This window comes from Diabrotica undecimpunctata, chromosome 9 (assembly GCF_040954645.1).
Source record: "Diabrotica undecimpunctata isolate CICGRU chromosome 9, icDiaUnde3, whole genome shotgun sequence".
Classification (NCBI taxonomy): domain Eukaryota; kingdom Metazoa; phylum Arthropoda; class Insecta; order Coleoptera; family Chrysomelidae; genus Diabrotica; species Diabrotica undecimpunctata.
In genome coordinates, this window is record NC_092811.1 from 53,495,483 (window position 1) to 53,639,661 (window position 144,179).

The 144,179-nt window shown below is 32.0% G+C and overlaps 6 protein-coding genes and 1 long non-coding RNA gene across 7 annotated transcripts; 4 read left to right on the forward strand and 3 right to left on the reverse strand.

Annotated features, from left to right (window-relative positions):
• Positions 1–19,404: 19,404 nt before the first annotated feature.
• On the reverse strand, positions 19,405–53,632 carry LOC140449560 (uncharacterized). Its single transcript, XR_011951828.1, has 5 exons — positions 53,585–53,632; positions 44,235–44,482; positions 43,241–43,315; positions 43,050–43,125; positions 19,405–19,615 (listed from the first exon to the last, which is right to left on the reverse strand). It is a non-coding gene; the product is annotated as an uncharacterized lncRNA (long non-coding RNA).
• A 5,869-nt stretch (positions 53,633–59,501) lies between these two features.
• On the forward strand, positions 59,502–61,372 carry LOC140450762 (uncharacterized). The gene is made up of 3 exons (XM_072544434.1): positions 59,502–59,921; positions 59,976–60,139; positions 60,305–61,372. Exons 1-3 carry the CDS (start codon positions 59,702–59,704, stop codon positions 61,370–61,372), a joined length of 1,452 nt encoding a protein of 483 aa, XP_072400535.1. The 5' UTR covers positions 59,502–59,701.
• Positions 61,373–64,771: 3,399 nt separating this feature from the next.
• Positions 64,772–67,429, forward strand: LOC140450763 (uncharacterized). The gene has a single exon (XM_072544435.1). It carries the CDS (start codon positions 64,772–64,774, stop codon positions 67,427–67,429), a length of 2,658 nt encoding a protein of 885 aa, XP_072400536.1.
• Positions 67,430–67,839: 410 nt separating this feature from the next.
• Positions 67,840–68,928, forward strand: LOC140450764 (uncharacterized). Its single transcript, XM_072544436.1, has one exon. It carries the CDS (start codon positions 67,840–67,842, stop codon positions 68,926–68,928), a length of 1,089 nt encoding a protein of 362 aa, XP_072400537.1.
• Positions 68,929–68,950: 22 nt separating this feature from the next.
• LOC140450766 (uncharacterized) lies at positions 68,951–69,919 on the forward strand. Its single transcript, XM_072544437.1, has one exon. The coding sequence runs from the start codon at positions 68,951–68,953 to the stop codon at positions 69,917–69,919; it is 969 nt and encodes a 322-aa protein (XP_072400538.1).
• Positions 69,920–80,165: 10,246 nt separating this feature from the next.
• On the reverse strand, positions 80,166–81,533 carry LOC140450767 (E3 SUMO-protein ligase ZBED1-like). Its single transcript, XM_072544438.1, has one exon. The coding sequence runs from the start codon at positions 81,531–81,533 to the stop codon at positions 80,166–80,168; it is 1,368 nt and encodes a 455-aa protein (XP_072400539.1).
• Positions 81,534–101,141: 19,608 nt separating this feature from the next.
• On the reverse strand, positions 101,142–103,434 carry LOC140450768 (uncharacterized). Its single transcript, XM_072544440.1, is given in 3 exon segments — positions 101,142–101,521; positions 101,638–103,128; positions 103,221–103,434. Coding segments are annotated over 3 exon segments (2,085 nt in total).
• Positions 103,435–144,179: the final 40,745 nt, after the last annotated feature.

Genomic DNA, 144,179 nt, shown 5'->3' on the forward strand with positions numbered 1-144,179 from the left:
TAGTAGCCGATCCATCGTTTACGATAATTAAATGAGAAAAAGAATCCAAGGCTTCCACTAATATACTACCCTCTGAAGAACATTCACTTGATCCCCATAATCCGTGGTGCGCATTAAAATCCCCAGAAATAATACAGTCATTGTTAATTTGTGAAAAAAGGTTGACATAATCTTGCACTGATACTTTTGCTTTTACTGGTCGGTATAAACTTAAAATCGTATACTTTTTCTTGTCAATACTAACGTTTACGCCACAACCTTCCAAGTTTTGATTGAAATTATTTACGAATGAAATAGGTTCGTAATTGATGTTATTTGATATAAGTATAGCTACTCCACCGTATCCGTTAGCTCTACTTTTACTTACTATATTAAAATTACTAAAACAAACATTATCTGAGGGTATGGACCAAGTTTCCGATAAAACTGCTATATCAAAATGTTCTTCAAGAAGTAACTGATGTAAAGAATATTTGTTAGCGTTAAGTGATCGAATATTCCACTGAATAATTTTAATACCTTTAATAGCCATGAATTTTAAGTAAAAATGTTATTAACAACTTCTTTAACTTTGTTCTCAAATTCAATGTCATTGACTTTACGATTAGAAGCCATATTTGGAGAAGTATTAACAAAATCTTGAAAGCTTTGTTTAATAAAATTTTTAAGAGTAACACTAAGCTGAGTAATAAATTTACTAAATTGATCTACAGGTTCAGGTTGTCCGAATTGGAATACGGGACCAGCACAGAAACTAGTCTGGAACTCTCTACGAATAGGAGGGAAATTAATAGTAGTGTCGCTATTTTTTCTTTTTTTGGTAGGGCTAACTACCGGAGTTGTATGACGTTTGGGAATATTGTTATTCTTATGAACTGTACCAGAATTGAACTGACGAGTAGAATCAAATTTTAGTGGCGGAAATTCCGTGTCAGAGTTGATTAATGGTGCAAATCTATTCTTCTGAACTAGGCTGGAATAACCTGGATTATCAGATATTTTCTGAGCTTCCTTAAACGAAATGTTCAAGTTAGCCATAGTTTTTTCGTTTTTCTCTGCTTAAGATATTCAGGACATTCTCTGAAAATTGATTCGTGACCACTATTTTGACAATGCACGCAAAAATTATTACATTTTTCAGTACAATCTTTATTTTCTTCATTCCCACATTTTTTGCACCTTTTTTTTTATTTACATTGAGTAGCCGAATGACCATAACGCAAACACTGGTAACATTGCATGACCGGACTGACATATACCTCGACCGGGCATCTAACTTTATTAATGTAGATAAATTGAGGAATTAATTTGCCCGCAAAAGTAACAATAATCATCTGTCTTGGGACTCTCTCCGATATACCGTCTTTTTGTATTAATCTAGTCATTCTTTGGACTTTTTTAACTATTACATTCGATTTTATAATATTTAGGAGCTTATTTTCACTTATAGTAGTGTCAACAGCGCGAACTAAACCTCTTTTTTCTGTCAAATAATTAGGTATAAATGCAATTAAATTATTTTTTTCAAAAAAAGATTCTTCTACCAGCCTATTTGCAACCAGTCCCGAATCTACTTCGATTTTAATTCTATTCCTGCCAACACTAACAATTTCAGTTATATTTTTATCGTAATCCGCGAGAGAACTTAATTTTTCTCCTATTTTCATAAGATGAAGACGACCTAAATTTAAATCAGTATGTTGAACAAAAATAAAATACGGCCCCCTACCAGTATCGCTAAATCGATTTGAAGTATTTAAAACCTGACTTGATTGTTTATATTGTTGAGTTGTAGACGGCAAGTTTTTATTGCCATCATTAACAATAGATTTAATGTTGGAATTATTAATAATAGAATCATCGGAATTCAAAACATTTGGAGTATTATTACAATTATTAACCTCAGAAAAAACAATATCTTCGACGTGAATATTACTTAACATGTCGTTATCAACTTGATCCTGTAGAGGTGGATCTTTGCCACCTACACCATTTTTACTCTGGGACATCCCGTTATCAAAAAAAATATAGGAAATATTAATACTTTCAGTACAAATGCTAAACTAATAACTTAAAATTAACGTAAACCTAATTAAAATCTAAATAAATTCGATTGAATACGAGACACACTCACACCGGTCCTCACTATACGAAGGTTCAAACGAAACTAATAAACTGTGTTGTTTGTTTATATCGACAGTCAATAATATCCAGTATTTCTTGTATATATATATATATATATATATATATATATATATATATATATATATATATATATATATATATATACATATATATATATATATATATATATATATATATATATATATATATATATATATATATATATTACATTAGGTATATGAACATAACATCTAAATATATAAAGATGTTTCAGATCCATTTTTTGATCAGATGCATCTTTTCTCTTACTGGTAAATATATGATGAGATACACAGTAGTATTAGCTGTTCATGTCTACATTTGTTTTGCACAAATATCTCTTAATATTGAGTTTTTTCCAGAATAGTTTGACTATATCTTTCAGGTCTACCATTCTGTTCTGGACTAAAGAAACAATTATTTCATGTTTTATGCCTCTATTTTAAAAAGTCTCTAATCTACTATGCAGAAGGTGAAGCGATATAGGTTTATTTAAAATATATACTGAATTATCAATATAAATGAATCAGATAAAATTAAATTATTAGAATTTTTCACCAAGCAACAAAAAAAATTTGTTAATTTGTCAATTTATTAATGTTTGTATTTATGAAAGATTTCTTCTTCTTCTTCTTCTTCTTCTAATGGCGCTACAACCCTTTGTGAGTCTTGGCCTGCTTAACAATGTTCTTCCATTCTGCCCTGTCGGATACTTTCCTTCGCCACTGCCTGATGTTCATGGTTTTAAGATCCCTCTCTACGTCGTCTATCCATCTTTTACAGGGCCTTCCTCTTGTTCTGTTTCCTTGGGGCTTCCATCTCTGGACTACTTTTACAGCTCGATTATCTGGCATTCTTTCTAGGTGACCAAGCCAGTTTAGTCTTTGTGATTTTACAAATCTGACAATATCTGCGCTCTGCATTAGTTCATCCAGCTCGTGGTTCATTTTAATTCTCCACGAACTATCGCTGCATTGGGTTGGTCCAAATATCTTCCATAGTATTTTGCGCTCAAATATTCTCAGTTGATTTTCATCAGTGGTTGAGAGGGTCCACGTTTCACATCCATATGTGACCACTGGTCTAATTACTGTTTTGTAGATTCTCAGCTTAGACTCACGATTCAGTAACTTACTTTTCATTAAGTCTTTGTATGCATAAAAGCAATTATTACCGCTAAGAATCCGTGCTTGTATTTCTTGACTAATGTTGTTGTTGTCATTTATTATTGAGCCTAGGTAGGGAAAAGTGGAGGCATATTTGTAGGTATGGTTGTCTACCTTCAGATTCTCATGTTCATTCGATTTTGTGCACTCCATATATTTTGTTTTGTTTTCATTTATATATAGACCAAACGTAGCAGCTTCTCGTTTCAGTTCTATGACTTTTTCGCTCAATACCCTTTTGTTGCGGCTTATTATGGCAACATCATCCGCATATGCGCATATTTGCATATATCTTGTATTAATACAGCCGTTTACATCCAGTTTTCTAACAACAGCTTCTAAAGTTAGATTAAAAAGTGTTGTTGATAAGGCATCCCCTTGTCTAACTCCATTTTCAATATCAAAGGCCTGCGTCATATCTCCATCTATTCTCACCATAGCTTTGGAACCCTCCAGAGTCATTCGTATAAGTTTAACCAACTTATTGGGTATCCCTAACATAGATAGTTGATTTAACATCTTTTGTCGATCTACTCCATCAAACGCCTGTTTGAAATCGATATTCAAGTTGTAAATAGGTATGTTATATTCAACACATTTTTCATGTATACCTCTTAACATATGTATTTGGTCTATAGTTGACCTCTTTGGTCTGAAGCCACATTGGTATTCACCAATAATCTCCTCCGAAAACAATTCCAGGCGGCTATATATAATTCCTGATAATATCTTGTAGATGACATTTAAAACTGTTATGCCCCTATAATTTTTGCAGAGTCGTTTGTCTCCCCCTTTGTACATAGGAAGTATGATTCCCACTTTCCAATCTTCTGGGATGACTTCTAGTGTCCATATGCGGTCGATTAGTTTATGGATACGCCTCCATAGCGCATGTCCACCAATCTTTATCAGTTCTGCAGTTATTCCATCTGTGCCAGGTGCTTTGTTATTTTTTAGATGTTTTATGACGTTTATCGTTTCTTCCAATGTTGGTTGCTCAACTAGTTGTTCTGCTGTGTGGTGAATTATCTCTTCATCTTCGTTTTGTTCTTTTTCTGAGTTTAACAGCTCTTGAAAATGCTCCTTCCACCTTTTCATTATTTCCTCTTTCTCGCTGATAATTGCCCCATTTTTGTCCTTGCAAACTGTTGATCTTGTTATGTATCCTTGGGTGCATTGCTTGATTTCCTTGTAAAATTTTCTAGCCTCTCTTCTGTTATTATAATCTGTAATTTGTTGTATTTTTCTATTCAACATTTCTCTCTTTTTCCTTCTGCATATTTTCTTTGCATCTTTTCTGAGTTCTTCATATGCCTTTCTATTCGATCGGGAATCCCTTTGTAGACATTTCTGTCTAGCTATATTTTTGCTATTTATTACTTGTTGGCAATCTTGGTCAAACCATTCCTCGTTTCTTTGGCTTGAGGTTTCACCTAATGTTTCCTTTGCCATATTTTTAATTGTCGTTTTGATGATATTCCATTTTTCTTCAATGTTGTTTTGTTCTCCTCTTTCATTTAATATTACTTTTATTTTCTGCTGGTACTCATTCTTCTTTTTAGGATTTTTAAACATATATGTATTCCATTTTCTTTGTTTGGCGCCTTTCTCTTTTCTTACCATTGATATTCTTTGTTTTATCTTCGATATAACCAAGAAATGGTCCGAATCGCAATTTGCGCCTCTATATGTTCTAACATATGTTACGGAGGTTGCCCACCGCTTAGATATTAATATGTGATCAATTTGATTAAATTTATTAGTACCAGCTATCATCCAGGTTCCTTTATGAATATTTTTATGAGGAAAACACGTACTAAACGTTTGTTTGCCATTGCCAACTGTGCCACTCTCATACCGTTGTTGCTGGTAATATCATGTAAACTATGCTTACCAAAGGATTCTGCATATATTTTCTCTTTTCCCAGCTTCGCGTTCATATCACCCAGAACTATAACTGCATCTCTCTTCTGTGCGTTTTCACATTCTACTTGTAGTTGGTCATAGAATTGGTCGGTTATGGTTATGAAAGATTTATAAAGTGAAAATTGAAATGTCAATAAACTTATTTTAAACTTTAATTGTGGTTTATTCCCATTAATATAATAATTAGGTTTATTAGGATATATACAAAGATGTATTAAATTAAAATTTTATTTAATAATTTTATTTTCTGATTAAAAATTTATTTTATAACAACTCTTCTATTATTCCAAAGTTTTTCGTTTAAAGAGTCTTTGATTGTCTGGTGTCATCGCCTCCACATCATCCACTAAGCTCAATAAAAATAGCTCACTTGAACTGTTCTTTTTCGTTCTTGAATTTAATTCCTTTTGTTTGTTTATTTTATTTTTTTGTTTTTAGGTGATGTACACGAAACATCCTCCTGTTCTTGGGTGTCTTCCACCTACACCCTAATGGTTTCATCCTCATCTGTTTCTAAAAACCCCTCTTCATCTGGTTGAAACGATTGACAACTACCTGAATTTTCAGTTGGTGGCAATGAATCAAAAGGTTCAGGAAGTGGTACATTTGATTTGGTAGGCCGATCTTGAATGTGTCGTTCCAGAAAAGTGAGGTGGTCAAAACAGACCCACTTCTGTATCGGCTTTGCACCACTTCCTGAAGAGACTTCATATTCGTGTCTCCGTTTCCTATACTCTGCTCGTAACATTTGCCACTTTTTTACACAGATTGGAACTATAAAAAAGGGAAAAATTACACATTTGACATAAATCACATATTTCTATAACTTAAAATGGAATTATATACATACAAATAAAATATTTACCTGTCTTATTCAATCTGCTGGCTATAATTTGCCACAAGAAATCAGATACGTCTCTATTGGAGTATCCAGGCTGAGACTGATCATACAAAACATTATTCGTTCTGACATAACATATCAATTGGTCTATTTCCGAAGTACTCCATTTATTCACTAAAAAAATACAAGTTTGAATAATTTGAATAACCCATTTTTCTAATTTTAACAATATAACATATAACTTACCATCTTCAGAATTGTTAGAACTCATATTTATTTTGTATGGACTAACGCACGCAAAAACAAATTAATGATAATGCTGTTCTGAAGCTATTTTCTTGTGGCATTTTAAATTAATTACTATTTATCTGGGAATAAGCCACAATTAAAGGTTAAAATACGTTTATTGACGTTTCAATTTCCACTTCGGAAATCGTTCTCAAAATACAAACATTAGTAAATTAAACAAATTTTGTTTTTGTTACTTAGTGAAAAATTCTTCTAATAAGTTAATTTTATCTGACTCATCTATATTGACAATTCAGACATACATTATACATTTTAAAGTAGATGACTTTAAAATGATATTGCCAATATTGTTGAGTTGCGTTCCTGGGACGACTTTACTTATAAGATAGTTCATTCGATTACATGAAATCAACTTTAACTTGAGAATATCCGTCAAAAAAGATCATAACATGTAATTCGTCTTTAAAAAGACAAATACATGCCATGATGACAGTAAAACTCTCCTGTTAGTGATTCCATAGTAAATTATGAGGGAAAAACCAGGAAAAAAACCTCATAATACTATCCCGACATGGTAAGTATTTAATCGTGCATTTGTTTTACCTTCAATAAATACCAAATTCCGATTTTATATGTTTGTTATTTAAAAAATATAAATGATGTATTCTCTATATGTTACTGACTTACCAATACTGGTATTTTCTTTTTAATAACTTCCTCTTTCAATATGGGTAACCAGATCCTACTACATTCTGCCGAGGAATTCGCGACACAATTGGTCTCATTTAGCATAATTAGAGCCGCTTCTTTGATTTTTCTCTTTTTACCATCTGTTTCTTTTAGGACTATATTTGAATCATTCCATTGAACCCTATGTTCATTATCCCATGCATGTTTACATATTTGAGATCTATCAAATTCTCTATTTTTAATATAGGATTGATGTTCACTTATTCTAACATTTAATGGCCTTGATGTTTCACCTAAATAAAACTGATCGCATTCACAAGGTATTTTATAAATGCAATTCTTTGTCCTTTCTTGTTCATTGTTAGGTTTGGTTTTGGACAAAATAGATCTCAACGTGTTTGTTGTTTTGAATGTTGTTGAAATGTTGAATTTATTTCCTATCCTTTTAAGCTTTTCCGATAATCCTTTTATATATGATATTGTTATTTTCCTCGTATTATCCCTTGTATATGCTGTAGGATCTCGTTCTAAGTTGTTTTGTTCTATTCGATCTATTGTTGAAAATTCCTTATTTATAAACGATAAAGGATAATCATTTTTTAATAAAACAGATGTTAACAAATGTTTCTCCTCCAAGAACGAATTTTCGTTAGAACAAGTAATTTTGGCTCTATCGTATAAGGATTTAATGATTCCCTTTTTAATATTAATATTGTGATTTGATTTGAAATTTAAATATCTGTTGGTGTGTGTTGGTTTTCTATACACCTGAGTTTCGTATCCAGTATCGTTCTTAGAGATTAAAACATCCAGAAAAGGTAATGTGTTATTATATAATATAATATAATAACACATTACGAAAGCTTAAAAACAACGCCGAAAAAACGGGGTTTTTCGGCTTTTTGAGCATACTGTAGGAAAAAAATAATAATTATAATAGCTTATTTCGATTGTAAAAGTAAGAATACATATAAACATATGAATTATCATTAATTTAGATGTATGTTGTTGAGGTTATGAGTCAAAAACTTCAGAAAAATGACAAAAAAAGCTTCGATTTTTAGGCATTTTCCACATTGAAAATGATAATAACACCTATGCCATTCGAAAGAACGGGGAAAACCCCATAAAAAAACATTGTTTTAAAGTTGGCCAAAAATTTCCGACATAACCTAAAATATCACTGAAAATTTCAAATATTTTTCCTGGGCTCAATTTTCAAGCTAAAAATCTGAAAAAAATCAGGCAGGCATCAGGGAAATTTTGTATTATTAAAATACGCTTTCATGAATTTTTTCAGATTTTTTGCAGCAATACAGCGTTTAAAAAATTTTTTTAATATGTTTTTTCCCATAGCGAACCCCCAGAGGCACCTAGGGACTTGAAAATTTAACTAAATGGGTTTTTAATTATGTCCTTTCGAATGACCAGACCCAAAACTGAATCGAGCATGGTGCAATTTTGACCATATTATCCCGCTATAGCCTTTCACCTGTTTTAGGTAGCAAGAAAGTACTATTTATCTTGTTTAAGAAAGTTACATTTAGATATAATTAACTAACAAAAAATGGTATTTAATTTAAGGAAAAATTTCTTAAGCATTTCAAAAAGTCTAGATGTTGTTTGTAAAAAATTACTATGCACTGAAATATTTAAAATACAATCTAATAAAATCTTATTAACTGTAAAGGATTAAAATGGAATAGGTACCGTTCGCGTCATAAAAAACTGGTACAACTCTTATAACCGAAAATCATATTTTTCAAGTTGTGTAAGTTGAGCTTTTCACATGTGTCATTCTAATTTCGAAGGCAACGTTGCCAGTTCAACGAAAATATTATACTAAACCAGCTAAAAGCAGGGCTGTGCGACAGGTAGTAAGTTTTTAGTATGTTAAAAACTAAAACAATATCGAGCATTCTCGATCAGTCAGTCACATTTATATTTAAATATTTATTTAAACATACATCTTAAAAAATTCTATTAATTTTAAAATTTTTCATTATCTCAGTACCCATACATTGATTCATGTTTTATTAATTCGATTTTACTAATTCGATTTTTATTAACTTATGAAAATATTTCAATTCAAAAGTAATGATAGATAATAAATCTAGATATGACTTTAAATTATTACGTTTAATTTCAAATCGAGAGGTGTGATTGGTTTTTCGTAAAGTGTAGCACAAAACTGTATTGAGTTGTGGAATACTACAGTAAATAAAATCCACTGGAAAAATTTAAAATTAAATTGGAAATAAATAAAAAATTAATAATTTTTGCAGTGAACAAGTGTGGAATTTAAATATATGTATTACAATTCGAAAAGTTAATATTTTGTTATAGCTCCATTATTATTAATCACTTCTTGTAATCTTCTGGGAACTGAGTTTATTAAATTTAGTGACAAATTTTCATCTTCGGCCAAGCTTTCCCAGGTTTCTTCAATTATGTTCCATTAAATGATCCCTGTTTTGGGACATATATTTAATTTTTGTATTTTGTTGATCATAAGTCCCCAAACCTTCTCTATTGGATTAATATCTGGGCTTTTAGAGGTCCATGGAAGAGCTTCAATGCTATTTTTCATAAGGTAATCCCGTACACGGTGGACTGTGTGGATTAAACAGTTGTCACGCTGGAAAATAAAATTATTGTTGGGGAAAATTTCCCTAACAGATGGCAACATCACATTATCTAATATATGTAAATAGGTTTCAGTATTTAATCGTCCTTGAATTCTCCAACACATTCCTAAACCTCCTCTATACATCCAAGCCCAAACATTTACAGAGAACCGTCCGGACTTATCACTTGATAAAATATAGTTTTAGTTAAACCTATTTCGAGGCGGTCTATAAACCCTAATATGGCCATCATAACGAGACTGGAATACTTTTTCACCAGCAAAAATTACACGGTCCCAAAAATTGACTGGATCATTTAAAACATAATTTAAAGCAAATAGGAGTCTACTTTGTTTATGTTATTCGCTAAATTTTGTATTTTCGGGCGGCTGTACAATTTTTTAAATCTGTTCTTCTAATTCTCCTTAATGCTGTAGTTAGAGAAGCAATAAAGTTTGTATTAACTTTTGCTTGCTTTACCGTAGCAAGGCATTTCAGTGCTTGATACAAATAAAGTATTATAGTAAAGTAAATTAACTTCAGTCAATAAGCGCAGCAGTCATCAGGAATTACTGTAAGTTACCATAATCTTAGTATCTCCACTGATCTGGGCGAATAACATGGTATGGTATATTTTTTTCAATCATCTGGGCGAATCTAAGTCTCATCCATGTCTTCACCTGTAGTCGAGAGTAAGTACTGATTTTTGCATTCAATTTAAAGAACATTCAATATCTTCTTTCGAACTTTCCATCAGCTACTAAGAAATTTCAATAAATAATAATTACGAACATTTAGTTCTCAATCATTAAATAACAGTGCGAGATAGATAATCAACTTAACCAAGTGCGGTTTGGTTAAATTTTTATTTCGGTAACCTTTTTGTATTCTTGTAAATTTAGATTTGATTAATTTTTGTTACTTGCTATAATTGTTATACATTTTTAACCCAGTGTCTCGAGACCCATTAAACAGCAAAGAGAGACCGTCTTTAATCAACCTTGGTTGAATTTTTTTCTTACTCACTATCTCTTCGCTGATAATTGAACCTGTACATTATTATATTGTTGTATTTGTAAAGGTACTTATTATACATATTACTGTTTATTTTTATGTGTATACCACCATTTCATAATTGATGGTGTATTTTTATGACTTGTATGTACATTCAGCTACCGACATCATTGTGTTGAATATATTGTTTTTGTTTTATGTATGTATTTTATTTGTCGACTCCTAACAAGTTTCCTGATATAATAATAACTCTGAATATTTACTTTTTACCTTTAAATATTACTTTAACTTTGACCAGTAGAAAGATCAGGTCGATTAAGTTTCGTAGGTAAGTAGATGGACGGAGTCCACCTAATATATTTATTATTTGTTTATGTAGAGTGTTGACCAAATTTCTTTCTTGGATTATCTTTCCTTGGATTTGGTCTTAGAACCAAAATATCTTTCTTTATCTCTTTTCTTTTCTAAGGTTTTTTTAATTTCCTCCTTAAACCCCAAAAAAATTATCTTATCGTATCTTTGATAATTTTACCCATCTATTTTTTTGTTTATTTCTGTATATTTTCTAATATCACTTATCCTATCTTTACTTATTTTGTCCGTTGGACCCATTCCCGGTTCCAAAAGCTAGTTTCGAACCCACGACTGGCTTTCCACCAACCATCTGGCTGCCATTCGCAGTGTCTCCATTGGTGACATTTCTAGCACCATCCAAAAAAGATTTCTGAGGTTACAAAGTTGTTAAAAATGTGAATTATTTTCAATTACCCAGCGACAAAAAAGTCACGTAGCCACATGAGAAAACAAACAATCGACGACGCAGAAAATTTTTCAAATTTTTTTTTTTAATCATTTTTTGACCGTACTGTTTTAAATATTGATTTATAGTATCAGCAATCGGTCAGGAAATAAAACTCTATTTGTTCAGTCTCAATATAATAATAATAATAATTTCTTATAGTTGTAAGTATTAAAATATTCACTTTGTTTCCATATAATAACTAATTATTCTAATAAATTTACAGTTTTCTCCTGAAGAAGTCACAAAATCGTGACGAAATATTGAGACTGAACAAATAGACTTTTATTTCCTGACCGATTGCTTATATATATATATATATATATATATATATATATATATATATATATATATATATATATATATATATATATATATATATATATATATATATATATATATATATATATATATATATATATATATATATATATATATATATAGGGGAGAAGAGGGAGACTTGATCCCACTATTACATTTTTTCAGATAACTTTTTTTATAACCGATCTAGAACCTTGATAATTTAAAATAATTAAGATAATTAAAAATTGGATGTTGAAAACTAACTTTACTCAGTCATGACATAACAAATAATATTATTAAAAATAGAAACACTTTCTGGCAGAAAATTATATTCAAAAAGTTATAAAAATGAAAAAAAAAATTATTGTTGAATATTGAACATTCTCGGTGATTTAAGAAAGACAAAACATCCTATGCGCTTACTGTAGCTCCTAAAAGTCGGGCTTGGTAACTTTTCTAAAATTTGGTCACCTGCGACTTCATCCATGTCTTTTTTTACTGGCCAATTAAAGGTTTTGTCATCTCTTTTTTGGGCAAATTTGATTTTAAAATCCTCGTTCTTTCTTCCCGGTATCTGTCCTACGTAACGATGGACTAAGTATTTTTCGGAGATAAAGCTTACAATTACCCAATCTTGCACACTCAATTCAAACTCGTCACCTTCTGCTTCTGATTCACATTCAGTATCTGTCTCTACTTGCATTTCATCATTAAGATCATATTCAGACTCTGACGATGGTAACATAAGGAATTTCTGTTTTTGTTGACGCCGTTGTCTTATGTTATGATACAAATAGAGTTTTATTAGGAAGTTATTTTACGTTATATTCTAATTATTGAACAATTATAAGATGTGAGTGAAATTAACCCTAACTTTTGTTAGTTACGCCCTATTTACCTAATAATTTAGAACAAATATGGTAAATAAAAAAGTCGTAAATGAAACACTTCATTTTTTTATGAAAGTGATTTATTAATTGATAAAAGGTTTATAACTTATTCATCATCAGTTATTGATAATTCGGCTCCAGCAGCTTCTGGTAAATTTTTCCAAAAAACCAATCTGCTTTCCGCAGCGATCTCGCTGAGCTTACTGATTACTGAATTCTTTTTTTCTTTAGGAAAGCTTCTGCATTGTTCATGCGAATCAGGTTTGTATATTCCTAAAAAGAAAACCTACTTAATATATTTATACTTATGTATTTTAATAGTGAAGCGAGCTTGAAAATCAGTGTGATAAGAATCCATCCAATATTGTGAACGTACTGGGTCTTTGATCTAAGTTATCGAAAAGTATATGTTTGGCAGCAACTAAGTGGGACCTTAAATTTGGCCCCATATGGGATCAAATTTAAGGTCCAACTTAGATGCTACTAGACTCATATTCTCTGGTCAATGTAAGTATTAGGTGGTTTATTATAATATGAATTTTCAAGCTCACCTCGAGTTCTAATACGACATACACCTAGCCTGTTTATATGCCTTTGCATTAAGAGAATTCAATTACGTTCCTTCAGGTTCACCAAAGAGCTTTTGTATATTAAACTGTTTTCATGTCTTTTGAAAATAACATGGACCATACTTCTCAAATATGGACGAGGAACTATTTTGTTAAGCTTATATTGGGATGTATGATCAACCCATTTGTGGAAGTCGCCAATGTTCATCTCCAGGACATTAACGTGACTACTAGACTCTTTGACGGCATCTCTGAAGTCCCGAAAGTCATAAACTTTGTTTTTCTTTTTTAAGGCAGCCTCTACTTGATGGTGAAAACTGTCCGCAACCATAAAGGTATGACCTCTCTCAAAATATTTATGTTCTAGAAAATCTAAAGATGTTTCCAATGACTGTTATGACAGAACAATTGTCCAACCAAAGCGTAACATGTTGCACATCCCTAAGGTCAGCTTGCTGTTATGCTAATTTCAGTACTGATTTCAGTGCTAAAAATGTTAGTTAGTTGCTCGAGTCGATTTAGTGTAAAATGTATGTTTGTGTTTGCAACTATCTTAATTTTAATTAGCCTGTAGGCATGCGCTCTACCAATTTTGGATTGGCCTAACCTATCTGAAGTTTGTTTTATAGTTTTATAATTAGAGTAAACAAAACAATCAGGTAAATAATGACTGTAAAAAAGAAGCTAACATTATGTGCAGCAGCTTTAATTGTAATAGTGATGCTAGCAATTAAGAAAAAAAAAATCATACACTTAAAAAAAAAGAGTATATGGAGAAAAAAATGGATCGAGAGAAGAGAGTTGGGTAAAGGAATATTAAATATGTTAAATGAAGAATTATTAGTAGAAGACCCTTTGGCATATAAAAACTTTTTACGAATGAATAATTATGTGTTTAAGACATTGTTAGGACTAGTTGAGAATAAGATAAAAAACAGGATACGCAGTTTAGAGAAAGTATTTCAGCAAGATGCATCTTAGTATATATATTGTATTTAGGTATACTTCATCTAATTTACATACCGTTGCACGTCATTCGCGTCACAGCCCGTGAGGTCACATGATACCAACACGAAATATTTGGGCGGTAGGTGCGTTCTTTTTTAGAATCACTTTGCCGAGTACACTGGCATTACAGCCACTAGACATATTTTATTATATACGCGTATAAATAATATTTAAAGATTTCTATTAATATTAACTTAAAGAAATACACAATAATATATTTCATTTAATTTGTATAAATGCATTATAAAGCCTTTTTAACGAAGCCACGGAACTGTTCTACTCCATATTGCAGTTTGGTGTCAATTGTTCAATACCACGTACAAGATTAAAAAATCCCAAATTTCCTCGTTGGATGACTAATGACCTAAAATCATTAATATTTAGGAAAAAAATTGCTCACAAGATATATAAACAAACAAATTCTTGGGACGATTATCTAATTTTCTCTTCCTTGAGAACCAAATGCAAAGAACTAAGCAGGTCATGTCATGAAATTTATATAAGTCAAACTGAATCTAGAATTAGTTCAAACGTAAAGCACTTTTGGAATTTTGTTAACAGCAAACGCAAAAATAATGGTCTACCAAACACAATGTTTTTTGGAAACACAATGCTTAATAATGGCGCGGATATCGTTAATAGCTTTGCGCAATGCTTTCAAAATATTTACAGAGCAAATGATGATGATTTAATACAGCCCATCTTAGAGTATGAGAAAACAGTGAGTCTAAATTCTTGTAATGTATCTATTGAAATCATATTTGAAAAATTAGCCAATTTAGACATTTATAAGGGCTCTGGGCCAGATGGAATTCCACCCATACTATTAAAAAAATGTAGATGTACTTTAACCCATCCCTTATATTTTCTATTTTCTTATTCACTTGATTCAGGTATTTGTCCAAGTTTGTGGAAATCTATTATTGTTCCTATTCATAAATCAGGTGACAGGAATAACATAGCTAACTACAGACCAATAAGCATTCTTTCTTCTATTCCTAAAATACTAGAGAGTATAATATGTGACTCTTAAAACACCTTTATGCAATGTACTAATTGAAGAGCAACATGGTTTTCTTTCAGGTAGATCAACTTCGACAAATCTTTTACTTTTCACACAATACATATCTGATGCTTTGGAAAGGAGACTACAGGTGGATGCTATTTATACAGATTTCTCCAAAGCATTTGACACTGTGAATCATAAATTGTTGTGTAAAAAGCTTAAAACTATTGGATTTACAGGCAATCTGTATAACTGGTTATGTAGTTACCTAACTAACAGAATACAACTTGTTAAAATTAAACACTTTCAATCTAGTGAGATCTCCGTAACATCTGGTGTTCCACAAGGGAGCCACTTAGGGCCTTTCCTTTTTAATATATTTGTTAATGACATTAAATCTCAAATTAACTCTAAATTTTTGCTATTTGCTGATGATTTAAAAATCTATAGAATTATCGAAGACGTCTCAGATTGTAAAAAACTCCAAATTGATATTAACAAAATTATGGCATGGTGCAATTGGAACCAAATGAGCATTAATGTTGGAAAATGTCACTTTATTAGTTTCTGTAGAAGAATTAACAACCTCTCTTATAATTACAAATTAGCTGAAGAACCACTGAAGGCTATCTCAACTGTAAGAGATCTAGGTGTTCAATTAGATTCCAAACTAAATTTTTGCGCTCATTTTCATTATGTGAATAACCAGGCATTTAAAATGTTAGGCTTCATTATTAGAACGTCTAGATGTTTGCATAACATTAATTCCATCAGACTGATTTACATTTCCCTAGTTAGATCTGTTCTTGAGTATTGGTCAGTCGTTTGGTCACCCACTTATGAAGTCCATATAGCCAAGCTTGAAAAAGTCCAAAATAAATTCATTAGGTACTTAAGTTTTAAATTACACAAACCTTTAAGCGACCATTCCTGCTCAGAAATTAGAAATACATTGAACCTTCCTAGGCTATCTTCCAGACGGATGTATGCTGATGTTTTGTTTCTTCATAAACTACTGAATTCAAAAATTAATTGCAATGATCTACTGTCTCTAATTGACTTTAATGTTCCCACTAGAGTTACTAGAACATCTCATAATTTTGCAATTAAATTTCATCGCTCTAACTTTGGTAGGCATTCTCCACTGAGTAGAATCATTCTAAATGGAAATAGAATAGACTTTGATTTGTTGCTGTGCGCTTCGGAAAATGTCTGTAGAATGTGTTTAAAAAAAAATAGTTTTGTAATTTTATGTGATTTATATTTACTATGTGCTTTATATAATTTTAATATTTGTTTTTTTTTCTATATAGCTGCATCCACAATTCTTTTCATACATATTTACTATATCTTTATAATTATTGTATCACTAGATAATACTTGTAATACTTTGTGTATATATTAAATTGGGTGGTATCCCGTTAATAAATAAATAAATCCCTTCACACACACACACACACCGCGCACACGCACACACACACGCACACGCACACACACGCACACACACACACACACACACACACACACACACCACACACACACAACGTTCTTGAAAAAGTAATTGATTTAAAGAATATTTGTTTGCATTTATCGAACGAATATTCCATAGAATAATTTTAATGCTTTTGGAAGTCAATAAAGTTATGTAAAAATGTTACCTATGCCACCTTAAAAATGGGTAAATTTTTATTTCTTATATCTCCTAAACCTGTTGTCCGATTTAAGTGATTTTGTTAATATGTTATAGCCTTATACCTTGACAATATATTTGTAATACTATTGTTGCTAAACAGGTATTGCTTGTAATACAGTCAGAATTGATGTAAGTATTTACAAGGGTATTGGTAATAGAAGAACTAGTAGCCAGGTTACAACCAACTAACGGCTCCACAGAGGGATTTGAATAAGTAACTTGAACGTTTGAATTCTGCTCAGAAGCTGTATGGTTCGATTTTCTATCAAAGTGCAATGTAATATAGTGTGGAAATTTGCAAACATGACATTTATGAGATGATCCACAATTCCTCATAGAGTGCAGTGAAACTAAACAATTAACGCAAAGTTTATGTTGCTTAGCAATAGAAAACCTCTCTTGAGGGGATTTAGAAAGAAATATTCCACACTTATATAAGGCATGAGGCGAAGAACATAAGATGCACTTAGACTGCTCCACTGTATTTGGGCTGGATTCCACCAGAAAACTAGATAAGGGTTTTTTATTGTTAAACTGTTTTATTGGACTCTTTGGATTATATGAATTAGATGAAGAAGCAGTATACTGAACAGACTCCAGTGCGATGCATTGCCTATCTAAAAACGACATTAATTGTCTATAAGTTGGCAATTCCTGGCTAAGGCTATGTTCCAGTTCTAAATCGGTTCTGGTTTTTGAATCAATTTATTAAGGAGCATGTTAAATAGCAAAAAATCCCAATGATCTACAGGCAGCTCCATTACCCTGAAAGCAGCCACATTTTCCGAAAAGATACTTAAAAGTTTTCTTAGTTTAAAAGAATTTGCCTTTGAAATTGAGAAAGCATTAAAAATTTCATTGTAATAATGACTAGCTAAGATACGTTTATTTTGATATCGTTTTTCCAGTTTTTCATATGCCACAATATAATTGCACTCAGTAAGAGGAATACCTTTGATTAAACCTAGGGGTTCTTTACCCAAAGAAGTAAGAAGATACTGAAACTTTTCAACATTAGATATGTCAGTATTATTGTGGATTAGACGATTAAACAGATCATAAAAGTAGGAAAATCCTTATAATGGCCTTCGAAACGAGGTAAGGAAAGTTTTGGAAGGTTTACGACGCTTCTACGGTTAGAAGAATTAGGATTATCTACAGTAGACATGTTTGCCGATTGAGAAGATGAGTCATTCAATAAAAAATGATGTTTTAGTGATAAAACTCCATAAAAGGCTTTATCAGCATGTAATCTGATCTTATCATAGGAAGAAAATTCATCATTGATTAACGAAAAGTGCCATCAATAGCATTTGCTCTAGCAAGAGATAGAGGTTTAAAGACTCGTCATTAGCAACACTAATACCACATTCATAAGTTTCCTGTAATATTTTAAAAGCGGTAGTTCGCTTTAAATTGGCTTTTGTTAATTTATCAGGCATTTTATGAAGTTAATTTATCAAATATTCTAATAAAATTACTTAAATGTCATTGATTTGTCACAATAAAACAAATTTAAGTTTGAACTCAGGTGATGTATTATAATTAGCAAATAAAAAAATTAAGTAATCAAAGACACAAGTGGTATCAAATAATAAACGTCAATTAAATAATTGTTGTTTTGTTATAAATAAGCGGATAATAACAAGTAATTTTATTTACCTATTAAATTTAAAATAAACAATAAACTAACCTAATTAACACGATCCCAACAAAGTAAAAAGTAACCGATAATAATAATTAACGCTAAGAATAGAAGAGCAGAGAGACAGACCGCTGCGTACCGTTCAATTTCTCGATCCAAAAATACGTTTGAGAATTTATGTTCCACAATCGAGTCGTTTTAGTATTGACCAGTTTTTTTTTTAATACAAAAACTGACTGCTAATATAAAAAGACAATATGGTTGCCTTTATTGAAGTTTATAAGATTTTAAAATGATGCATAAATAAGCTTATATTTAAAACTAATAGAATTAAGCTCAATCAGCTGAGAAGGGCCATAAATGAATAATAATTGTAGGAAATATGAAAACGAATTGGTAAATTTGAGATTGAATTTCAAATATGGTTCTACAAGTTATGCACAAAATCGCTTACCTTAAATTGGTGTTCTTTAGGATTTGGTTAACTATGCAGATCCAAATGTGACTACTCAATTCATCACTGCTCATTCCCTTCAATGGTTGGACACGAGACGGTACCGCCTGATATGTAACGTTCCGAATTCTTAACTTTTTTTTTATATAATAATATTCAATATAAAATAAAGAAATAAGGATTCCCGAACAATTAGTGAACTCAATTTAATGAGAAAAATTGAAATTAAAAAAATAAGATTGACCTGTGGAATGCCTTTATCAATGACTTTCAAATAAGTTGCATTTACTTACACAGATTTCTTTTTGTTTTAATAATTGTTAGAATTGACTTCAACATAAGAAAAATAATTGGTATTTATTTGAATATTCGTATTTACATAAGTATTGACATTAAAAACAAACATTAACACAAAACACATATTTAAATTTTAAATCAGGCTTAGTATAAATAATACATAGAAACAAATACTGCAGCATTAGAACTGTGCATATTCTAGATTGTCCTATTCCTCTAGAAGAATGCATATTTTAATTTTTCATATTCCTGTGTACTTGGTTCTTTGAAGACATCTGTAAAACAATGTAGAAGGTATATACAGAGTGGGTCAACGAAGATAGTCTACCCTGGGATTTGGGTATATTCTTTAAATTTTAAGGCAATTGACATTATGTCTGTACCGTTAAAATGTGTCCCCTTTGGAATAAAAATTTGTTTTCAGAACCTAATGAAGATTGCCAAAAATCTCAGGATAGACTATTTTTGTGACCCAATCATATATGTATATATAAACTTAACAGAAAAAGTTTTACACCACCAAAAATTATGTCAATTTTTTGATAGTTGATTTAACAGATTAATGGAAGACAGTTTTATTCTGTAATATTTGTTTTAATTGAAACAATACTAAATAAACAATAAAAAAACAATGACAAAAGTTAACAAAACTTTAAAAACAGAAGGAAACATAGTGTAAACTAATATCATGTGTTTCCGCCTCTACTTCTAACAAGAATTCTGATCAATGCTTAAGAGTTATTCATCAAACAAGTGGAATGCACAATGCAACATAAGAGAGATGATTTTGTTTAACGGAGGCTCTGTGATCTTTTGCTGTGAAATTTCCTTGGCACCAAGAATATGTTTGGTGTCTTTACGAGGAGATTCTTAAAAGTCCTAAAGGTGCATTACAGAAATTTTGTTTTTTTGAACACATTGTTCCTTTCGCACTTTACCTATATAGGAAATAATTTCATCTTAAAGCATGATAAAGCAGACTTCACGTATCGCGTTTCATTACTGAATATTTAAGTGAGGTAAATATTCAGACATTGAATTGGTCCCCCCACAGTCCAGACATGAATCCTATTGAACACTTATGGGATATTGTTGGTAGACAATTAAGACTTCGTCAGTCTATTTCTGCTTCCCTGCAAGATACAGAAACTATGGTTATTGCTATCTGAAACTCCATAGACCAAAATTAAATAGCCCGCTTAATATCCATGATGCCTAGGCGATCTGAAGCTGTTATTAGAAGTAGAGGGACAGTGTGGAAAACTAATGTCATGTTTCCACACACGACATTGGTTTACATTATTTCTTTCTGTTTTTAAAGTTTAGTTAACTGTTTTTAATTTAGTATTGTTTCAGTTATAACACATCTTATTTTCATGAAAATTAAAACAATTGGTCACAAAACATGAGACTACAACATGGTTTTGATGTAAACCCACTCTCCACAGGGTGTTTCAAACACAAGAAAAACATTTTTTGAGATCACCTTTACCCAACATGAGTAAATGGTAAATACCAGAGAAAAGTCTAAAATAAAGAAAAAATTACTGGAATCTGTTAATATGTTAAAATCAACTATTAAAATGAGCATAATGTTACATGGTACAAAACTTTTGAAATATTTATATATATATATATATATATATATATATATATATATATATATATATAGCATTTTTCATTTAAAAATTCTTGCACGTCATTCAAGATTTACGACGTCAGAACTCCACAGCGTTGCCAAAACATCAGAATAGTTAGTTAGGAATTTTTAAAATGTCAACTATTTGTCAAACTATTATATTGACAGTAAATACACTTAGTTTCAAGACTGCTGCAACACACTAAAATCCATTAGAAAACATTTTAATACAAAATTGTATATTCTAAATTTTAAACTTACCTCTTTTAGAGCTTTAATAGTAAAAACGCCCGTCATTATTTCTTGTTCAAAATAATCTATCTTATATGAACTCTTATCAACATTTTTGAAATATCACAATACACAACAATAATTAGTTTTTAAAGCTATTAATCTAAATTTAATATGTATTTATAAATACAATTTATTAATATAAATATTACATTATGATCAAATTGTGCAAGAAATCAAAACATAAACAAAACTCTTACTCTAAAAAACCGGCAACACTTTATACACTTTTGCCACACGCTGAACTGTCAATAAAATTTGAAATATTCCTGTATCAGTTGCGTAGAATGGCCTAATCTATTTAATTAAAATTATTATTTTGTGGAATATTAGACTTAAAGAATTATTTCATAAAATTTATATTATTAATACTAACAAATATTTTTGGTTATTTAATCAATATAATTCTAAAATTTACAATATAATGATGCTTTTATTTTCTGATTATTGCACCATGTTGACGCCTATGAAAGATCGAAGCAGTTCCGTATGGGTTTCGTATTATTAGCTGTGTTAGGAAAATTTGAACTTTAAGGTTGACGTTCTGGAAATTTTAAATATAAGAGACGTCACTTTATATAAATTGTGACATGCAAGCATTTTTATAAATTGTGACATGCAAGCATTGTTATATGAAAAATACTATATATATATATATATATATATATATATATATATATATATATATATATAAATGTTTTTGATGGGTTGGAGTCAATAAAAATTTTATTGACTCCAACCCATCAAAAACATTTATATATTTTTTCCAAACGAGTCACAAGTACTTCTTTTTTCTTATATATGTATGTATATATATATATATATATATATATATATATATATATATATATATATATATATATATATATATATACAGGGTGAGTCACGCTCAACGGGACGGAGCCTACCGGGGAAATGGCTAAAGATATTAAAAATTCCTTTTGTAGGAATACGTAGGTCAGTACCGGCTACAAATTAAAATTTGTGAGATATATACAGGGTGTTCCCAATTTGGCGTAATGATACTTATACTTTTTTAAATGGAATAACCTATATTTCACTTTAATTTTGAATTCTACTGAACAAAATAATGTTACTTTATTCAACATTCCCTATACCTATTTTTGACCGGTTTAGATTTATTTGGGTTTTTCTGAAAATGTACTATTCGCCAAATTAATTAATTACACAATATCGCATCAATTATAATTAACGCCTTTTTGTCAATTAATTTTCAAGTGTCATGCTTTACATCAGAATAATTACCAATTGAAATTAATCTACAGAGTGTCAATGCTGTATAATAGTTTGTGTAATTACTTTCTTAACTTAAATGGGACACCCTGTATTTTACTTTAATTTTGAATTCTAATAAAAAAAATAATATTACTTTATTAAACAATCCCTATACCTATTCTTTATAATTTTCGATTAATTTGGGTTTGTTTGAAAATTCTATTTTTTCTATTAATTCTACTATTCTTGAAATTAATTAATTACACTTTATTACATAAAGTTAAACAAAACACACTAGAAAAAAATTAATTTACATTAAATGTTCAAAATGGTGTCCATTTTCTTCAATACATAACCTCACTCTGTGTTCAAAATTTTGTTTTACTCTTAGCATTTCTGGAGTAACTGTTGCAAACGCATTACGAATACGCATTTTCATGTCTTCAGCGGTTGTAGATGGAGTTTGATAAACCAAACTTTTAATATATCCCCAAAAAAAAAGTCCATTGATGTTAACCCAGGTGATCTAGGGGGCCAATTGACAGCACCACCCCTACCTATCCACTTTCCGGGAAATTTTCTGTCTAAATATTCTCTAACGTTACGCGTGTAATGTGCTGGAGCACCGTCTAGCTGCAGAAACATTGTTCTTCTAAAATTTAAAGTATATAGTAATTTAAGATAAGATTTAGTGTAGATAAGAATAGAAATTTGTTTGGCAAACGACCTTTTTCCGTTTCAAACAAAATTATCAAAAAAAACCTTTGTTTAGAATTAGAAGACATTTTACCTGTAAGTTAATCTTTTCATTGTTTGTATAGTCGAGTATTAAATGACCATATTCTAATCTTTTGAAATATCTATAAATGATGTATTGACAAAACCAATTTTAAAGTAAGCTATTTAGTTTTTCTCTGAAACCGAAATTAGGCTTTTCCAAAATCATGGTAAACACAATTTGAGATTTTGATTGGACGGTCGTTTTTAAATGGGAATTTGTGAGCCGATCATGAGACGGGAGAAGTTAGTCATATTTTGGTAATCGAAAGAAAAACAGTCGTTTTGTCTCAAGATAGGGTGTGGTTCGTGAGTTTGGATACCTGCGTAACGAAAAGAAGTGAATAGTTTGAAGAAGGAGATAACAAGTAGATTAAAAGAAGTCCTTGTATCTACCGTGGGCATTTTATGAAGTATATGTGAAAGTATTCTTACGGCATCAAGTTGACAAAAGGAGGTCCTGGTGTAATAAATAAGTAGCTGAGTTTGGAGAAGTGAATCAGGTGTTTTTTGTGTAGTCTGCAGGAGGTTTGCAGAGACGTTAAGAAAGAGCCGAGGTGCCAAAAAGGAGAGATCACATCGTTGAGGAGACTGGACTTTTCTGGGTATTTTCCAACATACAACTCAAGAAGAAAATAAGCTGTAAGTGTTTGTACAATTGAATTTTATATCTGTGAAGGATCGTTTCGACATCATGGTCATTAGCATTCAAGTTTAAGAACTGAGTTTTTGTTAGGCTAATCAAAAGTTTAAAGTTTTGTTGTTTCTTGTTTCAAGTAAAAAAAAAGTTTAATTTTACTTTAATCAGTTTACTTTATATATCTCTTCTAATGGGTTCAGTATCTCCTAGTTGCTCATAATCGGGATAGAACAGGAAACGGAACTAACATTAAAACAATATAAATATGCACACAAATTATTATTTATTTTCAATAAGCAATACGGTGAATGTTAATAAATAACTTTTTGTGGGCAATTATCTTTCCCAACAAACTCCTATACTCTAAATTTAATTTTAATTAACAAACTATCTATTGATCTGTTTTATAATAATATCTACTAAAAATCTACCATATAAAATACAATTTATTCACAAAAAAAATAACTCTTTGAAACTTGGAATCTTAGTTCGTATGCTTATATTTCATTTTATCTTTAGAATATCTTAAAGTTTTCTTTCATTCAAATTATTTGACTGACCTTTATTTATTACAACCAATGATGTCTCCTCTCGATCAAAACCACAGTTCCTTCCTTGATTGATTATGTCCGGCTACCATCAAATCCTTCCCGTTCTCAGCATCGATCCAAACCGCATACCAGCAAACTACTCCTCCGAAAACACAAGCCCAAGCCTTTTTTGACCGGTACTCTTTATTCACAAATTCTCCTTTCTTTCTCAATTATATCTCGTGGACTATGCAGACTCAAAAGAGGTATTAATCTTCTCGATTTTGATCTGCTCTCAGCTTCCACCTTTTTCACTAACAAACGAAAACACTGGTACTCAGATTGACTACACGAAAAACACGTCTTCTCTTCTGGTCTGCCGGTAACATAATAATCTTTTCAATCTCCCCAGACAACCTTCTCAAACTCTCTCATCCCCCATCATTCCTTTTTAACCAATCATAAGCATTCATCTTTCCCACTAATTTTCGATTTAGAAAATTTCCAACATAATATTTAAAACAAATAAACTACTTTCACTCAAATTACTTTTCAGAAACCATTAACAATTTTGCCTTTTTCAACCGAAATAAGCTTCCAAATTCTTGTTATCTCATATCTAAATCTAATTCTTATTTACTTTCGAAAAATGTCCACCGCAAAATACAATTATTCCTTAAATATATAATTATACGGGTCCATTGTCCTTTCACTATTCACTCAGTCTTTCACGGAACAATGTTTTCTATTATGGTCTATTACAAATAAGTACAGGGTTGTATTTTAACTTATATGCCCGCGGTATATTAAAATAATAAAAAAATTCTTTATTCTATTTCTGATCGATAAACTGATCCATAACAATATATATATATATATATATATATATATATATATATATATATATATATATATATATCCTTAAGGGGCGGTCCTTAAGTAATTGCACAAAAAGAAACAGTAGAAAACACTTTAAAATATAACGATTTAAGCCAAATTGCTTTAATAAAATGTTGATATTAAGAAAGATACAGAGTGTAAAAAAAAGTGCAATTTTAAAATTTTATTTTTCGCTATAACTTTCATGTTTGTAAACATTTGTGTATAAAAATTTACATCTGCGTACTTTTAAATATAAGAAATTATAGTTTGATGCACACTTTTATGTAACTAATAGAGGGCGCCACATATGTAGTATAAATTGCTCTATAAGTTACCTGTATTTGGAACAAAAAATATTAAAGATACATTATTTTAAGAAAAACAAGGTATACTTGTTAATAACTTTAAAACTCAACAGTTTTCGAGATAATCGCATTTTACAAATCAGCTGCTTAATTCTGATTTAAGGCAATTACTCCAGGCAACGAAGAAAAAATAGACAAAAACATTAATACTTCTGAATTTTGGTATAAAATACCTTTAACTAAAGTTAATAGTTAACGAAATATTAAATAAAATAAATATATCAGTAGGATAATTAATAATAGGATTTGACAAAATAACTGAATAATAGGATTGTACATCAAACATTTTACGTTTTATGTAAAATGAAAGTCATAATCAAAACATGTTTACAAACCAAATTAAGAAATAGTTAAACTAAATAACATAACTTTTTGCCAAAGTAAGTATTCGATATGTCCACCATTTTCTTTAATTCATTTGTCAATATATTCCATAAAAGATCGTCTCATAAATAGCATCATTGGTTGTAAAAAAACTGCTGCAGTATTTATTTCTTCCCATAATTGGTTGCGAATGTTTATAGACTTGTTGTTTTACTGCGCCCCATACACCAAAATCAAGCGGATTAAATTCTGGGCTACGTAGTGGCTATAATGTATGATGGATGAATATATTCTTTTGGATACATATCCAAATCTTATGGTATATTATGGAACTACATCTTATTTGTCGCAGAGGTTAAATAATACATTAAACTGTGATGTATTTCGTTCGTTGGTTGCTTATATACACACACGGAATAACCTATCAATGACATCACTTATTTATATGATTACGTTACAGCTTATAAGTAACTATAATTACATGTCGAACAAATGGAATATTATGATTTACTAACGAACTATTAATATGCTGAACTAAATTGCCTGTGTGTTTACTATATTTATAATAATATCGGTTATTAGGCCAACGATGATGTTTTTGTAAAAATGCTGAGTCTTTAAGGTTAGATTTGTAGCAAAAGTATTATAAAACAAGACACATATATGTGTTATTCAAAACCTGTGCTCTAGTTTCTATTTGTCCTAATAAAAATGGGTAAACAATTTACGTAATGAATAATAAGTATTCTTTTCGGATTTTTTATGAATTAAATAATTATATCAATATCTCACCACATTGCCAAAGAATATGACTACCACGACCAATCCAACGTTCAGAAAAGTTGAATTTAAGTATGTTCTAACTGCCTTCTCTCTAGAATGTGGTGGTGTACCATCTTGCATAAACCACATATTTTGGGTTTTCAGCATTTTAGCGATAGAGAAAAAGTAATACAACGCCACTATAGAAACTTAAGAAGCGATTGAAAAGGGAAATTGTAAACATGATGACGGCCAACGTTTGAATACGGACACGCCACCTAAAGAAGATGAATTTTGTGATGTTGCATTATCATTTTTGAGTTGTTTTAATAAGAATAAACTATGAATTATCTTATCTTTACCGCACAAATATCAAACTAAGAATTATTATGCAGCTGACTTATAAAATGCGGTTACCTCGAAAACGGTTGAATTTTCAGGTTACTAACAAGTATACTTTTCTTTGTAAAAATAATGTATCTTTAATATTTTTTGACAAAAATAGAGCTAACTTAAAGAGCAAAAAAGTTAAGCGCAAATTTATGCCCCACATGTGGCATATGTGGCGCCTTTATTACTTACACATTAAAGTATGTAAAAAATTATAATTTATCCTACTCAAAAGCATCTAACTGTAAATTTTTGCCCAAAAATATTTACAAACGTAAAAGTTATAGCAAAAAATAAAATTTTAAATTTTTACTTTAATACCCTGTACCTTTCTTAATATGAACATTTTATTAAAGCAAGTGGGCTTAAATCGTAATATTTTAAAGTGCAGAATCTACAGTTTCTCTTTGTACAATTACTTAAGGATCACCCTGTATATATATATATATATATATATATATATATATATATATATATATATATATATATATATATATATATATATATATATATATATATATATATATATATATATATATATATATATATATATATATTGTTATGATGTGTTTTTTGTTTGAATGATGAGCAATGAGTATTTTTAATAATATATAGGGTTTTTATCGCGGTTCTCAAAGAATTAGTTTGTAAGTACTTTTTTAAATTATCTTTATTATAACTATTATGAAACACACATATATATCTAACCTAGCCAATGTAAATTTAAAATAAACTATCTTTAAATTGATATTCTTATAAAACTAATTAAATTCTATAGACAATGTAAAATTTAAACAAACTATCTTCAAATTTGAAATTGTTATGACACTAACTAAATTATATTAACAAAATTTTGTACCTTTCTTTCACTGAATGCCTAAATGAACTGTTTTCCACTATATAGATTCTAATCACCACTGAATGTCTTCGTACTTCAGTTATCCTTGTTTTTTTTTTGAAATTACTTTTTCCAATTATCAGCTTCTACCAATTTAAGATATAGTTTTCTTCACCAGCATTTATACACCACCAGCAAACACCATTTATATTTATTCTTCTTTTCAATATACCAATATCCAATTATTATAAGTTGATTTATACCAATCTCCAATCATAATATAATTTTAATTCCTTCCAATGTCCATCCAATATTCTTCTAATATACTTTTATAATCTTCAATAATTATTTGTGTATAATTATAAATGTGCATTAAATATATGCATAATTTTTAATCTTCATTTAACTCACTATATTAAACAATTGGACTATCTCCAACTAACTTTCATATTTCTTATTAAACTGCTTGACTGACTTACTAAAACTGTGCACAATTGACTTCACTAACTAATCTACTAACTTTCATAATAAACTGCTTGACTTCTGACTAAAAACTGCCATCTTGAATCCAAATCACGGGTATTTATATCCTTTTGGATATTCCAGAACCATCTGGTAAGAGATCATGTTCCATCCCGTTCTATTTCTTCGATATAGATGTTCTCGAAAAAATTATCTGTTCGATCCACCGCCATAATCATTATTTCGAGAATGTTCGACCGTAAACAATGGTCAAATTCTGCACTCTGGAGAATTCGTTAATGTTCCATAGATAATTTTGTTGACATTTAGGCTTTTCAGATCAGAATAAACATTCAAATTAGTAACTAACACTCTAATTTAATAAAATACACAATTCAAACAATATATTATTATAACCCCACTTTATATTCGTATTATGATTAATTTCTATCTGTCAATTCGAGAGTATTTTTGGTTGCCTAGGTACATGGCTCACTTACATATATTCACAATATTAAAATACAACTTTTTACACTTATTATATGCTAATTTATTAAAAATACCCTCACATAAATATATTTTTATTAAATTCTCTAGTATATAACTTATTTAAAACAACCAAATATCTAATATTATGTAGTATATAACTTATAAATTATTTTCTATAAACCCTAATTGTCACAATACCCCAAAAATAATATTTAAAATAAATAATTTACTTATTATTTTTTTAAATATTAATTTTCTCATACCTTATTAAATTTAATAAATTAATAATTCAATTTTTTTTTTATTATTTAAAATGTGTTAAATACATCCCTGTTCGCTGTCTATATCAAAACAGAGAACAACGGATCACAGTTCGGCTATTCTATGGTCAAACTGTCATGTCAAATGAAGCAATGGATGCTATATCTATATCTCAGAGAATAAAATATAACCTTAATTAAAAATATAATCTATATTGTGTTATGTTTATTTATAGACAAAATCTAGAATTATTTCCATTCAAAATAACTTTCATCAATATAAATTGGTAAGTTTTACACTTTTTATAAAAACATTTACACAATCAATTCTGTATCTAACCCCAAATTATGATTTTTAGGGTACCAAACAATTTCCATATGTACAAAATTCAACAAGTATGATGTCAAATTTATTCACAACAAAGAAATCTACCATCTATCTATGAAATGGATCTATCAGTAAGTTTTTTTTTTAAATTCTTTTCTTTGTTTAGTTGACATATTGGGCATTGGGTAGTAATTTCTTTTGCTATACTTATGTCATTCTTTGCAAAATAATTGTCCCTAAATAGCATCCATAGCTTTCTTGAACCAATATGTATATAATTGTTATGTAAATTTTTCAATATTTTCTTTGCTAAAGTTCTAGTTATTACATATACTTCTATGCCATTTATTATTTTATAATAAACTCCATCTTTCTTAAGGACTTTTTGTTTTTCACTCAAATTGATCTGATCTCTTATAATTTCTTCTTTAGAATATAATCCTGTACTTTCTACTAATTGATTTAATCCAATTTTTATTGTTCGCTGCCCTTTTTGTGATGTATTTTCTAACCTTGATAAAGCATCTGCCACTATATTGGATTTTCCAGAAATGTATTTGATTTCAAAGCAGTATTCACTAAGTATTAGACTCCACCGATGTATTCTACTGTTTCCATATTTGTTATTTAATATAGACGTTAAAGCTTGGTGATCTGTTTCTATTGTAAATTCATTACCCAACAAATAAAATCTTAATTTTGTGACACAGTGTATTATACTTGCTAGTTCTAATTCTGAAACTGAGTAACCCTTTTCATGTGGCTTTGTGATTCTTGAAATGAATTGTATTGGGTATTCGACCCCATCATGTATTTGTAATAATACCCCTGATAATCTCTCTATGGATGCATCTGTTCTTAATATGAATGGCTGTGTGTAGTCAGGATAGTATATTTTCAAATTTGACAGAAAAATGTTCTTAATCTCTTGGAATGCTAGTTCTCTTCTCTGATCCCATCTCGATTTTACACCTTTTCTCAGTAGTTCAAGTAATGGAAGTTCTTTTATACTTAGATCTGGTATCATCCTTTTATAATAATTAATTATTCCAATAAATCCTCTTAAAGTTCTTAAATTGTGTGGTGTTTTATATTCCTGAATGACTTGTGTCCGTTCTGGATCCATTTCGATTCCCTTAGTGTTAAGTTTATAACCTAGATATATGACTTCTTTTTGAAAAAATGTACATTTTTCTTGATTTATTTTTAGTCCAACTTTGTCTAATCTATTTATTATAATTTTTAGGTGTTTCTCATGATCTTCAGCCGTTTTAGAAAAAATTAATATATCATCAATGTAGTGAATTACAAAATGTTCATATTGATCCAAAATATCATGAAGACATCTACATAGAGCACTGCAAGATGATTGAAGTCCAAATGGTACTACTTTGAATTGATATACTACTCCATCTATCTGAAATCCTGTATACTGTCTACTTTTTCTTTCTAGAGGTATTAACCAGAAACTATGCTGTAAATCGATTTTAGTGAAAAATGACATTCCTGTAATTCTTCCTAATATTCCATCTATACTCATTGGTGCTTCAAATTGCTTTTCAGTAATCTTGTTAATATTCCTTGCATCCAAACATAACCTGATTTCACCTGATCTTTTTCGTACTACTACTATGGGGTTAATAAAACGTGTGTCTGCCTTCTCAATGATTCCATCTTCTAACATATTATTAATTGTTTTGTTTACTTCTTCTCTGTATTTATATGGTATTGGGTATGATTTTGTTTTAAAATCTTTTTCTTCTTTAACTTTTATACTATGGATATAATTTTGTGCAATTCTATTTTCTTTATTGACAAGTCCCTTGTGTTGCTGCAATATGGAAATGACTATTGATTTATATTCTTCAGGGCAATTTAAAACTTTCATCATATCTTCTTCTTTACAAATAACATTATTCTTCATTATGTACTCATTATTCCTTGCTTCCAATTTTACGCACTCCGCCTCGTAGGCATCCATCTGCTTAAAATTTCCATTCCTTAAATATTCACTACAATAATTATTCTTTACATTCTTTTGGGACATATCCCTATCATCAAAATACATTTCTTCTTCATAAACATCACTATTTTCTTTTAATAATATCCTATCAACTCTTATTCCTTCTTCCACCTCATCTTTCTGCATAAATTTAATTATTTGCCCTTCCAAAGTTACCATTTTTTCTTCAAAATCTATCTTTACTTTCTTCTTTTCCAATTCATCATTTCCCATTAATATATCAACACATAAATCCTTGACAATAAATCCTTGCATATTAATTTCTTTATTAAGAATATTAATTTTAAAATTGGCTAGTTTATCAATTTCACCCAACTTCTTATTATTTGCACCAACAATTTTAATTTTTGGAATCTTTATTATATCTGATAGTTTTAATGTATTAAAAATAAAATTCTCCGAGACTAAAGTACTTTCTGAACCAGTATCTATCATAATCTTAATCATTTTATTTTTGGCCAAAGCATTTATATAAATTAAATTAATAGATTCAATAATTTTCTCTTCATCTAAAGAAATAAATTCAGAAGGTTTTTCATAATAGCAATGGCCTAACTTGTAATTCAGAAAGTTTACTGCACAAAATTTTGATTATTAGAATTGTCAGATTGTATCTGACCACTTGGATCTGATGTCCTATGTCTTTCCCTACTATGACTTCTACTCACATTTTCTTGCCTTGTACGATTTCGTTCCCTGTCTTCGCAGCTCCTATTCCTTCGAACACAATTTACCTGTCTGTTATAGTTAGGTCGCTCTGTATTTCTTCTATTGTTAAAATCTTGTCTATTATTATTAGTACTGTTATTAAAATGTTGTCTATTATAATTACTGTTATTATTATTAAAATTTTGTAAATTATTACCATATCTATTATATGATTGTCTATATTGTTGATTATCATTTTTATTATATTGAAAGTTATTATTGTTTTTTCTGTTGTTATTATTACTTGTCATATTGCCTCTTTGTATTCTTTGAATAAAATTAATAAAACTATCTATTGTTTGAATATTTTGTACAGTTACGGTTTGCACAACATCAGCATCAAAATGTCTAGATACATTTAAGACTGTTTCATCCTCTCTAAGTGGTGGTTCTAAATATTTTGCAACTGTTATCAATTTCAATGCATAATCTACCATATTTGATTTTAAATTTTGATTATACTTTCCAAAATATAGAATTTCTCTAAACTTGGCTTGCTCTAGTTCACCCCAATAATAATTTAAAAATTTATTTTCAAATGTTTGAAAATTATCTAAATCATTCTCAATACTAGCAAACCAAGTTGCTGCATTGTCATTTAATGTCATTCTAATATAATCTTTAATATCATTAATATTATTCACAAATCTTAATTTATGTTTTAAACTATTTATGTATACTCTAGGATGCAAATTTTTTATATTACCAGAGAATTTAATCCCAGTCTCATTTGTTAAATTTAAGTAAGGTCTCCCTATGTCTCTCATTTGTGAAATATCATCTATTCTCTGTTCCACATTTCTTATTTGATTACAATTTATTTGGATATTTTGTTGTATATCGTCTAATTTTTCTTCTGTGTTTCTCCTGTCTTCGTTAATTTTTACTTCTAAGTTACATTTCTGTAACTCTATTTTCTGTTCTATATCTATCTTATTATCTTGAATAATCCTCTTTACTTCTGTCCTCTCATTTTTTATCTTTTTCTTGTAGTCATTCCGTATCATTTTTATTTCATTTGCTACTTTTTTCTCTGCAGCTTCAAGTTTTTTATCCATTTGTTTTTCTATTGTTTTACAATTTTATTATTATTATCTTCTATTTTCTTTTCTAATTTTCTATAATTCTCTTCTAATTTCTGTTCCATTTTTTTCATGTCTTCTTTGACTTGTTTTGAATTCTCTTCCAATTTTTTTATGTCTTCTTTGACTTCTTTTGAATTCTCTTCCAATTTTTTTATGTCTTCTTTGATTTCTTTTGAATTCTCTTCCATTCTTTTCGTATTCTCTTCCATTGTCTTGTTCATCTGCATCATTAATGACATCAAAGCTGCCATATTGACATTTTCCTCTCTTTCTGGATTCATTTCTGCAGTATCTTGTGGAACTTGAACTAAACTCTCCTCTTGTATAGGTTGTGTTTCTACTTCCACATCTTCTTCATTCTTTTTGCTTCTTGTACCTTTCTTTCCTTGAGACATTTTGAGACTTTACTTGTTCAAATATAATTAAAAATAAAATCTATAATTTTTCCTTTCTACTGATAATTAATTTAATTATGTGAGAGCACTTATCTTCCCAAACTAATTCTTTTAAATAGAGAGCCACCGCGTTGGGTGCCAAATTGTTATGATGTGTTTTTTGTTTGAATGATGAGCAATGAGTATTTTTAATAATATATAGGGTTTTTATCGCGGTTCTCAAAGAATTAGTTTGTAAGTACTTTTTTAAATTATCTTTATTATAACTATTATGAAACACACATATATATCTAACCTAGCCAATGTAAATTTAAAATAAACTATCTTTAAATTGATATTCTTATAAAACTAATTAAATTCTATAGACAATGTAAAATTTAAACAAACTATCTTCAAATTTGAAATTGTTATGACACTAACTAAATTATATTAACAAAATTTTGTACCTTTCTTTCACTGAATGCCTAAATGAACTGTTTTCCACTATATAGATTCTAATCACCACTGAATGTCTTCGTACTTCAGTTATCCTTGTTTTTTTTGAAATTACTTTTTCCAATTATCAGCTTCTACCAATTTAAGATATAGTTTTCTTCACCAGCATTTATACACCACCAGCAAACACCATTTATATTTATTCTTCTTTTAAATATACCAATATCCAATTATTATAAGTTGATTTATACTAATCTCCAATCATAATATAATTTTAATTCCTTCCAATGTCCATCCAATATTCTTCTAATATACTTTTATAATCTTCAATAATTATTTGTGTATAATTATAAATGTGCATTAAATATATGCATAATTTTTAATCTTCATTTAACTCACTATATTAAACAATTGGACTATCTCCAACTAACTTTCATATTTCCTATTAAACTGCTTGACTGACTTACTAAAACTGTGCACAATTGACTTCACTAACTAATCTACTAACTTTCATAATAAACTGCTTGACTTCTGACTAAAAACTGCCATCTTGAATCCAAATCACGGGTATTTATATCCTTTTGGATATTCCAGAACCATCTGGTAAGAGATCATGTTCCATCCCGTTCTATTTCTTCGATATAGATGTTCTCGAAAAAATTATCTGTTCGATCCACCGCCATAATCATTATTTCGAGAATGTTCGACCGTAAACAATGGTCAAATTCTGCACTCTGGAGAATTCGTTAATGTTCCATAGATAATTTTGTTGACATTTAGGCTTTTCAGATCAGAATAAACATTCAAATTAGTAACTAACACTCTAATTTAATAAAATACACAATTCAAACAATATATTATTATAACCCCACTTTATATTCGTATTATGATTAATTTCTATCTGTCAATTCGAGAGTATTTTTGGTTGCCTAGGTACATGGCTCACTTACATATATTCACAATATTAAAATACAACTTTTTACACTTATTATATGCTAATTTATTAAAAATACCCTCACATAAATATATTTTTATTAAATTCTCTAGTATATAACTTATTTAAAACAACCAAATATCTAATATTATGTAGTATATAACTTATAAATTATTTTCTATAAACCCTAATTGTCACAATATATATATATATATATATATATATATATATATATATATATATATATATATATATATATATATATATTGTGACGATTGGGGTTTATAGAAAATAATTTATAAGTTATATACTACATAATATTAGATATAAAAAAGTATTTGATTATTTTAAATAAGTTATATACTAGAGAATTTAATAAAAATATATTTATGTGAGGGCATTTTAAGAAATTAGCATATAATAATTGTAAAAAGTTGTATTTTAATATTGTAAATATATATAAGTGAGCCATGTGCATAGGCAACCAAAAATACTCTCGGAGTAATTTGACAGATAGAAATTAATCATAAGGGAATATAAAGTGGGGTTATATAATATATTGTTTGAAATGTGTATTTTATTAAATTAGAGTGTTAGTTACTAATTTAATTATATATTCTGATCTGAAAAGCCTAAATGTAAACAAAATTATTAATAGAAAAGAATGGAATTCTCTGGATCTCCGGAGATGGCCATGTTTGCGAAATGGTTTGTTCCAGAAAATTCAGACAAGTATTTGATAGAACAAATTGGAACATGATCTTACGAGATGGTTCTAGAATATCAAAAAGAGATAAATACCGTGATTTGGATTCAAGAGGGCAGTTTTTGGAAGTTTTTAGTCTGAAGTCAAGCAGTCAGAATGTTTTTAGTTAGAAGTCAAGCAGTTTATTATGAAAGTTAGTAGAAGATAGACACAATTAATTAGTGAAGTCAATTGTTCATGTTGGAAATAGTCGAATTGTTTAATATAGTGAGTTAAATGAAGATTTAAAATTATGCATATAATTAATGCACATTTATAATTATACACAAATAATTATTGAAGATTATAAAAGTATATTGGAAGAAATTAAATTATATTATGGTTGGAGATTAGTATAAATCAACTTATAATAATTGGATATTGGTATATTGAAAAGAAGAATAAATATAAATGCTGTTTGCTGGTTTGGTTGGTGGTGTATAAATGCTGGTGAAGAAAACTATATCTTAAATTGGTAGAAGCTGATAATTGGAAAAAGTAATTTTACAAAAAACAAGGATAACTGAAGTACGAAGACATTCAGTGGTGATTAGAATCTATATACTTAGTGGAAAACAGTTCATTTAGGCATTCAGTGAAAGAAAGGTACAAAATTTTGTTAATATAATTTAGTTAGTGTCATAACAATTTCAATTTTGAAGATAGTTTGTCTAAATTTAACATTGTCTATAGAATTTAATTAGTTTTATAAGAACATCAATTTAAAGATAGTTTATTTTAAATTTACATTGGCTAGGTTAGATATATATGTGTGTTTCATAATAGTTATAATAAAGATAATTTAAAAAAGTACTTACAAGCTAATTCTTTGAGAACCGCGATAAAAACCCTATATTATTAAAAATACTCATTGCTCATCATTCAAACAAAAAACACATCATAACAATTTGGCACCCAACGCGGTGGCTCTCTATTTAAAAGAATTAGTTTGGGAAGATAAGTGCTCTCATATAATTAAATTAATTATCAGTAGAAAGAAAAAATTATAGATTTTATTTTTAATTATATTTGAACAAGTAAAGTCTCAAAATGTCTCAAGGAAAGAAAGGTACAAGAAGCAAAAAGAATGAAGAAGATGTGGAAGTAGAAACACAACCTATACAAGAGGAGAGTTTAGTTCAAGTTCCACAAGATACTGCAGAAATGAATCCAGAAAGAGAGAAAAATGTCAATATGGCAGCTTTGATGTCATTAATGATGCAGATGAACAAGACAATGGAAGAGAATACGAAAAAAATGGAAGAGAATTCAAAAGAAGTCAAAGAAGACATAAAAAAAATAGAACAGAAAATGGAAGAGAATACGAAAAAAATGGAAGAGAATTCAAAAGAAGTCAAAGAGGACATGAAAAAAATGGAACAGAAATTGGAAGAGAATTAAAGAAAATTAGAAAAGAAAATAGAAGATAATAATAATAAAATTGTAAAGCAAATAGAAAAACAAATGGATAAAAAACTTCAAACTGCAGAGAAAAAAGTAGCAAATGAAATAAAAAGTATACGGAATGACTACAAGAAAAGGATAGAAAATGAGAGGACAGAAGTAAAGAGGATTATTCAAGATAATAAAATAGATATAGAACAGAAAATAGAGTTGGAGAAATGTAACTTAGAAGTAAAAATTAATGAAGACAGGAGAAACACAGAAGAAAAATTAGACGATATACAACAAAATATCCAAATAAATTGTAATCAAATAAGAAATGTGGAACAGAGAATAGATGATATTTCACAAATGAGAGACATAGGGAGACCGTACTTAAATTTAACAAATGAGACTGGGATTAAATTCTCTGGTAATATAAAAAATTTGCATCCTAGAGTATACATAAATAGTTTAAAACATAAATTAAGATTTGTGAATAATATTAATGATATTAAAGATTATATTAGAATGACATTAAATGACAATGCAGCAACTTGGTTTGCTAGTATTGAGAATGATTTAGATAATTTTCAAACATTTGAAAATAAATTTTTAAATTATTATTGGGGTGAATTAGAGCAAGCAAAGTTTAGAGAAATTCTATATTTTGGAAAGTATAATCAAAATTTAAAATCAAATATGGTAGATTATGCATTGAAATTGATAACAGTTGCAAAATATTTAGAACCACCACTTAGAGAGGATGAAACAGTCTTAAATGTATCTAGACATTTTGATGCTGATGTTGTGCAAACCGTAACTGTACAAAATATTCAAACAATAGATAGTTTTATTAATTTTATTCAAAGAATACAAAGAGGCAATATGACAAGTAATAATAACAACAGAAAAAACAACAATACTTTTCAATATAATAAAAATGATAATCAACAATATAGACAATCATATAACAATAATACTAGGTATGGTGATAATTTACAAAATTTTAATAATACTAACACTAATCCAAATAGACAGAACTTTAATAATAATACTAGTTATAATAGACAAAATTTTAATAATAATACTAATTATAATAGACAACATTTTAATAACAGTACTAATAATAATAGACAAGATTTTAACAATAGAAGAAATACAGAACGACCTAACTATAACAGACAGGTAAATTGTGTTCGAAGGAATAGAAGCTGCGAAGGCAGGGAACGAAGTAGTACAAGGCAGGAGAATGTGAGTAGAAGTCATAGTAGGGAAAGACATAGGACATCAGATCCAAGTGGTCAGATACAATCTGACAATTCTAATAATCAAAATTTTGTGCAGTAAACTTTCTGAATTACAAGTTAGGCCATTGCTATTATGAAAAACCTTCTGAATTTATTTCTTTAGATAAAGAGAAAATTATTGAATCTATTAATTTAATTTATATAAATGCTTTGGCCAAAAATAAAATGATTAAGATTATGATAGATACTGGTTCAGAAAGTACTTTAGTCTCGGAGAATTTTATTTTTAATACATTAAAACTATCAGATATAATAAAGATTCCAAAAATTAAAATTATTGGTGCAAATAATAAGAAGTTGGGTGAAATTGATAAACTAGCCAATTTTAAAATTAATATTCTTAATAAAGAAATTAAATATGCAAGGATTTATTGTCAAGGATTTATGTGTTGATATATTAATGGGAAATGATGAATTGGAAAAGAAGAAAGTAAAGATAGATTTTGAAAAAAAAAATGGTAACTTTGGAAGGGCAAATAATTAAATTTATGCAGAAAGATGAGGTGGAAGAAGGAATAAGAGTTGATAGGATATTATTAAAAGAAAATAATGATGTTTATGAAGAAGAAATGTATTTTGATGATAGGGAAATGTCCCAAAAGAATGTAAAGAATAATTATTGTAGTGAATATTTAAGGAATGGAAGTTTTAAGCAGATGGATGCCTACGAGGCGGAGTGCGTAAAATTGGAAGCAAGGAATAATGAGTACATATTGAAGAATAATGTGATTTGTAAAGAAGAAGATATGATGAAAGTTTTAAATTGCCCTGAAGAATATAAATTAATAGTCATTTCCATATTGCAGCAACACAAGGGACTTGTCAATAAAGAAAATAGAATTGCACAAAATTATATCCATAGTATAAAAGTTAAAGAAGAAAAAGATTTTAAAACAAAATCATACCCAATACCATATAAATACAGAGAAGAAGTAAACAAAACAATTAATAATATGTTAGAAGATGGAATCATTGAGAAGGCAGATACACGTTTTATCAACCCCATAGTAGTAGTACGAAAAAGATCAGGTGAAATCAGGTTATGTTTGGATGCAAGGAATATTAACAAGATTACTGAAAAGCAATTTGAAGCACCAATGAGTATAGATGGAATACTAGGAAGAATTACAGGAATGTCATTTTTCACTAAAATCGATTTACAGCATAGTTTTTGGTTAATACCTTTAGAAAGAAAAAGTAGACAGTATACAGGATTTCAGATAGATGGAGTAGTATATCAATTCAAAGTAGTACCATTTGGACTTCAATCATCTTGCAGTGCTCTATGTAGATGTCTTCATGATATTTTGGATCAATATGAACATTTTGTAATTCACTACATTGATGATATATTAATTTTTTCTAAAACGGCTGAAGATCATGAGAAACACCTAAAAATTATAATAAATAGATTAGACAAAGTTGGACTAAAAATAAATCAAGAAAAATGTACATTTTTTCAAAAAGAAGTCATATATCTAGGTTATAAACTTAACACTAAGGGAATCGAAATGGATCCAGAGCGGACACAAGTCATTCAGGAATATAAAACACCACACAATTTAAGAACTTTAAGAGGATTTATTGGAATAATTAATTATTATAAAAGGATGATACCAGATCTAAGTATAAAAGAAATTCCATTACTTGAACTACTGAGAAAAGGTGTAAAATGGAGATGGGATCAGAGAAGAGAACTAGCATTCCAAGAAATTAAAAACATTTTTCTGTCAAATTTGAAAATATACTATCCTGACTATACACAGCCATTCATATTAAGAACAGATGCATCAATAGAGAGATTATCAGGGGTATTATTACAAATACATGATGGGGTCGAATACCCAATACAATTCATTTCAAGAATTACAAAGCCACATGAAAAGGGTTACTCAGTTTCAGAATTAGAACTAGCAAGTATAATACACTGTGTCACAAAATTAAGATTTTATTTGTTGGGTAATGAATTTACAATAGAAACAGATCACCAAGCTTTAACGTCTATATTAAATAACAAATATGGAAACAGTAGAATACATCGGTGGAGTCTAATACTTAGTGAATACTGCTTTGAAATCAAATACATTTCTGGAAAATCCAATATAGTGGCAGATGCTTTATCAAGGTTAGAAAATACACCACAAAAAGGGCAGCGAACAATAAAAATTGGATTAAATCAATTAGTAGAAAATACTGGATTATATTCTAAAGAAGAAATTATAAGAGATCAGATCAATTTGAGTGAAAAACAAAAAGTCCTTAGGAAAGATGGAGTATATTATAATATAATAAATGGCATAGAAGTATATGTAATAACTAGAACTTTAGCAAAGAAAATATTGAAAAATTTACATAACGATTATATGCATATTGGTTCAAGAAAGCTATGGATGCTATTTAGGGACAATTATTTTGCAAAGAATGACATAAGTATAGCAAAAGAAATTACTAACCAATGCCCAATATGTCAACTAAACAAAGAAAAGAATTTAAAAAAAAACTTACTGATAGATCCATTTCATAGATAGATGGTAGATTTCATTATTTTGAATCAATTTGACATCATACTTGTTGAATTTGTATATATGGAAATTAATTTGTACCCTAAAAATCATAATTTGGGGTTAGATACAGAATTAATACTATAAATGTCTTTCTAAAAATAATATGGAAAGTGTAAAACTTACGATTTATATAGATGAAAGCCTTGTGAATAGAAATATTGTCTATAAATAAACAAAACACCATATCGATTATATTTTTAATTAAGGTTATATTTTATTCTCTGATATCGTATCCATTGCTTCATTTGACATGACAGTTTGACCATAGAATAGCCGAACTGTGATCCGTTGTTCTCTGTTTTGACATAGACGGCGAACAGGGATGTATTTAACACATTTAAAAAAAAAAAAAATTGATTTATTAAATTTAATAAGGTATGAGAAAATTAATATTTAAAAAAATAATAAGTAAATTATTTATTTTAAATATTATTTTTGGGGTATTGTGACGATTGGGGTTTATAGAAAATAATTTATAAGTTATATACTACATAATATTAGATATAAAAAAGTATTTGATTATTTTAAATAAGTTATATACTAGAGAATTTAATAAAAATATATTTATGTGAGGGCATTTTAAGAAATTAGCATATAATAATTGTAAAAAGTTGTATTTTAATATTGTAAATATATATAAGTGAGCCATGTGCATAGGCAACCAAAAATACTCTCGGAGTAATTTGACAGATAGAAATTAATCATAAGGGAATATAAAGTGGGGTTATATAATATATTGTTTGAAATGTGTATTTTATTAAATTAGAGTGTTAGTTACTAATTTAATTATATATTCTGATCTGAAAAGCCTAAATGTAAACAAAATTATTAATAGAAAAGAATGGAATTCTCTGGATCTCCGGAGATGGCCATGTTTGCGAAATGGTTTGTTCCAGAAAATTCAGACAAGTATTTGATAGAACAAATTGGAACATGATCTTACGAGATGGTTCTAGAATATCAAAAAGAGATAAATACCGTGATTTGGATTCAAGAGGGCAGTTTTTGGAAGTTTTTAGTCTGAAGTCAAGCAGTCAGAAAGTTTTTAGTTAGAAGTCAAGCAGTTTATTATGAAAGTTAGTAGAAGATAGACACAATTAATTAGTGAAGTCAATTGTTCATGTTGGAAATAGTCGAATTGTTTAATATAGTGAGTTAAATGAAGATTTAAAATTATGCATATAATTAATGCACATTTATAATTATACACAAATAATTATTGAAGATTATAAAAGTATATTGGAAGAAATTAAATTATATTATGGTTGGAGATTAGTATAAATCAACTTATAATAATTGGATATTGGTATATTGAAAAGAAGAATAAATATAAATGCTGTTTGCTGGTTTGGTTGGTGGTGTATAAATGCTGGTGAAGAAAACTATATCTTAAATTGGTAGAAGCTGATAATTGGAAAAAGTAATTTTACAAAAAACAAGGATAACTGAAGTACGAAGACATTCAGTGGTGATTAGAATCTATATACTTAGTGGAAAACAGTTCATTTAGGCATTCAGTGAAAGAAAGGTACAAAATTTTGTTAATATAATTTAGTTAGTGTCATAACAATTTCAATTTTGAAGATAGTTTGTTTAAATTTAACATTGTCTATAGAATTTAATTAGTTTTATAAGAACATCAATTTAAAGATAGTTTATTTTAAATTTACATTGGCTAGGTTAGATATATATATGTGTGTTTCATAATAGTTATAATAAAGATAATTTAAAAAAGTACTTACAAGCTAATTCTTTGAGAACCGCGATAAAAACCCTATATTATTAAAAATACTCATTGCTCATCATTCAAACAAAAAACACATCATAACAATATATATATATATATATATATATATATATATATATATATATATATATATATATATATATAATATATATTTATGTGTTTAATACCTATTTCTTCCTCATTATCATCAAAGAGTTCCTTTAGAGCTATTTCTGCCTGTTCTGCCTTCATCTTTTCTTTTGCCTAAAAACGACACACACATCAGTAGATATTTTTATAGATCTAATATTTCTATTATGAAAATTTATATATCACTGGTTTTCTTGCCAACCAGTCGAGTATTGCTGATTGTACTTACATGTTTCATTCTGCAACAAGTGTTAAACACTTTTCCAGGTTTATTAGGAATATTGCATTCATTGCACTTTATATTCTACAAGAAAGAAAATTAAATTAAATTTTATATAATAACTGAATCGAAACATCAACCCCCAGAGGTCCAAAAACATGAAATTGGCTATAGGCTATCAGTGCATTTTCTTGACTTGGAATCACAGAGGTATAAAGGGAACAAAAACGGCAATTATGAACATCTCTTCTCTCATCATAAATTGTACTACTGTCCTAGTTAAGCCCAGACCTTTTCCAGTCTATTTCGCCACTTATTTATGTTCATCGCCAACCGCTGCCATCCAATTGTATCCTTCATCTTAGTCTTGGTGTATCCCTTCTCCTATTACCTCCTGGTAGCGTTAATAGGTTCATCTGCTTGGGTTAAGGCCTGGATTCGATAAATTTAAGTAATGAACCAGTCATTTTGAGGAGTCAACTTCATTTGTTTTAATTTAATAGGAGAGATAAAAACATACAAGTTTAATACAATTTATCAAACAGACTAAGACTGCATTTAAAATATAAGACTATAAATATTTACAAACCATGTTTTGTATTCTAAAAGGGCTTAAAAATATCCTTTTTTTGAAAAAGATATAAGTTAACTAAAGATGTAGATTTTTTAGTTACGTAACGAAAATTGAAACAAAATGAAGAGAGTTTTCTATAGAAATGGTGGATATCAAGGATCCATGTAGAACTAAAAAGAAGAGGTCCTCGCAAATAAGACTAAAATTATTTGAATCTGTAGAGCCGTATTATGGCGGATAGGAGATTTAATACTTCATCCACTGAGTTTTTTCATTAATTTTAAGTATTAACGTTTTGAATAATTAGTTTAATTTTAATATCTCATACTGTGTACTTTGTTATAATAGTAGGAAAAGAATACTATGAAAATAACACTACCTAATAGCCAAATAAATCAAGAATGTACTATTTAGAATTAACTATCGTACCTTTTCTGTAAATATGCCGTTCTCTCTTAATTTGAAGCGCTAGTTTAGCTCTCATATGGACAAAAATCTCTTCAGAATTCTCTTGCAACTGACATATATCATCTCCATTTTGTTTAAAAAAAGCTTCTACTTCCTCATAGTTTAAATGTTTTAATTCAATGAGTTCTATATCATATGCATCCAGTTCTTCAATATCTTTTAGATTTACATCCGAAGATTCGTACTTCAAAGTGGAATGTTACTTCAACCTAAAACAACAAAATAAATATATGTAAAACGTTATAGGTGGTATAGTAGCAGTATTTATTTTCACAAATTTTTTTTACAATGTTGGGAATCCTTAATGTAGCCCTTTCCAAATCCGGATGATAGAATGTTAAGAAGTGTTTTCCAAAGTTTTGTTATGGACACTGTTTATATTGCCCTTTATAGCTCAACGAAAGTTATGTGTACCTATTGAGTTTTGTCTCCCAACATAACATATATGACCGAGTGTACCTACTAGTACACTCAGTATGTGAGTGAGAGTAGTACAGGCAGTATGTGGTGCCTGCGTCGAATGCTCAGAATATCATGGACGGACAGGGTCAGAAATGAGGAAGTACTCAGAAGAGCGGGCTTACAGGATAGGGAACTTTTTAATTATGTAAAAAGTAAGAAGACTGCATACTTGGGGCACATTATACGAGGAGAACGATACACTTTTCAGCAACTGATACTCGAAGGGAAAATAGAGGGTAGGAGAGGTCTCGGACGTAAAAAAATGTCATGGCTGCGCAATATTCGACAATGGACAGGAATCCACAGCTATGAAATGCTTCGCAATGCTGCTAAAAACAGAATTATTTAATCCTGATTATTTAACATCTCACCTGACAAGACGATGTACGGTGGACGCCTACGCAGAAATGCATGGCACCTTAAGAAGAAGTACCTACTAGTTACTGTCATACCTTCTTAGAGCTTTTTTTTTTCATATATTGAAGTGATTTATGTCACATTTGAGGAGTTCGACACCAATCCTAAAACCATAATATATACCAATTCTCCGGAGTGTGAAATGACTTGTCAGAATTCATGAAAATAATACCAAGAAAAACCTATGTACCCAGTTTCAAGAATCACTTTTCCTCCAAGATTAAGAATAACATGAGAATATGATATGAAGCAGACATATTGGCCCAAAACTCAATATTGTTCTTTCCTTACACCAACTAGAATTTATGTATCAAGAATTTAGGACTTTTCTTTTATGATAAACGACAAAAATATGAGAGGAAAAGGAGAGACATATAATGGCACAATTTTAAGAAAACCTATGGAGTAGTTAATAAAAAGTACAACAGATGAAAGTAGTCACATAAAAACTACGCTTAAGAGTGGACTAATCAAGTAAAAATAAATATGTATCATAATTCTGTGTATTAGAGGAAATAATTAAAAAATTGAGCTGGGTATGTTTTTTTATAATGCTGGCTGCATGTTTGCTCAATGATGATCTAAGATAATAATATCTTTGATAATTCCCTAACTGTTGATTATTGTGAACTAAATTAACAAATGCATCCCTGGTATCTGATCGGCCTATGGTGGAGCAGTACGGCAAGAGATAAGGGCTTGCGGCTCGGTGATACTCCTCCATAGATCCCTACCGGAAGGGCGTGTGCCGCCTAAATACCGGGTATATATATATATATATATATATATATATATATATATATATATATATATATATATATATATATATATATATGTATATATATATATATATATATATATATATATATATATATAGAAATGTAATCATAACACCTAGACAAACGCAACGCAATACCAACGCCACGAGACCTCCGCCAAGACCACATAGACGGAAGCCAACAACACCATTTAGATTATAAGTTATTACCTTAAACCTTATAAATAGGAATACAAATAAAAAAGTACATTCATTCTTTAGAGTCACTTCATAGCTTAAAGTTCAACAGTAATAATTATTATTGTTAACATTTTATTTAAGTCTGTAACATTGTATATTTTCAAAAATAAAGTTTTTTTTAACAAGTGTTCTAAGTGAGAAAACATAATTGGCGCTGCGAACAGGATCCCTACACAGAATTACAGAATTCCTGGTCAACTTCAGTTGTTTGGTAGAGGACCCACGAACCGGAAAGAATGCAGAATAAACCAGCGACGCTGCTGATATTCCTGTAAGTTTTTCCTTTATTTTATTTTCTTTTTATTTTACTTATGAGCACATTTTCTGAGTTAACTGAAACTGAATTGAATATTATCCTTAGTCAATCTCAAAGAAATCATCTTCGTGATAGAAGCCCTTTACATCGACTTCCTATTATCCAAGAAATTTCTCAGATTATAGAGGATAAAATGCCCATTTCAAATGGCGATATTTCTAGCCTGTGTGCTACTCTTCCCGAATACACAACAGGTCACAACCTATCCACATTTATTAGATCAGTAGATGCCCTAATTGAATTTTTAGCAGGCCAAAACCCTACTGAAGTTCAAGCATTTGTACTAAATGCAAATATTCTTTCGCGAATTAAAGGTGAGCCGAGAGACTACCTAAATTTTTCAAACAAAACTATTTGGACAGATGTCCGACCAGCATTATTAGCTAAATACGGCGACAGGAGATCCGAGGAAATCCTAGTCACTCAATTAACTACAACCGTACAAAAGCCACACGAAACATACGATGAATATTACCAACGAATAACTACCCATTTAAACGATTTATTACAACACATTTCCCTGCATAATAATGCAGAAACAGTGCTTTTCAAATCACCCTACTTTAAAAATTTAGCTTTAAAAACCTTCTGTACAGGTGTAAACAATCCCTATTGCGAATACCTTTCGCACTTCCAACTCGATACACTAGACACAGCTTTACAAAAGTGTATAGCTTACGACAACCATCGAAATCAAGTTTCTTATATGAACTTTCTTAAAAATCAAAAAGTGAAACCAAAACCGACATATCAACCTAGACCAATACCACATAATACCAACACAAATTTTAATAGACAAATTCCTCAAAATTCTAATTCAAATTTTAATCAAGCAAATCCTCAAAATACTAACGCGAATTTCAATCGAAATCCTGCCACACCTCACAACAATAAATTTAATTCAAGACCTTCAAACACAAATTTCCACAAAAACACGACGAATAAATACCAAAACTCAAATCTACCTCGATCAACACAAAACCCTCAATCTTTCAACCCTCGACCAATGAGTGGTGTAGAAACAATTCGAACAGAAGCACGACCCATGACAACATCGACTAGATGGACCCAAAACTTCAACGTCGAATCAGAGAACTGCCCTGATTCATTCGAAAATTACCACGAAACAGATTACTATAATCCCCAAGAGTCCGAATACTACGACGACCCTGAAAATACCCAAGATCTTCCCCAAGAAGAAAATTTTCACGACATCTCATTGCAAGAGCAACCCCCACCTCAATCGATTTAAACAATATCAAAAATCTTCCAAGACTCCCATTTTTTATATTACCCAAAAGCAAATTAAAAATCCTTATCGATACTGGTGGATCTGACACCATAATCTCTCCCAAAGCTTCGAAATTATTCAATCCCCATCACATTTACAAAAAAGACTTCACACTTACATCAATGAAAAAAACGACCAAATATTCAGACAATATCAAAACTCCCCTATTTAAAGAATTAAACATACCCGATTTTATCGATGCACGTATCGCTGACTGGAGCAAAGACTTCGACATTTTATTAGGAAATTTTGATTTAGATTCATTTCAAGCCATTTTAAATTACACAAATAAAACATTAACACTACAACGTTACAACATAGAAATACCATTTCAAACACTTTCTTTTAAAATACCCGTTGACATAGAACAAGGCGAAATATTATTACCTGAAACAAGAATAAATAACGAAATCTTCCCAGAATCTATTCACCACGTTACTAACGGTTATATCGACAATATCACTCTTGATTATCCAATACAAATAAAACCCATACATGTAGAAAATCTAAACAACTACGAAATAACAAACGACATACCTTCCAATTTCGACCCTAGCATAATTCGCACACAACACTTAAACCCCGAAGAAAAAGAAAAAATACTAAGACTATGCCACAAATACAAAGACATATTTTACGATGAAAAAGACAAACTAACTTTTACATCAGAAATAAAACATCACATCAGAACTAAAGACGAAAACCCTATTTACTCAAGGAACTTTAGACACCCCAAAGCAATGCAAGAAGAAATTACGCGACAAATAAACAAATTACTTGATAATAATATTATTAGACCTTCAATCTCCCCCTATTCAGCACCCGTGTGGATCGTCCCAAAAAAAACTGACGCCTCCGGCAAAAAGAAATTTCGCATGGTAATAGATTATAGAAAATTAAACGAAAACACAATCGAAGATAAATACCCTCTCCCAAAAATAGATGAAATTTTAGATAACTTAGGTAAAGCCACATATTTCACAACTTTAGACTTAGCCCAAGGATTCCATCAAATAGAAGTCCATCCCGACTCTATAGAAAAAACCGCTTTCACTGTACCTCATGGCCATTTCGAATTTCTTAGAATGCCTTTCGGTCTAAAGTGCAGTCCAGCAACTTTTCAAAAATTAATGGACAACATTCTACGCCCCTTTCTACACAAATTTTGTTTCGTCTACATGGATGACGTTATCATATTTTCAAAATCATTACAAGAACATCTTATCCACATCTCGCAAATTTTCCAAAGATTCCAAGACACCAATTTAAAAGTCCAACTTGACAAATCCGAATTCTTAACAAAAGAAGTCACCTTCCTAGGCCACGTTGTTACCCCAGAAGGAGTCAAACCAAATCCCGCAAAACTCAAAGCGATAAGAGAATATCCACTTCCCAAGACAATAAAAGAAATAAAATCCTTTTTAGGACTAATCGGATATTATAGACGCTTTATCCCAAATTTTGCAAAAATCACCTCTCCCCTAACACGGTGTACAAGAAAAAACGCGACTATTGATCCAACAAATTCCACCTACCTAGAAGCATTCGCTAAATGCAAAGAGTTACTTTCAAACTCTCCAGTTTTACAATATCCTGATTTTTCAAAACAATTCACATTAACAACCGACGCTTCCAACATCGCACTAGGCGCTGTGTTAACCCAAGACGGTCACCCCGTTGCATATCATTCTCGTACCCTAAATACAGCCGAGCAAAATTACAGTACAACAGAACGCGAATTGCTCGCGATCATCGATTCTTGTAAACATTTCCGCCCTTACCTTTATGGAACTCGTTTTATAGTCGAAACTGACCATAACCCTTTGGTATGGATTTATAAAATAAAAGATCCTACATCCCGTCTAGCCAGATGGCGATTAAAATTAGAAGATTACGACTTCGAAGTTAAATATCGCCGAGGTCGCGACAATCAAGTTAGCGACGCCCTATCTAGAATACAAATTAATGCCCTTACGAAATCTTCAATCATAGCCGAACCACCAAATACTAATGACTTTGACCCAGACGAATTTTTAGAAACATTCGATAATATTCAAAATAATCTCGATGAAACTCAAACACAACACACTTCATTAGAAGACCCAATTAATGGCATACCCATATCAGAAGAACCCTTAAACTTATCAACTAACCAAATAATAATTATACCTAACAGCGAAAAATACGACGTCATTTACAAAAGAATATTTAAAAAACATAGATACTCCGTTCACGTTACTGAAAATTGGCAAGATTGTCTTGTAGACGCATTTAAAGCAATTTTAAAACCCAGCCAAAAATTCGGCATAAAAACTCCACATTGCTTCCAACCGTTCATATGTAATTTCTTTAGAACACACATAGATAATACTGTTAAAGCAAATTTTTGTGAAAAACTCTTACAAGATATAGAAAGCGAAGAAAAACAAATAGAATGCACAAAAACTTACCACGTTATGAATCACAACGGCATAATTGAAACATATAAACACTTAAAACAAAAGTTTTACTGGCCCTCAATGCAAACTACAATAGCAAATTTTATTAACAAATGTGATATTTGTTTACAAAACAAATATGAACGCCAACCATACAAGCTACCTCAGTTAGGTCCGCTATTAGGACAAAAACCATTTGATATTTTGCATGCAGATATACTACAATGCAACAAATCTTATTACCTAACATTAGTCGACTCATTTTCAAAATATGCACAATGCTATAAACTTCCAGACAAAGCCTCCGTATCAATCTTAAGCAAAATTAGACATTATTTCTCACACCATAACCATCCCAAGAAAATTGTATTCGACAGCGGAAAAGAATTCAACTCCTCAGTTATCAAAGAATTCTTGAATCTACACAAAATCGAAACTCATACAACCACTGTTAATAACTCTTCATCAAACTCCCCAGTCGAAAGATTTCATTCAACCTTGTTAGAAAAAATTCGAACATTAAAGGCACAAAATCCGCAAAACTCCCTAGATGACACCTTTACACAAGCTGTCCTTGTGTACAATCAATCCATTCACAGCTCTACCGGTTATTCACCATTTTCAATACTTTACGGCCCTTATTTAAACGAAATAAATTTTGATTTTGATCTACCTATCTATGAAACTTATAATGAACAACATAAAAACGAACTACTTCCATTTATTGACCACATATACACAAAAACAAAAGAAAAAAGAGACAAAGCTCTAGAAAAAGCCAACAAAGACACAGAAGAAATACCTACAATTACACAAAAAGTTTACGCAAAGAAAAAGAAAATTCAACCCAAACTAGACCCTCTATATCAGACAATAACCCCCACTTCACAAAACAAAACAAAAATTACTGGCCTAACGGCAAAAAATAACAAAACTAGTACACACTTAAAATACGTTAAAAGACAAAGAAAACACTACACAAAATCCTCTTTACAGGATGGCCCTTCAACATCTGCAAGCACTGGTCAAAATCCAGGAGATACCCAATAATGGCTACTATATGGAATCAATAGGAAATTCAAAAATTATAACTCATTTCCACAAACACATACTACAGATTGACTTAGACAAACTCCAACAAACACTATCCAACAGTAGTGACAACTTCAACAACGTCTTACCAAACGTACCCACGATACAACTTCTCAAAAACCAATTTACACACCTACTAAAAGAAGCACAGGATAACTTACACAAAATCACACGGAAAAGAATACAAAAACGAGGTCTTTTCAACTTCTTAGGTACGACTATCAAATACATTACCGGCAATCCCGACGACTCAGACTTCGAACTCCTCAAATCTCATCTCGCTGCAGTCGAGCTTAAACAAAACGAAATAATAAAAAAGTATAACAATCAAATCTCTTATGGCGAAACCTTTAATACCAGATTCGACATACTTCTTAAAAAGTTAAATGACAACAATGCCCTATTATCAAATGAATTAGATCATGTTTCCAAACAATTAGCCATAATCAATGAAATTTTAGAAATACAAAGCATAAATGAATACATCAAAAAACTAATAAGAACAATAACAATCTCTCAATCTAATATTCCGAATATCGAACTTCTTACCCTACATGAGATACTCAATCTTCAAAATACACTTCTCTCAATTTATCCTCGAGACGCTCTAATACTTAATGAAGAACACCCCTATGAACTCTTAGAAGCTTCACATTCAGTAATATGTATAACTCAGACAAGTATGCTTATAATCCTAAAAATTCCTATTCTCCACGTCCACTCTTACCCAACTTCCAAAATATATTCGATACCCAACAACGAACAAGCAATGATAATCCCACCTGCAAAGTACTACGCAAATAACACATGGTACGAAAATTGCACGCCAAAATCCAACATCATCATTTGCCAAAATAGAGTTTATTCAAAATGCCAAATCCCAGACGTACAAGGATGCCTCACTGCACATGTTACCGAAAACTTCATCATAGAGACTGACCACGTCGTTCTACTAGGATTAGCAGAACCCCTCAAAATTGGCGAAATCACTGTCAACCACTCCAGTGTGATTTCCACGGATGAAACATTATATATCATGGGACAAAAGATAAATCCACAGACCATCCAAGAACTACAAATGCCAAATATTATACAAATGAAACTTCACCCGAAACATTCGCTTATATTGGAAAAATTAGAAATTCCAAGAACCCATCACCGACTCGAGCCCATCGAAACAACCAATCTACAGCCATTGATGACAACCAGCATCAGCCTCATCCTCACTTTATTAATCATATCTGTTTTAGCACTAATTTTATATGTAGCAATTCGTAAGAGAAGAAGAATTTACAGATTGTTATTTGGACCCAAAATGCCACAACACCAAGTAGCAGCCCTTCAAGAACTTCTCGAAATTCCGAGGACGGAATTCAATCCCAAGGAAGGAGGAGAAATGTAATCATAACACCTAGACAAACGCAACGCAATACCAACGCCACGAGACCTCCGCCAAGACCACATAGACGGAAGCCAACAACACCATTTAGATTATAAGTTATTACCTTAAACCTTATAAATAGGAATACAAATAAAAAAGTACATTCATTCTTTAGAGTCACTTCATAGCTTAAAGTTCAACAGTAATAATTATTATTGTTAACATTTTATTTAAGTCTGTAACATTGTATATTTTCAAAAATAAAGTTTTTTTTAACAAGTGTTCTAAGTGAGAAAACATAATTATATATATATATATATATATATATATATATATATATATATATATATATATATATATATATATATATATATATATATATATATCCCTGAACTCAACCCAATCACTATACTGACCATCAAATTGAGGAAGGGTTATTGGAGGCAATTTAATATTTATATTATTGCAACTTCTGTTACCTGAACATGAACCATTGCCTGAAGAGCACGACCCTCTTACTTCATTTTGTTGTTGATAAGTTACACAAATATTTTTTATTCTAGTGACAATATCAAAATAAGAATCTTCAAATATGACATGATCATCAGAATCATCTACAATATTTGCATTTAGACTCCCTATTTGCATCTGTAATTCATTAAATTCATCCCAAAATGGCTCAAATTTGTGTAATCTTTCTTGTAAATTTGTTACTGTATCATTAGTTACTCGAGAAAGATCTAATTTATCAATAAAATTTTGCAAAGGAGTTAATCTGGCCTTGACTTGGCTCCTTTTTGATATTAATGCTTCCATTTTAAATTAACTCTTGAGAAATATTTACTTAAGGATGCCAATAGGATTTGTATGAAAAAGGATAATAATATTGTACTTACAGATTTCAGTTGAATTTGTGTAAAAAGGATATTTTATAGCGACAGGTGCCCATTGTAAATATGTTTATGGTAGCCACATATTTTCAAAACGGTGAAAATTTTTCCCTGGGAGAAGTTCGGGCAGTTAAAGCAGATAAGTAAGTACATATACTCCTATTACATTAATTTTATTGTGATTATTATTCTCATAATAAGTATTTAATGATAAAACTTAGTACTTTATATTAAGTAGTGTCAATATTATATGTTTATGCTATTGTACTGAAATTTAATCAAATTAACTTATTCATCGTTTGCATTTAGATCTGGCAGAGAATCATATGGAGATGCAGCTGTAGGATGGGTTCAAGTAAAAAGAAATAACATGATCTGTACTGTAAGGGCAAAAATAACACCTGAACATAATGTTAAGAAAAAACAGTATGCTGTAAGTTGTGAAATTAATGAAGAAACCGAGGAAGTACTTGATCTAAAGTGTTATGATTGTGCTGCTTCATTAGGTAAGTAGGTATTTTTATAAACAGATATGTATTTTGAATATTTTGAATTAAGAGCATTCTTGAAACATAAAAAATTCTGATCTGAGACAAACATCAGCTGAGCTAAATTTTTTTTGCAGTAAATATGAAGGAATAAACACTCTTTCATGGAAATTTATTTTAGCCCATTTTAATTCTGATATGTAGTATCTAAATATACAGTCTTTATAATAATTTTGTTCTGAAGCTATTTTCTTGTGGCATTTTAAATTAATTACTATTTAACTGGGAATAAGCCACAATTAAAGGTTAAAATACGTTTATTGACGTTTCTCAATTTTATTTTATTTTATTTTATTGGATATTCTCAAGTTAAAGTTGATTTCATGTAATCGAATGAACTATCTTATAAGTAAAGTCGTCCCAGGAACGCAACTCAACAATATTGGCAATATCATTTTAAAGTCGTCTACTTTAAAATGTATACTGTATGTCTGAATTGTCAATATAGATGAGTCAGATAAAATTAAATTATTAGAAGAATTTTTCACTAAGTAACAAAAACAAAATTTGTTTAATTTACTAATGTTTGTATTTTGAGAACGATTTCCGAAGTGGAAATTGAAACGTCAATAAACGTATTTTAACCTTTAATTGTGGCTTATTCCCAGTTAAATAGTAATTAATAATTTTGTTCTTGGTTTTTAAAATAAATATCACAATAATCTTGAAATGACATTTTAGTTAAAATATATATATATATATATATATATATATATATATATATATATATATATATATATATATATATATATATATATATATATATATATATATATATATATTTTACTTACATTCGATAGTAGTTTTGCTTCTCTAAAAATATATGAACAATTTCTAAATTTCAAAACTTATGTTATAGGTGGGTGCAAGCATCAAATAGCTTTTCTGATGTGGTTGCACAGAAGAAGTGAAGAACCGTCAAAAACAGAAGTGACTTGCTATTGGGCCAAAAGTAAACTATCAAAAGTTAGTACAAGTATAAAATATTTAACACTTAAAGACTTTGGGGCCCCAGAGGAGTTAAGCTCAGATGAAGATAGTAACCAGTTCCTTCAAGAAGTAATAGACATGGGCATTAAAAACCAGTCTGAGAGCCAGTTATTGCAACATTTTAAAGATGATAATATAAAAAAATAGGGATATTCCAGCTGCTGTTAAAATTTATTTCTACAGAACAGACCACATATAGTGAGTTTGTTGAATTTTGTTCAAATAGTATGAGTGAGCACATATGCTCAGAAGCTGCCATCAAAACTAGCACACAGTCCGATAGCAGTTTATGGTTCGAGTTACGATATGGCAGAATAACGGCATCAAAACTTTATGATGCAGCTCACTGTAAAAAATGCGATGGGGCATTTGTTGAACAAATACTTGGGGTCTCAAAATTTAAAGCAACTTCTGCAATGAATAGGGGTAAACAGTTGGAAGAAAGTATGATAAAATGTGTGCAAAAAGTATTTCAAATAAAATTAAACCGTATTGGCTTACAGTTAAACCCCAAATTTCCAATTTTTGGCGCTTCACCTGATGCCATATGTGAGGAATATATTGTGGAAATAAAATGTCCTCAGACTAATAAAACTGTAGCTAATTATTTAACAAAGGACAATAAAATAACTGCTAAATATAATGCACAAGTTCAACTTCAAATGTTTATGTTTGCTAAAAAAAGTGTTTATTTTGTGTTGCTGATCCAGAATTTGAAAATAATTCTAATTTCAATTATACATGGGTGGACTATGATGAAAATCATTTGGAGAGTTTGATGACAGCTGCTGAAAGTTTTTGGATGCATAATATTTTTCCCCGTTTATTAAAATCTGTAGATAAAAAATAAGAAGCAGAGGCTGACCACAAATTAGGTGGTTAGATGGAGTTGAGACCGATTTAGGGATATTAGAGATCAGTAGATGGCAACACGTCACCAGAAACCGAACAGAACGGCAATGACTCTTAGAGCAAGCAATCCACAGAGGATCGTCGAGCCAAAGATGATGGGGAGATAGAAAATAAAATTATTATTTCTATCCTTGGGTAACAGTTTGTCCTTCAGGCAGTTATAGCTGTAATATTTGAATTTAATTAACAACCATATCAGCAATTCAGAGAAAAATCACAAATTAACAGTTGGTCGTTGTTTCACTTCTTTACTTTTTCCATCAGTATTTCTTTGTACACTTTTTTCTGAATAATCTTATTCGCTACATTTACCAACATCTGTAAGGTAACTTTGTCGTACTGACTAGGAGACAGAAACACATGTCTACAGCTGCATTTGTTTTATAGGCTGAATCCAATATTTGTTCAATGTATTTATTGTTATATACTATTTTTTGTTGATTATACTGTACTCTTTATATAATAAAAATAATTATAAGGCTTGGTAATGTATTGTAATCTTTATTGTATGAGTATTAGGGAAAACATATTACAGGTTCAGTTTGAAAAATCTTTATTAAAGGTTTTGTTTAATTATCTACATTATTTCTAAAACATAAGTCAACATCACTGTAAATTATAACAAAACAGCAAAAAAAGAGTGTGACACTTGACTGAAGTGAATACTTCTTATAGCGTGTTATTACTATAATGTAGGTTAATGAAATTTTATATCCGCTTATTATTGATTTTTTAATGTGTTATAATAACTACACATTTAAGTTCTTTATAATTTAAAAAATCTTAAGTTCTTTAAAATCTAAAAAAGTTTATATAATTTTATTATATAAGTATATCTTGTACAAATACTTTAAAATCAAAATTAGCCAAATCTTTCAAGTCGTTCAAGAGTTAATAGAAAATATATATTATGTAAAATTATAAGTATACATGTATGTATATTATGTATATTACAGTATACTGCAAGATTAACAAGTCTTGATTTTTCGAGTTACACTAAATAGAATTTTAGACCCATGCAAAACATCATACAGAGCGATAAAAAATATTCACTTCAAAATGTTTAAATTGTAAACGGTTTTGATTTCTATATTAATATTTATTACAAAATACAATATTAGTTTTTTCGAAAATATACAGTACCTAATACATGTGACTACAAAGCTTAATATAGGATGTACTAATAAAATGTGACATGTTGCATACAAAGAAATAAAGTCAAAAATACAATATGAAGTTTAAGTTTAATAAACTGTTTTTAAATTTTTTTTTTAAATATTTCTTGCTATTTTTAAAGAGATGTTATCCTGAAATTAGACTGACTTACAAATTAACTAAGCAGTTAATATGGAGTCACAATATTTGTCCTCATATAGGTACTTATGAGGACTTATATTGAACTCAAGTAGAAAATAAATTGTTTTTTATTTATTATGTATCTATTGTACACATTTTAAATAGTAATGTAAACTGCATTGTATATAAAGGAAAAAATATAGGTTTATTATATGTATAGGTTTATCTACATTATAACATAAATCAAAATCAGTGTAAATCATTATAAACAATAAAAAATGTAAGTCAAATATTTAAACTCTAAGCTATTTTAATTTCTATACCCATCTTAATTGGAAAATACAATTTAAGTAGTTAGTTTTCTAAAATTTACAGTGACTAAGTACAAAACTGAATATATAAACTAATAAAATATGACATACTGGGAACAAACAGTACTTAGTTTCCTAGATGAAAGTAAAACATACACAATGAAGTTTTTAAAGCATTACTTTCCTAAAATTAGACCAGACTGCAAATTTACTAGCCCACAAGCTATTTTTATTAGATGGTCCATATAAGGTATCAACTTATTGTCAACACATGCATGGGGAGCCAAGAATGCAAATTCTCTTAATCTGCGTATGACTCTTTCAACATGAATCCTTAAACTGGCAATGCGCTTGGTTTCTATCACTTCAATTGGACTTAATTTTGTGTTTGAAGATACACTTGGTGGTCTAATTAATTTGCACCCTTTAGCAACCAATAAATGTTCTATATGTTTAAAACCCCTATCTGCCATGATAGACACCTTGGGAGGAAGCATACACAAAAACCCACTGTTCTCTATAATAACTGCATCAGATGTTCGACCACCAAAAGCATTAGAAATGAAATTAATAATGCCATCAATAGTACAAGATATTAAATATTTTAGTGTATTACACTTCTTATACTCTGACCAAGTTAAAGATTGTTTAATAGAATCTAAAGGTTTTTCTATTTCAATCTCTAAACAATCAATAATACATAATACATCACTGTATCGAGCTCGAAAAGCTATTGGTAAATTTGATTTTATGCTGTTAATGTTGGGTGTCAGTATAAGCTTTCTTACATATTTACTAATGATTGGTAATGATTTTGAAAAAATTCTTGATGCATAACTCTCACTTATACCAAAATCATCCCCTAGTAGTGTAAATGAATGCCCTTTTCTAATTTTTTTTTAAAGTTAAAAAAATATTCCAATTTGGTAACTTACAATAGTTTTGTAATAACTGAAAAGTATAATATCCATATTCAGGTAATCCTAGATATATCCTGGGTCTCTTTTCCATCTTCATTAGGGTACACTTTAATGTCAAGTTTTTAAATTGATTTTCAATATCCTGCACTTCCTCATCATATGATTGATGATCACTTACACAACCAGCACTATAACTACTATAAACAGATTCTTCACTTTCAGACTCAGTTTTAGAGGTATCAGATCCAAATTCGTTTTGTGGACAAAAGGTTGGTACATTGAGTTGCAGTGGTGATGTCCCAATATCTCTACTAAAAACTATGTTTAATGATAAATTACTAACAGAATCACCACAATCTAACTTGCATTGTACACTTTTACTCCTGAATTTTATGTGAGTCTGAGTTGAAATATCACTTTTTTGATTGGTTTCAATGACACTATCAATTTTTAGAGTGTCTATATCATTTTGCAGAATACTCCCAAAACATTCTGAAGACTGTGAAGAAGTTGAAGCAACTGCATCCTCAATTAATTGATGTTTAACCCTCTTAAGTGCTGTTATTCTAGGATAATGAGAATGTGCCCTTTTCCTATCTGGTTGACAATTAAATATGTGAGGGACAACATTTAATTTCATCCTCTTTTGGCCACCCATAAGTTTGAATTTAATATAGTTTTTCATATCATTTTCCAACTGAAACAGAATTTTATATAATTAATTATTATTTTTATCTTTTATATTATATATACCTATATATATATATATATATATATATATATATATATATATATATATATATATATATATATATATATATATATATATATATATATATTGTAGGTAGATAACATGAAAGAGTTCGAATAGTTTATGTGATTTTCAAATACCTATTTTTATACATTAGGTATTTATTTTAGGTTATGAACATAAAACTTTATTAGGCAATCCATCGATCTGTCAAACATAAACCACGTGATGTTTGGTTGGCACACAAAACTGTTGGTAACCTAAAATAAATGTAATTATTGATTTCTCTTATTTGTTTTTTGTCGTGCTTTTGAGTTATTATAGTTTTTAAAGAGATTCATTAGATTAGTTTTTTTATAAACTTTTCATTTTTGGTGATTGTGAGAGCTGAAAACATGCCTGTGACGTGTATAGTAGTGAATTGTGGAAGTCGAGCTGATCGTGATCATGTTCATTTTTTTCGTGTTCCTTCTGTTAGAAACTCGTTTATGTTTCCTCACCTAACTGAACTATCAAAAAAACGGAGGAACTTATGGTTAGCAGCTGTTAAAAGGGATGACTTGACCGAATCAAAAATTCGAAATCAAAGAGTATGCAGCAAACATTTTATATCAGGTAAACACCTATTATTTATAATCTTTCACATCACAACTCAATAAATTATTTTAGGTAAACCAAGTCCTTTAACTGATGAAGACCATCCAGATTGGGTTCCTTCCCAACATTTGGGTCATGTATCTATGGCGTATTCAAAAAGGAAAAGTGCAATTAGTAGGAGCCTTCGAATAAATAAAAGAAAAAAATTTGAAATATCTTCTGAGCAAGAGTCTGAGGTACCTACCAATTATCAAAATTTTATTTGCCCTTTTTATACTAAAGTAATGTTCATTCAAACATGATTTGTAAACAAACTCTCTGGAAAAAACTTCTATTTAACATCTATATATACCATAAAAGTACCTTCTTTTTTTAGTAATAAGTTTGTTTTATGTTTTTAGGGTGAACATGAAAATATGAGTTGTGAAGAAGAAATGTGTGGTAAGTTAGGAACTGCATCACAGACAGATTTAACAATGGAAGAATTGTCTGTTAAATTTGAGCAGTTAAAGTTTGCTTCACAAAAAATTGCAACTTTAGAGCAAAAAATTGAAAATAGTCCTTTTGGATTAATGGAAAACACCAGTAATGTGGGGAAGTGGAAGTACTATGTGGGTTTTGAATATGAAATGGTCAAAACCGTTATTTTCATGGAGGTAGAGCCTTATGTTGTGACTACTTCAACTACTGCATTAACTCCATTTAATATGCTGCTTCTAACTTTGACAAAATTAAGATTAGATTTACATTTTAAGCATTTAGCATATAGTTTTAAAATTTCTCCAAGCACTGCATCAGTTTACTTTGAAAATATTATTCATATCTTATATAAAAGGTTAAAATCTTTGATCATTTGGCCAGATCGTCTAGTCAGTAACAAAAATGTTCCTGGATGCTTTAAAGAAGCCTTTCAGGAAAAAACCACAGTAATTATCGATTGCTTTGAGGTTTTCATAGAAAAACCTGAAAGTTATTTAACTCAGCAACAATGTTGGTCTAATTACAAACACCACCATACAATTAAGTATTTGATAGGTATCACCCCTCAGGGAACTATTTGTTATATTAGTAGTGGTTGGGGTGGGCGAACATCAGATAAACAAATGGTAGAATTGGGCCAATTTTGTAATTTTATTTTACCTGGTGATGTAGTGTTAGCTGACAGAGGTTTTTTAATAAAAGATAGCTTAGGTATAATTGGAGCTAAATTGGTTATTCCAGCCTTTACAAGGGGGCAAAACCAATTACACCCATTGGAAATTGAGGCAACACGCCATATTGCTCATGTGAGAATTCATGTAGAGAGGATTATTGGAGTTATAAAAAATAAATTTAGAATTTTTAAGGCCACAATTCCTATTAGCATGCTTAAAAGAGGTAATTTAAATGATGATGCTAGCTTATTAGATAAAATAGTTACTGTATGCAGTGGATTAATAAATCTTGTTGAACCAATAGTACCTCTCTAATGTATTGTTTTTGTCCTATATTTATTAGTATTCATAGAACTAGTAGACATGGAAGACAAAAATTAGCAAAGGAACCTTTCCTTGTGACAAGTAGTATATAACATTTTTGGAGTGAAACTCCCTTTCTTTCAACATACCTTTGTAAATATAAAGAACTATCTTTTATGTAACACTACATTGTACTCAATATTGTAGATATATGTGAGTGTACATAAATAAATTACTTTTTAAACTTATTTGTCTACGTCAGTTCAAAAAAATGGTCATTATTCACTATTTTTGAATAGATAATAATACCCATTACTTTACCCGTGAGTAATAGTTCACTACTGATGGGTTGAAGTTAGGTTCAAGTGGTGCATGCCACTTTTAATATATTAGTCATATATAAACTGCAAATAAAATTACTTAAACTTGTTTATTTAATACAATAATTATTGTAATTTATTTCTATAATTAACTTAATATAATGGGTCCTTATATTTTTTAGGTTTATACCTTGTTTACTATGAATTATGACGTTTATGATTTTCAATGACAGTGACATTAGCGCATTTTTGTTGTGTTTATTGGAATTTGTAACATTTTGGATTTTTGTACAATAAAACTTTATAAAATATATCCACTGATAATAGCCATTTCCTATTTATTACATTTACAGTAGGTACAAATTTGTGCTTATAATTTTTTGGGAATGAATAGAACTTGAATTGACTATTTCTTGTTTTATTCATAAGACAGCATAACTTGCTAATAGTAGTCAACCAATTATTCAGCCGCATACTATTGGCAAACAACATTTATTTTTGTAAATTATAATTTTAATCTCAAGTAGTTGATAATTATATTTTTGTATTAATTAAAATAAAAAAGGTCGTAGAAAAAGTGTAGTATTCTAATCGCATGTAATGACTATCATTACATGCTAGTTGAATAATATACTATTATCTATAACTCATTGTATTTTACATTTGACTTATAAATTTTTCTATTACAACATTTTAACAGAGGAGTTTCGCTCCCACCGTGTGTGCACTGGCACATTCACCCTTTTTTATTATAAGTACCACTATATTGTTATTTCTATTTAGGTTTTTTTATTTGTATGTGTTCAAGTTATTTGTTAAATTTACCTTCTTTGCCTTATCTATATTATTCTATTGTTTCTATGGCAATAAAGCTTATTTTTCCCTCTCATTCTTAAAAATGTTTAGAGTTTATTTCATTTGTATGCAGTATACTTGAATTTGTGAACCATATTATTCTAAATGTATGTATATTCAAGTGCTTTATTTTAATGTCTGACACATATGAAATTAGCATTATTGGATAATTTTCACATTCTTATTATGTATATAATTTACCATTTCAATTATTTGGAGTGCACACAAATGCATTAATGTACAAGCTTAAAATGAATGTCTTGATGTCCCCATCGCGATTTTGCAATGTTAATCTCATTCAATCTTTGTTGTTGTGGAATCATTGCTTCAATGGCACATTTGAATAAAGTACCTCTTACTTCTCTTGTTCCAGTAATAACAATTTTTTTTATTAATTTCTAGTTGACAGTGTGTAGCAGTAGATGTAAAAACATTGTTTGGATTTTAAGTCAAAAAACAGTTTTTTTGAGTTGCTAACACTCGGAACAGTTTTTTAGAAATAGAGGAACGTACCAGACAATATTGAGTTTAATGATTCGTTCTTTATGATTAGGAGTGAATGATTTCACTAGAATTGTTCTTTTTCATAGCGCTTTAAGAATTTCTTTGCCAGCTGCTTTAATATTCGTAGATGATTGAAACTTTTCATAATTAACAAAATACTCTGGTAAATTGGTCACATGTCTTGTTGCTCTATTGTCAAAACACCAAGCATCTTTTTCATTTACAATATCAAGCACATACGCTTCATCTGAAACTACCATCAAGCTTACATTGTTAGTGTTTTCTTGGCTGAATTCTGGCTTTGTTTTTGGAGGTCGTTCATCAGCTATCCATTTTCTGCAAACTTTGACCCGACTTAACTAACGTTTACATCTACATACCAGTGAGAATTTTCTTCTTCTTACCGTGCCCTATAAACTCCCCTTGACGTTGGCAATTAACATGGGGAAACTGTCTCTGTCTCGAGCTATTCTAAAGAGTTGCTCTGCTTTCTTTATTCCTGTCTACTCCCTGATATTCTTCAACCAAGAGGCCTGTTTTCTGCCAATTCCTCTGCATCCTTCGATTTTACCTGTCATAATAAGTTGAAGAATATTATATCGGTCTTCCCTTACTACGTGTCCAAAATAGGCCATCTTTCTACATTTGATGTTATCAAGCAGCTCGCGAACAGCATTTGCTCTTTTGAGGACTGCCACATTTGTCAGCATGACTGTCCATGGTGTTTTTAGTGTACGTCTGTGCAGCCACATTTCAAAGGCCTCCAAACGATTAATCATGGATATTTTTAATGTCCATGCTTCGACACCGTATAAGAGGACTGACCAAATGTAACATATATTCATGCGGTTTCGAAGTTGCAAATTATCATTACAGAAGAATGACCTCATTTTTAAAAACGTTGTGTGGGCTATCTCGATTCTACATTTTATCTCTTGATCTGGATCTAGTTGTTCAGTAATATGGCAACCAAGAAATTTAAAACTGGGGACTCTTTGAATGATATGACCATTAACATATAACCGTGAATCTTGATATGGCAAACAGCTAAACCTCATGTGTTTTGTTTTTGAACAGTTTATGTTTAGGCCAAACTCTCTTTCCACTGTGTCAATGGCATTTAAAAGACATCGTAATCCATTCATGTCATCACTTAAAATAACTGTATCGTCTGTTCATATTCTCTAATAATTTCTATTTTGTTTTAATTTTCAAATCGATCTGGCAACGTTGCTTTCTGCCAACATTGGGCATTTTGGGCGAGGTCGCTTCGATCGAGCATTGTTGTTCGATCGATGCGCGAGAGTCATGTACAAGCCGTTGCATTAAGAACACGTGGAAATAAAAAGGCACGTTTTTGTTGAGCTTGTAAGTCATTTCTAATTCATTTCCTGCACCAATTACCCAAGACAAAAAGTGTTAATAATCAATAAAAAACATTGGTAGCAGAGCGTGGTTAACTAATTCGTAAAAAAAAATAGTGTTAAATCCCGGTCTATAACAGGACTCAGTGGAAAATTTCGTAACGGTTAGTTAAACAATAGTGTTCGTTCCCGGTTGTGTAAATTTACCGGCCCAGTGGAAGAGACAACACATTGGTGCAACCAGAAGTTGAAGTTATCTACAAGTTCAATAAATGTGAGTTCCTTTTCAATCACTTTCCTTAAACTTTTCTTTATATAGTCTATAGTTTTTTACTGCTTCGATTTGTAACAATTTTAAGTTAATCATAATGTCTGATACTAAAAAACGAGGTGTGCTTAAAAGTAAACTAACAATTTTTATTAAATATCTGAATACATTATTCGAAAAAGAAATTAGTGAGTTGGAAATAATTCAATTAAAAGCGCGGCTTTTAGACATAGAATCGCTGAAATCGGAATTTGAAATAATACAATCGCGAATCGAATTAGATACGGAAGACGAAGAAGAGTTTCAAATCCAGTTAATAGAAAGGGAAACGTTTGAAACGACATATTATACTTATATAGCTAAAGGCAGAAAAATTATTTTAGATTTTGAAACCGTCGATGTATCTAGTTCTTCCCTTAACAATTCACAAATTCAAAACTTTGATCAAGGCACGGCAATAAAATTACCGACAATAAATTTACCTAAATTTTCCGGTTCATATCAGACGTGGCTCGAATTTAGGGACACCTATAAAAGTCTAATTCACGAAAATAACAATATAAGTCCTATACAAAAATTTCATTATTTACGGGCGTCTTTGGAAGGTGTGGCAACTGATATTATTCAGTCGTTGGAAATTTCCACCGCTAATTATGACGTGGCTTGGAAGGCACTTTCTGAACGGTACGATAACGACCAGCTGTTAATACATAATCACGTTAAATCTCTATTCAATTGTGAACCGGTCGTTAAAGAATCAGCTGTATCTCTTCGCAAATTATTAGATATTATTACGAAGAATTTGAGGGCTCTTGAGCAATTAAACCAACCAACTAGTGAATGGGGTACACTACTTATATATTTAATCTCAACTAAACTCGATTCAATAACCCTACGTGAATGGGAAAGTTTTAAAAAGAATGGAGAAAGGCACACCTTTGAAGATTTCAAAGAATTCATAAAATCACGAGCTGATTTATTAGAAATGGCAAATGAAACTCATCCAGATAAAAGAAAATCGGTAAATAACAGTACTCGCGGATTTATTGTTACGGGGGGTGAACGAAATGCTCCAAAATGCGTCTTTTGTAAAAAAGAACATTATATTCAAAATTGCAATGATTTCCTAAAGCTAACTATTAGAGATCGCATTGATAAGGCTAGGTTCATGAAGCTATGCATTAATTGTTTAAAAGGAGGACACACTAGTAAATTTTGTCGACGGGGTAATTGTACGAAATGCGGATCAAAACATAATACTCTTTTGCATTTAGAACAACGTAATGTCAATTCGCAATCTAATTATCCTACACAAAATAGTGCAATCGTGGATTGTGCGCCTGCGCAATCAACTGAGGTAGCTTTATCAGCCTACAGTTCTATTGAACACGTTTTTTTATCTACTGTGCTCGTCCAACTATTCGATAAATACAACAGATCTCATACTGTGAGGGCTTTGCTTGACTCAGGTGCTCAATCCAGCTTTATTTCAAAAGACTTATTTAATGGCCTCCATTTGGAGAATATACCAACAGACATTATAGTGACGGGCATAAATGGTATTTCAACTAATATTACTGCAAAATGTGAGTTACAAGTTCAGGCTATTCATAATGCCTTTCAATTCAAGAACCATTTTTTCGTTATTGACAAAATATCTCATCACTTACCAGTGTCCGATGTTAACGTGGCAGATCTAAAAATCCCTAGTCATTTAAAACTAGCCGATCCATCATTTTTCAAATCTGATAAAATTCAAATGATCATCGGATCGGATATGTTTTGGACTCTAATTTGTATTGGACAAATTTCGTTGGGTCCGAATAAACCTTTAATGCAAAAAACTAAATTTGGATGGATAATATCAGGTCCTATTGCTCAAAAAACCAACAATGTGTCTTGTAATTTGATTTTGAAAAGTGATGAAGTTAATGTTAATAAAACTTTGAGTCGTTTCTGGGAAATTGGGGAAGTGGAATCAAATCGGGTCTACACGGTGGACGAATACAAATGTGAAAAGCATTTCGTAGATCATTTTAAACGCGATAGTGACGGAAGGTTTATAGTCAAGTTACCATTCAAAGAAAATATTGAAAGATTAGGAGAGTCTTATACCATAGCGTACAAAAGATTCTTGAACTTAGAGCGAAAATTAAATTCAAAACCAGAACTTAAAAAATTATACAACGAATTTATACAGGAATACCTGAATTTAGGACACATGAAAAAGGTAGAAAACCTGGACACCGCGAATGTATCGTACTATATGCCACATCGCGCAGTTATTCGACAAGATAGTCTTACTTCAAAAATACGTGTTGTGTTCGACGCTTCATGTCCTTCCTCGTCGGGCTACTCATTAAATAATTTGCAATACGTCGGTCCGACATTACAAGATGAACTTTTTTCTATTCTTCTGCGTTTTAGACAATATAAATATGTTTTTTCGGCTGATATTGCTAAAATGTACCGCCAGGTATTAGTAATTCCAGACCAAAGGAGTTTACAGCGGATATTGTACCGCGAAAATTCAAATGATCCAATAAATGTGTACGAATTAAAGACTGTGACATACGGCACAGCGGCAGCGTCGTATCTAGTTATTCGATGTCTATTTCAATTAGCGGCTGAAAATGAATCTAAAAATCCTAAACTGGCGAATATAATAAGATCTGACTTTTATGTAGATGATTTGTTGAGCGGAGCGGACAGTGTTGAGGAAGCAGCCTGTATCTCCAAAGAGTTTCGAATATTTTAAAACAGGGTTGTTTTGAGTTGAGAAAATTTTATTCAAATAATAATGATGTGCTAAAGTACGTAGAATCCGACGAAGTGGACTCATTATTTATAAATTTCGGGAAAAATGAAAATGCTAAAACATTAAGTATTAAGTGGAGCCCAAATTCAGATCAATTAATTTATAAGATCAATGATAGTTTTTATACTCCTAAAATTACCAAAAGAATAATATTATCAGAGGTATCGCAGGTGTTCGATCCGTTAGGGCTTTTAGCTCCTTGCATATTAAAGGCCAAGGTGATATTACAATCGCTTTGGTTGGAAAAGCTGTCTTGGGACGAATCTGTCCCGTCAAGTATATACACTTCCTATTCTCAGTTTAGATCTGATTTGCCTGTATTAAATGAGCTTCGTATTCAAAGACACGCTATGTGTGAGAATGCGGCATATTTGGAAATGCATGGTTTTGCTGATGCATCGGAAACAGCGTACGGCGCATGCGTTTATATCAGGTCAGTAAATGCAGAAGGTCAGATATTTTCTCACCTATTGTGCGCAAAATCTAAAGTAGCTCCATTGAAAACCATATCTATCCCCCGACTTGAACTTTCTGCTGCTTTACTATTAGCCAGATTATCAAAAAGGGTGAGAACGTCTTTGAGAGTTAATTTCTCTCGTTGTATTTTTTGGTCCGATTCTACGATCGTACTGGGATGGCTAAAATCACCTCCCAATAAATTTAAAACTTTTGTAAGCAACAGAGTTTCTGAGATTCAAGATTCGACTAGTTCGGATTGTTGGAAGCATGTTAGCTCCAATCAAAATCCAGCTGACATATCAAGAGGAAGTACACCATCATCGCTTTTAAATAATAATTTATGGTGGTATGGACCGTCTTGGCTCACGGACAATGAAGATCGTTGGCCTAAAAAGCAAATATCAGATCAAAAGTTACCTGATATCAAGAAAATGGATGACCGTATTGCTTTCACGGCGATAGTGGACGATTTTATTATAAACAAATACTCCAATTTGGATAAATTAAAGAGAGTAACGGCATGGGTGATAAGATTTCTTAAAAATTCTAAGTTAAAAGATAATCACTTGCGTTTTAAAACAAATTATATAAGTACCGTTGAAATAAAACATGCGTTTGATGTTCTCATCAAAATTGATCAAGATATCTATTTTAAAGCGGACATTACAAATTTGCGCACCAACAAACCGTTAAAATCAAATAGTTGTCTCCTAAGTTTAAATCCATTTATAGACGAATTCGGTTTTCTAAGGGTTGGTGGTAGGTTGAGTAATTCGAAATTTGCATTCGAGAAAAAACATCCTTTAATTTTACATTCTAAATCACATTTAATGTTTTTAATTGCTAGCCAAACTCATCTTGATTTATTATGCAGGGCCTCAGCTGATGCTTGCGACAATTTGCGATATTTTTTGGCCTATTGGTGGTCGGCTGTTGGTCAAATCAATTGTAAGAAAGTGCCTGTCTTGTTTCAGATTTAAGCCTCAAATAACTAAACCTATTATGGCCGCCTTACCAAAAGATCGTTTAAGTTCGCGACTACCGTTTGAAGTAATTGGCGTTGACTATGCAGGTCCCTTATTAATAAAAAGTCGCACAGGCCGCGGATGTAAAATTTCCAAGACATATATCTGTTTATTTATTTGCGCGGTCACAAAAGCGATTCACATCGAATTAGTTTGTGATTTAAGTAAAGAATATTTTTTGTTGGCATTAAAACGTTTCGTTGCTAGAAGAGGAATGCCCTCTCAAGTATTAAGTGATAATGGTTCCAATTTTATAGCGGCTAGTAACGAACTTTGTCAATTAGGTCGATTTTTATCTCAAAATGAAAATGAAATATCCGAAAGTTGTCATAAAGACAATATAAATTGGAAATTTAATCCTCCCTATGGACCACATTTTGGTGGTTTATGGGAAGCCGGGGTTAAAAGCACTAAGCACCACTTACGTCGCGTCACTAAGGGAGCTTCGTTTACCTTTGAACAGCTAACTACATTGTTGACGCAGGTCGAGGCCATATTAAACTCTAGACCTCTTTCTCCTATCTCCGATTCACCTCACGACCTTACTCCACTCACCCCCTCACATTTCTTAATTGGACGAGCTGGCAGCAGTGTTCCCGAGAAAAACTTTGTTAATACACCTTATAATCGATTGACTGTATTCCAGCATCTGTCACAACTTAAGCAGCATCTATGGAATCGCTGGAGTAAGGAGTATGTCAGTGAACTCCAGGCTCGTACAAAATGGAAGCAGCATTATGATTCATTGAGGAGGGGAGCCTTAGTTTTAATCAAAGATGATAACCTTCCTCCGATGAAGTGGAAGCTTGGAAGAATAGAGGACGTGATCAAAGGACCCGATGACGTATGCAGAGTTGCTGTAATCAAGACAGAACAGGGCCTGGTGAGAAGGGCATTTCCCAAGATTTGTCCATTACCACTGGACAAAAATTTACAGACTGAGTGATAAATACAATGACACTTGTTTTTGTGAACTGAACATTTTTACTTTATATTTTAAATCATTAGTCTTGAGGACCTTTAAGTTAAGAAATTATCTATTTTATTTTTATTCTTTAATATTTACCAGTTATAATGTTTTTCTTTGAAAGCTTCCCTCTTTCAAGGCGGGGGGCATGTTCATATTCTCTAATAATTTCTATTTTGTTTTAATTTTCAAATCGATCTGGCAACGTTGCTTTCTGCCAACATTGGGCATTTTGGGCGAGGTCGCTTCGATCGAGCATTGTTGTTCGATCGATGCGCGAGAGTCATGTACAAGCCGTTGCATTAAGAACACGTGGAAATAAAAAGGCACGTTTTTGTTGAGCTTGTAAGTCATTTCTAATTCATTTCCTGCACCAATTACCCAAGACAAAAAGTGTTAATAATCAATAAAAAACATCGTCTGCATATCTAATTGTATTTATCAGAATTCCTTTAACTTTCACGTCCCATTCCAAATTATGCAGCGCTTCTTTAAATATTCTATCTGAATATAAATTGAACAACAGTGGGGACAGTATACAACCCTGTCTGACACCTCTTTATATTTTACATATTTCTGTTGCTTTTCCATTTATGCACGCTGTCACTGTTTGACGCCAGTATAATTTTTCTATGATTTGTACGTCTTGACTATCAACTCCTTTAATATTTTAATTAATTTGTGATGCTGTACTTCTTCAAAGGCCTTTTCATAGTCAATAAATACAGCAAATATGTATTTCCTTTGATCTCAGCATTTCTGCAATAATACATTTAGTGCAAAGAGTACGTCCCGGGTTCCCAGTCCATTTCTGAAGCCAAATTGTGTGTCATTCTGGTCTTCTTCACATTTATCTCTGATTCTATTGTGGATGATACGTAGAAATATTTTCAAAGTGTGGCTCATAAGGCTTATCATTCTATGTCTTTAACCAATCTTCAGTCAAAACCATGTCTTTAACCAATCACTGAAAAGCTTGACCAGTATTCCAATGTTTTCCTCATTTATGAGATTTAAGTGAGAATTTTACTACACGTAATTTGCTGTGCAAAGAAAGAAAAAGTAGGTATAGCCGTAAAATATTTGCGCCATCACTTTAATACTAAACTTTAACATATATCCCCTATTTTGTTAAATCAATATTATTTTGTTTTTTATTCTATTCAAAATAAATGCAGTTTTGACAGGAAATTTGTTTTATTATTTATTTATTCCATAGTACGCATAAGTTTGTGATATCCATGGGTAGTAAATAACAGACAGAGGCAGGATTCGATTTTTAAAACATTTATTTTACACTTGAAACATAGTCAAATCTTAAGCGATACGAATACATAGGCATATCTTAGACGATAAGTGTATATTATTGTTACAAGTTGATACTACTTATAAAAATAAATACACACTTAAAAGATCAATACATTATTACTTATGATGAATAAGTACATTATAAATTATGAGAATGTAACCAAAGAAGTAAGTCTTCAGGTAACCACAGTTAAAGAGGAAGATCATCACACTTCCCTGAAAAATATTAAAAAGAGCCCAAAAGAAAAATAATGACTTAAGAGTTCTACGAGATTGGCTTAAAAATGGAGTAAGACCTATTTGGCAGGAAATATCCAAATACAGTGGAACCATAAAGGCGTACTGGGCTCAATGGGAATCTCTGTATCTTTCCAACGGTCTATTACATCGGAAGTGGGAAAGTCCTGATGGAGTGCATACAATTCAACAAGTGGTACTGCCAAAATCACACATTAAAAGTGTGCTGCAAGAACTTCATAACAGCCTCTGTCTGGAGGACATTTTGGAGTTAAAAGAACACAGGCCAGAGTTCGAGACACATTTTATTGGATAAATTGTCACTTAGGTGTAGAAGATTGGTGTAAAACATGTGATTTATGTAACGATAGAAGAGGCCCTAGATCAAGAAGTCGTGGTAAAATGGTACAATATCTCTCCTGGAGAGCCTTTTGAACGACTTGCAGTAGCTATTCTCGGTCCACTTCCGATGACAGAGAGAGGAATATAGCCTGAAATTGCACCCCTTCCCAATCAAGAAGCGACTCAGTAGTAGAAGCATTCATAACACATGTGATATCAAGACATGGAGTTCCTTTAGAGCTGCATTCTGATCAAGGACGAAATTTTGAATCAAAATTATGGAAACAATGAAAATCTTAGGTATTAAGAAAGCTCAAACTATACCTCTCCATCCACAATCAGACGGAATGATCGAAAGACACAATAGAACTATTTCTCAATATCTTTCCATGTTTGTTGCTGATAATCAAAAAGATTGGGACACTTTAATTCCTCTATTCCTGTTAGCCTACAGAGGTTCCGAACATGAAGCAACTGGTTATTCTCCATCGATGATGATCACCGGAAGAGAAATAAAGCTTCCTCAAGATCTTATTTTTGGAAGATTGCCATCATGCGAAGAAGAATGTTCATCCCTGACGTACATTGAAAATTTAAGAGAAAAATTGGAAAAAGTCTACGAATTTGCTCATAAAAGTTTGAAGCTTCAAAATGATAAAGCCAAGTCCAGACTCAAGTTATGCATGCTACTGGGACAAAATTCGAAAGAGGTGACCCAGTATGGTTATACAATCCCATACGTAAGAAAGGACTTTGTCCGAAACTGGGAAGGCCTGTACACTGTCCTGCAGAAAATAATTGATCTAATCTATGCATCCAGTTTTCACCTAGAAGTAAAACCAAGGTAGTTACTATCGAAAGATTAGCCCCATACCATGGAATTGATCCACCCTGTTAGCTTCAACCAGTCCCTGATAGACCAGTTATTCGAGTCGAATAACTACAAAGGAGGGAGCAGTGTTACGAGAGTAGTATAAGATTGATCCCACATAGAAAAAGTCCTTTGACGAAAAAGAAGAAGTACTCAAATACGAGACTATTCAAGATATCATGGAATAACCCGGATGTCTAAAACGTCAGAAAATATATAAAAACATGGGAGTTGACAGTATATAGAACAGTTGTACCATTGTACTTTAGTTTTTGAAGGTTACAGTTGTCAGTTCATTCAAGTTAAAAAGTTATTGTAATTTTGTTATTAGAGTTTGAATAAATCGATTTTAAAGCTGAGTAACAATATTATGTTGTCATATTTTACAACTTTGACAATACCAAAGCGAGTCTGGTGTTTCACTGATGCCAACACATTTAAAATGAAACCATTGAACATTGCAATCGTCGTTGTCACATTTTAACATAGGGCTTCCATTATCCACCCCTTTGCAATAACACCAGTATTCAACTTTGGCATTGCCTTCTCTTTTTGTAAAATATCTACCTAAGAGTTCTGGCATTATAATTTCTGAATGAAATTTTAAAATAAGTTTCAGATTGTCATTCCACAAATCCCAATCTGGTAGAATTCTTTGCCTAAAAAAAATTTTTGGTGACCAAATAACAAAGTCACAATACAATAAATTTGATATGAATATTTGGCATTGGACCTGATAGTAATAAGAATGATTCTTATTTAAAATCACCAAATCATTTTCTTTAATTAAACAACAATTTTTAAATGCCAAATATTCATTTATGTCATGTACATTATTAGTATGAAGCAAATAAGGGCATTTTACTTCTAGACACCCGCCTTTACAGCATTCACAATAAACTAATTTATCTGGTGATACACCTATTTGTGGCCACCTGTGGTTAACTATTAGTCCTACATCATTTATAATAAAATCCTCATGATGTTCTTCCTCCGTCATATATTCTTCATATTTCTCAATAGGATTTACTTCGTGTTTAAGGCCCCAATCAGTTGCTTTCGTTTTAAATGAAAGCTTTATAGGATAGCAAATTGATTTTATTAGGCTAAGAGAAGGAGATGTCTTTTTCGTTCTACATACTGCCTTAAATTTTGAAGCAGTTATTCTGCCTGCCCTTTGGGAATACCAATTATCACATGCATATTGTGCTCTGGTATGTTCTTCAATCAGATAAGCTTGATCTTTGGTAACCACTAAAACAATTTTGTTGGCAATTTCCATTAATTCTTTAAATGATTTTTGTTCATACTCTTCTCTGTAAATATTTAAGCATAATGGAAGGCTTATATGTCTTGTGGCATCTATTTTGCTGGCATAGGGTTCTACTATTCTCATCAAACTTGATGATTTTCCCAAATTCTCCATTCTCTTTAGCAAATTCTCCACATCCTGGTTGGACATATCTGGAACTTCAGGGAATTTATGCTTTGATAACGGTTTTCCAAAATCCATTTCCAGACACGGAACAATTGGCACAACTGTAGACAAAGCTGGCATTGGCCATGTAGCTGTAACATCTGTACATGAAGTGGGATCTTGTGTCTTGCTCTCAGCAGCTGCGTGGGCATACTCAGCTGCAAATAACAATGCTACAATATGGCTGCAGACTTCACTATTGCCGGCCATACACATACAATGTGCATTTGCTATGTCCCCATCAGAACTGGCTATCACCCAAGCATCTAGCGGTTTAGCATTAGCTTTTTGGGAATGCTTCACCTAAAAAAAATATTTTAGCTTTTTGGGAATGCTTCAAATACAAAAATTTATTTTTATCAGAGTATTTGCGTTCTTTACAATGATTGAGAATATTTTATTTAAAATCAGACATTCACATAAAATAATTTTAGAACAAACAATCATGACCGTTTATTATTCTCTTTTCTATCATAGCAATTACATATATGTTTGGTTTCATATAGATATATAAACGTAAATAAATCTAATATTTAGAACCAATATATCCAAAAGACACTAATACTGCTATCCATATATTTCTTAAAGGTGAATAAATAAAAGCATACCTTTCCAACAATAATGTAGAAATCATTAACAATTTTTACTCCAACTTTCAAAATAAATCCAGACGTGAAATATTTATGTGCCTGGAGGCTTTTGTATGCTTTCATCTGCTCCTTAGAGTAGTAACTGTGAGAGTTCACCAGATATGTATAAATATCTATAATTGTAATTGGTGGAATGCACTTTATTGTAAAATCCAATTCTGATGAGTGAATTGTATATGGATCTAAATCCCCAATTATTTTCAGCTTCAATAAATATCTAAAACAATAAAAGAAATAATTTTATTTCTTGCAGAATTCATCATTATTGATAAATATCAAAGAAAAATGAACAGTAAATAAAAATTGTTTTGCCTACCTTTCTCCAACATCTGGAGTTTCCAATAATAATTTCTTTAAATAATCACTTTGCATTGTGGTAAAGTTTATAAAATTCACAAATAACAAACAAAAGTTTTAAAAAATACACGAAAACAGCCAAACGAAATCTAAAATACGAAGATAAACAATGAAAAATGGATACAAATATAACCTTTGTGTGCCAACCAGAAGTCACGTGATCATCAAAAATGTCACGTGGTTTGGATTGCCTAATTATTATGATTACCTTATTTTAATTTTACAGTAAAAACAGTTCTAGAAAAATACTGTCTAGGTAAATATTATTCAATATGTAATGTACATCTACCAAATAGAGGTACCAAGAGTTCTATCAAAAAAACACATGATATTTGTTTAAAGAAAACTATTATGCAGACAACAGATATTAAATACTTACATTAAAATGATCTTCACATACATGAAGAGCTTGAGCAGTAACTGAAATATCCCTTTGACAGGCACGTAACCAGTTTAAACGCCGTTTTTTATCGACTGGTAATCTAATAAATATTTTGTTGGGGGTTTTAATGGTTGTACTTTTACACAATGGTACTAAACAACACTTGTAGTATTTACTTTTACTTTCCATAGTAAAAACACACACAATTCAACACTCTCTCTTCAAAAACTGTATCAAACACCAATATAAACAAAATAGTTTATACTTTTATCATTTTATAATGCTTTTATACAAGACAGGAGACCTGACATACAGACAATGAGGGCTATGATGTATCGTTTATGTGAAATAATTACATGCTGTAAACTCCGATTTTAACACATTTATGTAAAAATTTTCAAATCGGTATGATGTAAGAACTACGTATAACGGGTTGCCTACCTTGATATGTAATTTATCTATATGTAAATGTAATTTTTAAGCTGTCTAAAATTAGATGCCGTTTTCGCTTTTAGTTAGGTTATGTTATTGTATGTAATTTGTGGAAACAAGTTACTATTTTTTTATAATTATAATAAAATAAACTAATGGCTTCAATTAAAAAGAAAACAACCAGGAAACAATTGTAAGTGATGTTAGACTTCATAAAAATAAATAGTGCTTACTGGCAAAATAGTCAAGGAAAGCTAAGAAAGTAGCCCAATTGTGAGAGGAATTTGCTATCATGGTAAATACAGTAGATGGTGGCCCTAAAAAACAGGAGAACAATGAAGACATGTAAGAAGATTAATTTCTGTTACTATCAAATTTAATAAATGCTAAATTTTTTGGTGTTCAATGAGTGGAAGATTTTGCAACTCATTTCAAAGATTCATCTTGGGGAGCCCCAGATTATAAATACATTGGAGTTTAAAAGTAAAGATTAATTATTTATGTATTATGTTTATTATGGTGTATAATATTTTTTAGAAGGAAAAGGAAGTCAACCTGTAAAAATTAAAAATGCAATAGTTTTATTTAAAATTCTATAAACATATCCTTTATAAAATTATATCTCAATTATGAAATAAACTGAATACAAACATTTTTATTTAACAATTTTATAACTCAAAATTTTTTAGCCACTTTGTAATATGTTTCAGATTTTTGTTTTGTCTTGATCTTTGTGTTATTCTTTTTGATTTTGTAACTAATTGTAACATAAATACCTACATATCATTATGAAATATACTAATTATAAACACTTTTATTTATTTGTTTTTTTTTTATCTTACAACACCGAAGTTTGCAGCAATAATACTTCTTCATATTCTCTAAGGGTTATGAGCACATTTGGACCATTTTGTAATATATTTTAGTTTGTTTTACCATTATCATTAGTCAACATCAATGCAACACAGGAATATATGTTTCCAGCTTTAACAAGGCTATAATGTAAAACTCTGTGCTTGTGCAAATAATTCTTTAGGACAATCCTCCATTCACCCCTGTGTCTACCAACTCTTCTGTACATTCTAACTCCAATAGATTTTAAATCATCGTCTAAATTGTCTTGATACCTGGTCTTGGTTTTCTTCTGGTTTATTGTCCCATCAATCCTTCTTCCTCTTCTGTTAAAAACCTTTCCGACTGTTGCACCTACCTCTTGCCTGATGAAATGCTCTGCTCTATCCATGTAAAGTATGCTACCTTAATGAATTTTATGTCAGGTTCTATACAACCCAAAGTTGTAATGTTTGTGCTACAAACCTTGTTCTTTGTAGTAGTATATTTTAGGTGTATTTGTATGTTTACTTTGTGGTATATTTTAGGTTTGCGTTAATTTTTGAAATTGTATTTTTCACTTGTATGTTTTAATTTTCCAAGGGTTTTAACAAATTTTGGACTACTTTTTAATATATTTTAAATTTGTTTATTTTGAACTTTTTGCAATTAATTGTAACATACGGGTTTTATGTTTTTAAACATTTTTATTTAACTATTTTATAACACAAAGTTTGTATAAATATAAATCATATAATTATAAAATAAACTGAGGATAAACATTTTTATTTAAATATTTTATAACAACATTTGCAGCGATAACACTTCTTTATATTCTCTAAGGTTTTCAAAACTTTTGAGCCAGGTTGTAATATATTTTTATTTTGTTAGTGTTGTGTCATTTTTGTAATTAATTGTAACATACATGATTTATGTTTTTGTTTTTAACAATATATAAACATTTTTAATTTAATATGTTATAATACAGTGTGCAGCAATATAATATCTTCGTATTATCTAAACAGTTTAAAAAATTTTTGAGCCACTGAGTAATATGTTTTAGATTGTTTGTTTTAGCTTTTTGTAATTAATTGAAATATTAACATTTATATCACTAAACTATACTAGATTATAAAACTTTATCATATATATTATAAGATGATGAAATATCACTAAATTGTAAAATTATATTACTAAACTATATTTGATTATAAAACTATATCACTATTTATCATTGTGAAATAAATAAATTATGAAAATATTAATAAGTTTTTGTTTCACTACACAAAGTTTGCAGCAATAACACTTCTTATTCTCTGTGCTTCCAACACCCAACCATTGTTTTGATTTGCCTCCTTTGGAATCATTTCTATGAGAACTACGCTGTACTTCATCTTTTTCACCATTTTGGCACAAAGTGTTCCACTATCCCTGCAGCTATTTCTGTTAATACTTTACTAAATGTACTTTGTTCCATTGAAAATAACAGTTTGTTACCAGTACATTTTTGGTAACTTTCATTTCCTACAAAATTAAGTAGGGAGAGAACCTTTAATTCTATTGCAATTTAGTTAGAGTTGGTTATCTATTTCAAATGGGTTACTGGTGTCCCGTAACTGAAGTTGCTCTACATTTACATAATTTCTTTCTGCCACATCATTCAATTCATTGAGTAATAACAAATTTACAAAATCCATTTTTTCAAAAACAAACAAGAAGCCAAAAGTTAGGTTAATTTGAATTATCTGACAGATCTTCAGGATATGACAGAACCGAAAATAACGTTTTATGTAATTTTCTGCTGTGGCTTGGTCATTTTACGCATAGCAACGCAGGGCATGATACATCATACCGTTTTTACACATTATGTTTTGAGAACTGTAATCTGATGTACGTTTTCTGAATTTTACACTAGTATGTAATTATTTACGTAAATGATACATCATAGCCCCCAATACCACTAAGTGACGTCACAAGGGTTCGCGCGCTTTTTCGATCGTTTGAAATGATTTTTATACAGGGAAGATTTTAAATTTGAATTGCTAAGTCATTATGAGTTTTTGAGGCGTGAAATTTTGGAAATCTTATTTTTAAATGAAACTGAACGTTATTATATAATAAAAAAAAAATGTGCAAGTTCCCTATTGTGTTGTTTTTTGGTTGATTGTAGTGATGGGCGATTCCGAATGCAAAAATCGGAAACATTCCGATTCGTAAAATAATCGGATGATTCCGATTATTTTGTAATGCTCCGATTATCTGCATTCCGGTTGCAGTCGCTTTATCTCCGAATCGAATTGTTCTTGTTTATGTGTATTAGAATTGGAACATAAATTATGAGTGTATGATATCCATTGATGATATCACAATCACTGTATATAAAACGTTCGGAGTTCGGATGTACAGTGTAGGGGTCTAATGAAGGGAATGACTAATGGATTTAGCAAGTGATTGAATGAATGAAAAATTATTGTACTGAGTGTGAAATCGACTGTTAGAAAATAATATATTATTTTAAGGGAGTATTAGTGTAGGGAAAATTATTTATTGTTGGAAAATAAGTACTTTCGCAAGTACAAATTATTTTGCTCAAAATTAACATTTTATTTTGAATTAAATAGTACATATAATTACAATAAATAAAATATTATAAATAAACTTATTATTCCAAAGAAATCATTATACATATAAGGTTCCGATATTTAAAATTGATTTGCAAAGTAACTATTGAGAAATATGAGTGTATCCAATTTTTTTGGAGCTAGCCTGTTTCGCCGCAAGTTAGTAAGTTGACCTGCCTTGGAAAAAACTCGTTCTGACGGTACTGATGTGGCAGGACATCCAAGATATTTTAGATGAAGTTTATACAATTCTGGGAATGTAAATTTGTGTTTATCCCAGGATTCTAAAGGATCTTCTTTTCTAGGTAAAGGAGGCATTTCTAAGTATTGCCTAATTATAAGTGCTGCACCAGTAGATGATGTTATTGTAGCTACTTTATTTGCTAATTTGCTATCAAAATCAGCCCAGAGTGATATAGTTTTTGGTTCACTTACTTCTTGCTCTATAGTCCCAGTATCTGTTACTGGAGTAGTAATAGTACCTAATTTTTCAACATCAATCAGGTTCTTTAATTCCTCTGTAATCCAGTTCTGGGCGGCTTTTGCATTATCCTCATTTCCAAAAGCAACTTTTTTGAACCGAGGATCAAGAAATGTTGCTTTAGAGGAAATTTTATTAGTTTCAAAACCACCCAGTCTTCGTGTGATTGTATCCATCAGGGTTTTTTGGAGGAGCAGTCCTGATACAGTTATGGTGGATACCGATTTTATGGCGAGCTATAAACCACGTATTAAAGGAATGATTATTGACATTGTCTGATATTTTTCTCCAGATACTTCAGCAGTCATTAATTCCAGTGGTTTTAATAAATTAACACAGTCTGCAATAAGTGCCCACTCTTCAGAATCCAAAGTTTTGGGACACTTGTCAAGGTTGAGAACTGTAAGCGAAAGGGAATCCTTTATTTCTTGAAGTCTAGCTAACATAATTAAAGTAGAATTCCACCTAGTGCTTACATCCTGCTTAACCTTAAGAATTGGCTTTCCTAATAATTCTTGATTCTTTTTTAATTCAGTTGTTGCCACTACACTGTGTTTAAAATGTGCAACTAAATTTCTACATTTTAAGATTAGCTGTTTCACTTCCTCATTGTCAGAATTTAAGACATCTTTAACAGTTAAATTGAGAGTGTGTGCGACACAAGGGTGATGGTACATACGTAAATAATCATTTATGGCTTTTTTAATATTAGCACCGTTATCCGAGATAACGGTTACCACTTTTTTTTCAATGCCCCATTCATTAAAAATTTTAATTAATACATCCGCGATATTTTCACCTGTATGATGTACATCTTTCATTTCTCTGGTTGCTAATACCGCATTGTAAATTGTTTTATTAAAAATAAAATGACAAGTCACAGTCACGTATGAAGTATTGGTATCGGAAGTCCACATATCCACCGTTACTGATACATAGTCGGTGGAATTTAGCATTAATTTTAATTTTAACATTACCTCTTCATATGTCTGAGGTAATAAATGATCAGTTAAAATTTTTCTGGATGGTGGTGTGTATAGAGAATTCAATTTTTGTGTGTATTCTAAAAATCCGCTGTTTTCTACTAACGAAATGGGTTGAAAGTCCGTAGCAATCATTTTGATTAGGGCCCGATCAATTTCATTTTTTTGAACGTCTGATAAGTTAGACGTGGTTCCAAAAAGTCTTAACTGGCGCCGTTTTTTGGGCGGAGAACTGTAAGAACCTGAAATTGTTGATTTTTCCACTGTTATTGCATCACTGTTGCTACTACTACTGGTTGAAGGTACTAGCTGGTAAGAACTTGAAATTGTTGATTTTTCCACTGTTATTGCATCACTGTTGCTACTGCTACTGGTTGAAGGTACTGGCTGGTCTATATTTTGTAAATGTTGGATGGTTTGATTACTGTTTTTGGTAACTAATATTTCGCCTTTTTCAGCTTGATATTGTACATAATGCTTCCGGGTTAAATGCTGAGTTAAATTTGTAGTACTTACAAAGTATTTCAATTGTTTTTTGCATATATTGCAAATAACAAAGTTGCCATCTGTCGTCTTTTTAAAAAAATTCCATACTATTGATTTTTTAGATCCTGGAGGCATACCTATTAAATTACATTTTAAATAAGATAAAACTACAAAAATTAATTTCATACCTCTCTGTCAATATTCTTTCTACAGAAAATGTTTGAATGTAAACTGTGCCTGAATTAATGAACTAATAATAAATAATAATATCTACACTTTTATAACAAATAAATCTGAACAAACGTTTGTATTTCTCTGAAAATATATCTGTTACTATGTTACTAAATCAATATAAATACCTATATTCTTAAAATGATCAAGTTTTGTTTTCTGTAAATCCCCTTACGAGCATTGACCTTTGCTAACAACGCAAGTCACAAATTCGTAAAATATTTCGAGAGGTGTAAACATGATATTAAACTCAGCTCATAACCTAAGCGTATTATTACAAGTTGTAGTTGTGTCGAAGCAGAAAGAATCGTGAATCGGAATAATATTCCGATTATTAAAATGTTCCGAACCGCAATATTCCGATTCTTAAAATCATCCGATTCCGCCCATCACTAGTTGATTGTTGACTTGATACTTTGACACTTGACTGTCTACTTTGCTTTGCGATTTTGAACCTGAGACGCTTGCTAAGCGAAATTGAACATTAAAAAATGCTTGCTATTTTCACAGTGAAAATTTCACTTGGCTTGGCTTTGGCTTCAATCACAATTTCAATCCTGTTCGAATATAGACTAATGGTTATGTGTGTGTTCGTGTGTTGCTATATGTACGATAATTATCGATTTTGTACGATAATTTAATAAATGTACGATAGTAGGTAGGCGATAATGTCCACTTTGTACGATAATTTCGTCATAGGGTAAAGGTGACAATGGTTGGCACCAGGCCCGTTCCTAGGGTAGTGAGCGCCTGCGTGCAGGATTTTTTGTGCGCCCCCATATTATGTTTTTAAGATACCTATATCATAACATGTTCTTGTGATATGATTGTAAAAAGAAAAATAAAACGAACCATGTTTGAAAAAATGTTTTATTTTCAAAATTAAATGAAGAAAAAAGGTTATTTTAAAACAATATTATTATGTAAGTTAACAGTAAGAAAGAAAACACTCAATTCGCAAATTAATAAGGCATTCTGCAATATAACATGAAATAATAACGGAAAGGAGATACTCTCAATGCAAAAAAACTTTATTAAATAATACATATATACCAAGTGAAAAATAATTAAATAACAATGGCTTTATAAATTTTATTTTCAATTGAAATGACTGCCAAATCTGATAGATTTTCTTGGGACATTGACGTTCTTAAATAATTTTTTATGAGCTTTAGCTTTGAAAAACTCCTTTCGCCAGATGCCACCGAAATTGGAAGGGTCAGGAATATTCTCAAGCCTATAAATAGATTTGGAAACAAGGATTGTAAATTTTTCTTTGTTATATAATTTAAAATATCTATGGGCGAATCCGAAATTTTGCTAGAGTCTGTGATTGGGTTAAGAACTTTGTATGACAGAATTTCATTATGCAAATCAAGACCATCAATATCTTTGCATACGTTTCCTTCATGTTGAATTTGTAAAGCTAAATCTAAATCCATACATGATCTTTTAATCACATCAGAATCCTGGAGATGGTATTGAATTATGGGCAACATTGAATGATTGCAGTGGATATGCTTGTGGAGTAGATGGATGAGAATGATTTATGAAATGAGGATTATCGTATTTGCCCATTTCTGCTTCAAATAGAACAGTATTAATTATATTCTGAACGGAAAATCTAGCAAATGGCGACACAATTTTTCAAAGCTTCATTGCAACTTGTTCACCAAACAATGAAAATTCATCCTTTTCAGCCCTTTTAGTAGTAATAGATCGCATAAGATTCACTGCCTCGTTTACAATTGGTAAATTAGTAGCCATACTTTTTCGATCACTGGACTTCACAATGTTAATTGAGTTTGATTTAGATTGAGATTGAGCTGTTGTTCCAACATCATTTTCGGAACCATCAATGCTCTGTCCCAATACTTGTAGCGACTCTTCTCCATCGTCTGTTTCTACTTCTTGTGAATCTTCTTCCTTTCGTTTTCGTTTACCCTGAAACAAAATATTAATTTCTAAATTAATCCACTTTTTTGCTTTGCAATTTATAGTTCGTTCGTCTGTTTATGGTATGTAACTTTTATTTTCAGATGACTAAAACTAACGAAAGTTGGTACTTTATAGCCAAGCAGTTCAACGACAAATGGAATTTTCCAAATTGTGTCGGAGCTATGGACGGCAAACATATATCAATACAAGCTCCTATAAATTCAGGAACCGATTTTTTCAACTACAAGAGCTTCTTTAGCATTGTCTTGTTCGCTGTAGACGCAAATTATAATTTTATATATGCAAACGTGGGATGTCAGGGACGAATATTCAACGATTCATATTTCAAAGAGTGCCTTGAAGAAAATACCCTAAACCTTCCACCTGCTTGTTCATTACTAGGACGAAGCACTGATGTTTCATTTGTTTTTGTGGCGGATGACGCATTCCCACTATCAACAAACATAATGAAGCCATTCGCAGGACATCAGGAAAAAGGTTCAAAAAATAGAATATTCAACTATCGATTGAGCCGCGCAAGAAGAGTGTCAGAAAATGCTTTTGGCATTTTCATTGCTGTTTTCCGAGTGCTTCGTAGGCCCATGTTGTTGGAACCAGAAACTGCAACGAACGTAGTTTTGGCCTTAATTCACCTACACAATTTCTTGCGAAAAAACACTTCAAGAAATCTTTACACTCCACCTGGAATGATTGATGTAGAATGTTCGGATACTGGAGCAATTAATCCTGGGCTTTGGAAACGAAATGCTTCCTCTAATGAATTGCTCAGTTTTGGCAGAAGGGCAAGAAGGAGTGGAGCTGCGGCACAAAATGTGAGAAACGAATTGGCCGAATTCTTCATTTCTCAAGAAGGAGCATTGCCTTTTCAATATGATAAATGAAATACGATATACCAATATGATTATATCAATATTTTCAAATTTATTTATAAATATGAACTCAATTATTAAGAATGAATAAAGTATCTACTACAGTGTAAATATGATATACATACCTCTGAATCTTGCGTTACAATAGATTTATTCTTATCCTTCAGAAATTCCATTAACTTATACGCAAACCATTTACTTTTGTAAGTTTCTTCGGTTCCATTACCACTTTTTTCTGAATCTTTCTCTTTTTTTACTTCCCGTGCAAAGTGACTTAAGAGATATCTAATCTTTTTTCGATTTCCTCTTTCTCCACTTCAAAAGATACGTTATTTCCAACAATGCATCGCGACGTTTGTTCCGGTCTTTATAATCTGCCAATCGGCTGTTCCACAGAACGGGGCGCTCATGATACATTTCAAGTAGGTTTTGTGTATTTTCTTCATTCCACTCCATTTCCCGAATAACAATAAAGCACGCAATTATTGTGAATCGACAGGCCACAAGATGTCTTCGTGATCAATTGCACTGATCCCTCACTGAATGCCGACGAGGATTGCCTACATACAAACGTACACACTACACTGATCGGTACGGTTCTCTTTCATTGAGACCGCCATCAATCGGGTTTGGAATCGGTTCGGCTTTCGGCCCCGAACCCAAGCCGCAATTGCGTCCGTACTACATGGCATGGCAAGGCATGGCATAATGTGGATGCGCCTTAAGACTCTTAGACCAGCGCAAACTCGATGGCTATCACTACTAGAAGTAGTTAAACGAATCTTAGAACAGTGGGAACCTCTACAATTATTTTTTACTTCTAATTATTTAGAGCATCGCATCGTCTTATAGCCAGTGAGGAAATATATATTGCTCTTAATAAGCCAGAGATTAAATTATTTTATTTTTTTTTGGAATGGGTACTTCCAAAATTTGTCGACCTAAACAAATACTTTCAAAGTGAAAAGGTAGTCATCATTTCATACTTACATGAAAGGATGATTATGTGTTATAAAGATTTATTATCAGCTTTTATGGAACCAAATTATATCAATAGGACACCCATTGGTAAAATTAATCCAACTGATAACACACACTTTCTCCTGATTACGAACATGTATGTGGGCATTGGGGTTCTTATCAATATTGATTCTATAGAACAGGCGACAAAACTAGATTTTCTTGAACGTTGTCGTAATTTATTAATTAACTGCTTGTCTACAGATTCAGAAGCGTTATAACTTTGAAGATCCAGTCTTAACTAAACTTTCCATTTTAAATATAGATAATATCAAGAAAGTAACTGAAACTACACGTTTGCCGTTAATGAAATCTCTACCCCAAATTTGTAACCTCCAAAATACTAGCCAAATTCAAAAAATTGACGATCAGTGGAGAAAATTAAGTCATTTCGAAGATTTACCAGAATCTACAGAAATAGATGTTTTTTTTTCTAACCTACGTCAAGTAACTGACTTTAGCGGCGAATTTATATTCCCCGATTTATGTAATTTTGTTTTGAGTGTTCTTTCAGTGCCAGTTGTGAAAGACAATTTTCAAAAGTAAATTTGATTAAAACAAAATCAAGGAATCGAATGATAACAGATACGCTAAATGGACATATGTTATCATCGCAGCAAATCCATTTAGAAAAAGGCTGCGTAAATTTTAAACCTGACAACAAAATGTTAAGAAACATGATGTCCGACAGACTCTACCAGACCGGGACTGTTGCAGTGAAGGAAAATCCAGAACAATCGGTTGATATAATTTTTGAAGATTTATAATAATTTTTTGTTTTTTTTTTATAATAAAATGTAAGCATTTTTAATGTACTTTATTCAAATTTGAAGAGCCATCTATGAGGTAAACCAAGAGATAACACTCAGTGAATAAATGAAATCTAAACTATATCTTATTAGTTTTAATATATTCAGCAACATCTAAAAATTCATTTTGGAAAGTTTAATTAAAAACTGTAAAACTTTACTTATTGTGTAAAGCAACCTTAACCCTTAAGTACTAACGCCCCGTCTCTCAGACGGCATCGCTTGTCGAAAGTGGGATATCTCCCTACCTAAAAAATTTTGAAGGTCGCCTGTTCCTGACTTTTCAAGTTGGGTTGTTATTTATTAGTATTGAGATCGGCAGTTTGCTGCAGGTTGTTATTCTAAAGATATTTAGATTCAAAGTGTGATTTCCGTCTGATAGACGGGTTGTTAGTGTTCGTATTTATTTACTATTTATCTGAAAATGGATGAGGGACCCAGTACGTCAAAAAAGGTCAAATATGGGGATAAAAACTATGAGGAAACGCTTTTGCAATGGCTTGATGACGTAGATGACGACATAAGCGAAGTTGAATCAATTTGTGATGGAAATGTTGCTATTGACAGCGATCACGAAACGGAATCGGAAATAGAGGGTAAGTCAAATCTCTTGGAATTATTATGTATGTATTGTACTAAAGTTCGGTGTTACTCTAGTATGTGGTCTACCTCGAGGGTGCGATCTACCTGATGCACAAAATAATGATATGCAAGAAAAATCTTGTGGAAAAATTAATTATTAACAAGTAACAACTATTTTACATTTATTTTGGAGCAAAATCAATGTAAAATGAAATGAAAGTAAATCTACCTTGCCATGTTATTTGAAAAGAGGGGTTCATATTTGTGCATACCCTGGGAAAATATTAGGGTGTTATTTGCATATTAGTAAAGAAAATAAATTTGCTTAGTTTATTTTATATTCCTAAATAATAGTAGTATAAATGTTTATTGTACTTAGCAATAAACAGTTCGTCTACAATGGTGCCTTTCATTATTGTTTGCAAACCCTTCTGAGAAAAGAATATGGCGATTAGCAACACATGTATACAATACCAAAAAAAACAATCTTTACAAAGTGAATAAAACGGATAATGTTGAAGAATTATTTATTGAAAGTATTGATATGTAAAATTAAAATAGAAATTCTTATGATTTATGCGTTTTGTTCACTTTGTAAAGATTTTTTTCTCGAATACAGCGTATACACCGCATCCCTGGGTAGACCGTAAGCTATAGTAGAAACGCGACGGCAGACCGCATAGTATACCATTACCTAAAGTTCTCTTTTTAGTTTCAGAAAATGAAAATGAGGTAGAACAGGCTTGTAGAGAAGATAATGTTGACCAAAGCAGTGAAGAAGACGATCCAGAGGAGACAGGGAATTATTTCTATGGTAGAAATAGATACAAATGGTCAAAAAATCCTCCCACTTCAAATAGAGGCCGGCGTCCACAGCAGAATATAGTTTTACAGTTACCTGGATTACGCCCTGCAGCTAAAATTGGAGATAGTGCAGACCCTTTGCAGGTTTGGAAGTTATTATTCAGTGATAATATTTGCAACATAATTCTTAGATGGACGAATGTGAAAATCGGCAAAGAAAGAGCCAAGTACAAAAATCAAAATTCACCTTCTCTCAAAGACCTTGACATGACAGAACTTCACGCATTTTTGGGATTTTTAGCATTTACATGCTTATTTAAATCAAACAATGAAAACCTAGATACTATTTTTGCTACTAATGGAACTGGTAGAGAAATAATGAGATGCATTATGTCAAAAGAGAGATGTGCGTTCCTTTTGTCATGTTTGCGATTTGACAATCCCGAAGACAGAAATGAGAGAATAGTGTTGGATCCAGCAGCACCGATTTCAGAAATTTTTAGTGAATTTATTAACAACAGTCAGGCATGCTACACTGTGGGAACTTCAGCCTGTATTGATGAGATGCTGGTGGGATTCAGAGGTCGATGTCGCTTCAAAATGTACATACCGAGTAAGCCCGTAAAGTATGGTATAAAAATTATGTGTTGTACTGATGCTCGAACTAGCTATTTATTCAATGCTTATATATATACGGGAAAAAATTCTGACGGTATTGGACTTACAGAGGAACAGAAAAGATACAGTAAGCCGACACAGGCTGTTATGCGCTTAACTACTCCTCTCTATGGGACCAACAGATCTATAACCTTTGACAACTGGTTTACATCTATAGAACTGGTAGAGGTATTGAGGAGTAAAGGTCTAACTTGCATTGGAACTCTCCGTAAGAATCGTAAAGAAATTCCTCCTATCTTCTTACCCACCAGACGACGAGAAGTGGGAACGGCAATTTACGGATTTACAAAACACATTACTTTACTTTCACACACAACACATAAAAATAAAGCCGTAATTTTGGTATCATCATCTCATCACGCAGCCACTGAGGATACAGATACTAAAAAACCACACATAATAGTGGATTATAATTCAACAAAGGGTGGTGTCGATTCAATGGATGAAAAATGTGCCAAATTTACAAGCAGTCGTCGAACTCGCCGTTGGCCTATGGCTATATTTTTCAGAATGTTTGATATAAGTACAGTAAATGCTTATATTCTTTATGAATCTTTAAAAAATAATACTCATTTAGAAAGACCCAATTTTATTGAAAAACTGGCATTTCAACTTATCCAACCTCAGCTACACAGAAGACTAGAAAGTTCCTCTTTACCTAGAAAACTAAAGTTGAGCATATGCGAGATACTGAATATAGATGAACCTCAACAGCGTCCAGAAGTAAGAGTGGAAAAATTAGAAAAAAGGAAGGACTGTTCTTACTGTCATTATAAAAAGAAAAGAAGAACAGCTTATGTCTGCTTTCATTGTCAGAAACCAATTTGTTTGGAATGTGCGAAAAAAATTTGTTTGGAGTGCGCTACACTCTACCAACTTTAGTGACTGTCAGTTTTTTTTTTGTGTGAACATTTTTTAAAAATATTATTGTTTTAATGTTTCTTACTCTTTACTTAACCCGATTATAATTTTTATCAATATAGTTTAATTTGTTTAATTTTTATCACATTTTTTTTTCAGGCGTAAAAATGTCCACAAAAAACCGATCCATTCTTGTTATAATATTTTTTATTTTAATAAATACAGATAAACTATATTAATTACTGTATTTTTTGGATAACTAATACTTTCAGTAAGTCATTGCAATATTTTTTTGCATCAAGGTATATAAAAAACAAAAAATATTCACTAAAATGTTAAACCCGTCTGTCAGGCGGTTAGTTAGTGTTTACGCCATTGATTTAAGGTGTTAGTACTTAAGGGTTAATACAGCATTTTTTGTATATTTATGGCTATATTATTTATGGCTTTTGTCCTTCCTTTAAAACAAAAAAAATATATTTTAAGTTTAAAAAAATATTTTTGCCCAATATAAATTCCAAAATTTTTCCTTTGCCTTCCAAATACAATATTTGTTCATAAATTAGGTATGTTAAACATTTTTTTTCAACGATCGATATTTTGTACGATAATATGAAACGGTTCATGCGATAATTCTCATTTTGACATCTAGCAACACTGGTGTGTTGAATTATATAAGTGGACTGTAAACACTTTAGCTGTATGACCATTAAAAACTAATACTTCGTAAACTTGTAATATTATCTTCAGACTCTCATAATTAAATCGCTTCTTGGGAAAAACAAATCTTCGTCTTCAGACAGATAATAAGAAGAATCGGAAGGCAATAGAAATATGATTTAGGACTTTATGGAATGCTTCTAAATACATATTTGTATTTATTCCCAATCCATACCTATAACAATGTGCCCCATAACGATTAACATAGTTATTTTGAAAATAATTAGCAAATTCTTTTGTAGTGTCATTGTTGTGAAGTTCATTTAGTGTATTTTCGAGAAGATTACTAAATTCATTTTCACTGGTATTGTGTATTAGAAGTCTTAAGCATTTATATACTTCAACTTAATTTCTTGGGAGCCATTTATTTTTTTTAATTGTTTTTGCCAGTTTTGATCGACATGTAGCGATGTAGAGGTAAACCCATTACACTTACCCAAGCATTATAGAAAACAGCATCATCATCGGACATAAATACTTTAGGAGTTATAGATCCAGTCTTAGTTTTAATAATTTCAAAGAAATGAGCCATAACAAATGTATCTGTTTTATTTGAAATTAAGTATGCCACAGAAATACCTTCTCCATACTCGTCAACAAAGACTCACGCTAACAGCATCATTTTGATTGTAATACATAGATTTATGTATACAAAACTCCTTTTCAATATTTTGGAGATCTTTTCGATTCAACAAACTCATTCGTTCAATATTACTACTAGCAGAGTCTCGAATGGCGTCCAATATTTTTTGGAAGGATACCCCCATTAATAATTTTCCTATAAAACAAATTAATTAAAATTATGTTCAATTACATGTTTTATAAAATTACCTGCAATCAGTGACCTTTCATCTTTGGATAAGTTTACAAAACGAAGCGATTGGTTATAGGTGTGAGGGGTCCAAATTGTGGCTTCAATTGAATTTAGTAATTTGTTTTCAATTAATTTAATAGTTGAAGAACATGCTGAATCCATTTTACAAGAACCTTGTCTTCTCATCGCTTTTTTTTCTTGTTTCCTCTGAAACTAATTTTGGAGATTCTGTTCTGTGGCAAATATAATAACTAATTTTCTTTTGAGATGAAATGTTTTCATTTTGTTTGGAATAAATACATTCATACTGCTTTTCTTGTGATGCTTTTCATTTATTAAAATCTACAAGATTCATGCAAAAATATAATATTATACCTAACAAAAAAAATCGGTTGCCTGTAAAGTCGGTTTTACGGGCGAAGATTTTACGTGACAACGTCTTTTTCTCGGTAGAATATTTATTGATATGAATATTATTAAATTGCACAATAGGAACAAGGAATTGAATGAAAATAAGAATTGCACACATTTTAACTATAGAAATATATTTTGTTTACTAAAACATTGTACATGTAAACTTAAATTTAACTAATTTCTATTTGAGTGATTTTGTTGAGGATAGGACGATGATAGGAGAAATAGCATCGCACCAGCGGACCGATCATGTTTGAGTGGGAGAGAGACGCAAGGCATTCGCCGGTCCGGCGGGCCTCTCTCTCGTTCGGTGACTCATCGTAACAGACGTGAGCGGGCGATACACTTTTTCATGAGTGACTCCGAGCCACAACCTAATTTAAGACGTTGTCACGTCAAAAATATATCTAAATAATTAGTAATGAAACAAAAGATGTTCTCACAATCAATTGATTTAGATTGTCTTTTACTGAACCGTCTTGACTGACGGTTAGAACGTCTTTTATTTCATTATTAATTTAGTATGTACTCACATGCAACCCATTCATTATTTAAAAAAATACTTCTTTTTCATTATGGACTTACCATTCATGGATTTAAAATTAACAGTGTGCTGAAAAATATCCATTTGATGTTCAGCAACCAAATGATCTCAAAAATCGTCATAGTTAACCAACACCTATTTTGCAGTACCCACATTTTAATTTACCATAACTACCTGCATTGTCTTTTAAAGGCTCTAATTTATGAACTGTTCTATAATGACAGTACAAATGTTTTCCCCATTTAAATTCTTTACCACACAAATCACATAGACTTTTTGCACTTTCCATATTGTTTTGTTTGTTTGAAATTTGAAGTCAGTTACTTATTCAAATTTTGAATAAACTGACTTTTCATTTGTTCTTATTTCAATATTGAAACGAAATTACATGACAGCTCTTTAGTTACAATTATGTCCGCCATGGTGCTACAATCGCGTCCACTGGATAGCTAGCCGCTCGTTACGTTATAACATTGCACGAGTACAGATTATTTCATTCGAATCGGAGTGTGATCTGTCAAAAAAATTGTCAACAAAGAAAGTTTTGTAAGGTTATGCTAATCCAATTGAACTATGATAATAACATTGTTTTCTTGCAATTTTGTGTGTGTAGTGTGTACTTAAGATGGAAAATAAAGGAAGCCACTTCTCTAGTTTAGAGAAAGATATAATTTTAGATCTAGCAATTAAATATAAATTTATTATAGAAAATAAAAAACGGATGGTGTGACAAACAAAAAGCCATTGCATGGGAAAACATTACTAAAGAATTTAATGCTATAAAGGTACGAATGCGTATATCTTGTATGGCCTATACGTAGACGAGTAATGATGGTTTGCAGTTTTCGGTTTCGAGTTCTAGGTAGCCATGGATAAACATTGTCTTTAATTTTAGTGTTGTCTGTGAATAATTACATTCTTGATTCCACTTACACGTAATTAAATTTTTTATAGACGTGCGATGAAATATGCGAGAAAATATTTTTAGTACTGTAGCAAAGATACTTAAAAAATAAATTAATAAATAAAATGTAACTCAATTCTCAACAATAATATAGGTAACAGCGCATGCTTTTGGATGACATAGAACTGATACCGTACACAGGTACAGGTGTGACCAGAAAGAGGTGTAATTTAAATAATGCATCACTAATAAACAGAGATGTGCTTAGGCCGCCATCTTCTTTCACGCTAACAGAGGGTAGCAGAGACATGCAGACGCCATCAGTTACATATATGCAGAGACACAGAGGGGTACTTGACATCATCAAATACACGCTAACAGAAGTAGAGATTCACGACTTGACTTGATTTTCAAACTACTTGACTTGACTTGAAATCAAGACAAGCTCAAGTCAAGTATTATTTTTTGAAATTCAAGTCAAGTCAAGTAGCTACACATCAATTACTTGACAAACTCAAGACGTCCATCAAGACTACTTGATTTTTCTTGAAAAAAACTGCCAAAACGCAATAACAATAAAAATATACGGATGTAACCTTTTATTTAAAAAACATCTATAAAAATTAAAAACTTAAAAAATGTAAGTTGCATAATTAAAATGATAAATAAAATAACAAAACGAAATATTCTGAATTCTGGTAATAAAACAACAAAAAATAAAATAAACAATAAAAAAATCACCAAAAATGGAGTGTAACTATCTAAAATAAATCTTTAATGTCTTCATTTGCCATCCACGATTTCAGACACATAAGGCTTCTCACGGAGTTATCGCCTAATCGGTTTCTTTGTTTGGTAAGGGTTAGGACAGCTCTAGAAAACTGCCTTTCAACTGGAGCTGAAGACGCTTGCGTTGATAAAAAATCTTTGGCCATTGTGGCGAGGTTTGGAAAAATGGATTCATGCCTCTTCCATCATTCTAAAATATTTTTAGTACTGTCAGCTCGTGGGTCAGAAATATATTTGTCGATTTCGTAACGCCAGGCCATATCGTCGTCTGCGTCTGCATTATGGAGAGATTTTATACTAAACAAACTTAGTAGATCGATTTCAAACTTTTCGACTAAACTAGGGTTTGAAGATGAAGATGGTGCTACTGGAATAGACGGTTCAGCAGAGTGTTCAGACGTTGGCAGAGAGTCAGCCTTAAAATACTGTGCTCTAAAAATATCTTCAAAATATTTAACTGCTTCTAGCTGCAACTCTTTTCCCCAATTTGTTTTGGAGAATGTTTCCACTTTATGTCGGGGGTCTAAAATTAAGACAACACAGTACATCCAGTTGGTTCTCTTATAATGTTTAATGATTTTGTCCCTTGCCGCTTGAATGCTATTTATGATCTTTTCATCGGTTTTGTCTCGATCAGGTTTATTGTCAAGTTCCATAGCCCACGATTCTAGTCTATCCAACATCATATTGATGCCAATTATTACCATAGGCAGAGTAACATATGATTCACCTTCTAAAATTAAGGAAATGCTTTTAAAAACATTAAGATACTGGCAAATTCGATCAATTAACGACCATTCTGTGTCGGTTGGCTTCAAAGTTTTTAGATTTTCTATATTATCACAAAGGATATTAAGTGCTTGTCGCATATTTAGACTCCATTTCAACATGTCGAACGTGGAATTCCACCTTGTTATGACATCAAGTTCTGGCATAGTAAATTTTAGGTTTAAGGTGGTGCAAAATGCATTTTTCAAAATCCTTACGTAAGTGTTCAGAGTTTTTTAATTTCTTAGCAAGGGAATGGATTTTTCTTACAGAGGAGGGCGAAACTAGGCTGTCAATTCTGTCATCGTCATCATGCTCTGATATATCTGTTAAAGTGTTGGCCGCCTCTTCAAGCTCAGAATCAAGGATTTTCATAAAATCTCTGGCTCCCAAGTTTAAGATGTGTGCACAACATACAAAGTGGATATTTTTTGTATCGATGTCATAAATAAATGTTTTTAGTTTGCTGATGAACGTGAAATTACTATTTGTATTGTCGGTAGTAATACCTTTTATGCATTTTATAACATCGTAAAATTGTAATACTTCGAAAAATAGTTTTGCTATAGCGTTACCAGTATGTTGCCCATATGCTGGCACAAAATCTAACAGGATATAATGAAGTTTCCAATTTTTATCGATAAAGTGGCTGGTAATACCATAGTATCCTTTCATATTAAATGAAGACCATCCATCGATTGTAAAACGAGATTTTTGAATTCTTCTTCTTAGAGTGCCATATCCCTACGGAACGTCGGCGACTACCATGCTTATAATATTTTTATACTGATCTCGGTCTTGCGCTACGTGTAGCAATTGGTCCGCTGTCAAACTTGTCCACTGCCGCAAATTCCTCAACCAAGAGAGTTTCTTCCGTCCTATTCATTTCTTTCCTTCAATTTTACCGTTGAGAATTAGCCGAAGGAACTCATATCTTGGTCCTCTGATTATATGTCCAAGATATTCTAGTTTACGCCTCTTAATAATACTTTTGAATTTTTTATTTAATATTTTTGAATTGCATGTCTTCAAAAATGTCTTAATTGTTTGCTGCGCTGATTCAAATGTTTTTAATGTCAAAGATTTCATTTGATTACGACCAGGTAGAGTTGCCTTTGGATTTAAGTATTTGTACATTTTTTCACCTATAGCATCTTCAAAAAAGTTGAAAGGTAGATACTTCTGTGCTATATACTCCACTAGTAGTTTTTGAAATTTATCTTGTTGGAAATTTTCTGATCTCCTAATGGTCTGCTAAATAAACAAAACTGGAGTTAGTAAAATGCTGTAATAGTAGTAAATGTAGTAAAGTTACAATAAATCTCACGTATAATTTGTATAATGTATCACTTATGGAGGGTAGAGGTAAGGAGAACCATCTCTTATGGATGGGAGAAAAACTGAAAAAAATGTCCGTCAAAAAGTGGCAAATAACAGTTCAAAATGTGACCACAGTGGCGCTAGCTTAGCAATAGTTTAATGTGAACTATAAAGAACGTAGTGAAGTATGCAGAATGAAAATATAACCTACAGAATCATCAGAATGTCAGAGTGACAAGTTGAGTTATTTTATAAAATTTAATTGTATTCGCCTTTGCAAAAGTCAAAACGCTCTCTGGTGGCTGAATTCTGAACCTACTTAATAAGTAATCTCGTAAGTAATAAACTGATCGTACTAGTTCAAAACACTATAAATATGGCAAAACACTTTTAAGATAACACCCAACCAACAGTGCTTGTCGAAGCTCGCCAACAAAACAAAAAGGTACACACACTAAATGACAGAAGTAAGCATTACTCACAATCCTCCATCTTTGTACGTTTCGCAGCGCCCTCAACGGTCGTTGAAATCGCGAATAAAGTTTTGCAACAATTTTTGTGATGAGAAAATATAATTACACTGTCCACGTTTAACAGAATTAGAACCCAACACGGCAGATTCTCACACTCCTTACACAAATGGGGGTAGCAACCATATCCTTTGTGATTGTGGAGAAATTCAACCAAAGTATTTTTGTTTCCCTGTAACCTACTTGAATAAAAACTGATACCATTCCTACAATAGCGCCATCTTAATTTGCCTCTATTCCACGAACACTTTTTAATACAGAGATGGTTCTCCTTACCTCAGCCCTCCATAGTGCCGCTCTTAAATGGCAAGGTAAGTTATATTTTTGAAATGCCCTGTAAAAAAGTATATGGCATATGGCACATGCTACACCACAATTTTTACTAGATTGCTTAAAGCCTATAGACTCTTATAGATGTACTCAAAATTTGATAAAAAAAGTTTCAAATAAAAAAAACATTAAAGAAAAAGAAGATGTGGACCTATTTTTGGCAAACCGTGTAGGTTATTTAATTGTGACACAAACGACTACATAATTATAGTTAAAAAATTAATGTTTTACTTTACCTTCTCAAGCCAATCCGAAACTGAAAGTGTGCTAGTACTGCTAGTCGAAACTGTAGAGGTATTGGCCTCGAGATTAGTTGGGCTAGATCTACCAAAATGTTCTTTGTAGACTCTAGGGTGTCTAGCTTGTAAATGCCGCCTTAGTGAAGATGTTCCGCAGTTTTTCATTTGCAAAACTGTGTTTTTTGCCGTACATAGGGTACATTTGCCTAGTTTGTGAGTATTTTTATTACTCTTAGGATTTTGCTCGACTATGAAATAGTCCGTAATTTTTTTTGTTTTATTAGATATAGATAGACTTTTATTAACTTTAACTCGTTTCGCCTTTGATGGCGCCGACCCTGCACTTTCTACTTCTGTTTAGGTGTTATCACTGTCATCAAATTCTAACACTTTTTCATCTACGATATATTCTGAGCCGCTGCTTTGAAAGGGTTCCGATTCCATAACGGACACATTACTTAAATCAGACATAACAATTATTTAACGGCCACTGTCTGTCCTTGATCACTTCTACTGTACTAACAGCACGTTGTCGTCGTCATCGAGCAATCGGGGTGCCTGCTTGCTAGAACCTCGATAAATCTGAATCTCCTATTTTAACGTTTCGGTCTCCTTCGGTGTGCATCTCACGGATCGCTATCAAGTAATATCAAGTAGTTTGATTTTTACTTGATATCAAGTCAAGTAATTCAGTCCGTAAATCAACTCAAGTCAAATATCAAAATATCAAAAGCTTGAATTTTCAAGTCAAGTCAAGTATTTAAGAAAAATTCAAGCTACTTGGCTTGATGAATCCCTAAACAGAAGGCGTAGGCGACCATAGAGGGATACCTGAGACGTACAGACGTCATCAGAGACATGCTAACAGAAGGGTGTAGATGTATAAATATAAATATAAGTCAAGAATTCATTTGTTAACATGTCTTCAAACAGAGCGGTTCAAATAAAAAAACTTGCTGCAATTGTGAGAGAAAAGTATAAAGCTCTTAGAAGACTGCAAGCTGATGAAAAAGAACTTCTACAGACAACGTTTAGCCAATAACTACACCTCTTAAAGAAATAGCCAACTATGTGAATGTCCCTAAACCAAATCTCAACGAAGACGATTCACAAACTCATCAGCCATCACAGGTCAGTGCTCTACGTACGCAAACATCGTACAACCCTTATTTAGAAAAATATACGCAAGATTTAGGGAATGCAGACCAACTATTCGGACCAAAGTTTAATTGGTCTACTGGAGAATGGTCGTTTGGAAATAAAACAATTATTGAGTTCGGTAAAGATATCATTCAAATGGATTCACACAAATTTAAACCTACGCTAGGCATCTACAACCTGATCTTCTCGAAAGAACCTACACAATATACACTAGCCGATCAAAAAATCTACAAAGCTCTTCGACATATCCGGCGCACACAAGGATGGACGAGGCGTATTCACAAATAAACACGCTTTCAGTAAACCAATATTGTTTTTTAATTCGGAGCTCATGTTTAAAACAGACACAAAATTCATGGGAATGTGGTTGGACAAAAAACTATCCTGGAAAAAACACATAGATTAACTTGTCGCATCGTGCAATAAAAGACTAAATATATTAAGAACTTTATCTAACAGGGATTGGGGCTCTAATTACGATACACGAATTAGTCTATATAAAGCATTAATTAGATCTAAAATAGATTTTGGCTCCATTGCGTATATTTCTGCATCTGACACAACACTAAAACCATTAGATAGTATATACACAATACCGCATTAAGAATTGCTCTGGGAGCATTTAGAACAACACCGGTAGAAAGTTTATATAGTGAAACTGGAGAACCATCTTTACTACACAGTCGCATTTATTTAACATTAACACATGCAACTTCTATAGCATCCAGTCGAAATAGACCTATTTTTGATAATACATTCAATAACAAACACTTCAAAATAGATCTAATTCACACAAACCTTTCTATGAGAGAATTCGATTCTATCTAAGATATTTAAACGAAGATGTTCCAGATATATTTCAAATAAATTTGAACCATCCGTCACCTTGGTGTACCAATATCCCCGAAATAAATTATAATCTTACTGTATTTATTAAGCATTCTACAAATCCGACTGTTATTAAAAATAACCTCAATTCAATCATAAACAAACATGGAGAAAATTGCTGCAGGATATTTACAGATGCATCCAAAGGCAACACAGGAGTTGGTGCTGCATATGTAACGTAACAATCAATTTCAATTCAGACTGCCCCAATATTTCAGCATCTTCTCTGCTGAACTTTATGCAATACTCAAAGCTCTTGAACATATCAACAATAATAAAATACAGAAATGCTTAATTCTTGTAATGTTTTATTGAGACAACTATTGTTAGTTTAATCTTTATTATTTAGACTTCTACATATCTTTTACAATGTCTGTTCTCTAGTGACAAGTGACAGACGTAGCACCGACAGGTGAACAAACTCATGTTAAGGTTGGTTCACAATAAGCTGTTTATGTTACATCTCCCTCTTTTACAAAACTTAAAAACAACTGAAAACACTAAACTAAAAAATACAATATTTAAAATATGATTAATCTCTATATCTAGCTGGTTTTATAATGCAACGACCAGAGCGGGTTTTGTTAGGGCCTGTTACTGGTATAATTGTTTTACTTTGAGTTTTATCTGATTTTTCATTACTAATAGATGTTTCTGTTTGAATCTTAAATTTTGATTTAGAGACATCAGTTTTGCGCATAGGTAATAAATCCCTATTATTGGATTCCGGAGACACCGGATTTGGATTTGGTCTCAAGAACGATGAATTCTATGAACCTTATCCCTATCCTCCCTCACCAAATATGATCTAGGAGTACTATGTTCTTGAACCACTTCACCTGGTACCCAATGATTGTCTTTCTTTATCATTACACTCTGCCCTTCTACAAATGAAGGTCTTTCGTGAGCTTGCTTGTCATATAAAGTTTTCGTTTTAATCCTCTTTTCTTTAATGTTTTCAAAGTCAAAATCATCTGTTTCTGTTAATAACATCCTAGTAACAGATAAATTGGTTCGAAGCAATCGTTTGTTCAATAACTCTGATGGGGAAATATTTAGACCAGAGAGGGGGATGTTCTATATTCTAATAAGGCTTTATGAATGTCATTACCTGAATCATAACATTTTTTAAGGATATTTTTACAAATACTAACAGCTTTTTCACTTAGTCCATTTGATTTTGGGTATTTTGGACTGGAGGTTATCAAATTTATTTCCCAACTTTTAGCAAAGTCTTTAAATTTCTTACTGTTAAATGGTTGGTTATCAGACATAAATTTAGTTGGTATGCCATGAGTAGAGAAAACAACTTTAAGCTTGTCAATTACTTCCTCTGCAGTTTTTTTTTTAAAGGAATAAGTTATATCCAATTACTAAAGTAATCAACCAAAGTCAAATAATCTTGACCTGCATAAGTTAAAATATCAGCCCCCACTTTTTCAAAGGGAATATTTGATCTTTCATGCTGAATGAGTGGTTCTCTAGGAATTTTCCGACTGTATTTTAAGCATGTTTTACATTTCGATACAAAATTCTGTACATCTTGTGATATACCAGGCCAATAAAATATTTTCCTGGCTCTAGCTTTGGACTTTTCTATTCCAAAATACCCTACATGTAATTTATAACATTTGAACATTTGCTTTCTTAACAATTTAGGAATGACTAATTTAAAGTTATGAAAAATTAGATCATTGTTAATATGTATGTCGTCCTTAATATTGTAAAATGCTTTGATATCACGTTCTAAAATCGAATTTCTATTTGGCCATTCTGTTTGACAAAACTTTTTTATCTATGACAAAATCTGATCATTGTTGGTTGCAGCTCTGATTTCTTCAATTCTCTCCACAGATATGGGTAGATCAAACTCAACTGAGTGAACAATTTCTCTCATTTCTTTATCATCTTTAACTGGGGTCTTTATAAATGATCTTGATAGGAGATCTGCTATGTACATATGTTTTCCAGGCAAGTATTGTACTTCAAAATCATATTTAAGCATTTTTAATTTTAATGATTGTAAACGAGAACTTATTTTACAAATGTCTTTTTTGTTAATTGCCACCAATGGTTTGTGATCAGATTTTATTATTACTTTTCTACCATACACAAACTGATGGAACTTATTTAAAGTATAGCAAATTGCCAGATACTCCTTTTCAATCTGAGCCCATCTAGTTTCTGTGTCAGTCAGGCCTCTAGAAGCAAATGCTACTGGCCTACCTTCCTGTAGCAAACAGCAGCCAATACCATGCTGGCTTGCATCAGTTTGTATTTCTATGGGCAACATAGGATTAAATATTTTTAATATAGGTATTTTAGAGACTATTTTTAATTTTTTGGAAGACTGTCAAGTGATCTCCTGTCCACTTATATTCTACATTATTTTTAATCAAATTTCTTAACGGTGACAACAATTTAGAGAGATTCGGTAGGTATTTAGACAAGTAATTAAACATACCTAATATTCTTAACAATTCTTTTTTATTTTTAGGTTCTTTAAGCATCAGAACAGCTTTTGTCTCCATTTTCTAAGAGCTTCCACTATTGCATAAGCCTCTTTTTCCACTGATGAATGATTTCTTTCACTTTTTGATAAGGTTCTTGAAAAGAAAGCAGCAGGTCTTCCTCCTTGGCTAAGAGAAGCAGCAATACAAAAATCTGAAGCATCAGATTCAACGATAAAAGGAATCTTGTCATCAATCGTAGTAACGGCTGAAGAAATAATTTCAGATTTAAGAATTTGGAAAGCTTCAGCTGCTTGTTCTGTTAAAGGAAAAGGATTGCATGTGACTAGTTTTTGTATCTTTTCTGAAAATTGTGGGATAAATTTCTAATAATGTGCAAACATTCCGACAGCTCTCTTTAGTGATTGTGAATCGTTTGGTAAGGGTAACTTCTTTAATGGTTCAAGTCTTTCAGGATCAGGTTTTAAGGTCTGATTTTCTATTTGATAACCCAAAAGTTTAATTGAATTTAGTGTAAAGAACTTTTATTTTGATTTATTGTTAGATTGTATTTCTTCGCTACTTCCATAAATTTATTAAGATTTTCATTATGTTGTTGTTGATTTAATCCACAAACCGTAATGTCATCAAGATATGCATATACACCTTTTAAATGTTCGGATTTAATAATACCATCGATAACCCTTTGAAAACAAGCCACTCCGTTGGTTACCCCAAAAGGAATCCGGCAAAATTGGTATAGTTGGCCGTTGGCTTCAAAAGCAGTGTATATTTTCTCTTCATTTTTGATTGGAATTTGATGGTATGCATTTTTAAGATCAATAGTACTGAAGACAGAATATCTTGCTACTTTTCTAACAATATCTTCAACATCTGGGAGAGGATAGGCATCTAAGTAAGTAAATTTATTAATCGTTTGTGAATAATCTACTACCATTCGCTTTTTGTGTGTTTCACTTTTTGTAATAAGTACTTGTGCACGCCAAGGAGAGTTGCTTTCTTCTATCATTCCATTCAATAGCAGATACTGTATCTCGTCAGATATGAATTTTCTATCTTCAGTTGAAAATTTTCTTGATTTAGTTGCCCTCGGTTTGCAATCATTTGATAGATTGGAGATTAATTTGGGTGGCTCTATATTTAAGTATGCCAAACTACAAATGGTATCTATACGATCAATAACTAAAGGCATTTTTGAGCCAGCAAAAGTGATTTTTAGAGAAGAATGTTGTTTAAGCAAGTCATGACCTATAACTACATCAGCACATAAATCTTGAATTATTGATAATTTGACATTTTTATAGGAATGTTCGTTTATTTCTAAATTAACAAAGCAGTGTCCTGAGATAGTCGTTCTGAGTGCTGTTGAAGCCATTATTATGCTTGCATGACTTCTAAATGTTTTCACGTTTATAGACAATGCATAATTCTTACTGATATATGACTCAGAACTACCTGTGTCTATTAAACTTTCAGTTGTATTTCCATTCACCTTTATCTCAGTAAGACTTTTAGATAAGCATTGAGGGGCAGCAGCAAGATTTCTAACATTGGAACTAGATGTAGTAGTAGCTAAAACAGCAGCTGATACTGAATTGGGCATCTGAAGCCTACATACCTTGGAAAAATGTCCAACTTTCGAGCATTTCTTACAAACTTTGTCTCTAGCAGGGCATAGGCTACGAGGATGCCTTTCAGTTGATCCACAAAAGTAACATTTCCAACTTTTCACAGCAGCAGAAGTATAATTAGTGTTCTCTCTGGTTTCGGAAGAAATTGCATTAATAATTTGTACAGGAGTTGTATAAGCCTCAGATTGTTTTGAAGCTGACTCCAGAGACTGGGCTTTCACTATGGCATCTTGCAGAGTATTAGTGTTGTTTTCTAGTAAACGTTGTCTTATGTCATTAGAAAGAATGCCATTAATAAAAGAGTCTCTTATATAATCTTCTCTATTTTGGTCTGCAGAAACGGCTAGAAAATTACAGTCTTTGGAAAGCACTTTAAGATGTTGAACGTATTGACCTATATTTTCACCAGTTTATTGTTTTTTGTCATTAGGATATGTCTGGCAAAAATTTCATTTTTGGGTTTAACAAAAGCTGCTTCGAGAATACTTTTGGCTTCAGAATACTTTCTACAATCAGAGATGAGTTCATAGATATTGTTGCTCACGTAATTTACCAGTAGTTTGAATTTCTCCTCCTCTGAAACATCAATCACAGAGGAAATAAAGTTTTCAAAGGTAGCTTTCCAATGCATCCATTCTTGAGACGATCTAGGAGAGTTAGGATCTGCATCGAATCTGTCTGGTCGTAGTAGCTTATCCATATTTGATATTTTTTGTATATTAAATTGTAATGAAATGCAAAACCTTTATAAACTAAGTTTTAATATATAAGAAATTAGCATTGTTTTGTTTCAATGAATAACATGACAATTACATATGACATTACCTAAAACTAAGATGAAAAATGACAAACACAGTTCACAGACCATAGGACACTTACTGTATCTACTTTTTTTATTGGACCAATTTTTGTACAAGTGTTTAAACCTAAGATGGGCATACTGTTGTTGCAATCTATTACCACAAATTTAATACTAAAAAACAAATTTATATAACTTTTACCTTTGATAAAGCAACTTAAAATAATGTTACCTATGACTATCACTCTATTGTTTCCATAAGTGTTAAGTTCAAGGTTATTTTCTACAATTTTATCTACAACTTTTAAGCTTTTTACAAACTTTAACGGTAGGCAATTACAATTAGCCCCTGAATCCAGCTTAAAATTTACAAACTCATTATTTATTACTATATCAATAGTCCAAATATTACCTTTATTATTGTTTTTTTACATTATCCAATGTTGGGTTGAGTTGTAGGGTTCACCATCACTCTCTGAAGTTGAGGTTTCAGCGCTAATGTTATAAACAGTTCTTGGCCTCTTTTTCGAATAGTCTAACTTCCTGTCATGCCTTTTATTTTTTTGTTTACAACTTGAAGAAAAATGATTAGGTTTTCTGCAATTGTTACAAATTTTCCCAAAGGCTGGACAACTTCTTGGGCCATGCTTTGTGCCACATTTAAAACAGTTTTATTGGTTGTTACAGACAGCTTCTGCAGGTCGTTCTAGAGTTTTGCTCCTGGAGGGTCTATTGTATCTAATTTTATCAACTTCTGCATTTTTTCTGAGGCTTTTGACTTGAAGGTACTCACTTCTGCTATTCTGCATTGATTTTCGGCTTCTGCAGCAGTTAGGTTTGGAATTCTTAAAAGTCTTTTTTGCAAAGCTTGGTCTCGAATCCCACTAACTAGTCTATCTCTTATTAGGGAGTCTTCAAGAGAATCAAAATTGCAATTTTTTGCCAGCAATTTTACATCCTTCAAAGTTATCAAACTCTTCGTCTTCTTCCTGTACCCTAGTGAAGAAGAGGAACCTATCATAAGTTTCATTTTTCAGTGGTGAGCAGTATGTTTTAAACGCATTTATTACAACATTATACTGTTTCCTCTCCTCATTACTGAGCTTAAATGTTTTAAATATGTCTTGGGCTTCTTCCCCTGCTAGATTTAAAAATATTGCATCTTTCTGCTCTCTTGTTTGCTGGCCAAATCCGCTGCTTCCATGTATATTTTAAAACTATCTAGAAACTTCTCAAAGTTTTGACTTGCATTTTGATCAAAACGGATCCCGTTAGGCGGTTTAAAATTAGAATCCATTGTAATTAACTACGGGTTCAGACACCTGACACCATGTAATGTTTTATTGAGACAACTATTGTTAGTTTAATCTTTATTATTTAGACTTCTACATATCTTTTACAATATCTGTTCTCTAGTGACAAGTGACAGACGTAGCACCGACAGGTGAACTAACTCATGTTAAGGTTGGTTCACACTAAGCTGTTTATGTTACAATTCTAAGTGATTACCATGGTGTTTTACAAACCTTAAATCATATGTATCCTAAAAGCCCCCTAGAAAAAAATGGTAAAATCTGAACTAAAGCAAGCTGAAGAAAATTCCAGACGCATTACCTTCATATGGATCCCATCTCATATTGGTATTGATGGAAACAAAGCTGCAGACCAGTGGGCGAGTAAAGTGTCGGAAAGTGTCGAAACAGATGTAACGGAGTGCCGAAATCCCGCGGGTGATATAAAAACGTCTATAAAAAATTTAATTACGTGTAAGTGGAATCACGAATGGAATTATTCACAGACAACACTACGGAAAATTAAAGACAATGTTTATCCATGGCTACCTAGAACTCGAAACCGAAAACTGCAAACCATCATTACTCGTCTACGTATAGGCCATACAAGATATACGCATTCGTACCTTTATAGCATTAAATTCTTTAGTAATGTTTTCCCATGCAATGGCTTTTTGTTTGTCACACCATCCGTTTTTTATTTTCTATAATAAATTTATATTTAATTGCTAGATCTAAAATTATATCTTTCTGTAAACTAGAGAAGTGGCTTCCTTTATTTTCCATCTTAAGTACACACTACACACACAAAATTGCAAGAAAACAATGTTATTATCATAGTTCAATCGGATTAACATAACCTTACAAAACTTTCTTTGTTGACAATGTTTTTGAGAGATCACGAGAAAGAGCTGTCATGTAATTTCGTTTCAATATTGAAATAAGAACAAATGAAAAGTCAGTTTATTCAAAATTTGAATAAGTAACTGACTTCAAATTTCAAACAAACAAAACAATATGGAAAGTGCAAAAAGTCTATGTGATTTGTGTGGTAAAGAATTTAAATGGGGAAAACATTTGTACTGTCATTATAGAACAGTTCATAAATTAGAGCCTTTAAAAGACAATGCAGGTAGTTATGGTAAATTAAAATGTGGGTACTGCAAAATAAGTGTTGGTTCATTATGACGATTTTTGAGATCATTTGGTTGCTGAACCTCAAATGGATATTTTTCAGCACACTGTTAATTTTAAATCCATGAATGGTAAGTCCATAATGCAAAAAGATATTTTGTTAAATAATAAATGGGTTGCATGTGAGTACATACTAAATTAATAATGAAATAAAAGACGTTCTAACCATCAATCAAATCAATTGATTGTGAGAACATCTTTTATTTCATTACTAATTATTTATATATTTTTTTGTTAGGTATAATATTATATTTTTGCATTAATCTTGTAGATTTTAATAAATGAAAAGCATCACAAGAAAAGCAGTATGAATGTATTTATTCCAAACAAAATGAAAACATTTCATCTCAAAAGAAAATTAGTTATTATATTTGCCACAGTACAGGATCTCCAAAATTAGTTTCAGAGAAAACAAGAAAAAAAGCGATGAGAAGACAAGGTTCTTGTAAAATAGATTCAACATGTTCTTCAACTATTAAATTAATTGAAAACAAATTACTAAATTCAATTGAAGCCACAATTTGGACCCCTCACACCCATAACCAATCGCTTCGTTTTGTAAACTTATCCAAAGATGAAAGGTCACTGATTGCAGGTAATTTTATAAAACATGTAATTGAACATAATTTTAATTAATTTGTTTTATAGGAAAATTATTAATGGGAGTATCCTTCCAAAAAATATTGGACGCCATTCGAGGCTCTGCTAGTTGTAATATTGAATGAATGAGTTTGTTGAATCAAAAAATCTGCAAAATATTGAAAAGGAGTTTTGTATACATAAATCTATGTATTTACATCAAAATGATGCTGTTAGCGTAAGTCTTTGGATAAATAATATGTGTAATAAATTAGGAGATGAATCACCTGTAATTTATTACAAATTACAATCGACAGTAGCAGAAAATAATATGTTTAAGGAAGACGATATTGTTCTGATCTTAATGACCCAGTATCAGATTGAATTATTAAAGAAATTTGGTACAAACATCATTTATATAGATTCCACACATGGCACAGTTACGATTTCCTATTAAGTACTCTTGTTGTTGTTGACGAGTATGGAGAAGGTATTTCTGTGGCATACTTAATTTCAAATAAAACAGATACATTGGTTATGGTCCATTTCTTTGAAATTCTTGGCATGTCGATCAAAACTGGCAAAAACAATTAAAAAAAATTAATGGCTCCCAAGAAATTAAAGCTGACGTATATAAATGCTTAAGACTTCTTGTGTTGTTAGCCTAGTTTAAGATATAGGTGCCGGAGTTAGGCAACACGGAGGACGGGGATTAGACATGAAACTTTATTTCAAGTCTACATACTCTTGCAGAGCACTGTAGCTATGGAGCTCTTAAAGATGAGTTAATTCGTGACAGGATTGTTATCGGAATAGCTGATAAAAAGGTGAGCGAAAGAATGCAACTAAATGATGGTTTGACACTAGAGAATGCAATACAAATAGCACGCCAAGCTGAACTTCAAGATAGTCAAAATAGAATTATGAGACAGGAGCAGTCAGTTAGTGCAGTTAAACAGGACTACAGAGAGCGTAGTGATAAAAGACATCAAGGTAAGAGTTTTGCTAAACTAGAAACAACTCATGAGAAAGTTAAGGAAGGTTACAGATGTGGATACTGTGGCATACCTACATGTAAAAATAGGGAGAAATGTCCAGCCAAGTTCTCTGAATGCAGATCTTGTTCACGTAGAGGTCATTGGAGTGTGATGTGCAGGAAGAAAGCTATCAGAGCTGTTAAGTGTTCAAGGTCCACCAGTAGCAGTAGTACAGACGACGAAGGAAGGGATTCAGTAAATCAAGTGGTACATACAGATTCCTTTATTGGCCAAGTGTATCTAGACAAGAAGGATCGTTGGTATGTAGACATCTTATTGGATGACAAATTTAAGGTACCTTTTTTTGTGGACACAGGAGCAGATGTTAACTGTTTTCCCTATGAAAAATTACCTCCAGAATATATGGGTAAAATTGTGGCATGTGATGCAATTGGTGCAGCGGACGATCATAAATTGGACACAGTGGGTAAGCTACATATAAAATTTACTTATGACGGTTTTAGAAATGATGAAACAATATATTGTATTAGGAAGTTGAGACAACCTATATTAAGCAGAGAGTCAATCATTAGGTTTAATGTTCTAAATTTTTCTAAATGTAAGCTTAAACAGGTAAATCAAATCAGTTGCAGTGTTGTTCATTGTAATCAATCTAAGAGTACTAATATGTTTTCAAAATTTAATTTAGGAGAACGATTTGAACCTTTGGCGAGGTTGGACGTATTTAATTACCAGTCTAATCGCACCTAGTTTTTGTGCTTTTATTTATATCCACTTAATAATTAAAGTGTTCTGTTATTATAAATAAAAATTAGTGAACTTATTGGAGAAAATCTGTAAGTAATTTTAATCTAATTAGATACTTACTTCACAACAAGTTCATATTGTTTATATTACCTGATGTTATTAAAAAACGAAAATGGATGATGTTAATAGTCCAGGGCCGTCGAGGCCCCAAATGTTATTGACATCACATAAAACTTCTTCATATTCTGCAGCGTTAATTAATTCAACTCCAAAATTCCCATCCAAGAAACAAGCTATTTTATATAATGCTCTGGAAAACTCCAAACTTGAGGAATATCTACTTGCACTGGGAAAAATTATAGAACCAAGATATATTATTTTTTCATCACGAATTTCAAATCACCGTATTTGTATTTACCTAGCTAGTGAAGAATTAGTAGAAACTGTCATGAATGCTGACAACGGAAGAATAACCATCAATCAACAAATAATTTATGCTCGACGCTTAATTACACCAAATGAAAGATTACTAATCTCTAATGTTTGCCCTAGTATTCCTCACACTTTCATAGAATCTGAACTTAAAAAGTTAGGCCTCAATTTATTAACTCCAATTAATTTTTTACGAATAGGTACAACAAACCCAGAATATAGACATATACTGAGCTTTCGAAGACATACATTTATCTCTCCTTTAGAAGCTACATTAATTCCTCCCTCAATTGTCATAAACCACGAACAAACATCTTATCGTATTTTCTTATCTTTAGAAAAACAGATGTGTTACTATTGTAAACAATCTGACCATTTTGTAGCAAATTGTCCATCCTGTACAAATCCAAATCAAAACTTAACAACAACAGTGCCAACTACTACTATAAATACAGTAGTTAATACTCTTCCACATGACGTCCCGACCACATCAGCCTCTTCAGCGAATTCCTTTTCCTTACAATCCTCGACTATACCTTCTTCATTAACTACACCAATATTAACTGCATCCCAAATATCACCCTCAACATCACTCCCAAGTTCTCAAACTACATGCAAAGATACAAATATAACCACTACCCAATTATCAACAACACCTAATGTTTCACAACCTCATACATCAATCCCAAACTCTTCTTCAACACTAGCATGACCTATCAATAGCATATCAATAGATACAACTGATACACTTGAAATAACTAATACACCTAGTAAAGAAGTAAACACAGCTAAGCGCAGTCTTGATGAAATTTTATCCCCACCTTTACAAGAACCTAAAGAAAATTTCACAAAACCAATACAAAAACTTAAAAAATCCAAAACTATTGATAATTCTGAGACTATTGCTAACAGTATGGAACCCGTAAAAGATTTTATTACTAATAAACTTATAACACCGATATTAAATTTTGAACAACTAACTGATTTTTTTGAAAATGCTTTAGGATCTCCAGATAAATTGAGTCTATCTAAAACTTATACAGAAGACACATTAGGCTTACTTAATCTGTTAAAAGAGATCTATCCTCACATTATATAAAAAAAAATGAAATCGCGATGTACTAAAATAATTAATTCAATTACTCGACAACTAAAACCTCAGCCTGATAGTGACTCCTCCATAGAACCTTCTACATAAGCTCACGTTCAAGTCTATTTTACAGTGGAATTTGAACGGTTATTATACCCGTTTAGAAATGTTACAATTAATAATTGCTCAAAATTCACCTTCTATAATTTGTCTACAAGAAACTCATTTTAAAAGTAACAAAATTCATAATTTGAGAAATTATACAAGCGTATCTAAAATAAGGCGTATCTAAATCAAGAACATGCCAGTGGTGGAGTTTCAATTTTTATCGAGAATTCCTATGAATATTGCAGTATTCCTCTAATAACAAATCTAGAGGCTGTAGCGGTGTGCTTAGTAGGTCCACTAAAAGTTAACATCTGCAGTCTTTACATCGCACCTAATTCTGATCCAAGTATAGCAGATATTTCTAATCTTTTATGTCAGATTCCTACACCTCGAATTATACTGGGAGATTTTAATGCACATAATTCATTATGGGGCTCAAAAAAATTGACAAAAATGGGAAGAAAAATAGAAAATATCCTAAATAATCTTAATTTAAATCTACTTAATGACGGCAGGAATACTCGATATAATGCTGCAACAGGAGAGTTTTCAGCAATTGATTTGTCAATTTGTGAACCAAACTTGCAACCTAGTTTATCGTGGGACACTTTACCTGATCTATATGGAAGTGATCACTTTCCCATCTTAGTTAACAATCTGTTGTACCATAAGCACAATACACACATCACCAAATGGTCCTTAAACAAAGTCAACTGGACACTGTTCTCAACATTGATTTCTTCATCAGCTATGAATCTTAGACAAATGTTAGACTCAGAACAAGATATTGACGAGAAAACATTATTTTTCAATAAAGTCATCATTGATGCAGCGAATAAATCCATTGGAAAAACAGCTTTTCATCCAAAACATTCACCTGTACCGTGGTGGAACGATGCGTGCAAACAGGCAATAAGGGAATCTAAATCGGCTTTTAATAGATATAAACGATATAAAACTACTGAAAATCATTTAGAATTTAAAAGAATAAGAGCTAAATGTAGATTTATTATTAAAAAAAGCAAGCAAGAGTCATGGCAAAAGTTTGTTTCAGAAATCAATAGATCTACTCCAATTGGTCAAATCTGGAACATGATTAGAAGTATATCTGGAAAAAATTCACAACACTCTATAAAGTACTTAATAAAAGACAATCAGACATTTACGTCCGAATGCAATATATCTGAAATAATGGCAAATCAATATTGTACCGCTTCTAGTGATGAAAACTATTCAGTAGATTTCTTAAATAAAAAACGATTTGAAGAAAATAAAGGAATACCAATAATCAATGACACTTCACCAATAAACAATCCTATAAGCTTGACTGAACTTATTGAAACTCTTAACTCCGTTAGAAATACTAGTCCAGGACCAGATAATATACCTGTGCTTTTTCTACAGAACCTACCACTAGTAGGTCAGGAACTATTATTGCAACTATTCAATTTTATATGGATCAATAAGGTATTCCCACACATATGGCACTCATCAATCATAGTTCCAATACACAAACCAGGTAAACCTAAATTTGAAGCAGAATCCTATAGACCAATCTCTCTCACGAATGCAATGTGTAAGTTGCTAGAAAAGATTATTGCCAATCGACTCATGTGGTATATTGAACATAAACATCTTATTATACCCGAACAAAGTGGATTTAGGAAAAATAGATCAACATTAGATAACTTAATATCATTGGAATCAGAAATTCATGAAGCATTTATATGTAATCAAGAATGTTTAGCCATATTCTTTGATGTAAAAAAGGCTTTTGATACAGTATGGCGCTACGATATTTTAACCACACTCCACAATTGGAAGATTCACGGTAACATGTTTGCTTTTATTTCAAACTTTCTACGGCAACGATATTTCCAAGTTCGAATCAATAACCATTTGTCTGAATCTAAATTACAGAAAAATGGAATTCCACAGGGCTCGAATTTAAGCGTAGCACTATTTTTAATTGCTATTAACAATGTTGTGTCGGACTGCAATCGCACAATTAAAACTTTTTTGTATGCTGATGATCTGGTAATTCTAGCAAGAAATAAAAACATATTATCGGCTCATAATCGTATTTCTGCAGCTCTCAAGTCGATAGAATCGTGGTCTAACAATATTGGGCTCCAGTTTTCCAACACAAAAACAAAAGCTATACATTTTTCACGAAATCAAATCCACAAAAGCTCCCAAATCTATTTTTAAACAATTTTCCTATAGAATATACAAAAGAAATAAAATTTCTAGGAATGCAACTGGACTCAAAATTAAGTTGGACAAGTCATATACACTCGCTAAGAGTATCGTGCCAAGCTGGACTAAACATTATGAAATCTGTGTCACATAAAAATTGGGGAGCAGATTTTCCAACTCTAATAAATTTATATAGAGCTTTAATTAGATCAAAACTGGACTACGGATGTGTTGTGTATAACACCGCAAACCAAGCATTGCTTAAAACTTTGGATACTCTTCAGAGTTCAGCCGTTAGACTTGCTCTAGGAGCATGTTGCACCAGTCCTGTGGACTGTCTACTCTGTGAAGCTGGAGAGCCACCCTTAAACCTAAGAAGAAAATACTTAACTCTATCGCATGTCTCAAGTATAAAATCTAACCCAAAAAATCCAGCTCTTCATCATGCTGTTGCTAACAGGTTCCAGGAGGTCTATCGAAAAAGAAATAGGGGTCCTGTACCTTTCTATGAACGAGCTAATAGATACTTATTCGATTTTAATATTGAACTACCTCCCATTTATCCTATCTGTGAAATAAATTTATGTTTTCCTTGGGTTGTTCCCTCTCCGCTTTGTAACCTTAAACTTACAGCATATAACAAAAATAACGTGATACCAAATTTTTTTAAAACTCACTTTATCCAGGTTCTCACACAGTACAAAAATTACAATTTTATATACACAGACGCATCTAAGACCATAAATGGAGTAGGAGCATGCTTTGTGACATCCCATGAACATTCCATCTATAAATTGTCTCCTAAGACAAGTATTTTTACAGCAGAACTATTTGCCATCAATAAGGCCCTAAATTATATTCTAGAAAAAAAACTTCCCAAATCTCTTATAATATCTGATTCACTTAGTTGTCTGACATCAATTTCTCAGATTTATCCCTCTCATCCAACATTGCAGGAGATTAAGTTAATTTTATACCGTATATACCAAAACAATTTGACAGTAGAGTTCCTCTGGGTACCGTCACACGTTGGAATAGATGGTAACGAAAAGGCAGATAGTCTAGCTAGGTCCGCAGTAACCAATACAGCTGCACCAGTGGAAAATCTAACGGTGCATTTGGATTTAAAACCTTACTTAAAATCAAAATTGCACGATGTTTGGCAAAACCAATGGAATAGAAGCACCACTAAATTGATAGAAATAAAATCTTCCGTCCTTCCATGGAACTTCTGGCCTTCAAAGCGACAACATCAAGTCCTATTAACACGTCTCAGATTAGGACACACTTCTACTACACATGAATACTTGTTGAAGAAAGAAGAGGAACCAGTGTGTTTTGTTTGTGAATGTAAAGTGACAGTGAAGCACATTTTGATTGAGTGTCCAATATACTCAGTAGAAAGACTATATCATCACTTTCCAAAAACATTAAAAGAACTTTTAGGAGAATCTAAATACGTAGCTGACTTGATAGAATTCTTGAAAACTATAAACCTTTTCAATAAAATTTAATACAATACATTAATAATTAAAATATATATTGTATACATTATTATGTAATTGATATTTTGTATATGCCTATGTATGTCTTTATCACTTTTGTATTTTTCTTATGCTAATAACCCTAAGTGGTTGAAGCAAAATAAATAAAAAAAAAAAAAAAAAAAAAATTAATTTAGAGTCTGTTGCTAAAACATTTCCTGGTATTTTTAGTGATATAGGTGAATTTAAAATAGAAATGTCAATTAGAATTAAGCCAGATGCTAAACCTTATGTACAGAGCGTTCCCAGAACTGTTCCTTTACCTCTGTTACCAAAATTAAGAATTGAAATTGATAGATTGCTAAAATTAGGGATAAATGAACCCATTGAAGATCCTACTTCTTGGGTCAGCCCCAATTGTTTGTGTGGACAAGGGAGATTGTGTACGGCTTTGTGGTGACTATACTAAACTTAATGAAAACGTGTTACGGTCACATTTTCTTCTCGGGAAAATATCTCATACACTAGCACAGTTGAAAGGGTCTAAATTCTTCTCAAAATTGGATACCACAAGTGGGTTTTACCAAATAAAATTGAATAAGGAAAGTCAGTTGTTAACAACTTTTATAACACCTTTTAGCAGATTTTTCTTTAAAAGGCTTCCATTTGGTATATCTTGTGCTACAGAGTATTTTACTATGAGATTTTCAAAAATCTTAACTGGCATTGAAGGCTGTGTTGTCCATATAGATGACATTCTTATTCATGCAAGGACAATAGAGGAACATGACAATATTTTGAACAGAGTCCTAACAAAACTTCATAAGGAAGGTATTACACTAAATAAAAACAAATGCTCTATAGCAACAAAAACAGCTAAATACTTGGGTCATATGGTCTCTGAGCAAGGGATATTAATTGATCCAGATAGGGTTAAAGCTATCCGTGATTTTCCTGAACCAAAAAATAAGACCGAGCTGTCAAGATGGCTGGGTATGATTAATTTTGCTGCAAAATACATTCATAATAAATCTGTGATTCTTGAACCATTAACACACTTACTAAAAAAATATATTAACTTTTTGTGCGGTCCAGCACAAGATAAAGCTTTCAGCACTTTAAAACAAAAGTTAGAGAGCCCTCCAAATCTAGCGTTTTTTGATGCTAATAAAACCATAATTGTTAGTGCAGACTCCAGTTGTTTTGGTATAGGTGCATGTCTATTTCAAGAAAATGAAGATCATACTCGGGAAATAGTGGCTTTTACATCTAGGCTTCTGAACTCAGCTGAAACACGATATGCTCAGATTGAGAAAGAAGCTCTTGCACTTACCTGGGCAGCAGAATATTTTTACGATTTTATTTCAGGAGTTCCTAACCTAATTTTTGAAACAGACCATAAACCTTTACTACAAATTCTGCAAAACTAAAAATTTAGATGAGTTAACGCCACGTTTGCAAAGATTTCGAATGCGCTTAATGCGATACAAGTATACTGTAATCTACACGCCGGGAAAAAATTTAATTGTAGCAGATACTTTAAGTCGGGCCCCTTTACAAACAGATACGTTAGCTAATAAAGAACTAACTGCAGAAACTGCAGCATATGTGCAGTCAATTATTCATTTATTCATAATTTACCAATTAAAGATTATTTTTTGAATTTAATAAAAACAGAACAACAAAATGAATATATTTGTAAAAAACTAAACGAATATTCTTTGTCTTCTTGGCCTGAAAGATCTAAATTGCCATTTGAATTGTTGCCATACTATCAATATATATATATATATATATATATATATATATATATATATATATATATATATATATATATATATATATATATATATATATATATATATATATATATGAAATTTCCTATTCGGAACAATTACTTTTAAAAGGGTCCCGCATAATCATTCCTAAGAGTCTTCAACTCAAGGTGTTGGAATTTATTCATACAGGCCATATGGGAATTGTAAAATGTCGAGATCGTGCCAAACAGAGCGTTTGGTGGCTGGGTTTGTCATCCCAGATTGAACACAGAGTAAATCATAGAGAAACATTTCATAAAGACAATACTGTACAAAGGCCGTGGCAAAAACTGGGGGTTGATTTGTTTAAATGTTATGATAAGTGGTACTTGATTGCCACTGACTACTTTTCACAATGGTTTGAAATTTTTACTTTAACCAATATGACAGAAGATGCCATTATTCCTAAACTTAAAGATATTTTCTCTCGTTATGGTATCCCAGAGGAAGTTAGATCCGACTGTGGTATTCAATTTTCATCAAAATTTATAAAGTTTTCAAAAGAATATAATTTTGTTCATAAGACGAGCAGTCCACACTGGCCACAGAGCAACGGTGGAGTGGAACGCACTGTACAAATTGCAAAAAGATTAATTCAGAAAAATAAAAAAGAGGACCTAAGTTTGGCATTGTTAGCATACAGATGTACTGTCGTCAGATCTGCCACGTAGACAGCGTGAAACTGACCAATACGCATCCAGATCTGCGCATTTCTCACCCTTCGGCCTTCTGATTGGTCCCTGACTTTATCCTATTTTCTGATTGGTGAGTTAACGGTCACGCCCACTTTCAACACTCACCAAGGCCACGAAAATGGGATAAAAGACGGTGCACTTTTTGCAGAAGGCCTATTCGGTTTCGAGTTTTAATCTAGATAAGACCTCTGGTTGGGGAATACCCATTCATTGTTAAATAACTAGCATTTTCATATTCGAAACCTTGGAAGAGAATTAGACTTCTCTTCCGCCCTTTCTTCAAGATCCAGCTTGGTATTATTATTTAATATTCGTAAGAATATTATTTGGGTATTTTATTTTATTTCAGAAACATTTCCATTTCATTGTGCTATGTTTATTTGATATTTCATATGTACCTTATTTTACTTACAGCTTGTGATATTTGTAGATGCTTATTTCTTACACTGATATTATTTGGCTGTGACATTTATTTGTGGTTATTTGTTTATAATCTTGAATACCTTTTTTCTGTCGCAACGTGGTTGCTCCAGAGCTATTTTTATTATTAATTTTGTTATTAGTTTCCAGCTTAAACTAATCTTACTTCTCTTACAGCCATTTGAATTATTTGTCCTTAAACTATACTTATACCTCATATTTATGTGCATTGATATATATTTGTGTGTATATTTCTTAATAACCAACCGTTATTCTCTATTACAGATAAGTTGTTTATATTTACTTTCTTTTCTACCTATTTATTATTTTATGTTAGTTTCTGTCGTTTTCCATACTCTTACCCATTTGTTTTAGGTACCTCTCCGATCTTCTTACGTGGTGTGTCTGGAGGTTAGTTCGCGCTTCTGCTCTGCCGTATCGGCCTAGCAACAACCACGTCCTCCGCAAGCTTGAACAAAAAGTTAGATACCATTTCATACGGTTACTAAAGACGGTCTCCGAGATATCTCATCTCCGGGATCCAAACTTGAGTAACACGTACTATAAGTGGATAACTTTGTACAAGCACGAGGCTTACATCCTTTCGTTTTGCTTGGTCACACACGTCGTCTTACGAAGACCGAAGATATACTCTCTATATGGGGAAAACCTTGGCGAACTGACCCCGACGCACCGATTTTTAGTAAATAAAGAAAACCTTCTTCCGATTTTCTTTTATTCTTCCTTTCCCTCTGTTTGTCATTTGTTTTAGTAAAAATGGATTCACAGAGGCTTACACGATCGTCTGCCGCAGCAGACAGAGCGACTGGTGGAGATCCACAACCTCCCGTGGAATCACCTCAGCGACATGGCGCCCAACTCACGGGGACAACAGATCCTCAACCCACACCGACAGAGCTGCCGACGCTCCTAGCAGCTTTAATGCAAGCCGTAACAGCGCTGACGCTAGCGCAATCAGCGAAGACCGAACCAGCAACCCCTCCTCCGGCACCGACACTACCCACCACCAAATGGAGGCCAACCCTACAAAAATTCTCAGGCGGCGAAACAGAGAGTCCTGAAGAATTCCAAGACGCTGCAACGGAACACTTGACGAACATAGGACTCGATGAAAGACACTGGACAGCCTACATACTAGAAGAAGGACTAGCCGGCGACGCAGCCACATGGGCCGAAGACCACGCCAATCCAAAACTAGATCATGGTACGTTCTTTACCCGTCTTATTGATCACTTTAGTCACTCTTCCCAGATTACCAAGCTACTTGCCAAGCTATACGGCCAGTGGCAGAGAAAAGAGTCCGCAGCAGAATTCATCACCAAGAAGATGGCCCTCTTCAGACGAGTAGCCCCCGAGGTGTCGGAGGAGAAGCGATGCAGAATCATCGTGGACCAGTTAAAACCAGAGATTCGAAAACATATGAGAATAGCCACCCCAAGGACCGAGGAAGAGCTCCGGCGAGCCGCAGATGAGTTGGAACTTGACAACCGACTAGCTGCCACCACGTCAAGTCCATCCACCCAGAACAGCAACTCGAGATCCGAAAATCAACCCCGCAACCAACCAGCCCCGAGAACCTCTGAGACGATTGACGACTGGCGCAACCGAGGACCAAACAACCGTCAACAGAGCCGCCCTGTACCCAGACCACGTGCCCAGGACCAGAACCAGGGAAACGACAACCGGGGCACACTCAACTAAGGACCTCAGCCGCAGTAGTGCCCCAGCTGAACCCGATGGAACATCAGCCCACCTCATCTCACCTCCCAAAGATTTCCGCAGAAGTCAACACCCAAAGGATCAGAGCACTAGTCGACACTGGTGCATCCGGCAACTTCATCAGCAAGAACCTGATCCAGAGGGAGGAAATACGAGGCGGTCCATCCACAGTCCGGCTGGCGTGCGAAGGCCACACGTCCCGCAGTCTAGGGACAACCGAAGTCAACATCCGATTCTCAAACAGCTTCCAATCCAAGGTAAAATGCATCGTAGTCGAGCAACTCCACCATGACATAGTATTGGGCATGCCATGGCTCAAGCAAGAAGAAGTCCTAGTAGACATACCCCGTAAATGTCTGCACGCTGGGATCCAGAGCCGCCGAACACTATACTGGGAAGCTCCGAAGAAGACTACAAGCAACACCTCAACACAGAAGCTACAACCGGATCAAGCTCCGGAATTCGCCTTCCACACTATCCAAGAGACGATCCAAAACTACAACGACGTCTTCGACGATAGAATCCGCCAGCCGACCACCAAAGCCGTCTCCATGCGGATCGACCTGACCGACGACAGACCAATCAACGTCAGGCCATACAAGTACTCCCAAGAGAAAAAGCGGATAATGTTTCAAGAGGTCCAAGAAATGTTATCCGCTGGAGTAATCCGTCCAAGTAAGAGCCCCTACAACAGCCCCGTCGTCATCGTGACCAAGAAGGATGGTACGCCGAGGTTCTGTGTCGACTACAGAAAAATCAACAGCATCACCGTGGACGAAGTTTCGAACATGCCACCGATCCATGACAGCATCAAGGAACTGGGCACAGCAACAATCTTCTCAACCCTTGATCTAAAAAGCGGTTTCTGGCAGATACCGCTCGCCGAGGAGTCCAAGCCCAAAACAGCCTTCAGCCTACCCGATGGATCGGCGTTCGAATTCACAGTGATGCCCTTTGGTTTGAAGAACGGCCCCGCTGCCTTCCAGAAGCTGGTCACGACAGTCCTTGCCGGATACGTTGATGTCTTCGTCAAAGTCTACATGGACGACATCATCATGTTCTCTAACGACTGGGAAGAGCACCAGAGACACCTCCAACTGGTCTTGGAACGACTACGAACTCATGGCCTATGGGTTTCCCTGAAGAAATGCAAGTTTGCAGCGAACGAGCTTGAATACCTAGGCCATAAGATCACATCCGAAAATACCCAACCACTAGAGAAACACTGCGAGAAAATCAGAGGATTCTCCACTCCGAGGACCTTGAAACAAGCCAGAAGCTTCATCGGCACCGCAAGTTGGCTCCGAGATTTCATACCAAACTTCGCCACGATGGTCACCCCACTAACAGACCTGACAGCCGGCAACAAAAAGTTTAAATGGAACAGCCAAGCAGACCAAGCGTTTAACGACATCAAAAACGCAATATCCGGCAACTTAGAACTAAAACGGCCTGATGCCAGCCAACCGTTCAATTTGCAAACCGATGCCTCCGAAATTGGAATGGGAGCAGTACTGTTTCAAGGTCCCGCCAACGATAGAAAAATTGTGGCCTACAGCTCGACAAAACTGAGACCAGCCGAGCGTAGGTACCACATCAACGAGAAGGAGTGCCTCGCAGTGGTTTGGGCCCTGAAAAAATTCAAACACTTCATCCAAGACCAGAAGTTCACCTTGTACACAGATAGCAGAGCCCTCCTTTGGTTGGATAGATACAAATCCGACAAAGCCAAGCTGTCCCGATGGGCCCTGTTGTTACAAGAATTCAACTTCGATGTCGTCCACATCCCCGGCAAGGACAACGAGCTACCCGACCATTTGTCCCGCAATCCGGCCCAAGACGAGAGACCACACCACGACTCCGACGCCGAAGTGGAACGCCTCGCCTGGCCCCAGACCCTAGACTCACAAGACGACGACTTCCCCCTGCTGTGCCTCCTAGACGACGACGAAGAGCAAGCAGCCCATCCCATCCTCGACGACCTCGCAGACATGCCCCTACAGACAAGAATCCAGAGGGATCACCAAGTCCACCCCGGCATGAAGCGATTCATCAAGCGATGGCACAGAATCTCCAGACGAGGACCTCGAGATGACATCGAAAGATCCCTCGTCGAAGAATTCACAGTCGAGAACGAAGCAGCCTTCTACAAGGATCAAGACAAACTCCGACTGATAGTTCCCCCCGGCTTCCGTCCAGAAATCATGAAAGTCTACCACGATAGCGACGAAGCCAACCACCCCGGCCAAGAAGAGACCACGAGAGCCATCCGAGAAGTCTACTACTGGCCCACGCTGTCGAAGGACGTCACCAAACACGTCAGAACCTGCGTCACCTGTGCCACCACGAAAGCAGCTCAACGACAGCCCAAAGCCCCCATAGTCCCACGAAGTCCGACCGCCCCATGGGAACGAGTCTCGTTCGACATCCTCGGACCTTACCCTACAGCCAGAGGCACCAAGAATAAGTACATACTGCTAGCCACCGACTGCCTGAGCAATTGGCTGGAATACAGATGCACACCCGCCGCCAAAAGCAGAGACATCATCAGTTTTCTACAGGAAGAAGTTTGCAATAGATGGGGCAGACCTTCAACAATAATTACAGACAACGCCGTCCAATTCCGCACAGACGCCTGGGAGAGGTTCCTGCGGAAACATACTATCGAAGGTGAGAAGAGCCCCATCTATCACCAAAGAGCAAACCCTGTAGAACGAAGAGTGCAAGAACTAAAAAAAGGTCTGAGGGCTAGAGTGAAGTCGAACGAGGATCCACGATGGGACACCTACGTTGCGGACATTGTATTCAGCCTCCGTACCAGAAAAAACAATGCCACGGACCAAACTCCAGCCGAACTACTCCTTGGATACCGCCCGAGACGTTCCCAGGAGACAGAGCATGAGGTCCACCAACAGGAAACACGAGAGCAAAGAGTCAATCGAGCCATCCAACGAGCGACCATCTACGCCCGAAACCTGTTCCCCGACAACCCTGACGCCCGACAACCCCGTACGTACCTCCCAGGAGAACAAGTATTGGTCCGAAACCACATGAAGGGAAACTTTGGCCAGACATGGACAGGACCACATACCGTCTTGAGAGCAGCCGGAGACCATACGTACGAGGTTCATAGAGACCAGGATGTAGACAGACTAATCCACGTCGACGACATCCGACCAGCCCCACCACCACGAGACGTAGTCAACGACGCCGCCAACGACGCAGCAGAAGACGACAACGTCCAATAAGTGCAAAGCAAACGAACTTTCTTATTTTTTTTTTCAAAACATATCTTTGAACATTTTTTTTCTCCTTTTTTTTTCAAAATATTTTTAAAGTTTTTTTGTACATCTTCCGACAAGGACAATAAAGGAACTGATCTCCACTCATTCCAAGTCGGAAGATTTTGTTTTATATAACATTTTTTTCCTATATTTACGAATTTGTAAAAACCTAAGTTTTTTCGCTACACTTACTAATTTGTAAAAATGAATTTTCTCAATAAAAGAAAAAAAAGTATTCTCCAACCAACCAGTCTCGAAAGGGGGGGGGATGTCGTCAGATCTGCCACGTAGACAGCGTGAAACTGACCAATACGCATCCAGATCTGCGCATTTCTCACCCTTCGGCCTTCTGATTGGTCCCTGACTTTATCCTATTTTCTGATTGGTGAGTTAACGGTCACGCCCACTTTCAACACTCACCAAGGCCACGAAAATGGGATAAAAGACGGTGCACTTTTTGCAGAAGGCCTATTCGGTTTCGAGTTTTAATCTAGATAAGACCTCTGGTTGGGGAATACCCATTCATTGTTAAATAACTAGCATTTTCATATTCGAAACCTTGGAAGAGAATTAGACTTCTCTTCCGCCCTTTCTTCAAGATCCAGCTTGGTATTATTATTTAATATTCGGAAGAATATTATTTGGGTATTTTATTTTATTTCAGAAACATTTCCATTTCATTGTGCTATGTTTATTTGATATTTCATATGTACCTTATTTTACTTACAGCTTGTGATATTTGTAGATGCTTATTTCTTACACTGATATTATTTGGCTGTGACATTTATTTGTGGTTATTTGTTTATAATCTTGAATACCTTTTTTCTGTCGCAACGTGGTTGCTCCAGAGCTATTTTTATTATTAATTTTGTTATTAGTTTCCAGCTTAAACTAATCTTACTTCTCTTACAGCCATTTGAATTATTTGTCCTTAAACTATACTTATACCTCATATTTATGTGCATTGATATATATTTGTGTGTATATTTCTTAATAACCAACCGTTATTCTCTATTACAGATAAGTTGTTTATATTTACTTTCTTTTCTACCTATTTATTATTTTATGTTAGTTTCTGTCGTTTTCCATACTCTTACCCATTTGTTTTAGGTACCTCTCCGATCTTCTTACGTGGTGTGTCTGGAGGTTAGTTCGCGCTTCTGCTCTGCCGTATCGGCCTAGCAACAACCACGTCCTCCGCAAGCTTGAACAAAAAGTTAGATACCATTTCATACGGTTACTAAAGACGGTCTCCGAGATATCTCATCTCCGGGATCCAAACTTGAGTAACACGTACTATAAGTGGATAACTTTGTACAAGCACGAGGCTTACATCCTTTCGTTTTGCTTGGTCACACACGTCGTCTTACGAAGACCGAAGATATACTCTCTATATGGGGAAAACCTTGGCGAACTGACCCCGACGCACCGATTTTTAGTAAATAAAGAAAACCTTCTTCCGATTTTCTTTTATTCTTCCTTTCCCTCTGTTTGTCATTTGTTTTAGTAAAAATGGATTCACAGAGGCTTACACGATCGTCTGCCGCAGCAGACAGAGCGACTGGTGGAGATCCACAACCTCCCGTGGAATCACCTCAGCGACAGTACACCCCTAGAATGTGGTGTTTCACCTTCTGAATTATTAATGAATAGAAAATTAAGATCTAACTTGCCCCAGCTTCCAAGCTTATTAAACTTTTCAAAAGAACCAAACACTGAAAATAAAAAGAACGAAATAAAGGATAAACAAGTGAAAAACTACAATAAGCGACACAATGCCAAGGATTTAGATCCTCTTAAGGTTGGTGATTCTGTGTGGGTGGTTGATATCACGAAATATGGGCAAGTTGTTGCGATCTGTCAGGAACCCAGGTCCTATATAATTGAAACTGAAACTGGGAAATTTAGAAGAAATAGATGGCATTTGATTCATGCACCCTACTGTTTCCCTGTATTGAGCACCCAACCAGAATCCTCAAATGATTATGTTCCGCCAATTTCTAGTAACACAAAGCTAATGCCTTGCTCTAATCAAAGCAATGGTGACATACAGGGTAAAATTATGGAGGAAAGTAGTAGGGGGGAACCCAGTGTATTTCCGGACAAAATCGAACAAAGTGGAAATCATGTTTTACCTCCATCGGGCCAGGATAAAAGTGATAGTGACACTGATAGTGTATCGGACTTTGAGTGCGTAAAGCCTAGCGGGCCAAAAAGACTTGTGAAGAAACCGGTTCATTTAACAGATTATGTTTGTAGTAGTTTAAGTTAGTTTAGGTATAAGATCATCAATGACACAGGGATCTTTTATATAATAAAAAGGGAGATGTGTTGTTTAAGATATAGGTGCCGGAGTTAGGCAACACGGAGGACGGGGGTTAGACATGTCATGTGAAGGTTGCCGAAGCTCGGGCATGGTTGTATGTTTTAGGGTTGAGAATAAACTGATGTTTATGTGAAGTAACGATTAATATTTGTAACCCCTCTTCGATAACACGACACTTCTAATACACAATACCAGTGAAAATGAATTTAGTAATCTTCTCGAAAATACACTAAATGAACTTCACAACAATGACACTACAAAAGAATTTGCTAATTATCTTCAAAATAACTATGTTAATCGAGTGGAATCATGGGCACATTGTTATAGGTATGGATTGGGAATAAATACAAATAAATACAAAGAAGCATTCCATAAAGTCCTAAATCATATTTACTTAGAGGGAAAGAAGGTAAAGAGACTAGATAAAACGATAGATTTTCTAATGAAATTTACTAGGGATAAACTGTTTGATCGATGTGAACGAAAACAATAAAAGGAAAGTCAACTTATTGAATTACCTTGATCAATAAAAGTCAATAAAAGTATAAAAAATGCGCCGAATGTCCTGTAGAAAACTGTCAACTGAGATGTATTAATTGCCGATCGTGTATACACATATATTCTTGTTCTTGTCCAAATTATCACATTAAATTTACAATCTGTAAGCATATTCATGCTGTATTAAGCCACATCAAGTCAGAACATTTGGATCCAAGTACCAGTACTACTATAGAAGATTCTTCAACTTTACCATCCTGTACTATTGATCCCAGTATTATTGAAATTAGAAAAATACAAGACAATGAGAATGCAGTTGATCGTATCATTGAAAAATGACTTTACTCCAAGGCCAATTATTAAGAACTAATCATATTGATTGCAATTTGCGTCAAACACTCGAGAAAACACTGGATAACACAATACAGTCTGTTGTCAGTAGGGCATTTATTCAATCCGACGAAACAGTAAACGAACCTGCAAATAAACGTATTGCACCTCAAATTCGGTTTACATCCACAAAAAAGAAAAGAATAAATCCCTGCTCACAGAAAACACTATGTAAAGCAAATGAAGCTGAAATTACTTGCTATAAGGAGTTGCTCATGGGTTCAGCTTCTTCAACTACTTCCAAAGAAGTTTCTAGTGAGCATTCTTACTGCCAGAAACCAGTTCTATTTAAGTGAAATGTTAAAAACCACATTGTACCCCTGGACTTATATAAAGCGTTTGACCATACTAAGTAACTTTGAAATAAGAAGAAAAAATTATATATACAACAGAGAAAATTATTCAAGTAAAATTTATAAACCTCAATACAAATAGGTACCTCATGGATCAGTTGTTCTTCTTTTACTATTTTTTAGTTGTACTATTTTTTACTTGCATAAATTCATTATCATTACTACATTTAGAAGTAAAATAAAATTATTTGCGTATTTTAACCCCGTAATGTACGTGCTTGACTCTGATATGAGTGTGCCTTACTGACAATTTTGTACACACTCGAATCTGATACGAGTGACTATTAAATTTTAAACTTTAAATTTTTCAAGCACTTGCGAAGTTGGTGTTTGTATAAATATCTAAATAGCAGTAAAATCTTTTCTACATTTTTACTTCTTCTTTTACATCTATACCTTTTTTTATTGCTAAGACTGCGTTGTAATTGTAAAATAATACCCATTTATTTATCTAATAATTTGCAGTAGGAACCATTGACAATTGATACATGGAATTTTTGTCGAATTGTTAAAAATCTGTTTTTATTTGAAACGTTAGTGTACTAAACAGGGGTACATACAGCCGGAAAAATGAAAGATTACCCATGAAGCCATAAAAAAAGGTATCTATAGTCGTAAAAATGAAAGATTACCCATAAACGATCATATCAATCACTTATTTTGTATTTGCTGTCTTTTTCTATAAATAACAAATGTTTCTTTGCAGACAGCAAATACAAAATAAGTGATTGATATGATCGTTTATGGGTAATCTTTCATTTTTACGACTATAGATACCTTTTTTTATGGCCCATTCAAAGTTAAGACATTGTAAAATGAAATTTATTTTCTAATAACTTGCAGTCCAAACCATGGACAATCGATAGGAATTGAATTTTGGAGAATTTTCAGTATTTTGTTTTCATACAAAGGGAAAGGGTTAGTGCATTTAAATCAGTCTGAAGTGAATCATGTTTTTATATTCTTAGAACTATTTTATATCTTATATAAAGAGGTTTTATATAGATTATTTGTATATATTATGAAGAATATATAATTTATTAACTCGCCTCATCCCCAGGTAAAGTAAAGGTGCTACGATACTGAGAATACTTTTTTTCAATTTAATTATACACCAACACAACATTTTCACTTTAAAAAAATTTGATCATTTTTTGACAGAAACTTCAAATTTAATGTGAATATGATATTTTTTAATAGAGAAACTATTATAAAAAATTACTAGATTTGACACAAATTAAATCTGATATGAAATTTAGTTTATACATCTATTACTATTTTGTAAATTTATAATAGTAGTACATAGTACTGTCCTCGACGCATCAAGGAATTTGGATATCGGTTAAAATACTTGGGAATTCCAAGGTTGGCCAAATCCAAATTTCTAATTGATTCGATGCAGGGAAATTCCACTTTCGCTACGTAAAACAAAGGATTTGTTTTACATAAAAGCAGGTAGATTTTCTCTCATCAGTCAGTCGAGCTTGCCTCTTCTACTGTAGACCTAGTCGGTGCTATTATTGTCCCAACTAAGTTATTGTTTTATTTCTGATTTCCTATATACCATTTTTTTTTATTTTAGCATTATTGTATATTCAGACCTTTTCAGGTTAGAATATTTGTTCATGTACTGATTGTTTGATATTTTGATTATTTTGATTGTTTATTTTTCTTGTATTTTGTGTCTAAGTTGTTCTTCTGTAAGTTAAGAACACTTAGAAATATTTATCTTGATTTTCCTATTTTATATTTTGATTTGTACTTTGTCTAAGTAGTTCTTTCCGGTAAGTCAAAGAACTCTTAGAAATATTTCTCTGAATATTTGACTTGTTATTTTAATTGTGCGTCTTAGCCGTTCTTTTCCGGTAAGTCAAAAGAACAGTTAGAAATATTTTCATAATCATTGTTGCATTATTATTTCCGATATTTTATCTAAGATATTTTCTTTCTTAAATTAAGAAAATACTTAATACATTTGTTTCTTTCATTTTCTATTTTATGCTAAGTTGTTTCTTCCGTAAGTCAAGAAACACTTAGCAATATTTTCACATCTTTTCTATATTTGATTTTTCTTATTTTCTATTATAAGCCGTTTCTTCCGTAAGTCAAGAAACACTTATAAATATTTGTGCACAAATTTTACTATATTTGATTCTCTTGTTTATTTTCTGTTCTAAGTTGTTTCTTCCGTAAGTCAAGAAACACTTAGACATATTTCTATAATCTGTTTCATTTTTGCATTTCTCGTTTTATATTTTGAGTATTTTATGTTTCCACTCTAAGTCGTTTCTTCCGTAAGTCAAGAAACACTTAGAAATATTTTACTCTCACATTTACATATTTCATTTATCTATATTTCTGTCCTAAGTTGTTTCTTCCGTAAGTCAAGAAACACTTAGAAACATTTTTCTTTGCATTATATTTTTATACCATTTAATTTACTTGTTTACTAAGTTATTCCTTCCGTAAGTCAAGGAATACTTAGATCATTTTTACCTATCTGTTTTCCATTTTTGCTCTGTTACTTTGTAACTGTTCCTCGGAACCGTTAACTATAACAGATATTTGTCACTGGAACTGTTATTTATAACAGCGGTTGTATTTAACCTTTCTACCAGCGACAAACCAAAGATGGTGAATACCCGATCCAATTCCGGGGATAGGAAGAAGCCCGAAGAGCCGGCGATGGGTCCTACAGGCCCAAATGCCCCCTCTCGGCAACAGTACTAACACTATATATATATATCGTGGGCATACTGCAAAAACTGACCAAGTCAAATATGATGCTTTCGAGATAATTGATGTTGAATATTTTGTAATTTTATTTGAGTTTATTTCTAAATCAATTTAAAAGGATATGTATTTTTTCTTTCCAGGTATTAAATGGTTGAAGTTAGTGATTCTAAGTATCTCTAAAGATTGTATTAATCTTTTTGTTTTTCGCAAAAAAAATTGACTTGGTCACTTTTTGATGTAGAAATTTTCTCATATTGACATCATGGCCACAAAATGATAATTATTGATCAATAATAAAACACAAAGAAAATATCTATGTCTAATTTTATTTATTTACAGTGTAAGGCTGAAGTTTCAAATAAAAACATTTACTTTATTTTTTAAATTGGAAAATGATAACAAAAATGTAAAAGTTTCTATACTAGAATTAATCTGACTCCGAATCGGACAAGTAGAACTAATCCAAATCCGAATCGGACAATACTGATGGCTCTGGAGCAACATCTTTTTTTCCACTCTCTGATGGTATTGACTGATACCAAGCATGGAATTCAGAGGGAATTGTTCCTGTCTTACATAATTTTAGAAGATCCTGCTTTTTAAGTTTAGAAATAGGAATTTCTTTAGAGTATAATAGTTGAATTTCTTTTATAGGATTTATAACTCGTTTAGTACGTCCAACTACATTGAACATAAGAAATTCTGGATCACTATAGTTGTACTTAAATAGTATATATTGCGGTTTATCTGCTTCATATCGCATACATTTAATTTTTAGCCAATTAACACGATTTCCGTTTTCATCAATGGTTCTATTTTTAAGAGTATTAGCAGCTAGGGTCTTTATGTCAAGAAAATCATTATACCTTAATTCCTGTACGTTATATGGATCACTTCTTTTGTTTCGGCCTCTTTTGGAGCGTGCCAGTCTAAAAATGTTTAACCAATCATGCATAGTGTATACTGGAACATTCTTTTTAGCATTTTCTATGGCGCTGTGCATGGAATCTACTTCCATATAAGAATGCCCAGATTCCAAAAAATTATGCTGTACAATATTTAAATTGCTGTTTTGTACGATAAATAGAAATAATGCTGCAATAAACTGATTTCTGTTTTGACCGCTACAGGTATCAGAGAACAAACTTATTTCGATAATATTTTGTGGCAAAGATTTTATAAACTTAAGCAGGCATGTACCTATTTCTGAACTGCCCCTTTGACCATTAATTTCAGTCCATGCGTAGCAGTGGGCTTTTTGACTAGCTGCTTCGTAAATTGTGAGATTGTACGCGCACAGCTTTCTACTGTAATACATTGGTGAGACACTTAAAAAACTATTATCAGTCATTGCGCGCTCTTTGTCTGATTTTTTTGCTAAATTTGCTTCGTCTCGTCTTTTAATGTGATTCTGATATTTTTCTTCTAAATCTGCAGCTTTTGTCTTCAGGTAGTTCATGCATGTTAGGCACTGATCCTTTTTAGGCTTAAAAAAGGACAAATTAAAGTTGGTACCAAAAATGCGACGGTAAGTTATTTGAGATGCGTATTCCTTTCCCGTTTTCTTGCAATCTTCCACATATAGTTCGTACATTTTTGCGATAGATAAATTAGAATCTAAATATTCTCGTTTAGTTGATGATCTACAGTAGTGAGATGCCATGGTTGGAAAACTTTGTACATGCGCTTTGATTGACGCTATAATATCAGGTTTGGTTTTATTAGCCGGTTCCTTTTTGCCACGTTTGTCGTTAGCTGCAAATATTCCTATATCATTTGCTCCAGAAAATGCCTTATCCACTGGCCCGTGGCTTATACACAAAGTGCGTAGAAAGAAATTCTTGCAAACTCGAATTTTTTTACCCTGGTTTAGGAAATGATAGTACCTACTTGCAGTTTTGAGAGCACCTGTTCCAGAACGAACTCTTCTACAAGTAGGTTCTTTGCTCGCAACACAACAGAGAATATAATCTTTTTGACGATTATAGTCTAATCTCCAAAATTCCGAGCATAACTGGTTTCTGAAATCATTAAAACTAAGAGAGCATTTGAATTTACAAGAGTTGCAATTAATCAATTTTGGTTTTTTTGCTGCAATGACTGTTCCTTTTGATTTGTAAGGCAAACTTGACATTCTATTTTTCTTTTTAATATTTCTTTTCCATCGGGAAGGGTTAGCTCTTCTCCAACGACATTCTTGTTTTGATAAGGGTACATCACTATCAGTTGATTCAACATTTGATAAACCATCATCATTACTCGGAATATAGTTATCACTACTGCCGGTAGAAAAATCTGAACCACTATCAACGACCATTTTCTCAAACGTAGGTGACACAGGTATATTACTCACCTCAATAGAGCTATTATGTTCTTCACAATGTTTGGTATTCTCTTTTTCATTATCAGACGTGGTATATTTACCTTCCGTAGTGCTGGTTCCAGCTGACAAAATAGGAATGTATTGTGATGTTGATTTAGAAGACCATAGTTCTGAAACCGTTACTTATTATTAGTCACCCTAATTTGATCTCATTATTATGTTTTATATTTTAAAACAGCAAAATGATCAACAACAAAAATCTACATAGAATATTAACTTTGTATCAGCGGCATTTACTGTTGATGGTTAGGAAGTGGGGCGATAAATATTATTTTTTAAGGAAAACGTTTATCTGCTAAGAGCTAAGTAATAGATACTTTTATAATTTGTTGTCCTCATCATAACCTCAAAATTATTTTCAATAAATATTACGAAATTACAACACTCACCTGCGTTATTTTCATCTGAAGTACTAGCTTCGCCTTCATCTAAACACATTTGTACTAAAAACTTTCCCCTGGACGTCATAATGAAAGATAAACTTAATATTTCCTTTTCCAACACGTGATAATTCAACTGATAAACATACAACGTGTAGGTAAAACTAAAATATCAAAAAGTGACCAAGTCGTAATAGCCAATTGTCGCAGTTCAATGTTGATATGAAATGTGAATCACATTTCATGCAAAAGTGACCAAGTCAACATGATCATTTCTTCCGGTCTATTGATACGCATACCGAGACATAGACATTTGGATGTTATGTGTGTTGCGGCATCGTGCCTTTATATTTTGACTTGGGCACTTTTCCAGGTATTCGGTTACGTCTTTCGAGTGACTTGGATTGATAAACGAAAAATCGATAAAAATTGACTTGGTCAGTTTTTGCAGTATACCCACGATATATGTTTTTAGTAATTAAATAAATGTAGTTAATTAATGGACTAGATCATAAATTGTTATATCGCTTTGATTTACAGCGTAAGTTGTGTTGCAAATTATTAAAGGCTAGAAAAATCTGAAAATTTTCTAGGCATAATAAACATTTTGAAAATATTATGTGTTTTATTTAATATCTTACTAATTATAATAATGAGTAAAAACTGTTGTACTATAAATAACGTAGATAATCAAATAATATAGAAATAATTATCAAAATGCTAACATGTTTATGAAAATTCTTAATTTTTGGTGTTAAATCATATCTTAAAAATCATAAGGAGTAAAACATTTTAATTTGTCCATTACCTGTAATGTCTGCTTATGAATTATTCTTTAAATACGTATATAGATTAGTGATGTAACGAATGTCAATTTTTGAACATTCGCGAATGCGAATGCGAATATATGTCACCGACATTCGCGAATACGAATGCGAATATTCAGTTTTTTTTTAATTGTCTCCAGCACTGCCAGCAGTCTCATTTGCGTGAGGTGTGTAGTTAGATAAGTTCAGATAAATTTAGTAATTCAGCAATTTTCAGAACAATTATACAAATGATGTACTGTATTACATTACAGTGTAGTGTACATTATAATATGTATCTTGTTCCGAAAATTGCTGAATTAATAAATTTATCTGAACTTATCTAACTGAAGTCGAACTGTTTATGTTTGTTTGTCTAAACTCTTTACATAAAAACGCATAGGACATAGACTTTTTCAAGATGATTGTCTAAAATTAAAAACTTTTGAATAATAAAAGTTTCAGAGAATAATTTGTTTTTGTTTGTTTACACTGCATCATTTATTTTTTGTTTTCTAATTTTATAGTTTTCTAAGCTTGTAAAATAAAGTGAGTTTTCTTAATAAAAAAACTGAGAAGTGAATGGATTTTGTTAACCTAATCTTCAAATTATTTTTTTTCTTATACATATTTATATTCGCAAAACATTCGCACAAATTTCGCGAATGCGAATGCGAATATGCAGAAATATGCGAATATTCGCGAACGCGAATATTCGTTACATCACTAATATAGATGTTTGTATTTATGTTTTTTGATCCCTAAAAAATTAGGCGAAAATAAATAATATAGACATTTGAATTTAAATTTATTTTTTGTTGTTTATTTTTGCATTCTTGGATAAAATGACAATGACAGCCGTAAACAAGACTGCTTTTATTAATATTTCTCCGTCGTACCGCATGGCGCTTCCATCGCGTCCACCTGATAGCTAGCCGCTCGTACCAAGTATAAATTGTCAGTTTGTAAACCAATAGCACAGTATAAAGGCAGCTTTACATCTAGGCTATGCAAGTCTCATGCTATGCAAGTCCGTCTTGCATGGCACATCTCTTGCCAAGCTTGACCTTTTTACATCAGAGATATTTCTTCATTGTTGCCAACAGAGAAAATATTTATCAATTTGGGGTTATTTTATTTTAAATAAATATAATTAAGTACTAAAATAAATAATATAATAAATAAATATACACTATTTATGGTTATTAAAAGGGTGAAGGATGTCAACCAAAGAAAAGAAAACATTGTTATTGTTGAATATTGCTGTTGTAGCAACAATCATGAAAAATAATAAAAAAAGAAAACCTAGAAAATGCTGGGTCAAACCTTGGTTGAATGTAGTACTGGGAAATTTGAAGTTACCCCAAGAGTTCTTGGATGCTAGAGACCTTCAAAGTTTTAAAAACTTTCTTCGAATGAACGAGTTCACTTTCCTTAAGCTCCTGGAAAAAATGAATCCCTTAATTCAGAAAAGAGATACCAATTTTCGCCAGTGCATTCCACCAAGGACAAAATTAATTATAACTTGAAGGTATCTGGCAACTGGTGAATCGTTTCGATCTCTAATGTACAATTTTAGAGTATCAGAATCAGCTATATCTCAATTTATTCCCATTGTGTGTAGGGCAATTTATGATGAATTAAAGAAAGATTATTTAAAGGTGAGTACCTAAATAACTGGCTGGTAGGGGCAAATGTTACATGTTAATTTTTTATAATTTATAGATACCATGTACAACAGAGGAATGGTTAAATATTGCTAACGATTTTGATGAAACATGGAACTTACCAAATATTTTGGGATCCATTGATGGCAAACATATTCTACTTCAGGCACAGCAAGAAGAAGGTTCTGCTTTTTATAATTATAAAAAACAGCATAGTATTGTGTTACTAGGTGTGGTAGATGCCAACTATAACTTTTTATATATAAATGTAAGTATAAATGGAAGAGTTTCTGATGGAGGTGTTTACAGAGAAAGTGACCTCTATAAAGCAGTTGAACAAAATGTACTGAAGTTTCCTAATGATAAACCTCTGCCACAAGGGAAGACTCCAGTACCATTTGTTTTTGTTGCTGATGCAGCATTTCCTCTGTCAACACACATAATGAAGCCATATCCCTTTAGAAATATGACTCGCCAGGAACGCATTTTTAAATATAGACTGAGCCGTGTTCGCCGTGTGGTTGAAAACACTTTTGGAATACTTGCCAATCGTTTTCGCGTTCTCTTAAATGTAAATCTTTTGGTTCCAGAGAAAGTAAAAAGTATAACTTTAGCCTGTTGTGCGCTGCATAACTTCTTGAGACACGAATTAAAAACAAATTATACTGGTGGCAATCCTGAGAGAGATGTTAACAAAAAATACACAATGACTTGTGGTTTAGGTTCTCAAGGTGGTAATAGGCCTAAGAAACTTGCCATTGACATAAGGGAAGAATTCAAAGAGTATGTCAATGGAGTTAGTAGTGTTTCTTGGCAAGAAAATATGTGCTAATATGATATAATTTTTTTGGACAACTATAGTAAGTATTAAAACAACTCCTATAAAAGTTTTTCAATGTTACACTCATGCGACATATTGAATTTTTAATTACAGGTTAGCATATATAACAGCATAATAAACCCGATAATGACATATGGGGCGGAAACATGGATTGTGCAAAATACATAAACATGAATCAATGATAAACACGACTGAGATGAAATACATGAGAAGAATAGCTGGACTTACGAAGTTTGACAGATTCAGAAATGAAGACATAAGGAGAAAGCTGGAACACGAACCGATAATGAGGAAGATCGAAAACAAACAATTGAGCTGGTTTGGCCACATACAACGAATGGAACAAAAGAGACTAACAAAGAAGGTACATGAAGCCAAAATGGGACACAAAAGGAAAAAGGGAAGACCAAGGAAGACATGGATGGACCAGATCCAGGATATAGGTGAAAGAAGACACATGAGCGTAAGAGATATGAGAAACCTGGACACAATACTATAAGTGCTTGGAAGAAGTGGATAAAAGGCGGAACCCGACATCCGACGACCTGAAGGGCATTAAGGATTATGAGAAAGAAGAAGAATTACAGGTTGTTCAAGAGACTAAATTTAAAATTGTTTTCTCTTATTCATATCTGCCAAATAGTAACAGATCATTCTCTTCTGCAGGGGGTTTTGGTTCGTGCAAATTCTTCAGTGCTTTTGTGGTTTCTACCAAAATATTGTCCAAATGTTCGACTTTCCTTTTTTTTTGGCGTTTGGACTACTACTTTATTTTGGCGGTGGATGGTGGATGGCGTATCCTCGAACCTATTCTCCTTATCGCAGATATCATAAGAGGAATGGCTAGGCCCCTCTCCTGGGTCATCATAGACTATTTCTATATTGTCATAATCAGAATACTAGAATATAATAAAATAAGTTATATATATATATATATATATATATATATATATATATATATATATATATATATGAAAATTACTTTTCGCGGTTCTCGGGAAGAACCGCGTTGAGATTTAAATTCTCAACGCGGTTGAGAATCCCCAGAACTTAGTGTATATATATATATATATATATATATATATATATATATATATATATATATATATATATATATATATATATATAGTAAATTCCTAAAACAGCAGAATTTTACTTATTTTGCACTTTTTAACTTTATTGTTGATATTGAAATCTAGGTATTTTGACATAATTAGAAAACATTAAAAAAAATTCTCTTTATTTTATCTAGTTTATGTTTTTCATGTTAATAAATTAATAAGTATATCACATCTCTAATCTAATCTCTTTCCAGATTTATTGTAAGAACACATGGCAGCACTACCGTGTCTTCAATTCATTATATCCCTAGCTAACTTTTCGGACCCCCTATCTAAATGTTGTCCAGTATAAAACAATTAAGTATTTAGTGAACGGATAAAAAATAATTCTAAATATTACCTCAATGTCATCTCGAAAGCTTGACTGGCTTGACTTATCTTCTTGTAAAGCACTAAAGTCTCCCTCCTGAGTGTCACCCTCTGCAGGATTAAGTAGATGTCCTAGGTCCAAATTGGACTCTCCCTTACATGTAACATTTGTGCTATCATTTAAAAAATATGCCATATCAAAAAACCAGAGTTTTGGCACGTAAATGTCGTCAGTGGATGCCCCACTTGCCTCTGATTTTTTTTATTTTATTTATTTCAGTTAAGTATTGTGACCTAATTTCATGAATTTTCTTTTTTATGACATCCACAGTTATAAATTTGTTTTCTTCCATTAAATTATTTTTAATATCTTCCAATGCCTGAATTCTTTTAATTTTGTTGTGGTATTGGCTGGATTTTATATTATATAGGCAAGGATAATTCTCATACAGAATTATTAATTTTTTGGTCAACTCCATTGTCCATATTATTGGTTTTCTATAAAAGATATATATATATTAATTTTCTCTCTAGCAATATTATAAAACAAACTTGTACTCACCCAGTCGTTTTTACATTAACTTTAGACATAGTATATCTATTTATCACCACTTAATAAACCTAATTTAAATCAAAACACAACAATACACACATGGGCTAAGGGACGCTAAAGATAGAGATAAGGTTATGTTTTATTCTGTAATCTATTATAAATTGCTATGTTGGCAACATGAATTTTAACGATAAATTGCAAGAAAATAGCATGAAAAATAGAACATGTTCTAATGTTTCGTCTAGCACAGGAATTGCATGGAAATAGCCCGTGGGCATGCGCAGTTCCATGATCTGTCTTGCATGGCTCTTGCCTAGCATGAAAATAGCATAATGTAAAACTGTCTTAAGAAACAATCAGAAATGCCGACTCTCAGATGCGGCCTTTGAAATTTTTCAGCACGCGATCGCCATGTTTTAGACGGAAACACAGAACACAGACTCGGATTGAGAATCACAGTTGGTGTAATTTTACTGTCAAAGTTCATATTTTGAGGTTATATTGTGTTAAATTAAAACTTTAATTATTTTTTCTTTATTTCAAAGAATTTTGTTGTTGTTTTTGTCAGGGTTATTTTAATGTAAATCAATAAATCATTGAAATTAGTTATGAATTTGAAAAATATTTAAATTAATATTTTATTCTTTTTAGGTGTCCCTGATTTTATCCTGTACAAGACTAAAGATATTCGTTTTCTCCTAGTTTAAGTAGTCAATAAGGACCTATCAAATTGCCATAGTGAGTATTTAAAAAATTTAATATACCAAATTCAAGTGCAATTAATATCTTGCACATGATTTTTTGATGCTATTAGCTATGTAATTTAGTTTAATCGATTTTAAATTGTTTTTTTGTTTATTTCTTGTCATGTATGTAATTTGTAAATTTTATGACATGTGAAAAATTAGTTTTAAAATTATTGTACATATTGTATAGTATTATAATATTGCATTTAGATTGGGCAATTGCTCGTTGACAAATAAATAAATAGCATTGAGTAAGGTCTCATTGTCACAAGACATATGTTTTTGTATATTTTTGTTTTGTTACATTTTCTATTTATTATTAAGATAAATTTTAATAGCAAAACTTTATTATTTTTTCTCTTATTAAATGTAAATTTTGATCAACAGAATCAACTGGCTGGTCCATTATACTTCACATTTTTTTTAATTTAAAAATAAATGTATAGTTGTATGGACATTACTGCTGCGAACATTATTTCTTTTGTTGCTTATTTTGATTTCTATTGATAGTTAAAAAATAAATTTATTTTTATACATAAATTTTATAACATTAATAAACTTTTCAAAAAGTAAGTAGTGTTTCATAAGTATTTACAAGGGTTTACATTGTGAAAAAAAAACAGGATGAATTTAAAAAATCAATTTAATATACCAAAAATTTAAATAATTCATTATTGTTGTAAACCATGTAATTATTTTCTCTAGCACAAGAAGCAATTGCAGTAGCATTAGAAATGAGCTCCATTAAATATTGATTTAGAGTGTTATACACTTTATAAAGGATACTTATTACAAGATTTACAACAATAAATTCCTGATTGAAAAATGGACTTGTCACAATTAACTTTAGAGACAGATTTTAAAATTATGCCTGGTTTGAAGACAATTTGGAATAAGTGACAATCATATTTTATGTTAGAAGAGATCAAATGGTAAAATTTAATAAAAAATATTAGGAATTGATCATCAAACAATTTTTCTCATTACTACAAAGCTAGCATGTCATAAATTTGTTTAACAGTTGATTTGTAAAGATATATTTATACCTTCAAGAGTAAAAGCTATAAGCAACATTAAAGATTCAAAACCAAATTAAAAAAAATATATCTGTTGTTAAATATAAAGCATTTTTTAAAATGACACAGTTTAATAATTTTTATTTGTTTGAGAATTGTATGTTATATGAACATTATTATTGTATTTTTTAGACTCCTCTATAAACATATGTTGCTTTGAGGTAATAAATCAACAAATCTTTCTTTAAAAGTTTACACTTCAACTTGCTCAAGTACAAAATTTGATTGATGTCACAGATCCAAATTTATCTTTCACCATCTTTATTCATTATTTTATTTTCACAAGAATAAATGTTACACACTTTTACTAACACCAATAAAGTACTTTATGTTTAATACTGCTCAACTTCTTTAATACGAGAGTATTGAAAATTTGTTAAAGCAGCACATAACTGAAATATCACTGTTATTTGAGACATGTAAAAATTTGAAATTTGCTACAATATATTGTAACACTTTATTCTTCGGATCACCCTCTAACATGTATCCTAGCTTTTGCTATGGGGTCTGTTTTGTTTGTCTCTGTAAACTGAGGAGCACTTAGGAAAGGAGAAATATTTAAGTGTATCCCTCAGGAAATTAATCTTTAATTAAGAAACCTTTATTCGCTAGAATAACATAACCATAGCCTCTATTCTAGACCATTTGGTCTAGAATGCCACAGTTTTTAAGATTTTTTTTATCAAAAGTGGATCCAGGATAGGCACTGCTGACATATGTGATGACACCATTTTGTGCTACTTCTACAAGAACCTTCCAGGTGTTATGTATTGAAATGTTGCCTATCCTGATCCCCAAACATATTGTAAATCAGGTTGGCTACAGCCAACTTCAGCTTCAGCTTCAGCTGAAAATCTCAAGAATGATGACAATCAAATTTCATTTATAATAGATTCCGGAGCATCACAAAATATGTGCAGTGGTAAATATGAACAATTTATAAGTAACATTGTTGAAATTGAGCCTGTTGGCATTAAAATAGCAGATGGAAGGGTAATGAATTCTTGTAAAAAAGGTATGTTAAAAGTTTATTACAATGAAATTCCTATCAACATTGATGTACTCATATTAAATAACCTAGAATATAATCTATTATCAGTTAGTAAACTAAACAATTTGGGTTTCACAGTTGTATTTAAAGAAAATAAGGCTGAAATAAGAAAAAAGAACTTCAAACTTATTTGTTGTAAACACAAAAGTAATTTATTTGTTGCAAATTTTCATTTAAATAAAGTGCAATCCAGTTTAGTAGCAAAGCATAGTAATAAAAACTTATGGCACTTACGGTTAGGACATGTAAATAGAAGAGGACTTCAATTGTTGGGACTAGCCTATTCTGATGAGCTGTGCGATTTATGTCTACAAGGAAAAGCCACAAGGCAACCTTTTAAAGAAGTTTTGTACAAAAAATCTTATAGAGTTGGCGAACTTTTACTTGTTGACACCTGGGGTCCGTCCAAAGATCCAACATTTTCTGGTGAGAAGTATTACTTATCAATTATTGATGATTTTTCACATTTTAGTGTTGTATATTTAATGACAAGAAAATGCGAGAATGAGTCGCATCTTATTAATCACATTGAAAAATTAGCAGCAGAAGGGAGTAGAGTATCTAGAATAAGAATGGATATGGGAGGAGAGATGTCTTCTAAAATTTTTAAAAACTATTGTGTACAACATGGTATAGTGCAAGAATTTACAGCTGGGTGCACACCTCAGCAGAATAGTATAGCAGAACGATTTAATCGTACTATTTTAGACAAGGTAAGAGCCATGTTTGTTGAAACAAATCTTCCTAAGAGTCTGTGGGGAGAAGCAGTTAGAACATCTGTTTATCAGCTCAACCGAACACCATCACGAGCAATTGAACTTCAAGTACCAGCAGAAATATACTTGAACAGGCTTGACTTGTCTAAACTCAGAGTTTTTGGTTCAAAAGTATGGTACTACAACCTACCAAAGAAAAGTAAATTAGAACCAAGTAAAGGTGTAATGGTCGGCTACAGTGGCGCTGGCTATAGAATCTGGAATCCACTGACTAATCAAATTAAAATTTCAAGAGATGTTTTCGATGAATCACAATATAAATATTCTCCAGAAATATTGTCTAATAATCCAAATACTGAGGAAATTTTACCAAGCCAAGATGAATTGGAAATATTGGAAGACAAATTATGAAGATAGTAGAGTCAAAACATTAAGAAATATCACTGAAAGTAATTCACAAGATGAAGAACCAGTAAATGTACAAAATACCAAAACTAGTTTCTCTAATAGAGAAATAAAACCACCTTCGAAGCTCAAAGACTATGAACTTTATTATGCATATTGTTTAGTTACATCAACCCCAGTAACTTATGAAGAAGCAGTGGAGAGTGATGAATAGAAGCAGGCAATCGAAACAGAACTTGAATGTCTCCTGTAGCGAAAATGGCAAGTGTTAGAATTTTATCGTCACTAGCTCTCAATAACGACTGGAAGGTATACCAGTTAGACATTCCTTCAGCATTCATTAACGGAGTGCTACAACATGAAGTTTATATTCATTGTCCTAAGGGATACACAGGACAAAGCAAAGTTCTGAAACTGCAAAAGGCTTTGTATGGACTGAGGGAATCGCCTAAATGCTGGAACCAACGATTCGACAAATGAGCAATCAAAATTGGGTTTAGAAGTGCAGAAAGTGACTGTTGTGTTTACACAAAGAAAAATGTGTGTATGTGTATATGGGTCGATGATATCCTATTGTGCGGTGAAGATAGCAATTCAATTCAAAAAGTTATAGAAAGTTTAAAAAGTAAGTTCAATGCAAAAATCTTGGTTTTGTAAATAATTTTTTAGGTATCGATTTTGAATTTTCTGAAGATGAAAATAATGCAAAAATGTATATTTCACAAAAACCCTTAATCAATAAAATAATAGATAAATTTAATATGACGAATTGCAATATTAGCAAAACACCAATGGAAACAGGTTTTCAAGTTGAAAAAACTAATACTAATAATCAAATTTCTGACAATATACCTTACAGGCAATTAATTGGAAGCCTAATGTACATTGCGTTAGGTAGTCGCCCTGACATGTTTTCAATTTCTTATTTAAGTCAATTCCTAGATTATCCTAATGATATATTATGGAAAGCAGCCAAACGTGTTGTTAGATATTTAAAAGATACAAATAATTTCTGTCTTATATACAGCAAAAGTATATCAAGAAAACCTTTAATATTTGCATATTCAAATTCAGACTGGGCAGCTAATGTCAATGATAGAAAAAGCATGCCAGGAGGCATAATATATTTTCTAGACAATCCAGTTTCATGGTATGCAAGGAAACAGAGCACTGTTTCATTGAGTAGCACTGAGGCGGAATATGTTTCATCAACTGTTACATGTTGTGAATTACTGTTCACAAAAAACCTAGCAGAAGAATTGTTGAACGAGAAAATAACTGGTAGTATATTATATATAGATAACCAGGGAGCTATATGTATTGCTAAAAATTCATTTAAAGGAAAAAGGTCTAAGCATATCGACACAAAATATCATTTCATTCGAAATCTAATTGAAAACAATGTAATTACTTTACAATACATAAATACAAAATCAAATTGTGCCGATATTTTCACTAAAGCTCCTTCAAATGAAATATTTAAACGTCTCAGAAATATGATAAAAATTCAAGAATGTTGAAAGTAACTAAAGCTTAATTACTTTTTATATATTGTAAATTGGTGCATTTATACTTTAGGTATTCATGTGAATCATGTATTTTATTTTGTCATCCTATGTCAATGTTTTTTGAGTTATTGGAAAGTTTATGAATACTTCAATATGTAGATATAAGTTGTAAACTGTTCAGTTGTATTATGAACTAGTATTATTATTATTTCTTTTTGTGCAATTTAATTTTGTTCAATTATTAAGATTATTTTTGTTTATGTAGTTGACAATTCATCCAAATTTAATACTTTTATAAATGTTGTACAAATTGAGAAGGGGTATTGAAATGTTGTCTATCCCTGATCCCCAAACATATTGTAAATCAGGTTGGCTACCATGACAGAAGTAATAAAGAAGTTGTCATTCTGTTTTGCACATGGAGCGGTGTTTTACTTTCTCAAATAATTAATTACACTCATTTAATTATACTCTGCAAGTCTGAAAGTTTATTCAAAATTATGATGCTTATAAGAACTGTATGTTAATTTTTGTTTTTCCATACTGGTAGGAGTAACTGAGTACACTTCTGTACAACCTAAAATGATTTTACAATTTCTATATGATGAAAATGCAGTTTGAAGGCTGCTTGATTTTTTTTCTTGCGGGTATCTTTTCCATCATGTAGTATATTATAATAGAGAAAAAGAAGAGGAAGTCATAACACATGTCAATGTCAATTATATATAAATATTTCGACCGTTAGTTAAAAATATAAGTAATATAAAACCAGGTCTAATCCTTTATATTCTTCCCTCACATCACACTAATTTGGCGACGAGGTAAATGGTAAAGCGATTGTGTATATTTTAAGGATTTCGTTTATGTACATATTTTTAGTGTAGACATTGCTAAAAATGCCAAAGAATGGAAGCGATATCCAGGCCGGGGAGCCATGTGGATTACGATCACAGCCCATAACAGTTGTACATGCAGGGAATATATCTTCATTAGCAACGTTTAGAATTGGTGATGATTTTGAAATATTTGAAGAAAGGTTAGAACAATATTTATTGGCTAATTTAGTAGAAGAGGGAAGAAAAGTTGCTGTATTATTAACATTACTCAGTGAAGACATTTACAAAGTGTTGAAAAACCTATGTGCACCTAGCAAACCAAAAGAGAAATCATTTGATGATATTATGGCACTATTAAAAAGCCAATTTAAACCTCGCATTGCAATTTATAGAAGAAGAATAAAATTTGAAACATTGAGACAGGAAGACGAAACTATAAATGAATGGTATATTAAAGTCAAAAATATGGCAACTCAATGTGAATTTGGTGATAAGTTAATGTATAGAGTACAAGAGAAATTCGTAGTTGGAATAAAACCAGGCCCAATATTAGACCGTTTATGCGAAGAAGATCCCCATAGGACTTTAAAAGATCTTTTAGAAATAGCACTGGCAAAAGAAGCAGCTTTGAGGGAATCCAGAAGAGTGGACATAAATTATTCAGAAGCCAATAGGGAAAAGGTGGTAAGAAAATTCAAGCAAGACTAGCAAGACAAGATAATAAAAGAGATAATTTGTGTTTTTATTGTAATAAACCAGATCATGATTTTAAAATGTGTAAGTTTAGAAAATTTATTTGTAATAAATGTAAAAAAGTAGGGCATATTGCAGCAGAATGTAAAGTTAGGGGAAACAATTTTATAGAAATGGATAATAATGTAGATGCTGAGGATAATACCTCAGAGGTAGATGGTATGGTGGAGATGCTGCAGATGGATGTTTATAATGTTGACGCTTATATTAAACCAATGTCAATAACCGTTTTAATAAATCAGCAACCTATTGTTATGGAAATAGATACAGGAGCTGGTGTTTCTTGCATTCCTTTTAGTATGTATAATCAATGTTTTTCAATGGTAGAGTTAAAGCCAAGTTTGATTAAATTAAAGTATTATGATGGACCAGTGGTCATACCAAAAGGTAAAATTGAAGTACAAAGCAAAATAGGTGATAGAGTTGAAAATGTTTCATTGACAGTAGTGGAGGGAGCTACTAAGGCACTGTTAGGCAGAGATATCTTTATAAAATTTAACTTATCCATAAAGGGAACAAAAGTCTATATTGGAAATCATGAATTAGGTTTTAGTAAGTGTACCCAGATTAATGAAATAAGTATAAATGAAATTGACTTTAAATCACAATTAAATGTTTTAAAATATGAGAAAATTTTTGATGATGAATTAGGTAAATATATAGGTGAGCAAGTTCATTTAGAGATGGAAAAAGATGTTAGGCCAATTTTTCAGAAACCACATCAAATCCCTTTTGCATTTAGAGAGAAAGTAAAGGCAGAGTTGCTTAAGTTAGAGAAAGAGGGGGTAATAGAGAAAGTAGAAAATGCTTTGTGGGGTACACCATTGGTACCTGTACTCAAACCTAATGGTAAGGAAGTAAGGGTATGTGCTAATTATAAAGTAACAATTAACAAATATTTAAAAGACTCGAATTATCCACTTCCTTTAATAGAAGATATTTTTGCTGCTTTGAAAGGTGGGGAAAAGTTCACTAAACTAGATTTTAAAAACGCATATAATCAGTTAGAATTAGATCCTGAAACATCACATTTACTATCTTGGAGTACACCTTATGGAATTTTTAGAGTTAAAAGACTCCCATATGGAACAAAACCAGCTTGTTCTATTTTTC

What these genes read in the sequence shown, in the direction of transcription:
- LOC140450764 (XM_072544436.1), top strand. Translation starts at nt 67,840, where the DNA reads ATGTGTGAGAATGCGGCATATTTGGAAATGCATGGTTTTGCTGATGCA.
- LOC140450762 (XM_072544434.1), top strand. Translation starts at nt 59,702, where the DNA reads ATGCCTGTGACGTGTATAGTAGTGAATTGTGGAAGTCGAGCTGATCGT. An exon ending in CAGCAAACATTTTATATCAG is followed by an intron (nt 59,922 to 59,975) that starts GTAAACACCTAT and finishes AAATTATTTTAG; the next exon opens with GTAAACCAAGTCCTTTAACT. An exon ending in CTTCTGAGCAAGAGTCTGAG is followed by an intron (nt 60,140 to 60,304) that starts GTACCTACCAAT and finishes TTATGTTTTTAG; the next exon opens with GGTGAACATGAAAATATGAG.
- LOC140450767 (XM_072544438.1), bottom strand. Translation starts at nt 81,533, where the DNA reads ATGCCTCCAGGATCTAAAAAATCAATAGTATGGAATTTTTTTAAAAAG.
- LOC140450766 (XM_072544437.1), top strand. Translation starts at nt 68,951, where the DNA reads ATGGCCGCCTTACCAAAAGATCGTTTAAGTTCGCGACTACCGTTTGAA.
- LOC140450763 (XM_072544435.1), top strand. Translation starts at nt 64,772, where the DNA reads ATGTCTGATACTAAAAAACGAGGTGTGCTTAAAAGTAAACTAACAATT.